This window comes from Elgaria multicarinata, chromosome 9 (assembly GCF_023053635.1).
Source record: "Elgaria multicarinata webbii isolate HBS135686 ecotype San Diego chromosome 9, rElgMul1.1.pri, whole genome shotgun sequence".
Taxonomy (NCBI): Eukaryota; Metazoa; Chordata; class Lepidosauria; order Squamata; family Anguidae; genus Elgaria; species Elgaria multicarinata.
In genome coordinates this window covers 43919933-44063409 of record NC_086179.1, presented here as the reverse complement: position 1 = coordinate 44063409, position 143477 = coordinate 43919933, and the positions used below count along the sequence as shown (strand labels likewise).

Genomic DNA, 143477 nt, shown 5'->3' with positions numbered 1-143477 from the left:
CTCCCTTCCCCACCCCACTCCGCACATTCTTTTAATGGCTTGGCTAATAGCCAAAAAGAATGGTCCTTTCTTGTTCTGAATTGACAGCAAAATTAGACGTGCATGATAGGTCTTGGCTCCAGTACAAATGTCTGGGAGAACAACCCATATGTAAAATACAATTTAAGCAGAAGATAGATGCTAAAATCTGTCATAGAACACTAAAATCAGTATTTTGACTTAAGAGTTTGTAAACATTAAGTATTGTCACTGTACTCATCTGTAGCATGTCCAGACTCCCAGATGAGTGTAAGCAGATTGCCAAGGAAGAGAAAGGGTTTTCAGGATCTTTCCTCCAGATAGTTTTTTGTTTATCTGCCTTTTTAATCATTCCTACAAACAAAGAAATGAAGAGTATCCAGACAAGCCTGCGGGTATGGGAATGTTTCCAAAAAAATATTTATTTATCACTTCATTGAAGTGCTCTGCCAAGACAGGTGATATGATCAGGTAGCATGGAGGAAATGCAATCTAGAATTAAACCGAGGGATATGGGGAGCCTAATATTCATAGGAATTTCCTGTACACACTTCAATGTGCACAGTCCTTCCAATCTTGTGCAACACTTCACAGATTATAGTCTGAAATGTCATTAACATAGCTTTTACTATTAATCTGTCCTACTTACTCCATTTACAATGCAGCAATAAAGCAAAATGAGTTTTAAAAGTCAAATACAGGTTGAACACCATATTGCTTTATGTGAGCACTTATGTAATTTTGGTAAGTTAAGTCAGTGGTGTTTTTTTTTTTTTTAAGAAACACAAGTCTGTAAATATTTACACTTTATATCTTCAGACACTAGAAAAAACCATCCCAATTATAGTGACTCTTAGATAAATATTGCTCCACTAAGAACTTTAACTAAAATATATAGGGTTTAGAGAGTTGTTCAACTATGAAGGCTTTTGGATCTTCATCACATCATCATTCCACATTGGATTCTGTGTACTATTTCTAAATAGACCAGAGCCATATTCAGCATTTATTGGGACTTGTTAATGGGAGAAACCAACAGTTAAATGTACTTACATCCAATTCTTGCTGTCTTCCATGTGAGCTTTAGGATTGTGGCCAATATCTTTTGAAATGGGTATTTTAATGCAAGCCCTCTGAGAGATGAAAGTCCTTGTAATTGTACAAGATATAGTCGAGTTTTGTTTGGCTGCAGTTGCTAAAAATGTTAAAATTTCAATGATGCAATTTTCAACCATTTCTCATTGCCAACTTAGGGCCCAATCCAGCTGACAGTGGGTACAGCACCATACTCAGAGAACATTCATGGGGCATGAGCCTGTTTGTTCCCCTTCCTCCTTGGCATGCACAAAGAGGCACAGGCTGTTTTTATAAGGATTGGGAGGCCTGTGTGTGCCTTCCATGAGCCTTCGAGTTTATATTCCTTAACCAAGTGAAGGAGTAGGCTGAATGGGGATACGGGAAATGTGCACACCTCTAGTTCCCTGTAATAGTCTGCTTTATTTTTACACATGAATTAATGCGCACACACCAAGTAGAAACAAGTTCTGCTATGCCCTATTGAGATTTCTCCATACATAGGTTCTGCCACTTCCAGTAGACTGGCCTGAGCCTACATCTGTATTGATTGGTATATAATTGGATCTGTATTGGATTAGGAATATAATTTAAATGTTAAACCTACATGCATGTACTTTAAACTCATTTAATACTATAAACATGCAATGTCACAGTAAATTTTGGAGATCCTTCTGTTCCTTATTACCTCTAGTATCAGAGGCAATATGCGTCTCAACACCAGTTGCTGGGGAAGATGAGCAGGAGAATGCTATTGCATTCGTGTCCTTCTTGTGAGCCAAATAAATAAATAAATAATAGGCATTTGGTTGACACTGTGGGAGGTAGACCTTTGATCTGATTCAGCAGGATTCTTCTTACATTCTGATATAGTACTATCCATATGCAAATACATTAAACACATTGAAATTAAGGCTTTATTTCTTATCTCCCAAAGCTCTTATACAAACTCTCTCTAAACTCCAGGCTTTTAACAATCAAGTGAGACCCTCCCATATATAGGACCAGGATCTAAAGCAATTACTATAAGTACACCCAAGAGTTTGCGCCCACCTTGGTTTTTTGTCTCCCCCCCCCCCCCCGCCTTTAACTGATGACCACTATGCTACATCACAAACTGCTTGTGAAAGTCCCCTCAGTTTAAACAGCAACTTGCAATATGTCAAGGGGCTACAATGTATTGTTAAACAAATTCTGATGCCAATTCATAATCAACCATTAGCACATGTACCAATCATGCAAATATTTTAAATGGCCTACCTCCATCAAGCTTAACCAGTTGGGAGAAGGGGTTATATCCAATGGTGTCCTTCTGCTAGGAGACACACCATTGGCAGATTGAAATTCCCCCCCCCCCGAAGTCCCCCATGTACCCACCAAATCTGCTCTAGAGAATTGGGGGGCATCTAAAGTAAATCTGGGGGGTATGGGCGCTGCTGAGGTAAGGAAATTCCCAGAGCATGAACAGAAGCCTACATGTATAATATTAGGTTTAGCCTATTTCAAGGGTAGTGCGCAGCTAGATTGTCATTAAAAAGATCAAATGGAAATTTATGGTAGCAATGATTATAGTCCCATACTAATTTGCTATAAATTATTCTGCTGGTAATTGATGTGCTAATGACTGAGGACAAAACATGATGGAAGAGATCAACTCATATGATGTAGATGGCTGAAAGTCCAATGCCTTCTGCCCAGTGATCTTTCAAATCTTTCTTCTGATGTCCATATACAGGAACCCTGTCCTTCTTAGCTCCTACTTCTACGCTTCCTGAGTTCTTAATAATGAACAGTTTCTGGTGTTTCAAAACATGAGCACAGATGATGATGATGATGATTTATATCCTGCCTTTTTCCCAGTGCTGAGACTCAAGGCAGTTTACAAGATTAAAACATGTACAATTAAAACATATAAATATAAATTACAAAAGTTAAAATAGAATTAAAGCTACAGCAAAATCAAAAATACGTTAACATTTTTCAAAAACTGTAACAGATTAAAGGGGGGGGGAATCCAATACATTAACACAGGTCCAGTATAGTTCCAAAAACCTGCTGAAACAAAAAAGTTGTTGCCTGCCTCTGAAACTGTAGCACAGATATTTGCTAGTATAACTGAGCTTTGACTCTTTCTACTCCAATTGTATATGTATTGGTTAGATGAATCGTGCTAGCCTCCCTGTGCTAGTAAGACAGTTTGCACCTAAAATGAAAAGTCAAAATGCCTCTAGTCTGTTTATATGGCAGAGAGAAATGGAGGCTAGAGGCAAGATTGCTTTGGAAACTGCTGCCTGAAGCAATAGTATTACCACAGTAATGCTGGACCTACAATCTACCATTCATATCTTTTGCAAGGAATATGGAGTGCTATTTAGGTCCTCTATCACCATGTCGAAAGGGGACAAATTAATCTGGAAGAAACTACTCTGCTTTGAATCAGGTATAACTTCACTACAGTGGTATATTTGAAAAAAAAATGAATCAAGATAATGATAATAAGTTGCCTTATTGCTCCAGTTAGCCCAGTATTGTCTATTTGATGGCCAAAACAGACATTACTTTAAATCCTTATCTAGCAACTATGTCTTTTTCTTTTCATTTTTATTCTAGAGTAGGCACAGGGTCCCCAATCCACACCATTATTATTATTATTTATTTATTTATATAGCACCAACGATGTACTTGGTGCTGTACAAAATATACAAATAAAACAGTGATACCCTGCCTAGAGGCTTACAATCTAAAATCACATTAAAACATATGAAGGGGGGAAAGGGGTTCATAAAACAGAAATAAGAGAAAAATCATAGTAACAGTAAATCAAGCTAAAATACCAAAAGCTATTGAAAACAAATGAGTTTTCAAATGCGTTTTAAAATCTACAATGGAACTCGTGGTACGTAGTTGCTCTGGAAGAGCACCTCAGCTCAAGGTTCAAATCCAGGTTGGACAACCTGCACAGTAAAAAAAAATAAAAAAAGGGGGGGGACATATCTACTAGATACAGATTTAAAGTAATGTCTGTTTTGGCACTGACAGGCAGAGCTCTTTCCCAAAGACTTGCTATATGGAATCCTTTGTGGTAAATTAAGATAAATGCACCAGTGATAACCTTACAAAAGCAGTCACTGCCTCTACCCATTTGGTCGCACTTTTTCTTTGGGTATTGCAGCAATGATGGTTGGGCTCTCAGGTCAGCCCTGAAAAAAGGCAAACATGAGCTATTACAGTAGTAATAACAGTAGTAACACAGTAATAACAGTAGCTATTCCCAGTACTGGCTGCAGGTTTTTGAGGACCCTTGGGCAAGCTCCTCTCTCAGTGAGTCAACCTTCTCACTACCATTGCTCCTCATCCCCTTTCTCAGCATTGCTACCACTTGCTTGCTAAGCAGAGAGCCAATAAACAAGCAGTGGCATCTGTTGCTGCTCCCTCTCACCAACACCTTTGTCTGGGCCAGAATAACAGCCAGGTGAGCAAGCAGGTTGCAATGGTGAAGACGATGAGCAAGTCCAGGGGGTCCCTGCTGGGGTGCGGGCCCTGGGCAGGGGCCCAGCCATAACACTGGCCCTGACTGCTCAAAGAGCAACCTCCCCCGCCCCCCGTTACTGACCCCCATCCTCCTTCTCTCTCTGTCTCTCTCTGTCTCTCTCGGCATCCTGGAGGATTGGGCCCAGGGCGCTACCCAGAGAGCCTGCGTGAGTCTGCGAAGGGAGGAGGAGCCTGACCCCCCACCCCCGGCCATGCTTGATAACTCTCTCCTCTGGGCGGTGCAGCAGGAAGGATTGGGGCCATTAGGGCCGAATAGAGGAGAGAGAAGGGAGCGAGCGAAGACAGCAGCTACTTTTCCTCACGGAAAGCCACGTCCTTCTCTCACCCGCTCATCTTTTCTCTCTCATTCCCGGCCCTTGCGGCTGAGAGACTTGAATCTGGCGAGGCTGGGGGCTCCCCGTGAACCGGCTCTGCCGGTTGTTCTCCTTCTCCCCACCCCACAGCTCCCCATAACCGATCAACCCTCCCCACTCCGGCCTCTCAGTCTACCCGCCTCTCAGTCTACCCCTTCCTCGCCCCGCCTCTGAGGCGGGCCCGGCACCTGCGCAGTACGCCGGGGAGGCCGGGACGCCGCAGGCGGGTGGAGGAATGTGCGTTACAGTTAAATAGTGGGTCCGGCGGCCGCTGCAGCGGCGTTTTGGGGGGATCGGATGAGGGAGGGAGACTGACTGAGGCGGGAGGGGCAGTGGTGGCGGCGGCTGCTGCTGCTGCTAGAAAGACTCGGGCCGGGCTCCAGCTGCGACGCCGCGGGATTTACGAGGCGGCTGTGCAAGGGGAGCCCGCCGGCTGAGCAGACGGAGGGACTCCATGGCGTGGCGTGGGCTCCTGCGCGGCCGCGGCACCGACAGCTCCTCCGCCACGGCTGGTAGCGGCGCTGGGTTCCCCTGAGAGGCGCTTTGCCGCCTTCTTCCCTCACGGCCGGGAACGGGCTCCTTCGCCTCGACGCCGTTCGTCGGAGTGGGCCGGAGAGCGCGCGAGCGAGCGGAAGAGAAGAGGTGCCACCGCGGGGCCTCCGTAGTCTGTCTCCCACACGGGCGGGCGTGCCGGGCTCTGGACTAGGTGGCGGCGGCGGCGGCATTATTTCTGCCTCTATGATGAAGTTCAAGCCAAACCAGACGCGGACCTACGACCGGGAGGGCTTCAAAAAGCGGGCGGCGTGCTTGTGCTTCCGCAGTGAGAGGGAGGACGAGGTGAGCGCGGCGGGGACGGGCTTGGCTTCGGTGGCGGGGCATGAGGAGCCGGGGCGCGGGAGGAGCCGGGGGTCAGGGCAGGGCTCCCGCCGCCTCCGGTGTGGGGCTGTGGTGTTTCCGCGCCCAGTTTCTCGCTCTCCCCCAATCGGCCTCCCCTTCCATGGCGCTGCCCATCCGTTCACCTGACCCCTTTGTGTGCGGGGTGCTGCGGAACGGGCTAGGCTTGTCGCCCCCTTGCGAGCCTCGTCGGTTCCTGCCCTTTTCCTTCCCCGGCATGGCTGACGGAGAGCTGAGTTGGTGGCTAGGCATGAAATTCGTTTTCTTTCCCCCTTCCAAGGTCCGCTCGGTTGCGGCTCTTCCGTGGGGCGTAGACGCGAGTTGACCCCACATAACTTGGGTTGGCTACAAGGGGTTGTTGTTAGGGGAGGAAGGAGGGGAGGGCGTTCGAAAGTCTTCAAACGTGGTTTGTGCGAGAGACTAAAACTAAAAGCGAAGCAGCTGCTCCTTAACTCCACTTGTCATACAGAAATGGACCCACCTTGAACATTGCGCATCCTTAATACTCTAGTTACTAACCGGACAGATCTGGCTGTCTCCGAAAACGGCATGGTCTGAGTTCAACGACCTTTTTGGAGCCGGGAGATCAAGTTGCTTTTGTGACTGTCACCATTTTTACAAACAACTCCCCCACCCAACCACTTGCAGAACAGACAGGTAGGCGGCACTAGCTCCTATTTATACAAGAACAGTCTCTATAACTGGGGTGGGTGCGTGGGTTCCTGTTGCTGCCCCATCTTTGTTGCTTTGTGATGTGTTCAGAATGATGGTAAATCTCTAATATCCCAGTGGTGGTTTATTGCGGAGTTATAGTTCAGATAGCTTAAAGTTAGTGAATGGTTTTGAAACCTCGTTGTATATGATGTGCTTACACAAATGTCTGGCTTGTAAGCCAAAGTGCGCATAAAAATAGATATCGTTTTCAGTCACTGGTTGAAATTGCGCCTTTTGCATACAGTGGAATAGAGTATAATACTGTAAAAGCTTTTAAATACCACAGTGCCTCTGTCTCAGAAAAAGTAAAATACTACCTAATAAATGAATGTTGATTTCATACATAAGTGTGGAAATCTGTTTTTGCTACCACTTTTCTCTCTGTAGATGGAAAAAAATAATGAAGCTACACTTTATAGCATTAATTCTTGCACTTCAAAATGAGATAGTAAAGGTTACTATCAAAATACTTTATCCATTGAAGTGGCAAATAGTGAGCTAAAGCAGTCAGTTGTTCCAGCAACCTGGCTAAGAATTTATGTCCATAAGGATAGGCAAAAAATAAATAAACTCTGAAAAACTGAGGATGCAAACCTATGCATGCATACCTGGGAGTAACTGCCCTTGAACTCAAAAGTTTCTTATTTCTGAGTAAACATGAATAGATTTTGGGCTACATATTAATGTAGTTTTTCAACCTTCACTTCTCCAGTTAGTTGAAAGTGAGACAGTGGAGTAGAGTGACTTACCTCCACAAAAATATGTAGGTAGCAGAACTTTACAAATCCAGTAGTGTAATGCAGCCGTCCCCAACTTGGTGTACTCTGGCTGTTTTGGACCACAACTCTCAAAATTCCTGACAGTTGGCCATGCTGGCTGGGGCTGTCTAAAATAGATGGAGGCCCCTTGGTTGGGGAAGGCTGGTTTACTGTATCCATTGTATCTATGTAGACACCTCCAACATGACTTGTTAGTACTTTGAACTTAAGTATAGAATAATATTGTTCTTCCCCTTCCTCAAGTGAGGGATATAATCAGACATCCAAGTCATTTTGCCTGCTGATGTCTGATGAGTGCTAGTTGCCATTTGGAGATAGTGTAGAGTTGTAGGGAGAAACAAAGATATTCCCACCTTTATAACGCAGCATCTGTGTCTTTAATTTTGCCAACACTAGTAACATAACCCAAAGGCAGTTGTGCTAAAAGCAGACTTGGCTGTATCAGCTGTTGGCGAACATTTTTCATGTTGTATGATGCAATTGTATGATGCAATTGTATAATGCTCCAGTACAGTTGCAACTTGCCACTGGAAGTGTGTTATTCGACAGGAAGCTCCCCCACCCCACACACAATGTAACTGAGACCTATTACATGGTCAAAACTCTTAACTGAAGTGGGTTGTGACTGCTAGCATAGGACTATAACTATTTCTTGAAAGGCTCTTTCCTCTCTTTCCCTCTTCAAATATTATGGTATGTTAATGTGGTTGAATGATGGTGTCAGCCACCATAATTTACTTGTCTAACATGCTTTGGTAACCTGGCTTCTTTCTGGATACTTAATAGAGCATTTCTATCAACAATGTCCATCCAGTTAAAAGCAAAGTATAAATTGGAAATTTAGTTCTCAGTGTGGTCAGTTGATAAGGAATCAATGTAGTAAAGTGTTCTGTACAGGCTCCGGTCGATATGTACTGATTACATGTGAAAACATTATTATTTAAAAAAACATGTTTTTTACTTTAAAATTTTATTTATACTAAACATATTGTTAAAACTAGTTTATTTAACAGGAACATCAATACAAATATTAATGCCTACACCAGGGCTAGGCTATTGTAGGCCAAAAACATCTAGTAGTCACTAGTTCCCAAAAGCTTTATCCGAGATGGCCAGTGGTTAAAGATTATGGGAGTTGTAATCCAAAACATATGGAGAGCACCAGGTTGCTTACCCCTGGCCTACACTATTCAGAGCATGAGATCTTTGCCTCCCCACTCCTTTGCTCTGCATTTGTGTGTGGGGGAACCATCTAGGTGGGGCACATCAGAGCGGGAGGGAAGGAAGGAGGCTGAGGAGGCCTCAGGATACGTTCCCAGTCTCCTCTCTGCCCACCAGCATGCTCCCATTACTCTCTCCCCAATGTTGCCTTTGCTACCTCGGAGAGGCAGCTGGTGCAGCTCTTGCTGTGGCAGCTACGAGGGGGCAGCGAGTGCAGATTCTTGGGTCTACAGTCAGAGTGCTGTCTTTGACCTCAGATCCAGGAATATAAGTTATCCTATGGAGCTCCCAGATTCTGTCTAGGGGGCATAGGATTGCTCCCCTAGATGATCATTCAGTTAAGGGATTAAGGGTGCAATCCTATGCACGTTTAGACAGAAAGAAGCCCTACAACTGTTAGCCCAGCCATGCTGGCTGAGCAATGCTGGAAGTTTTAGGACTTCTTTCTGTCTAAACGTGCATAGGATTGCACCCAAAATCTGAGTTTAATCTTAAAACTATTTTTCTGTGTTATAGCAAACCAAAAGAAGGAGAAGGGGACTCTGACTGCTGAGAAACACTGCTTTGCCTAGTCACTACAATTCCTTGTTACTTGAAAGTTCTGGGCACTTAATAGCCTGATCTTAGGCATGTTTTATTGTAAGCAAGTCCTACTAAATGTGTGACTTCCTTACGAATAATTATGCATAGGTTTGTGGCTTTAGCCTTCTACTTGGGTTTATTATATGTGTATAGAGAAGTACACAGAATCTTTAAGTTTTAAGCACAAATCTGTCATTTGAAAGATGTGTGCTGTGCAGCTAAATATTTTGGTTGATGCTTCTAGACTGTACAAAGACTGTTGCAAACCAATAATGGTTTGTTATAGCAACCAGCTAGTATGTATGGTGGTTCAAGAAGCATATGAATTTTAAAATGGAGAAATTTGATTTAAAATCACTCAACTCTACTTACCAGCAGAACATGAACACAATTCTGTTTATCCTCAATGTTTGGAAATAGGAAACCTGCTGCCTGTTCACATTGAACTTCCAGTTCTAGCTATTATGTCTAAAAGCTATTTATCTGAGTAATCCCTCTATAAAGCAATCTAAGATAGTGCCAATAAATTTCTAATTGTATTGCATGGAACTTCACATTGCTTTCATTGGGCCACTACCAATCAATCTCATTGGATGAGCCCAGATGTTGTGAGAGAAGGCAAAAATTGTACAATAATCAAACACACCTGAGTCATCTTTCCAGTATTTAGTTCTGGGGCTATAGAGGGAGCTCTAGCTATTCTAAGAAGAGAGATACCCAGCATCTTTTAACTGCTATTGTAGGTCTGAATAGTATACTTTCAAGGAGTGAGATAGGAACGTCCTTGGACACCATGCAGCTAACCACTTGTCCAGAATATCTAACAACTTCGGGTGAGTTGCTTGACAGTTCCATTTCTCAAAATTCACAGAAACGTATGGACAGAGACTGTGCTTTGTTGTGAACTAGTCAACTCCTTGTGCTTATTTGGGAGCCTTGGCTGGTCTTAATATTAATCTGAAACAAGCATTTTCAACAAGCGTTTTCTTCTTAAGAGGGCAATTCTTTTCTCAAAATAATATTGTATTTTAGAAAATTCTTCAAAGAATTGCTGTTGAAAGTTCATACAGACTCTTGGGTTCAGTTTCAGTGTAACTTATGTTCCTGCAAGATAAGACATCTTAACAGTCATAATGAAAGTAAACAAAATGCAGGTGCTGTGTAAATAGGAAATGTGTCTTGTTACAAAGGACAAGTTTTGCAGTTCTGTCCTTTTAGAATGCATGTTACATCTTGGATTTCTGTGCAACAGTTTATACTATATAAACTTATGTCAGTAGACTGTCAGTTGCTAGAGACTGCTTGTGACTTTCAATTAGGCTCTGCAAGGCTAGCCAGAATCTAATTGCTCCCAGTAATGAAAAAGGAGCTGGCATCTCTTCATTTCTTGAAAGGATTGAAATAGCTGGTTTTTCACTTCTAGTAAGTAGGGATATCCTGGTCTGTAAGTTCTTCTGATGGAAGTGTATGTCCTCACAGCAGAATTTTTGTGTGTGCTTTTGGAGAACGTTCAAAAGTTGTAATGCAGAGGTATTGGACCTCTTTTAACCTGAGGGCTGAATTCCATTTTGGAGAAGCTCTCCAGAGCTGTGTTCCTGTGGTGTGTGGAACTGAAGGCAAAAGGGACAGGGCCAAAATACAAATGTAGTTTAGCTTAAAGCTCTTACTGCCCGTAACTAAGCCTTAGGGGCATTTCAGCTTTTTAGAATGGGGGGGGGGGAACTGCGCAAAACCTCAGAAACCACAGAATGATTTGTTGTTAGAGGAAATAGGGTTGGGGCAGGGGAAAGGGATGTGGCCATCTGGAGAACCCCAGTCGGGCTAGATTGGCCCTGGACCTGAGGATCTGCCAGTGAGGTTCTGCTGAAAATGTTCCAGTACTTAATTTTTCCACCTTTTTTGTTTCGTAAGTTCATTAGTAAAAATATGTTCATTAGTAAAAATGAATTTATGTCAATAGCAAACACAATATTAGGCAAGCTTGGCAGTTTCAAAGTTGTAATAATTTCCAGTTGATTATTCCCAGCATACATATATTTTATTGAAATGCATTTTTGTCTCAGTGAAATAGAACTAATAAATAGTGACAGTGAAACTGAATTTGCCCCAACAACCTTGGAGAGAAGAGAGATGAATTCTGTTGAAATAGATGAATGGTTATCAGCCTACAAGTAAAGTAAATATGCTAAATTAAATCTCACTAGGGCAGGGATGGGCAGCTTGAAGTTCTGTGGATGTTTTGGTCTATGGCTCCCACTAGCTGTAGCCAGCATAGCCAGTGGTGAGGGATGATGAGAGTTGTAGTCCAGAACATTTTGGAGAGCAACATGTTGAGTACACCCCTGTGCTTAGGCCATCAGAACATTTTCTGATAGAAACTGAATTTCTTTCTATGCAGATGACACTGTGCAAATTAACTTTTTGAATTTTCGTATTCAATTTTTTCTGGAAAACCCACATAATTCGGTTCTGCACCTCTGTTGTAATAGGTAAAAATCCTCATTGTAAGTTCTTTCCCTTATAATAATACAGACAAATACTCACCATTTGTCAAATGGACCAAAGCCATGTGGTAACAAGAAAGTCTCTGATATGAATGGTGCTTCGTATATTGTTCAAATTAGAACATTGTTTTGTTGGTGTCTATGCTAGCCTCTTAGCTTAGAGCCCTGGGTGGGTCTGTCTGTCTGAGCTTTGAAGATGATTCTGTGGTACATGCTAGAATTACATACAAACAGATTTTGGTAACAATTTCTTGTGTGGAATGAGAATGGCGCTGTATTCTGACCCACCTGAAACATTACAAAAAAAGATAGGCTAGCTCTGGTGCTATAAATAATAATAAATCTTTAATGGTATTGTTGAAAAAATAGATGTATAATTAAAAAAGCTCAACGTTTCGGATACCAAGATCCTTCGTCAGGAACTGATAAGAAATGTTCACTGTTGGGGACAATACTATTGTCCTTAGCAGCAAAATTAAACACTTTGTCTGTGGAGCGGCCACATTGAGAGCTGTGTTTGTTATCCTGAAATGTTGCTATTTTTCTCCTAACTATAACATGTTAGCCATTATGTTTATGCATGACTGCCATGTTGATGGCATGGTGTTGAGTGCGAGTGGCCTTTCTACATTGTCTTTGCCTTAGATGGAATATTTTGGTAGTGGATACATGGAACTAGAAATAGTTCTGATAGCTTTTAGCTTATAAATGTAAGGCAGTCAGTTATTTAGTCCAATTTGGTTAAAGGCCTAAGTTGCTGCCTAATAGGTTGACTTTTGAGAAAGTGGATAATATAAAGGCTGATAAATAAATTCACATTGGACCAGATGAGAAAAAATGTTTGGGGGGTGATCCTTCAATCCTACCCTTCAGGCAGTTGGGATACAGTGTGGTCCTCATTATAGAGGAAAGGCCTCCTATTAGAGTCTATAAGCTGTTAGAGTGACAGACTTTGTATTTCTGGGCGCAAAGATTACTGCAGACGCTGACTGCAGCCAGGAAATCAGAAGACGTTTACTTCTTGGGAGGAGAGCAATGACAAATCTCGATAAAATAGTTAAGAGCAGAGACACCACACTGACAACAAAGGTCCGCATAGTTAAAGCAATGGTATTCCCCGTAGTAACCTATGGCTGCGAGAGCTGGACCATAAGGAAAGCTAAGCGAAGGAAGATAGATGCTTTTGAACTGTGGTGTTGGAGGAAAATTCTGAGAGTGCCTTGGACTGCAAGAAGATCAAACCAGTCCATACTCGAGGAAATAAAGCCAGACTGCTCATTTGAGGGAATGGTATTAAAGGCAAAACTGAAGTACTTGGGCCACATAATGAGAAGACAGGATACCCTGGAGAAGAGGCTGATGCTAGGGAAAGTGGAAGGCAAAAGGAAGAGGGGCCGACCAAGGGCAAGATGGATGGATGATATTCTGGAGGTGACAGACTTGACCTTGGGGGAGCTAGGGGTGGCGACAGCCGACAGAAAGCTCTGGCGTGGGATGGTCCATGAGGTCACGAAGAGTCGGAAGCAACTGAACGAATAAACAACAAAAAGGATCAGGCCCATTCTCCCTAGTTTTGGTGGGGTGGTGGGGGTGGTGGAGCCTGAATTGGACTCAGAGGCTGAAGAAGTATACCAATGAAGACAGGAAGTGGGAGAGGAAATTCTCCAAGACTCCCCAGGAGTCATGGAGGAATCTTTCCCAGGAGCTTGTTCAACAGGATGTCCAGGCTCGGACCTCCCCGCCCCTGGGAAATGCAGTCATTGTCAGAGAGAACATTGGAGTTGACAGATTCCAGAGTCCACTGCAGGGTCATGTGGGCAGAGTTGGGAGGAGGTGAGAGATGGTCTGCTAGGCTAGCCACTCGCCAGAGGTTTCAACTTGAAGACTTCACTGAAGGAAGGGTTCAGTAAAAGCCTGTTGTGCACTGCGGGGGTGGATGGGGTGAACACTCCGTTTAGTTGATAGGCAAGTGCCTTGCTTTGTTAAGCTAATTAAGCTTAGAAGATAGCTCCTAGCATTCATACTACCTTCATGTGTGAAGAGATGTCTGTTTACTGAATAAAGCTTTGTGGGTTACATGGCAGGCTTTTTATTGTCTCACATATCAGTGGGAGGGCTTCACAACAGGTACCAATGCTATTGACTGTTGGTATGCTGACTCACCTCTTTGTTTTTCTTCACTTCATTAACTTTTCTAGGTTTATTTGCAGTGAGCATGCTGAACTTAGACCTGTGCATTTCAGTAAGTTGAAGGCAGGATGAGCTTCCACACTAAGCAGAGTAGCCATGCTTTATTTACTCTTCATGCAAAATCTACTTGATATAAAATAATTATCCTTCTGTGTTTTCCTCCCAAAGATTCTTCAGTGTCAGACTGTAGAAAATCTGACTTTTTATAGAAAGAATTGAACAATTGCTCAGCCTTCTCTTTTTTAAGAAGTGTTGTGTTGCCTTGTTCTAACTACTATTTTTGAACATAAATATTTGGCAGTCCTCCACAGTCCTGTGTGTAATAACATATTCAGGGATCTACCTCTGGGAGTTAGTTCCTTCTTATTTTCTTGACAGGGTGTCTGGATCTTCAACAGTTTTCTGACAAGTAGATTTTGTTTTATTGTGTCTTTGCATTCTGTTGTGAACCAGCCACCTTGGAATCATCATCATCATCATCATTATATTATTATTATTATTATTATTATTATTATTATTATTATTATTCCATTTGTATCCTCATTTTTCCCCATCCAAGGCAGCTTACAGGTTTCTTCTCCCTTCCATTTTTATCCTCACTAAAGCCCTATGCGGTAGGATAGACTGAGAGTCAGTGTCTGGCCCAAAGTCACCTATTGAGCTTCATGGCTAATTGGGGACTAGAACACGGATCTCCCAAGTCCCAGTCCAACTCTCTAATCACAACACCACAAGGGTGGAATGGGGAAGTTCTGACCATATCATTTGGGCACCTGCAGAGGGCCCACTCCTCAGCAGGTGCCCATTGACAAGAGCTTCCTGGACTTGCTCCTCCTCTTTACCATTGCAACCTGCTTGTTCACCAGCCCTTGCTCTGGCTCAGACCATGGTGGTGATGACCAGTAGATGCCACTGGCTAATTGCTCACTGAATCTCTGCCAGTCAAGCAGGCAAGTGGTAGCAATGCTGAGAAAAAAGGTAAGGAGAATAGCAGCTGCTGACAATGAGTGAGAAGGCAGACTCACTGAAGGTGCTGGTGCCCAAGGGCCGTCAAAACCCTAGACCTGACATTGATTGGGGGGGGGGGGGACGGACGAAATTAAAAGGTTCTCTAGCACAAAAAATGATATGGTCAGGATTTTCCACACAGCTATGTCACATCCACTAGTATGGATTGATTATAGAAGGATCTTTATTTATTTATTATTTCTTTATTTATTACATTATATACCACCTCATGGTCGAAACTCTCTGGGCAGTAGTAGACAGTAGGACAGGTTTTTGAGAAACTTTCCAATTAATATGCTTGAAACAAATGTATTGCACTCCGTAAAATGCACTAATGTTCTATCCACACACAATCTGTCATGGCTGAAAATAGTAAATAGTTGATACACAAGTTTAGAATACAGCAAATTAGTGTCTGGATATGTAAAAAGAATACAGGAGGTCAGTAGTAATGTTACATGTATTTAAGGCGTTAAAACAAAGAGCATTATTCCCTATACTTTTTAGGATGCTTACTCAGAACACATTTTATTGGTTGTAGTTCTGAAAGTTCCATGTCTTGCCAATGCATCTTCTGAAAAATGTTTGTTCAAAGACCCTATTCAGACGACACGCAAAGCCATGGTGGTTAAGCATTTTGAGTTAAACATTAAGGCTTAGTGTGTTGTGGGAACCATTGACATGGACCCCGTTCAGACAACACACTAAACCATGCTGCTTAACAACAAAATGAGTTAGTGTGTTATGTGAACTATGACTTAGTGTATTGTCTGAACCATTTCTAACCAGGGTGGCTACATAACCCCAGTTTAAACATGCTCGCTAACCATTTGTTGCAAAAGGGTTAGCAACCTAACCATGGCTTAGTGTGTTGTCTGAACAGGCCCAAAGTAATGTTTACAGAGCATTACATTTATACTGAGAGGTAGGGGGATTATTTATTTCTAAAAAATAATAATAACCATAATAACCAACATTGCTACAAATCCCTGGTATATTAAGAAACTAGGAATTTATGACAAATCTCACATTTGCCTTGTAAAATTTAGTCAACATCTAGTTAATGCTATATGTTTTGAAACTGATTTTGATCATATGACACGTTAAGTTTATTTAAGGTCTTTACAATGGCAGAAGTTATTTATGTTAACACCTGCTTTTCTCCACTAATGCTAGGGTCAGTCATTCAAAACAGTGTCATGTTTTGATATGTCATGGCTCTGAATCTTATGTAATGGTACAAAGCCATGTATTTAAGCTCCAGGCAAGCCAAACAATGACTCCTTCCCCCCTGCACTAGAAACTAGAACCTCTGATCACAGGCCTGGACAATGTAAATGCTGATTGGAACAATTTCACTAAGCTGAGTGTTTTGATAGAGAAGAATAATCCTGTTCATAATTGTTTGTCACATGACTATGGAAAGCACTAGTTCCTTCACTGAAAAGAAATCAAGTATCATTCAATTATGATTACAGCAGAAAACATTCAAGATTAAAGTAGGATATAAGGGAAATAGTTTGCCAAATTGAATATAATTTTTAAAGGACAGGGTCCAATGTTGCCACTTGCACAATGGGACACTCTACCTCTCTCCTCCCCAGCCCTCTGGAGCAGATTTTGAGGGCTTGCAGCAGGGGGAATTGCCACCTGCTGATTCTACTGACAGAGTTAGTTCCATCAGCGGAGCTGCTTCATCGGATTTACACAAGTTACCTACATCCGTATTGCATCTCTGAAGTTCTTCGTTATATTTATAGGGTTCGTTATATTCATAACCCCTACTCCTTGTAGCTGCTACATCAGGAAATGTAAGAAAATGCTCATATGCTTCAACAATATTAATTGCCTGTCTTGGCTTTCAAACAAAGTAAACTGATGGAATCAGAAATTCTGGATAGTGAACAATAAGTTACTTTGAGTTGTAATTTCCAATAGGCCTGAGGAGGTTGTACTGTTTTGGTCTATCATCTTCTGGCTTTCTTGTGTTAAGGTCTAAATCGAAAAGAAATACCTCTGCATAAAACTGTACATTTCCCCAGAAAACAGAGAACAACCATTTCTTAGGATACATCTGACTGAAACAGTCCTGAAAATGATGGTGGAAGTATTACAAAGGCAATATGAATTAGAAAACTAGTCACTATACAAGTGATTATGTGCAGTGGAAGCCTAGAAGCTGATGTGCCTGGCTCTTAACAAAGTGTCTGGTAATATTAGTGTATATATCAAATAGATTGGCCTGGTTCGCACAAAACAACAACCTTGAGTATGGGTTGTCATTACATGTGAACCCTGCACTATGTTTAACTATGGAGTGTTACAGACAACCCAGGAACAGAACCCATGGGTTGTTGTTGTCTTGTGAACTCTGGGTTGTTATGTATGAACCAGGTCATTACCTTCAAACTGTATGACAGTAGAACTGAGAGTATTAAGTAATGTATGTATTTCAAATCCCAAACAGGAGCATTCTGCTTGTAATTCTAAAGTTCCAAAACTTCTCTTACGTAGTTAATGTATAATTGCGTAAGGTTATATATAAACAATGCTGTAATTGTCTTCAGTCTAATTTCTGAAACCTCGAGTTATTCTCAAGACCACTTAAAACTGGAGGTTTTTCAGCTAACTGAACAAAGCCAGTATAATTTGGATAATGTGAAATTATATTGTAATTATTTTTACTGAAGAAGTTTTTCTGCTGCTATTTGAGAAATATAGACAGTGCTCATGCGATGACTGAGGAAAAACATAACAAAAACTTACTGCAATATTCAAATGTTGACTAGCTTCACACATAACAACAGCCCAGACAATGGACTTTTGCCTTACCCAGAGTTTGTCTGCCAGCCCAACATGCAAAGCGCACGTTGTTTTTTCAGTTTCTGAAATGTTTGATTCCCTCCTCTTTTGCCTGCTCTCTGTATCTCAAATGCTTTTGTGGCACTGTAGTACTACCATGTAGAGTGACCAGTTTTTGGTGTTTTTACCACTCGTGTTTACCACCTGTGTAGTCTGGTGAAACAATCCATGGTTATAGGTTCACTTGTAACAACAGCCCAGAGTTCACAACCCAAGAACAAACCATGGGTTCTCTTTGCAGTTTCGCACGAAACTACAACCCAAAATTAAACAACCCATATGCTGGGTTGTTGTTACATGTGAATCTGGTCTCAAGAACAAATCGTATCCAGAATGATCTGGGTTTCCACTGAAGTGAAGAGGATGAATACATTTGCATAAGTTATTTATTTGCAATATTTATATAATGTTCATATCTAAAATAGATTCCGGAACAGTGAACATAAGAAATAAACAACAATCATCATCTTCTTCTTCTTCTTTTTCTTCTTCTTCTTCATCATCATCATCATCATCATCATCCTTTGGCAGAAATTGAAAGATTGCCTTGATATCTGAATTAGGTCATGATTCTACTCTTAGTGTCTTGTAAATTAGGACTCATTCGCATTAGTAGATCACTGGATGCCTTTATTCTCCATGTGGGCATACTAGGCACATCCATGAATATGAATGGCTTGCACTAAATAAATATATTTATATATAAATTCCTGGCACCATTTATTGTTCACATAGTCAAAGACAAGATGTGCCTTAGGGAACATATTATGCATACTGATATTACAGCCACAGTCTCTTTTGTTTTTGTGTTTGTTTGCTTTCTTTTGTAAACTACTTTGGGATTTAAGAACATAAGAGCAGCCATGGTGGAACAGGTCAAGGGTCCATTTAGTCCAGCACCCCATTCACACAGTGGCCAGCTGACAACCAGGGACCTGCAAGCAGGACTCAGTGCAAGAGCACCCTCCCCCATGTTCCCCCACAACTGGGGGAACAAAAATGGAGGTAGCACAAAACCATCAGGACTGATAGCCATTGATAGCCTTCTACAGGAATTTATCCAATCCCTTTTAAAGCCATCCAAATTGGTGGCCTTCACTACATCTTGTGGTAGTGAATTCCATAGTTTAACTATGTGCTGTGTGGAGACGTCCTTGCTTTTATCTGTCCTGAATTTCCCACTAATCAGCTTCATGGGATGTCTCCAGGTTCTAGTATTATGGGAGAGGGAGAAAAATGTCTCCCTATCCACATTCTCCAGACCATGCATAATTTTGTACATGTCTATCATGTCTCCCTTTACCCTCTTTTTCCCAAGCTAAACAGTCCCAGCTGTTGTAACCTTCCCTTACAGTGGATTTGTTTCAAATGAGAAATATAAATAATTGTTAATAAATAATAATAAATACTGTCCTTGCAATGTGAAAGAAAATCTTTCTAATTATTTACTAAAACATCTCTGCAGAACAAGACAAACAATTCAAAACTGTCAGAAAAGATAAGATACTTTGAAAAAACTTCATTTTGGCTTATCCAAACTGACAGTCTTATAGTGACTGTGAACCATGTAGACGTTCAGGACAACATACTTAAGTTGATGGATACCCTGTGCGGCTTGAAAACGTGTGTGTGTGTGTATTATACACACACATTGCAAGAGGAAGGTGCAGAATTCTTCGAGTTTACAGCCTTTCATCTCCAGATTAGATCTTTTAACTTAAATGGTGTTTCTTGCCTAGATAAAGTTTATTCAGTGTGAGCTTAGGTTTTACAAAATCTGACTCATGAAGGCTCTCATCAGGTTTTAAATTCATGCAGTCATAAGAAAACACCATCTTTTCTTTTTTGCAGGTGCTATTAGTAAGCAGTAGCCGGTATCCAGATCAGTGGATTGTTCCAGGTGGAGGAATGGAACCAGAAGAGGAACCAGGTGGTGCTGCTGTCAGAGAAGTCTATGAAGAGGTAAACAGTTGCAAACTCTCAATTTGCAATGATACATGGATGTCCTTTCTGGATTTTAAGTGATAAATAATCTAAGCTTGGTGAAAGCCAAGGGCTATTGGTCTTTAAGGCAGAAGGAATTTAAGTTTTGTGCACAGCATGAACTTCGGGGAATCAGTTCTAGCTTTCTCTCAAACTGTGCTTCCAGACAGTAGCAGTGCTTGGTCAGCTGTGTGCTAGTAGACTTTGGATAATCTATGCACCTTAAGGCAATTGCTACTCTCCATAGACAGGCATGTAACAAAAACATATGGCAAGAGACATCTGATTTTGCTGCTTTGTTGTTTCTGAACAGGGACACTTTGCTGCTTGAGGCAAAGGACAAGATGGTGCCCCACCCCCACTCCATGTACTAAAGGTGACTAGACTGGCAGCTGAATCTTTCTTCAACACTAGTGACTGGACAGCATCCTCCACTGGACCAGAGGGCAGCAGATTAGTTTAGGGGGTGCATCCCAGTAAGCAGTGACCAGGGCAGGTGACTGATAAATGAGTTATTCTGTCATCTAGTCCACAAGGCAGGACAAAATTCTTACAATTTCATAAATTATATTTAAATTATTGTTAGCAAGAACTGCACCCTAGGAAGATAGAAAAGAGGTGGTATACACATGGTTTCCACATGTGTAAAGACAACTTATAAAAATCTTAACAGAAATCTTAATGAGAGTTGGTGCTCCTATGCAGCAAGGTGAGGTGACCTGCTTAAGGAAGCATCAGCAGAAGGGAATGCAGGACTCAGAATGCTTTCTGTGGCTACCCAGAGCCCCAGTACAGAATACAAGAGCCGTGCTGAATCAGACCCAGCATTCAGCTCACTCATTGGCCAACTAGCTGCCCATGGGAAATTCACAAGCAGAATATGAGTGTAACAGCACTCTCCACCCATATTCCCCAGCAACTGGGGTACATAGACATACTGCCTCTGATACTGAAGGTAGCATATAGCCATCAGGAATAGTAGCCATTGATAGCCTAATCCTCCATGAATTTGTCCAGTCCCCTTTGAAAGCCATCAAAATTTGTGCCAATCACTACATCCATAGTTCATGCGCTGTGTGAAGAAATACTTCCCTTTATCTGTCCTGAATCTTTCACCAATCACCTTTGTGCAATCACCCTGGGTTCTAATATTTCAAGAAAGAAATGTCTCCCTATCCACTTTCTCCGCACCATACATAATTTCATACACGTCTGTCATGTCTCCTTAACACGCCTTTGCTCTACAGTATCCTCTGTGAATTGCCATCACATTACTTCTGGCCTAACACTTTTGGCAGCCGACGCTGTATGTCTTGCATATTGTTACCATGCCAGCAATACTCAAAATATGTATAATGAATAAGGAACTGGACTTGTGTACCCTAAGCTTTGAGCTTCCCACCCAGTCATGCATCCAAATCTCTAGGAGTTTCCACTATGTGGAAAATAGTTTCCACTATTTTCAGGCACAGGATCCACATAGGGCCACATCCACTGGGAGTAACATGACTTTGTCTTTTGCTGGAAAAGGCAAAAAGTTAATTCAGGACACATGGAACATATTTCCAGAAGTCACATCTACACTTCTGACAATGGCAGAAGCCCCAACATACTGCTGGCAATACATGGTGCAACTTGAAACGTGTGTAGAAGCAGTGAATAGTGCAAAGTTAATGAGGCACAGCAGCATCTGTTCTCAAGAAGTTTGTGATCCCTGGAGAATATAGGTGGCTCTCCAACACACAATACATGCCGTCTATCATGGTGACATATATTGGGAATGATATTTCAATGAGATCCAGTTGCTAAGTCCTCCAGCCTAAAGTTGGGAGAGGAGAAATGGAGCTCAATGCAACCAAAATAGGACAACTCCTGGACAAGCTTGGGGAAAGTGCTATGAACTGATACACTGTAACTGTAAGAAGGCATGTGGAGACCTATACAAATGCTACAGTACCACACTTAACTGTAGTTCTTTGCCACAGTAAAGGAAACTGTCTTCAGAAATAACTTGAATAGCAGCACTTACATTACTTCATGGTAAGCTTATGCCATAAACGGAATAAAAATCTTGAAGTTTTATTCAGACTTAGTCATAGTTAAAATGTATTTATAAAATTGCCATTATATTTGTGTATCATACAGTGTCAATTGCCACACATAACCCGGAATTTGACAAGTTTATTTTTGTTTAATGTTTGTTGTTGGGTCAGTGATGGATATAAATTGATTTTTCAAAGACTATGTCTTGCATTGTTTAGCACTTCATAGAATAGTAGAGTTGGAAGGGGCCTATAAGGCCATCGAGTCCAACCCTCCGTTCAATGCAGGAATCCACCCTAAAGCATATGGCGCCTCTTGCATGAGTATTTATTTGAAGACATCCTTTAGAATTGTATATTGTATTGTTAAAATACAATCCTTTTTGTCTATGTACGCAAATTTAAATTTGCCTAATTCTTTTAGGACCTTACAATCACCACTAGGAACATTCTCTCAATTCAGATAACTTGCTTATAGGCAAAAGTATAGAAATTAAAGCTATTTTTTTCAGATAGGACAGGTGAAGGAGATCCATATCAGGAAATGTTTAGGGATTATCATTGTATATCCATGGCAAAGTTGATGTTTGTAACCCCAAGTATGCAGTTTGGTTCAAAAATTCTGGGTTAAGAGCTCTGCTAAAATCTGGATTGTTTTAGAAAGATGCTTAGTTCAGGGGTGGGCAGACTTCAGGGTTGTAGAATCTACTTTGTTATTTCATATGACCCCAAGATCCACCAGCTGAAGTGAAATATAAAAGCCATACTCTTAGATTTAAATAATTCTAAGCATAGGAATTTGTGGTTTGGGTATTTTGTTTTTTTTAGTACCAGACCTCAACAGGACTTGCATTTCTTCCATACAAAACCCGACTCCTGATTAACCCGCAGCCTTCTTCATTTCAGCAGTATAATTTAGGGGGAGAAGGGCAATTTGTTGCTATTTTAAACAATTTAGATTGAGAAATTCTTGCCAATCTACTGCAAATCACCCAGGATCTACAGAAGATTGCAATCTAGCTGTGGCCCATTTCTGAACTAGATCAGCCAAAAGCGGAGGGGCAAAAAATTTCTCTGAAGTATATTAAGGTTGTTCATAATACTTATCCACTTTATTATAGGTTTAGACTTCTTTTATGGCCTCTGATTTGCCCTAATCTAACATTTCCAAGATGTGGTGATTGAAGAACACAAGTATGTGTTTAAAGTATGGACAACCCTGGATGCTCTTAAAGAATACAACTTCTTTCAAGTTGAGATTAAGTGTGCTGAATTTCTACATGCACTCCTAAATACTTAGACTGTAGAGAAACTACAGAAACTCAAGCTGGGGAACAAAGTTAGGAGATCATGAAACCATTGTCAGACATGCTTGGGAAGAAGAACTCTGGTTTATAATCGAATAAACTGCAATGACAACAAGAATTGCTACTTCTTGTGGGGGAAAGAAATCTGACAATCTTTATTCCTTGCAGGCTGGAGTGAAGGGAAAACTAGGCAGATTGCTGGGCATATTTGAGGTGAGCTATTTTGGATTTTTTTTTAAATCTTCATGAATGTACACTCTAGAAATATAGCTTATACTTCTGCTAATACAGGGTGGGAGGGAGAGTACATAGAAAACAAGTACTTGAATTAAAGACTGACAATTTAATGTCTGTATTTCTTATAAAAAACAAGGCCAGATTTGGGAATAGGGGGGAAATGCCAAATCCATCCACAGTTTAGGGAAGAAATAAAATAAGAATTTATTATATAAGATCCAACTCTTGCTGGTTCACAAAAGTAAGTGATCTATTAAAACTCATTCAGGCGGAAGTCCTAACTAAATCCAAGCAGTTATATGTATGTTCTCTTGAAAGCAATGGGAAGGACTTTCAAATAAATATGCTGAGAATTGGGGTGTCTGAAAAACTAGCTATACAATGAGTGGCAAAAGCATGTTCTGTTTGAGCCCATAATCCACAGTTCCTAATACTGATGGACAAAGTGGAGCGCTATTCATAACATCATGGTTCTCTTGTTAAGCGGAAGGCAAAACTAATAGTTGGCAAACACATTAGAGGCATTTTTATAGTGCTTGCCAGTATTATACATTTGATTTTTCTAATGTATTAGTTTTTTATATCTTGACTCTTGATAGTTTTTAATACAATCTGCCTTTCTGTTTTTTATTTTTTTATTGTAATATATTTGTTGTGATTCATGAATGTTAAGTACCTTGAACACTATTTTATAGTGGAAAGTTGAGATGTCAGTAAATCTCTGATGTTGCAAGTGTGAATTAAAATGTTTGTGTTCTCTTTTCTTCATACTGAAGCAGAATCAAGATCGGAAGCATAGGACTTATGTTTATGTTCTTACTGTGACCGAAATCCTGGAAGACTGGGAAGATTCGGTTAATATAGGCAAGCCTTTTTCTTCCCTGTATATGCCAATTTCATGCTATTTTTAGGACACATCTGGTACCTAACTTGTAGTATACTACTTGTAGGCCCCTTCCAACTCTGCTATTCTATTATTCTATGTACTTAAAAAGGTTCAAAGTAGAACAAAGAACAGCTCATATTATTTTAACATTAATTGGGCACCTCTAATAACATCCATAAATTTGTGGAAGTAGTTAATTCTCATTTATCATAATCATCTCTGAAGACATTCTAAATTGCAAATATGTTGAAAGAACTTGGGTTATTATGAATGTCCAGTTATATTCAGAATGCTACGTGCTTTAATAAACTAGAACAAGATATAGGCAGAGAAGCAAAATAGAGAGTAGATAAGAACAAGAAACTTGCTCATTGGCAAGAGAGCAGATGGACAAACTTAGATGCATATTCATTTGCACATAATGCATTAAAAGTAGACACCATTCTCACACTGAGCCATTCAGCCAGCTGTGGTAATTAGAAGCTTTTATTTATAGTTCCAAAAGCTCAGGATACTAATTCAGCACCTAAGATCATAAGACCAACTTGGGAATTTCATGATCAGAGTTGAAGATGTTGGTAGCCTGTAGTTAATACCACTGCTCTCATAATTCTTCATGCCATTTCTAAGAGTAGGAACAAGCTCTTAAAGAAAGGTGGGTTTCTAGAGGACTTTTTGGGGTGGCTCACATTTGCTCACCTTGGCATCTTTAGATACTGAAAAATAGGGTGTATATTTTGGAGTTGTAATAAATACTACTGAAATTAACACATTTTAAGGTTCAAGCTATCTGTTCTTTGAAATGTTTGCTTTTTCTTCTTTAATAGGAAGGAAGAGAGAATGGTTTAAAGTAGAGGATGCAATCAAGGTCCTTCAGTGTCACAAGCCTGTACATGCAGAGTACTTGGAAAAATTGAAACTGGGGTGTTCACCAACCAATGGAAATTCTGTTGTCTCTTCCCATCCTGATAACAACTCTCTATATGTTACTTCAGCACAGACTTCTGGATTGCCCTCTACTGTAAGATAAAATCCTGAATTAGTTTTTTGTTCACCATCGCAAGGGGAGATGTTTTAGTGGTCATGTGCTATGGGTATAGTCATCAAAATCCTGAGTGTGTGAACAGTTTCTGTTCAAACATACACCTTTTTCTTTTTTAGCAACGTGTAATTTTTCAGCAAACCAAAGCCATACAGGGATTTTTAAAAGATGCCTTAAATGGCCCTCTTTGTGGGGTTTTTAAAGCATAGATAACTTAAGTATCTAATTAAACAGTGAATGTGTAACTTGGCATTTGAGTTTCGCTTAATTTTGTTTCTTAAATTTCCTAAAAATCAAAAATAGTTTGGGGAACTTTGCTTTAGAATACTTGTCCTTATTTCCCTACTTCAGAATAAAATTAACTGGGGGAGTTAAAAGGCAGTGGAAACCAACAAAAAGTGCCTTCAATGTCAAACTTCCTCCTTCAAAGTATTTCACATAAATCCTAACCAGAGCAGTGCCAGCTTGTCTGTTGTTGCCAATCCTTCAAACTGCTCTTGCTTAGTTATTTAGCCAAACAAGTAGATTAAAAACAATAGGCAAATATGCCAATCCCTTAACCTGCTTTCTCTCATTTTTTACAAGGTCAGCATTGGCTTTCTTTGCTGTTAATCAGGTGTTGATTCACTATTAGAGACCATCCCATCCTTTTCCAGTCTATTTCTAGAACACGTGAATCAAATCATTATTTGGAATATAACTATCCAGAGTTTTAAGAAAAGGGCAGACTACATATTTAAATAAGCTTCACTAATATCTGCCACCAAAATATGGATGTAGAGATTGTACATGTTCCAGTTTCAGAAACCTCTAAAAAGCATTTACACTGAACATCCCTTCCTCCCTAAAGTCAGAACTGTGGTTGAGGTAAAGAACTACCTCTATTGTGAAAGTTTGTCTTTTCTCATTCTTTCTTTGTAACATAAACCCACTGTAAATAATCCAACAGGTGTATAGTGTAAAGTGGAAAGTAAATGTAGTGTAAATACTGTTGCCCACACAACTAGGTTGCCACCTAGGACTTTAGTGTCTTAATTGCTGCATAACAGACAGAAACTTCAATAGTTGAATCTTTTCCAATCACTATATCTACCCCTATAGAGTTTCTACTTATCACACAACAGTTAAAGGTACAGGAGCCCTATCTGAGAAAAAGATGGCAACCCTAAACACTAACTTCAATACATTGTGTAAAAAAAAATGCTGCTATAAATTAATCCATTTGCTGTTACAATTTTTAAGGAAAATACTGGTGCCATGAACTTTCCCTCTAGAAACATGTGGAAATAATATTGTGCCATATAAATGCATTTAAACAAGGGACATCTGTAAGGTTTGAATGGTTGTGACTGTTGCTTTAAGAGCCATAAGTACTACTAATAGGAGATAAACTTGAACATCTGCCACAGGTTAGAACCTCCATGTGATACTGGCCTAGATACATGAGCAGATAGGTCACAATCCAGTTTTGTTTGGAGCCTTATTTTCCATATTCTGGCTCAGATGAAGTCAAAAGAATACTAACAGTACAGACTGATGGCAGACCCATCAATGTGAAACATTATACTAATTGGATTGGGAAAATGGCTGGTTCCTATGCATTTTTCCTAAATTCTGAGTTGGCACTTCAGCCCCCACTCCCATGCATTATTCAGTTATTCACAGACCATATGGTGGTAATACGAGAAATGTCTCTTGGTTATCAACGTGATGAAGATAAGAGTGAATTTATGATTCCTACAGCTGCTTTCATCTCAAGTTTTGCTTTTGGAACATAAAACCAAACCAAGCTTATAGAAGCTGCATATTGGTAATGCATGATTACTTTGGTTTCTAACAAGTTATATGTAAAAAAAAATGTACAGTTGTCCATGCGTACCAAATCAAAGGTAATGGCTTATAAATACTCCAGGCTGCTGTGCCACATAGTTTTAAATATATTGGTGTACAGATTTCTTCAGCCTATGCAACTTAAAGTAAAGCCCCTTATACTGACATCTGAAGTCTGTCTTGCAACATGATACACTGGAATAACAAAGGTCCATTTTGCTGTTAAGTACCATTGTTGCATTTCATTACTAGATATGTGAACCCAGAAAAGGAAACACTGCCTTATCCCACAGTCTGGAAGAATAGGCTGGGCAACATGAGTGTGTCAAATATAACAGAGATCTCATTTGCCAAGATTAAACCACAGTTATATAACTCCAGTAAGAGGTTCAAGTTTTCCAGTGAAATGGGCATATAGTGAAGCATTCTTGTGGAACTAAGATCTAGAACCAAGTTCCCTCTAAGTGACCTTTGAACCTGTACCTGGCTTCACAAACCATAGGGATAAAAGATGCTTTGGACCTGATTCTGTAGGGCAGTCCATGTCTTGGACTTTCTAAGACATGGTTTTCAAGGTTAGAAGATCATTACCAGACAAGTATAGACAAGTTTTGACTTAATGCAGTGGAAGCTTGTTACAGTTAATAGTCAATTGGGAACATGCCATGCAAACATTGCAAGAGAATTTATGTAGGTTATAGAAACTATTAAAAGTGAAAATTTCATCCTGAATGCTTATTGCAAACTAACCAGGGCTATTGTCAAAACGTTGGAAACAATTGCTCAACATGCTTCTAAGAAGTAAAAAAAAAATTGAAGGAAAACTACAATTTAAGTTGTAAACATTTTGAACTGTGTGCATGGCTTTCTTTTAAAGACTGATGTAAGAATTTTGACTTTTTATATCTGAAATGAACCTCCAAAATAAAACATTGAAACACAATTTACAAAGAGTATGGTTCCTTTATGTATCAGTTAACTTCATGAAGGTAGGTGTTGGGAGAAATACTTTTACATGCAGGTTCAATTTCCGGCATCTCCAGTTAAAAAGATCAGATGATAGGAAAGATCACTGCCAGAGACCTGCTGCCAGTTGGAGTAGACTATACTGGGCTAGATGGACAAATAGGCTGAACTATATAAGTCCTCTTGTTTTACAAGTGTCCCCACAACTTTTTCAGGAATTGAAAGTTATCAAGGCAATAGCAGCTGAACTAAGAGGTTTAACTGGTGCTATAACTGGTACAAGTGGTGTAGCCCAGACAGACTGGCACTATTTAAAGAATTATGTCCTGTACAGTAGGAAAAAATTGTACAGTCCCATACCACAAATGCGTTGTCTAGAAAAATCTGAGCCCACTCTTTGGTGCAGTCCATGGTCTATTTTCTTAAGTATTACCTGTCAATGAAAAAATAGACTATGGAATTTGGAACTTACGTGCCTCTGCCCTATGCATCTGTTTAGTGTAAAGATAAATATGTAGGACTAAGTTATGAATATTTATGTCTAAGAATTTTGTGTTCTTTGATAATTCAGCTATTTCCAACTGCAATGGTACTATTGTGAAGGTTAGCAGAGGACAACAGGGAACTGGTCGATGGTAGTGTCGATTAGTAGTGATCAGTCCCAGGAATTAGACCTCTAATTTCACAGAGCAAGAACTGTGTAGTTTTGAATCCCAGAATGTTGCACTGCTTCCACTGTGACAAGCAACCCAAGAATGCTGATGTCCATGGCTTGTTTATGTGATGTTCAGATGAACCCAGAACTCTAGACTGTTGGGGGACAATGATTCAAATTGTGAGTTGTTTGTCCCCCAACAACTCAGAATTCTGCATGATGGTCACTCCCACTGCATTTTCAACAACCCATGATTTGGATTGTTGCTGACATGTAAACCTAGTGAGTACAGTGAATTTTGGGGGGGGAAATAAAAACTTTTATCTTGGAATCTTGGAGAAATACAAAAAGTGTGGAGGAGTGGTCTGCTTCTTTTAATCCAGAAATAATCAATGTTACTGTGATCAACCCTTATTTGCAACTTCTGTAAACCTTACCAAGTAGATTGATTGCAGGAAAGATTGATAAAAATGAATGTAGATTGTAAATTTCTTACATTGATTAAACTAGCATTTGTAAAATAATGCTTACACTTGCATTGGAACGTAAGGCCAACTTTTAGATCTTGTGCCTATAAAACATAGTTAAAGAGCAATCCTATTTTGGGCTGTGGAGAGCCCTGACATCAGAACCTCCAAAGAAGAGAGGGAGGGGTGGCATTTCCAGGCTGATTTAAAAAAAAAAACAAATTTCTCTTCTCCTCTGCTCCTACCACCCTGCCATTGAAACCAGTGGGAAGAAATTGGCTATGGAGGAAAATAATCTATATAGTCTCCAGGGTCAGTGTATATCAGGAGCTGGGGGGTGGATCAGAACATAGTGACTAGGGTACTAACATGGATCAGTTGATGGAAATGGACCTCACCACTACTTAAAACAGCTGCTATAATTCCTGGTCTATTTCTAGGTACCATTGAAAATACTGATGTTTATGGTTTAAGACCCTACATTGCATGGAGCCTAGATACTTAAAGGATTGCCTTCTTCCAGCATGAAGCTACTGATACGAAAGTCATTTTTAGAGGCTTCTCTAGGTGTCGCTTCCATTTGGAGTCGGGTGTGATTGGGAAGAGGTCCTCCTTGGTTGTAGAGCCCTGCATAGGAATGCTGATCAGGCATCTACTTGGTTCCAGATTTTTAAAAAAATATTTTGTTGGGCTTGCACATTGTTTTAACTGTTTTAATTGGTTTTACTGCTTTTAAATTCTATACTGGTTTTAGCTTGGTTAATGGTTTCATTTGTTTTTAGTTGTTTTATTGTATAATTTTATCTGTACACTGCCCAGAGATCCTAGTGATATAGGGCAGGATACAAATGTTTTAATAAATAAATAAGTAAATTTTAATATGAGGTGGAAGCTGCTTTTAACTGCTATCTTGCTGGCTTTTATTTTTATTGTTTATCGCTTAACTTACGTTGCAAGCTGCCTTGAGTTTTTACACTAAAGGAAGGAAGCTACAGAGGCTTGGATCCAAATATGTCTTGCACAAGTGAAAAGGCACTTCTGATTGTGTGAAGCAACCCCATGAGATTGTTCTGATTTTCCTGTGTAATGATGAAACTTGGACCAAGGGAACCTTTTACTTTAGATGTGGTGTGCATACTGTGTATTTATGCACTGTTTGTTGAAAAGGAATAGCTACTTACCTAGCTTCACAATAGGGGGGAACCTAAAAGCCTTGACTTCCTGATTGGCTACAAATAGTTGGATAAATGCTATGGGCACAGATTACCTTCACTTTTAGTTAAGAATTTAAAAATGGAGCAAAAGCCTCAAGCTGCTTAAGCATTCTTGAGGACTACATAATCAAGAGACAGTCAAATGGCTGAATCAAATAAAATTGGATCCTTGATTTTTTAAATCTTAATGGCAATGAGGTGGAGACTGAACAGAAGCTTAGCTGTTGTTAAGGTCCACAGAGTAACCACAGGTTAGTTTAAAAATAGAGTTGACAGCTGCCCCAAAACCAGGGCAAGTATGAGGAACACAATGGCTTAGAGGCTGGACTCAGAATGGATCAAAACAGAGCATAAGTTGGCTATGGTGAATGAAAAGAAATCTCAAGTTACTGGCTACTTGATTGAAATTAATGGCAGGAATATTCAAAATGAAAGGTTGTACAAAGGTTGCCCAGGTGGTGTCTAAACCTATTGACCTCTCTAGGAGGTGGGAACGCTTCAATATCGAGCCATATTTCCCACCAAGGCTCTGGATTGGCCAATTTAAAGGTAACCTCCCCCGATCTATTGGGTGAGTGGTGGTTTGGCAATCAGGTAGGTATTTGCATGCGGTAAAGCAGCAGTTTCTGCTGATATTCATTAGGGCCAGTGGGGCAGAGAGCAAGGCAGATCCCCAATGTTCTACTGAGATTGTTGGAGGAGCGCAGAAATTAACGTGTAGTAATTGGCAACTGCATGCCGTGCATTGGCGCAAATGTACCTGGTTTGGGAGGGGGGATTTCTCTGCCACAAGTGTGGGGTGGGGAGAGGCAGAGAGTCATTGCTTTATTTGCCGCAAATACAGAGCTGCTTCTGTGTAGCACAAAATACATGTGTCCAGAAAGGCAGCATGTCTGAACTCCGTAGCACTGTTTAGAATATGTTGTATACAGGGAAGATAGTAACTGTCAACGTTTACAAAAAATTAATTTGTGTAGTGCTGTGGATAAAACCCTAGGATTTGTCTCCATTTGGATGAGCCTGATGCAGCTTGGATGGTTTAGCTAGCCTTCCTCCCACCCAATCCTGAGCCTAAGGAAATCTTCAGGAGCGTCAGGAAATGAGGGTGTTTCTCTTTGCGTTTGTTCATGTTCACCTCCCCTGCCGTGGTTGAATTCTTTCTCCTACTACTTATTAATTAACGCAGAGACAAGTGAGCTGGACTAGGTGCAGTTGATATTGCAGGACATGTAGCCACCACAGGCCCATATCTCTTAATGGAACTGCCAACTATGCATCTTAGTTAGCAGCTTGGGATTTGACAGCGCAATCATCTGCCTCTTTACTCAGGAGTAGATCCCATGGGAATTACTGTCAGGCAAATGTGTGTAGGAATGTGGCCTAAATACCATTTCTGCCTAAGTGCCCATGGCACTTAAGATGAACTAGCCACACTTGCCTCAGACATTACTGAAAGTGGTATATCTCTTCTAAAGCCATTTGACAGTGACACCTGCTGCAGGCCACAGGTGCTTGGGTACTTGGGGTGGCAAGGTATTGGGAGGGAAGAGTTGTGTGGTCTATGCACAGCCTGCTCCTTGCATCCTTAAACTAGCCAGCCCCTTGATGCAGTGGGGAACACTCGTCAGTGTTGAAGATTCAACAGCCACTCCAATTGATTTCTGTATGTGAAATTGTGTGTGGACACCATCTTGTCCTTTGCCTCAAGCTGCAAAATGTACTGGAACAGCCCTAGCTATTTGTGTAAAAGGCAGTAACAAAAAGGGTTTGTGTCTGTGGTATTCAACATGATCATGGAATTTCCTTCTCAAGACAATGAGATTTGTTACTCAAAATGTAAAAAGCAGTACCTTATTTATGGGTGGCCTTTTTTTGTTTTCCTGACTCATAGATTTGATATTAAATGAAATGTGTTAATTTGACTTGTTCACAGGAATGGGCTCAGAAATAGAAGTGCTTTACAGGCTCTAATGTAACATCCAGCCACAAGAGTTTTTCCTCTTCTGGATTAGGAGTTCACTATTATGCTCAGTACTCAAGGGGCTGTTAGCTCAGTCTTTGTTGCTAGAGGCCCAGTTGACTTCTGTGACAAGAGTTGCAATGTGTTATTCCTTTGAAAATGGTCCAGAAACTTCAGAAAATAGCCACAAGTTTGCTAACTGGGCCTGGGTTCTCTGAGCAAAGCATACTGGAGTTTCACCAGCAGCAGCTCTTGGTGTTTGCAGAACCAATTCAGGAATTTTTGGCTCCACTTATACCTGCCTGGACCTGAAGATCTTTGTCAGACACCCTTCTGTATGCCTCTGGAAAATAAGGTACAGTAGGTAGCCATAGGAGAGAGGGCCTTTTCAGTGGCAGCATGATAATTTTGGAATGGCCTCCCCAGAAACTGGCAACTGGTACCTTCATCGATGGATTTCTGGTTTGAAGTGAAGACCACTTTATTCTCCCGACTTCTTAAATTTATTTCTAAGGTTAAATTTTGATCTCTACCATAGGATTTTAGGCTGCTTACATTTTTATGGATTTGTATTTTTATGTTGTACATGTTATGTATTTTCTATTCTTTATATTTTACTGTTTGGCACCCTGAGAACTTTGTAAAAAGATGGGATATTAATATCCTAAATAAATTAAGGGCAAAATCCTATGCATTTTTAGACAGAAAAAAGTCCAAGCAAATCATGCTTGTGTGCCCTAAGCAAACATATTGGGCTACTAAATTCCAGTATTAGTCAACTGGGTGAGAAGGGTGAGAGGTTTTTTTACATGTGCAGACCTAAAACTGAGGACGGGAGATAATATCCTTTTTCTTTGCACAGTTTACTATGAAAATACCAGCCTCACTTTAAAAAAGTAAACCCTTTCTTAAAATGAGAAGCTCACTGTATAATGAATAATCACTCTTCCTTTTATTTTGGTGTCATAACATTACAGTCAGAAGATGTTAAACAGAACCTATCAGGCATTTGAAAATAACCCTGGACATGGTAGGAATGTACATTAAGGTCAGATATACATAAATCTGTGATTCAACTAGCCCAGATGTTGTACAGTAGCCAGAATATGCTGGAAATAAGCTTCCTTTAAAAGCATAAGATCCACATTTATTTTAGGCCATTATTACACTTGATATGCAATGTGTTTACTCTTGTCAGTTAAACAGTTTACCCATGCAAAGCACAGACGTGTCTGTCATTTAGGTTTTCCTCCTTTCAAGAATATTACTGCAAACACAAGATCTACCTATTCACTAACTAAAGAAAGGTGATCACTGCAAACATGACTTTAGTTTAAGCTTAGGGTTCATAAATCAGTACATGAGAAATCTTCAAACCTGTTAAATATTAGCACCAAGATTATTAATATGGAGCAGCTGTACTGTAATTCAATAAAGGATCCCAGTCTTTCTTCCTTGTATTCACTATCATAAAGCAAAGGCATTTTCATATTGTTAAAAGACCTAATTGTAGAAGTTGAAATAATTCAACTCTGCTTAGCAGAACAATGGGACAATTCCACCCAGCTGAGATGTATCAAGACTGTACAGTATGACCTATTTATTGTTGAGTAGTTGTATTAGAATTCAGCATACTCCATGGGACTGCTTCAGAGTAAATAGGCTGTGAATCGTAGCCAAAGTAAGTTTAATTTTGCAAGCTGAATTTGCTAAAAGGAAAAAACTGTAGTTTTACATGATATATCAAGTTATTGGTTCCATCAAATACACACATGAGATTCAAGTACCTTCAATAACTTTAGTTGCATTCCTACACTTAAATGGAATAAAAATAATTTCCAAAGATTTCCACTTTTTAGGATTGAGAGATTTGGATGCAAAATTAAGAATTCACACCTTTCAGAACTTAAGTCTTAAAGACATTTTAATTATCACTCTCAATATTTAGAGCTAGAGGAGTTTTCCTCTTAACCACTGTCCCTATGGAATGCCCAAACTCCCTAGTTTAGAAAATATTTTAGTGATTTGGCACCAGAGCTGTTTTTCAATGCACTGGGGCAGGGGAGTGGGAATAGCATGCATACTTAATAACAGATTCCTATTAAGCAGCATTTGCACCAAACTCCCAAGATTATTTTAAATTTGGTGAGTTTCAAATACTGTGCACGATTCCATCAGAGGAAAAATGCTTCTCAAAGGTTTGTGTGTACACACACCTCTCTAGAGCAGAACACAGGATTTTTGCTGCCGCCAAAGTTTAAGATCTTGATTCAATTAGTGCACAATTACAGACATTTACGACATGCAAGGAAGAAATAAAGAGATACAATACAAAGGAAAGCACTTTTAAGTCCTATTTATTTCAACAGGAGATATGTAAGCATATGCTTATGGCTACAATCCTATGCACACTCATGGAACAGTAAAGTCCATTGAACTCAATGACCTGGTTCACACATAACAGTAACCCAGAGTACTGCTGAGTATGAGTTGTCATTGAATCGTAGTTGTCATTACTTGTGAAGCCAGCATTGTAGTTAACTATGGTATTGTTAACCATGAACAACCCAGAGTTCACAACCCAACAATAACCCACAGGTTGCGTTTGTAATGATAACCCACGATTCATGTGAGCCAGTGGCACTTACTGCAAAAAAATATGCTTAGAATCATGCCATAGTACTCCCATTGAAATTGGTGCTTAATTTTGGCTGGATTATGGTCCTAGGTTTGAAAGCTAAGCAGGATTCTAACAATACAGCTGTCACATGAACTTCAGACTTAAACATATTGCTGTATACTTTTTTTTCCTCACAACAGCTTTTAGAACATTTTTTCTAGGAATACATCTCAGTATTTTCATCCCAGAACGTAAGGTACAATAATCCAAAATTTGGCTGTCAGATGTTACAAAAAGAAAAATAGAAGTGTAACCCCAGAACAGAAGCATTTTGAATGTCAGGAAAATCCCAATGTTCAAATGTGTGAGCATCGAAATACACGATACAAAGCCATTTGCTATGCAAATAACTAATTTTAAAAAGTCTGCAAACCCAAGCAGACTTACTAGGGAGTAAGTTTTGTTTAGCTCAGTAGGACTTGCTTCTGAGTTAACAAGTTAACAAGTTTAGGATTTACACTGCAATGCAAGTATATGTTTTTGTTTGAGTTCACTATAGTCAATGAAATATAGGAGATATTGGTTGACAAAGCATATTATTAACAGTTCTCTAATACAGCAATGGTGCTATTAATTGGTAACAGAGAAGGACCATCTCCAAGCCCAGATACAATACAATCTCAAGAATCTTGTTAAGATTATCAGCCTTTTATCATGCTATATTGCAGTCAACTTGAGGGAGAATACCATCACTAAAAGCATTTTGTCTGTTGAAAATGTGATTTTAATAGATAATCTTTATCTTACATAAGAGCACAATACATACAACCACATTCTATAGAAACCCCAAATAATGCTAGAACAGGTATGATGAGCAGAGAACTATGGACCTCAGTTTTGTCCCCCTGAACTGCAAGAAAGGTATTACCCGTGGCAAGCTGGCATTACACAGGCTGCACTGAAAGCAGAGAGATCAGAAGGTGGACAAGGCAAAGAAGTAGGGTCAGAAAAGTAAGTTTTGAGATACAGAAGTTAAAAATGTGATCAAAATATGCTCCCATGAGTTATTTACATTTCAACATGATGGCTTTAAAAAAATGAATCAATTTCTAGCTTCCGAATGAAGAAATGGGTCAAGAGAGTAGTAGTTTTAAGGATTGCAGGTGAGGCCAGAGTCAGCAAGGCTAGCTGTAAATACCTTAGCAACCAATTTACCTGTACTGTAATATATCATTTTATGTAGAGGATCATTTTTTTAAAAAGATGCAAATTACCTTTAAATGTGTAGTCTGATACCTGATAATACTTAGCACAAGACAGACAAGTTACACATATACTCAAAATTGCGGTTTGTTTTGCTAGCTTCCTGCTTCAGTGGTACTTAACATTGCAAGTACATACACATCAATGATGCATCTAACCTACTAAGACTCTGATAAGCAACTACATTTACCAGAGACTTTTTAAAAACACAAAAACAAAAATATTATGAACACTAATGAGGCATGGCCTATTAATACAAGTCAGCAAAAAGTCCAATATTTTACTACATCCGTTAGGTTGGTGAAAATCAAACTGTTCCAATCTGGCTTCATTTAAAAAAAAAAAAAACGATTGTCACAATTGAAAAGTGGGGGGGAAAAGAACACAGCAAAACAAACTGTACAAAGGCAAAGTAGAATAACAAAATATTTTACTAAAACATAAGATTTACAGAAAATTTTCCAGACAAGCCATACAAAATGGTCACAAGCTTTTTTCCTTGAAGGGAGGGTTTTTACACTTGACAGCAGAACCACAATATTATTAGTGAATGGAGGTTTAATGTTCCCATTTTTGTTCAAACAACCAAGCTTGTCCATCTACAGCATCTAAGTTAGACTTGGCTAGAGGGCATATTCTAGAGTATAACAGGTTAGCTGCTTTAACCAATGCAATTAGCATCACCATAAAAAAGAGGGGGAGAAAGAACCCACACAATTAGAACAAAAATCCCTGCAGCTAACCCTGACTACTTTCATTCACAGTGCTTACACTTAACTCATGATGGGGAAAACTTATTAAAAGCAGAGATGTGCTACTGCTTTTAAACAATTTCACAAACAATCCCGATGATACTTCTAGCCTCTGCTCATGCGGAACAGGAGTGAATTAGGACAAGACACAGATTTGCTAGTGTGCATTTAAATCACCAAAGAACTGATGTCTGGCTTTTATTCTGTAATGTTTTCTAAGACTGTGTCCATTAAATGCAAACAAAAAGGAAGAGGTCTTGGCAGAACAGGAAAAATTGATGCACACTGATTCAGAGCACATTTTAAATATTATTCATGGCATATAGCCTAGTCCATGCTCTAGCTGTAAAAAAAACAAACAAACAAAAGAAATTAGATATTAAAGCATCTCATGTAAATTTGTGTCAATATTCTCTACTCCTGCTTTTCATTTTTTTCTTTTTTGGTGCTAGATCTGTACATAGTTACCCACAGGAATGGTGATTAAATTAAGAGTTCAAGAGTCAAGTTCTCTACAGATTTGCACCCTCACTTTTCTGAAGTTTTACACATTCACATCAGCCATGTAACTATTGCAACCAAACACATGGTACACTGGTTGCATGAAGTTTATCACACGTCTCATGGACAGGCCTCTATCATGACAGAAATACTATATTCATTTATAGGAGACAATGTTTATCACTTGATAACTCCTGCCCCCAAAAAATCTACGTAAGCAACTCATGCAAGTAAACTTTGCAAGTCAGCTGAAAGGTAAGACTTTGCATGGCAACTTCCACAACCTTAGGCTAGATCAAAAATTGCCCTCCAAGATGGCAGAAGTTGCCATCGCCAAGGTATGACCTACTGCTCAATTGTTACATTTAGTCATGTGAGCACACCCTCTGAAACAGCCAAATACACCTGCATCTGAACCAATTGTTACTCTTTAAAAATATGACTTCTACTAAAGAAATTACAGATACTAAAATATGCATGGTTTGTTATGTACATAGCAGCCCTGTGGAAGCCTGAGCAGCCTGGAGGGGTTCAACTCTCTCTAACCCTGCCACAGTCCAGTCAGAAATGAAGAAGCTATTTGTATTTCAGGCAAATCTTCCATTGGGTTCAACAGAAATTTCCCCTGAAATGCAAATAGCTTCGGAGAGGAGATTTTTGTCTGTAAGCATGGCAGGGAGAGAAAGGCAGTATCCAATACTGCCCAGCTGCTAGTGAGAGCTCTCAATTGCACAATGGGAACTTTGTGGCACCTGAGGCAATAAGAAATGAGCCAAAACACTCATTTTAGAAAGGCTGCAGATTAGTGGAGCACTCAAAAGGGAGCTCCGCTGACCTGCCCAGTTCCCGCTCATTTTTTGATTTACTTCAAGAAGCACAACTTCCCTGTTGCACAAGCGGTGGGCCCCGCTTAAGCAATGCAACCAGTGGCGACAGAAGAGCCCTGCTGGATACTACCCAAAGAGCTAAACTTCTTCCCTATTCCATGGCTACTAAGAATAGTTACATAACAAACTAACAAAAACATTAATTGCACTCACGCAATTAACATCACATCTAGGTTTGGCTCTAAACCCCAAAAGGTTGAACATATTCTACATTTGCAGTATCTGAATTCTTGAATGTATGACTTGAGGTGATTCAAGATATTTATTTTTAATGGGAGGTTTTTAAACACTTTGGGCTTCTGTATTTGGAATAAAAACAGGGCAAGAATTTACACGAATCAATTAAAATAAACATAGATAAAGATAAGCCACCTGTTTCTATGGCTTGGGCTTCATTGGTCTTCCACTGCTCAGCTACATCATTCGCTAGTGGATCATCTGGGTTGGGAGCGCTTAACAAAGCCTGGATTGATAGCAGAACTGTACGGATCTGCAAAGCTGGAGACCATTTATCTGAAGAAGAATGTTAGAAACTAATGAAGCAACTTTTCTAATACAGAACACTTCCCCCACTTAAAAGACACACTAAAATAATAGTTCAACAATCTTAATAATCCAATAAAAACAATCCGATAAAAACAATTGACATTCTTATCAGGATTCCAAAATACTTACCTTTCAAAATATCTAAACATATTCTTCCCAATTTGTCTACGTTAGGATGATAAATTTTGGTCATGAAACGTACTTTCGGAGCTGCCATTGGGTATTCTTCTGGAAGGAATAGTTCAAGTTTAAATGTCCCACCCTCAAAGGGGGAATCCTGTGGACCAGCAATGACCACATGAAAATAACGTGCGTTGCTTTCATCTGGCTCGGCCTTTATTCCAGGAACAGGTTCTGCCAGCAAGCGCTGGGTTTCCTAAAATAGAAAAAGCACAGCAGTGAAACACACACATACTATTTCTTTGAGGGCAACTATCCATAGACAAGGGCAATATATGAGTTGTTCTCCTTACATTTTTTTTAACCAAATCCTGTTCAGTGAATTCTTTAACATTAAACATCAATAAATTAATAAGTCTGCAGAGGCAGGCAGGCTGTGTAGTCCCCTGTAGCAAGAGCTGTGAACACTGTTACCCTTCATATTTCTATTATGTAAGCAAAACAGGTTCAGCTATCACTTAGTAAATTTAGTTTAAATATATTGCTATATTTAGATAAGTTTGAAGAGCAGTTACAACTTCTCTGATCAGCAGAAAAAAGTAACCAGAAACCAATCAGAAGGAAAATACCAAAGAATTTTTTCCAGCATGCACCTCATTGATAGATTGAAGAACTATTTGATAAACTACATTTTAAGATGATGATTATACAAGTACTGATCAGACAGTGGGATATCATCAAGTACTATTTATCCATGCATTTTCAGGTCTTTATTTCAGGACCAACTTTTCACGGCCTATGTTCTGTATAAAACAGCAGTGGGGAACATGTGGAGCTACAGATGTTGATGGACTTCAAAACTCCCATCAGCCCTAGCCAACGCAGCCATGGTGAAGGATGATGGGAGTTGCAGTTCAACAGCATGTCAAGGGCCACCTATTCCCCATTTCTGGTGTAGAAGATAGGAAATAAAGAGATTTCCATCTATTAATTCAGAGCACTGGTGTAGCAAACAAACCACAGAGTCTTGTGTGTCTTTCACACGAGAAACATGGATGCTATTTCTAAAGTTAGCATCCACACTATTCAATGCACTTTTATCACAAAAGTGTGATTTCATTCCCCAAGACGCACAGGACAGTGTGTAATGTTTTTGCCCCATCCACAGAAGGAGCTTCTATTTATGGAAGAAAGCTTGCACACATAGAAGTACCCCTTCATCCAGCAGGAGGAACTCTGCTTCTATGAATGGAAGCTCCTCCAGTTAAGAGTGAAAACGATGGGCATCACCTGTATCCATGAGTACTATCTCACCATAAATATCCATAGTTAAGTGACATCTAAGCTTGATTACCACAAGATATTTTATGTCAAGCTGCCTTGGAAGTTGTCAGAAACTTCAGGTGGTCCAGATTACAGCTTCTATCTGTTAGCCAAGACCCACCAAGAACTCATTTTCACCCAAACTTAAATCTTTATTGGCTTTCTGAGCACAAACATGCTGATTTTGATGTGTAAAGCTCCAAGTTCTCTGTGCCCAGGTACTTGAAGAACTGCAATGTCCCATATGAACATGTCCATCAACTAAGATCTGAAGCCCTTCTGTAGCTGCACCAAGACAAATGCTACAAACAAGAGTTTGGAGAATCAAGAACTAGCCCTGTGCTTGTGGACACTCTCTCTCACATACAGCTGAATGAATTACTTCATGGCTTGATCAAACCATGCTTGTCATGCTTAGACATAACAGGAACATAGACATAGGATGGGGTGGGCAATTTGTTACACTCCAAATGATATTGACTGCAACTCTCATCAACCCTCATGACTAGATATGCTGGCTAAGGCTGATGGGAGTTGCAGTCTAACCACTTCTGGTTGCCCATCTCTACCATAGGAGGAAGCGAAAGCTTAACATTAAATATATCAGCTCGATATCCCAAAGAAGGACCTCCACCTCTAGATGGTCAGCTGTTATTTCACCCCATGCCAGTCTGCCCCATCTTGTACCCTTCCCAACTCTGGGAGTGAAAGACCAGTGCCTAATCTCGCTAAATCCTGTCATTGGTCCTCTGGGGCAATACTATCTTAATTCCTACACATCCCAGTCTACTCGTGCCTCTTTCCTCCATCTTTGAAAACTTTTCCCCCCTCCCCACCCATTTCCCTCCTCTGCATGGCTATTTCATTTTCAATCCTCCACCTCTTCAATATTTAGGCAGGGCCTCACTCCCTCTTATTCCACCATGTCACCTTGGCCACTTTCAGTTCAGCTCTTTTCCACAGTGCTTCATCATTGCCCAGCTAAGTCCTATCAGGGCAACATAGTCAGGTTCATCTGACTTCTCCTCAGCTCAGTATCACTTCTCCTCAGTGATACTAGCTTATAGGGATGCTCACCCTCCTTGAGCTTTTGATTACAGCTTTTGGAGCTTAAGTACTGGGTTTCCAGTGAGAGGTCATTTTACTTAGGAAAAACCCAGTTGTGGAATTCCATCCACAGACAAATTCATTTAAAATCTTCTACGTTAGATGCCAAGCTAAGACCATCCTCTTTACCTGAGTTTTTAGCAGCAATTGGATTTAATGATTGCTTATTTTAACTTTAGATTAAACGTTGGGAAATAACAGAATATATTCAGCTATTTGTGCTGAATTGTGATCTGGGAGCCTGCAGAGCATATTGCTTTTGCAATGTGGTAGCACAGCCTTTCCGCAACACAACCTGATTTCTTTTGCTTCTCACTTCAATACTCCAAATCAAGTAAATTGGATGTTTGAAAAATACACACACAAAATCAAAGCACATTAAGAGTTGAGAAGTCGTTTCCGCTAATACAAACCTTCCATTTTCTGATGTCTACAAAGCTCCAAGTGAAACTTCAGAATCTTTCTGAAGTGGATTTTTCAACCATTGATTTTATCTAAAGAAATAAACTGGAGATACTCTAGTATTTCCAAGGAAATATTATTTGTTGGGATGGAGTGGGAAATAACTATGGGCCCAAGGTCTACAGTTACTCTGACTGTTCCTTCTGCACAGAAGCAGGCTGCAAGTCTTACTAACACTACGATTCATGCATGTTTACTCAGAATTAACTTCCACTATTTTCAATGGGATTTATTCCCTAGTATGTTTAGGAATTCCAGACTAAATATACTAGTAATGAATTCAATATTGTTATTTAGTGGCAAAGTGCTACAGAGCTTTTAAAAGGCCAAAGGTATTTTGAAAACAACTGGTTTTTGTTTGTTTGCTCTTGTGGCGGCACAAGCAAATTTGGTGGCACAGCAGGCATGTGGGCCCATGGGGAAAGGGGGAAGGTCCTGGGGATGGAAAGTGGCCTGTGGACCCCCTCACATAGCCCACCCTTGCATTATAGGAATATTTATTTTCCAGGCTTGTCTCTAAAAGCTCTTTCCTCATAACAATGCTAAGGACTACGAACTGTTTCTAAGCCTACAAAGTAAAACCTTCTCTTTGTTTGTTACAGTGTTGACAGTCTTAAATCCATCACCTGAATTTTCTCAATCTGCAAAACTTAAGATACAGTTCACACACTGCAGGGTGCAGCAAATTGCAGGTCCATATCTAACTATGAGGCTGGGATCCAACAAGTTGCTTTGGCTAAAAGGGCTTGAGTTAGACCCAGTGGACTTTTTTTTACACTTATTTTTGGACAGTTGACTTCCAGAAAGCATTACAAACTGTTTTTGTAAGTCCCCTTAGTTTCACAAGCAGTTTTATCTGTGACATGGGAGGTTGATGTTGGAGGGAAAGAACAGCATAGTCTCTTCATTTCCTATTTTTGGGATACTGGCCTGGGTATAATTGTAGTTAAATGTATTTATTCAGCTACTTATCATAAATAGACCAAAGAGTGCACAATATATTTCATCTGCTTAAAGTAGTAAAGTTTAGGTTTAATAACAAAATATTGTATACATTCCAAAACTGGAGAAAAAGTCTCCTCTCTCGCCTCCCTCACTCTTCCTCCCCCACCTCATTCACTAAAAGCCTGCTAAGCACAGATTGTACTACTTGGTGTTCCATATAGCACCAAGCTGTCAGTTGATGCTAACAATAAAATTGTTAGAAGTGCAGCAAGAAGGGTTTTAGCAATGCAACCAGCGGAAACAGAACAGCCCTGCTGGATACTACCCAGAGACCCAAAGATACCTCTTAGTGTCCTGCCTTTTAGTTTCCTGCCGATCATTCTCTCAGCTCTGCTCACTGCCCATTTGACATGTGATCCCTTCCTTCCACACCTCTTTGTAACTTTTAAAGGAGACATAGCTATTATTAGAACTCAGCCGGTAGTCAAGAGCTTGAGATTACCAAACACCTGTCATATATGGGTAGTCACTGTTGCAGATCTTATTTCCTAATCACCTGTTTGCTTGTTCAGTCATTAGCCCACTTTACTCCTCCTTGCCACTTCAGTCTGAGTCACAGGCCTGTCACTGAACCGTTGCCTGTCATTGGTCTCCTATCATTTTCTCCCAACTCACTTGAGAATAATAATAGTAATTTCTTCCCTGCCTCTCCCTTTGGATTAGGGTGGGGAACAACATTAGTACAACAGTACAATATAAATCAAATACATAAAATTAATGAAAAGAGCATATAAAACCAATACAATATTAAAATAACAATCAGGACATCTTAAAAATTCTTAGGTTTAAAATTCATCTGGGTAGTCCTGCCGGAAGAGACTAGCCTTTCGGAGTGTTGACAAATTTCTTCTGGTAAGCCATTCCACAATCCGGGGCGACAGAAGAAAAGGTCTTCTGGGTAACAGTTCTCAGCTTAGTTTTGGCTGACTGAAGTAAGTTCTCTGTACAGGAGAAGGCAATCCCGCAAGTAACTTGGACCCAAACCATATAGGGCTTTAAAGGTAATAACTAACACTTTGTACTTTGCCTGGAAACTAACTGGCAGACAGTAGAGTGATTTTAAAGTTGGTGTAATATGGTCACCCCTAGTCCGAAGTCAGTATTTCCCCATCACAACTTATGTTTGTGTATTTCTTAAAATACTTATATACCATCCTTCATCCTGCTTGGATTTTAGGGAAGTTTTATCAAAGACATATTCATATTTATTTTGCCATATTGTTTTACAAAGGATGAGCATTATTGAATATACTTATTAAGGATACAAACAAAATTTAACAAAGCTATTATTATTGCTTCCATTTATTGATTTAAAGAGATAATTTAATATATGACACCACATAAAGTATAGGGAATCTAATGACACACAAGTCGACTTCTGTTTGTGCAACAGGACTTCCCTGTCCTCTCTTTTCCCTTGCAACCCTACACCCACAAATCTGCTCAAAACGATCCCCGAACTCTCCATAGCAGATTTGGGAGGCCGCAGGGTAGAAGGGAAATCTTTTCCACCAGTGGTTTCTGTTCTGCTCATGGAAGGAACTCTGGTGGATTTATGCTAAGAAATCAAAAGATTCTGTATAATGGCTTAAATCAGGGCTAAAAATATATATCTGAGGGCCAGTCACCCAAAATGTAAATCTGATGTCTAGGAACTAACTTTTTTTTAACAGTTCTAGTTAAGCTTTGAAACTGACAATTCTAAAGGGAAGTGCTTTTGCTACTTTCCTGATGCCGAAATAGGTTCAAATTGCTGCCAGTACTGATGGAAAAATGCTAGGAAAACTGATGCCAGGTCAGGAACTATTTATCTTCCTTAATTGCATAGCAAGGTGACTGCAGATCTATTTGCCTAATTGCATGTGTTTCATCTTGAGTTTTTACACAACTTCAAATTGCAATCCTAGTGAAGCTGCATTTCTGCATTAGTCACTATAGATATGCAAGAGCCCCAGTAATGCCGTAATAAATTGCACAACAAAAGGATGGAATAAACTGAATAAATGAAATATTGTTACTGAATTACAGTACATCTAAATTTTAGACATTTGTTATACAATTTATTTTAAGAATTGGAAAAACAGTAAGATACTGTGAAGAAATAGGACTTAACACAGTCAAATAAATAAGTTATAAAGTCTCTTGATTCTTGTCACTAGAATCAAACACGTTAAAGAAAATACTAGGTACTGAATCCTTACAAGTTCCAATGCAAATTCTTTAACCCTATTCCGTCAATGGAGTTCAATGGAACTTAATCTTAGTGTGCGACTTCCTAAAAATGATTTTGAGATAGTTGGAAAATCATTTGTTTCTATATACCAGAATAAACTTTTAGTGGATTTCCCAAGCTTGCTTTATCAAAGAAAAAGGTGCAAATACGCTTAGAGTCATCATGAGATTCAACCAGGCATACTCAGATTCTGTATCTATTCTTCAATTCCACACAAGTGCAGCAAAAGCATGACATTTAGAAACCAGAATCAGAGTTTGGTATAAGTTTGGTATTAAGTTAGAATTCAACTTCCAGAAAACATTAGCTTTAATTTTCTATTTTTGAAAGTCTTGAAAGCAGATGTATAATGCCTGGTGAAATCTCAGAAGAAATAAAGCTGAACGGACCAGTGGTTAGTGGCTACGTTTCAGTAACTTTCATAGCTGTCTGTTCTTCCCTGTAACTAGAAGCAGCATTATAATCAGAGCCATACACATTTGACAGTACTTCTAGTTGTATTTCTGAAAATAGTTCAACAGCCTAAAAATAAGCTAAATATGCATAGTATTTTTCCCACATGGCTGGAATACACACCTCCCTCACCATACTACCTGGAGAATATTAAATGTTTTCTCTTCAATAAAGCTGAGGTAAATCAATGCTAAAATAGGCATAAAGAACCTAAGAGGAGCCCTGTTGGATCAGACCAAGGGTCCACCCTGTTTCCCACAACAACCAATGAGATGCCTCTGGGAAGCCCACAAGCAGGAAATGACATCAATAGCCCTCTCCCTTTGTTGCTTATTCAACTAATGCTTACCAAAGGATTACCAGGCCAAACTTAAATATATTTACTCCAAATTGCCCTAAACTCAGTGGGATTTAATGTGCTGGTAAGTACACTTAGGAATGCAACTTTGGTTGGAGTTTTCAGCAGTATGAACTTAGCAGCTCCACTTCTTGCACAACTGGAGAAAGCTCTCTTATAGCAAAGAGATACTTCATCACAAGATCTGAGCACTGGGCCTCAATCCTTCATCTTTCTCACAAGAGAAGCCACATCGGACCTCAAGGCAATTGGTTAAAATACAACTTTGTAGAAAACTGTGGCACTTTTCAGAACACAGTTAAGTCACATGAATATTTTAAAGGCCCTTCTCAGTAGCTGTACACTGTAATTTGAACACTCAGAATTATATATTAAGATCACACTACTGAACTTTCAAATATAGCAGATTTACAGTACAATCCTAAATGGTGGGGAAGTGCTAAGTGGTGGGTCCTCTACCACTTTCAAAACACTGCTGGCTCACAACAGCCAGGATGGGAGTCAGCTTACTATGCCCTTTGCCCCATATGCTGCCGATGGGTTGGATGGGGGAGTTAGTCCCCCGTAAAACAAACTTGGGGAGCGTGGACTTGTTGTGGCAGCTTCAGGATGGCATAGAAGGGAACAGTTCAACCCAAACACTATAAGTTCAAGAAACCAACCACTATACACTGGACTAATTATTAAGTTCTTTTATATACAATTTATAATTGGTATTAATTTATAATTTCCAACTTTCTTTTATTGCATGGCATAGGAGCAAGCTTGATCCAGGGGCCTCCCATACCAACGAAGGGCCTTTAAATCCAGCAGATCCAAGACCACCTCTGCTCAGCCTCCAGGATACCCCATTTTGGGGACTTCTGCTGCTTTTGGAACACTGCTGGCAGTAGATAAACACCCTCAGTGTTTTCTGTGGGCATAGCTGGGTCTCCAAGGCAGATGTGTCTCCTCCTTGCAAGTGGAGCTCCTCTCTGCCCCATCCTAAACCCCACCATCCATAGCATCTGGGGATCAGGACTAATACATATTTTTGAAAATATCCACCCCATGCAGTATTAAAACAAAATACACACTATTGAAGAGGAAATAGTAATTTTCTTTCAAGGCGGGTGCTTAACATTTTTAGCTTTCAACCCACATTTGCAAAAATGCACTTAAATATACAAAGCTATTGTTTGAATACAACAGAAGATGGATTAGGTTAAACTTGGCAGCATCCAAGGAATAAACAACAAAATGTGTGTGGAGGGGAGCAGCACACAATTAAATTATGCTTACTAAACATATTTTAGCATAAAAATTGAATTTAACGCACATCCAAGGCATGGATTGCAGGGGGAGGGGGCAGAAGAGAAAAGAGGTAAGCCTTGTAAGCATACTTCCATAGGCAGACACTTCTGAGTCATCAGCAAAATGACCAAACCTCTTCTCTTCCCCCCCCCTTCCCCATCACATGAAAGGGGAAACTGCGCTCTCCCACCTCCCAAATCTGAATAAATGCGTTACTCTAGAGTAAATAAGGCATTCCCTAGGCAGTAAAGACCAGACTCTGAACTCTGCTGTTGCTGCTACGGGCGTTGCTCGCCAAGGCTCATGCACGAAAAGGTATTCAGCTGTGCCTTTCCGTCGGCTGCAGCTTCCATGCGGTTTCATGCGCCGCTTCCACCAGCCTGCCTGCCTGGCCCGTCCCCAGGTCACACGCACCCGCCTAACGAGAGCGCGCACCCTGTCACAGCCGCCTCCCTTCTGCCTGCCGTGGGTGAGCGAGCGAGCGAGAGCAGAGCAGGCGGAGCGAGGGGGGGAGAAGGGAGCGAACGAGGGGCGCCGACTGCGGAGAGGGCGGGGACGGAGCCAGCGCTGTGGCTTGCGCGGCAATGACCGCTTCGGAACCCAGGCCCGGAAAGGGGGGGGGGGGGAGAGAGAGAGAGAAGCGTTTCCAGCCGCTCTGTCTGCGATGCCCATTCATTCCCCGCAAGCAGATGCGCGGAGGCCCGCCGCCGCCACCCCCTCCGCCAGCCCGTCCGTCCCGCACCCCTCTGCCGGTCACTCCCACATGCCCGCTCGCCTCGAACGGCGGCGGCTGTTACTGTCGGTGTTGCCGCCGCCGCCAGGCCCTCACTCCCCCACGCCCTGCAGCGGCGAAGAAGGGAAGCGGGGCTGGCACCGCTGCCTGTCCCGCTCACCGGAAGCGCCGCTCTCCCCTCAGCCCTCGCTCAAGGCTCCCGCGGCCTAGGCGAGAGGCCAGATGAGGCCTAGCTCCAGCCGCCGCAGGGGTGGGAGAAGGAGGCGGGAGAGGGAGGAAGCAGACGGGAGGAGAAGGAAAGCGGATACCTTGATGATCCTGCGGGGCAGCCCGGCCATCTTGTCTTATCGGGATTCAGGCTCCGCTGGGTCTTGGCTCCGCTCGGGGCTTACGCACTACCGGAAGAAGTCCGCCCTTCACTTCCTGTGACGCCAGCCACGGCTCCTTGCAAAGGTAACTGGGAAGTGTAGTCCTGCGAACTAGAAAGGCGAGTGTGTCTGTGTGAATTAAGAGAGATTATGAATGAATTTAAGACTGCTTAGAAGGCGCACCTTCCAACCGAGAAACCTGCTGTGTCCCCCCTCCCAATATATGAGAACCGTTGAGTCTTAATAGTCTTTAGTGTACTTTGCATATGCTCGTGTGCTCCCTCTCCTTCCTGGTAATATTGGAAGCTGCCTTATACTAGTCTAGTACTGTCGACACGGACTGGTAGCTGCTCGCCAGGATTAGCTGCACAATGCCTTTTGGTTGGTAGTTCATATTACAATTTACATCGAAAAAAGACTTGGCTTCCTCATGCCCAAACAACGAAACTTGGAGAACATATTTGGTAACTTGAGAAACTGTTCTGGGCACCACAACAAAATGGCTGCCATGAGAGGTGTGGCTAATCACAAAGGACAAGTAACCTGCCCAAAAGACTGAGGGGCAAGTGATTCTTAATCCTAATATGCAAAACAACACCTTTGAGTTTTCTATGCCAACAGAAACCTATTTCACAGAAAGCAAAATCTCTCCCCATTCCCACCTGTTTGCAGCCAACTCAATTCTTCTTCCCCATCTCTTTGGCTGAGTTTGGATGACACACTAATCAACAGTTGACTTTCATTTTGTTCCTACTACCCACCCCACCCCGTTGATTAGCATGTCGTCTGAACTCAGCCTTTCTCTCATACTCTTCCTCTGCCATACTTTTTCTCACATACCCAGCCCCATCCATTCAAATGTACAAACACACAACCCTCCTCAACTCAGGGTGTTTCCAGCTAGCCCCTCCAGGCCCGCCACTGGCTTCCTGCTGGTTTCCCAAGCACCCTCCTCAATGGCTTCCCTGACCCCCACCTGACTGCTAGCTTCGCACTGCCTTTTCTAGCCACCCTGTAATACCATAATCTCTCTTTAGCCCTCTCCCCCAGGTTACCAGATGGCAATAGCAAGGGGTCCTTTTTCTTTTCTCCTTCTTTTGCTTAGTTACTGAGTGCACTCTACAGGAAAACATTGGCCTGCAGCTTGCTATCTTCATTTCCTAAGAATCATGTCTAAGAATCCCCCATGCAGGCTGGAGGCGTTCATGGGAAATGAAGATAGCAGCAGCAGCTAGAGGCTCTTACTTTGCTTTAAAGCTATTCCACCTGTTGGCAATATCATTTAAAAATTAAAATCAGAAGGGTAGGGCACCTCAGCAGGGGCCAGACAATGCTTCCAGGGGTATATTGGCACTCATGGGCATCACGTTGCCTACTCCTTTGAAATGCTTGCTTATGAACAAACAACATTGAACTTGGAGGGGCATACTCTTGAGTAAACATTTAAAAAAATCAAACTTATTGATTTTTTTATTGGCACATTTGTTTTTATTTGCTTTTTTGGATTTTCCATAGTTATGGCTTTTTCATTGCAAACCTAGGAAAATCCCATGATTGTAAATTTTAATAATAAATCAGGAGAGTGATTTATTATACATATGTCTCACATCAGCTGGCTATCATCCACAACACTGCAAAGTAAAACAGTTGAACTATACACAGTTCAGCATACAGTATACATGCTGAATTTAAGCATGTCTAATCCTTCTGTATGATGTGTGTAGTTCAACTGTTTTACTGTGCAGTGTTGTGGATGATAGCCAGCTGATGTGAGAAATACGTATATCAGTATACTCATCTTCTAGGTATAAGCAAACCCCTACAACCAAAAGCTGTGTATGAGGAAAAGAGGAATCTGGGTGCTGCAGGACATATATTAGCACTACAGCGGAGTAAGCATGAATTGAATTGGTCTGAGACTGCTGTGAGTCCTTCATTCAGATATATGAAAATACAAATTAAAGGATATACAGAGAATTCCTCATCATTCATCTGCTCACAGCACACAACACAAATATTCTTTAACTTAGGTTCTGCAAGACCTTATATCCATATATATTTCCATTTTGGAGCATGTACATTAAGGATTATGATTCAAATTACCAATTATATGATTCAGATAACTACAGTTGCTCCTGCTTGAATTAACAAAATCATGGTCAGCCAATAACAACGCACAAACATAGAAACAATGTTGCAACACTTGCTCTTAAATAGTTCCCCCCCCCCCTAGAAGCAGTCTTATTGAGTTGGCCTGCTGTCTAGCATCCCCATCCTATCAAATAATTTCTCAAACGCAAGTCAGAGGGAAATGAAATGCAGAAAGTATATAGACAGCAGCAATTATGTTATTAACAATGGCCATTCACAAAACACTTGTCAAAAAATACAGACATCTTGGTATTGGTAAACTAATTAACCCTAGTGTGTTAACTAATGTATTTTTTTAAAACAACAACAACCACTTTAACTCAATTCAAGCCACGGATGATAAAATTAAACCTATTGATGTTTAGCAGTTACATATTATAGTCTTCCTCTGAAGTTTCTTTATTCAAGATTAGACACTTTAAGGACAGTTGCCCAAGCATGTGTATATTAAAGGGGCACAGAAATACCCTTTTAGTTAAGATGAATCATAAAAAAAATGTTGCACCATTATAAGCCTCAAAATTCAACTGCTTATAAAACTGACACCCATAGAGCTAATCACTTGAAAATGTGGCATGCATAATCTACCTGATGAGATTTATATGTGTGCAAAATTTCAAGCCAATCTAATGCAACTTGCCAAAGTTACAGCAAGTTAAACTGACACATTTACTCTAGCTGCAAATTGGCATATCATATATTTATTTCAAATTCTGGGGTGGTGGTGGAAACTACTGGTGCATTTTATTCAGGCTTATCAAGGAGGCGTGCCTTTCATTGGTTTGGTGAAGTTCTGAGCAGTGGTTTAAAAGTTATCAAGGTTTTTCTGCCCATGAAAGCCTAAGGCAGCAATTGCTGGTAAAGTTATATCATGCATGTTTCGTTACACTTTGAAGCTAGAATGCTGCCAGTATTCCAGTGTTTTGAATCCCACTGTTTCTGTCAGCATTCTGACAGTGGGAGAGGGCTAGCAGGGAACTGAGATAGGAGTGAGGTGAGGGAATCACTCTCTCTCATTGACAGAACACTGATGAAGAAAGGGAGGAAAAGGAAAAAGCTATGCTGGGATCCTGTGGAGGCTTACTCAGAATTAAGCTGTTCTGAACATACAGGCACCTAACAATTTGTACACACCTACTCTGTTTATGACTTGTTTGTGTCTTTTGTGTGTGTGTGTGTGTGTGTTTTCCCACTGTAATACTAAATTTCCTTTTTATAAATCAGGGAAATGAAATTATCCAAAACTTGCTGGTTTAAGACCAGCAGGAAATTGAAAGCTTAGGCTGATGCCTTAACAGATGTGTCTCATGATCAATAATGATGTGCAATCTCACAAATTGTGCTTGTTTACAAGCAACAAACAGGCATAGGAATCTCAGGAGGTTTCCTCTAGCAATACAGTAAGGCTCAAATGCTTCATAAATATACAGAACCAGGACAACATGGGGCATCTTTGCTAGTCCCAGGAACTTCATCCTTTCCACCTGAATTTGCATCTGAAAGAACAAGGGAAAATGTGGATGTATGGAAGGTAAATTGTAAACAAGCACAATTTGTGAGATTGCATAACATCATTACTTATCTTGGGGTATGTTAAGGATCCAGTTTTCTGTTTTGTTGAGCTGGAACCAACATGAGATAGCCTCGACTCTGGTCTAAACAGCCAAGTGTTTTGTTTAATTTTTATTATTGAATATACTAGTAACTTAGGACAACAGTTTATGCATCTGATGAAATGAAGTGAAATTCATGACGCTTATGCTGTAATAATTTTGTTTTTAACTTCGTTGTTTTTGCTGCAACAGACTAACACTGGGACACCTTTGGGAGTAAATAAGTTGTGCTTTTATGGCATGGAGCTAAACATTGTCTCCTGCTAGTTGTTGACAATTACATTCCTGTTAAAGTTCATTTCAAAAATGGGCGACCCTATGCTTTTGCATCACTACCAGGTCAGTATCACAGCTCCAACATTGCACCTGTGGAAGGCAGGGTCCGCCTGAATCTGTAGCCACCTCTGCTATTTGGACATAAGCTAGTCAGTTAAAAGCACTTACTGTATGTTGAGCAGCGGCATGCCCACAAATAAAAAAAACAGCAGCTGCTCAACTCCAGCAATCACAATATCATATCCAGACTATTTCCCTTAGTTAACACCAGAGGAAAAGCACCAATCAACCATTTCTGCAGTGCTGGCAACATCTAGCCTATTTCTGAAACCCAACAATTGGGTTTTTATGGGCTCTTCCAGAGTTACAAAGAGAAAAGATGACAAGTGCAAAGTAAAAGCAGACACTTGCCTGCACTGTGAGAAAGGGGTAGGGGGACCCACCACAGCAAATCATCTTGACCTTCTGGTAAAAAGAGCCCAGAATGGAAATGTGTCTAATAGATGGATTTTATATTTTAAGGAGACTATTTCTAGTAGCTCTCAACAATCTTAGCCGCAGCTGCAGATCCAACCATCACATAGAGCTTCATCCCACATACTTGCTTCCCTCGGATTATCCCCGTAGCGCTAAGCTTTTGCGGTTGTTTTTGCTACCTTCGGTACCATCTTCAGTTGGTTCGCCAACTACGGCCTCTCCTGGACAGGAATAGCTTGACCACGGTGGTACCTCAAGATTGGATTACTGCAACGCGCTCTATGTGGGGCTGCCCTTGAAGCTGCTCCGGAAGCTGGAGCTAGTGCAGAATGCTGCAGCTCGGCTGTTGTCTGGAGCTGCCCCTTTCCAGCATGTAACTCCTCTGCTGAGGGAACTGCACTGGCTGCCTATTCGCTACCGGGACAGGTTTAAGGTTCTTGTACTTGTGTACAAAGCCCTAAACAACTTGGGACCAGGATACCTGAGAGAGCGCCTTTTCCCTTACCAACCTGCCCGGTCACTGAGGTCATCCGAGGGCCTGCTCCTGGTGGTTCCACCTAGATCCATCCTCCAATTGGAATCCACCAGGGGAATTTGGGTGTCTTTATCTTTAAAGCTTATGCAGATGTAAGCATTTCTTTAAAATCCTGCTCCTATGCCCCAGCAGCGGCTTGGAAGATACACTCAAAAAGTAGGGGCTAAATATGGCAAATCTTTTGGCTTTATAGCATAATTAAGGCAGGATGCATGGGAGTACTTCACAATCAAAGCTGATTATAAGGTGGAAAACTTCTGAGTCCTTTACATGCAATTTGCAGTGACTGCACAGTATAATGCTGGTGTGATAAAGCTCATAACCTGCTGAGCATAATTTGAATGTCTACAGACATCTTCCCTGTACCCTCCCCTGCCCCTCCTCAGGCAAAACCTGCATTTTGTAATATCTTGCTTGATCAAGAGATCTGTAGATCTCAGAAGCTTGCACATTTTTGTGATCTTTTGATTGACTTAATAAAGGTATTATACTAATATGGAGGCCCCTTCCAACTCTGCTATTCTATGATTCTTCCAGACAAAAAGGCTATCTCTGTGTGTGTGTACCTCTGTTGCAAAGTGCATTGTTTATGATGAGTAATCTTTTTAGGTTGGGTGGTTGTCTGTAAGCAAGTATAGGCCAACCACTCCCAAGGTCTGTGGAGGGAAATGTCCTTGTCCAGAATGGGTTGTAGCAGACTACTGATGATACATTTGAGTGGTTTTATCTGGGAACTGTAGGTGACAAGTGTTCTTCTGTTGTTTTCTGTTCTGGATCTGTCTTCTTTTAGATAGTTCTGGCTACCAGTCTCTCCATTCCACCAAGTTTCTGTAATGCCCACTATGTCCAGGTTCTCCTTTAAAAACAAGCACTCCAATTCTTCCATTTTGGCTCAGAGGCTTCTAGCATTTTCATAGAAATTCCTACACACAGTCCCCCTCCCCAGATGTCTCTGGCGTGTGCATTTTTCGCTGTTGCACTTAAGCCTCTTGATTGGGTATCACATTCTACCATATACTCATTGCCTATTTGCCTTCCTTCTACAAAGGGGGAGAAGATTTTCATCTTCTCCCCCTTTGGATGATTTAATCCAAACCAGATGCTTCCCAGCTCCTGTTGGGTTTCCCCCAGGGTTTATTCAACCTCTCTCAACAACCATAAGGTGGCCATTCTTGAACAAAAGAACTTCAAAGACAGATATCAGTGCAAAATTGCTGAAGTATTTTTATTTATTTATTTAAGCATTTTTATCCCGCCCTTTAGCCAAAAAGGCTCTAAAGTACAATTCTATTTCCTGAGGTTTGAACAAGGACATCTTTTTTGTTTTTATCACACTACTTGTGTTCATCTGCTCACCAGTGTAATTACGTCTGTGTTATTATCACCCAACAACATTTTATAAATGGCAACTATTAAGGTTATTATCACTGTCTGCACTTTTTGCATTACGTTCCCTCTGATCTCACTGTTTACAATTCCCCCAACCTCCACCAGCACCACCGGCACCATGTGTATATAAATAGGCTAATTTGAGATAGATGAAGTGAACAGTACCACAAAAGCTTAGCATTATGCCATAATAAATGTTTTTGCCTTTAAAGTGCTTCAAGACTCTTGTTTTTGCTGCACCAGACTGACATGGCTACTGCTTGGGGTGGGGAAGAAGGACAAGATTCCTACACCTTGAATAGTTATGAAGAAGAGAACATACCACCATAAATTCACATTTCTCCAAAATGATTAAAGGTAGAGGAATCCTGCCCCGATTTGTATCTGCTCACCAACTCCAGGGTTCCCAGCATAGTGTAGACATGACCCATGATTCAGATACATCACCTTTTGGGGCGAATTTGACAGATATTCAGCAGGCGAAGCTTCCACATTATTGCTGATCCATGCCCATAAAAGGTCTATTGAATTTCTGCTGGTTAGGCAGCAGTTAAAGGTAGAGAGTCACTATCAAGAAGAGGAAAATGTGGGGACTCTAAGCTCTAGTTCTCGTACCAGGGAACAGATTTCATTTATTTCCTTTCTAATGTGTCAAAATAATGCCACTGCACCCCTGAAAGTACCACCAGAGCCCAAAGAGCAGGTCTGCGCCAGCAACTATACCTACATGTCAACTGCACAGAGAGGTACCCAAAGAAGTCATGACAATGGGAGATAAGTCTCCCAGGCAGGGTATGACTGTTTGGCCTTCCCCATAGACATGAGGTTAGCTCTCAGTGCTTTTTGCATCCTTGTTACTATTTTAACCTAAATCCTATGAGTTGTTCCTGGTTTTGCTATGAATTCAGAATTAGAGGTTCCTAAATGCTTTTCCAATTATTTTTTAAGTTTGTCTCAGTTTACACAATCATGATCTAACTAGTTGTGAGAAGTTGTCACCAAGAAAGAGTCAGAGAGAGATCCCTCCCTTTAAGTAAATTCCTTTTAGAGCTGCAACAGCAATTTGCCCTGTAACTCAACTCCTTGCCCTTCACAGTCACAAGTTGTAAAATTATCTGCCAGTCCCCTTTCCAAGCACACCAAATTTTCCTGGCTTCAACTTTCTTTCCTGCAAAGACGTATTTTAAGATGTCAGCAACTGTACCCCACCTCAGGTGAATAGCATGCAAAACATAAGAGAATTGCCAATTTATTTATTACATTTTATACCACCCAATAACCAAAGCTCTCTGGGTGGTTCACAAAAATTAAAACCATAATAAAACAACCAACAGGTTAAAGACACAAATAAAAAATACAGTATAAAAAGCACAACCAGGATAAAACCACGCAGCAAGATTGATATAAGATTAAAATACAGTTAAATTTAAGTTAAAATTAAGTGTTAAAATACTGAGAGAATAAAAAGGTCTTCAGCTGGCGACGAAAAGAGTACAGTGTAGGCACCAGGCGGACCTCTCTGGGGAGCTCATTCCACAGCCGGGGTGCCACAGCAGAGAAAGCCCTCCTCCTAGTAGCCACTTGCCTTACTTCCTTTGGCAGGGGTTCATGGAGAAGGGCCCCTGTAGATGATCTTAAGGTCCAGGCAGGTACATATGGGAGGAGGCGTTCCTTCAAATAACCTGGCCCCAAACCGTTTAGGGCTTTGAATGTCAATACCAGCACTTTGAATCGGGCCCGGACCTGGACTGGCAGCTAATGAAGTTGTAAAAGGACTGGCGTAATATGATCTTGCCGGCCAGTCTGTTAGTAAACGGGGTTTTGTACCAGCTGAAGTTTCCGGACCGTTTTCAAAGGCAGCCCCATGTATAACGCGTTGCAGTAGTCCAAACAAGAGGTTATCAGAGCATGGATAACTGTAGCTAGGCTATCTCTGTCCAGATAAGGGCGTAGTTGGTATATCAACCTAAGCTGATAAAAGATGCTCTTTGCCACTGAGTTCACCTGTGCTTCAAGTGACAGTTCTGGATCCAAGAGCACCTCCAAACTATGGACCCGATCCAGGACAGAGCAAACATCACCTCGCCGGACAGATGAACCACCCACTAACAGTACCTCCGTCTTGTCTGGATTGAGTCTCAGTTTATTAGCCCTCATCCAGTCCTTTACCGTGCCCAGGCAAAATTAAGCTTCATCAGAAACAGAGAATGTTTGGGCTATTTTTTTTTAGGACTACATCCCTTTCTCCCCCCCCCCCCCCCCAACTCCCTGGCCCTGCTACTGTGCAGCCTGACACTCAGAAATGGAACATGTTCTATCACTTATTTGTGCCAGGAAATATTTCACATGCTCAGGATGCAATCCTATGAATTTCTAGGCAGAAAAAAGTCTACAAATCCCAGCATGCCCCAGTAGGCATTGGGGGGTTGGGGTTGGCCAGCAGGCAACCAGAACAGATTATTATGTTCTAGAGACAAATCTTTTTGACTTATTAATAGCTTGAATCCAAGTATTTCACACCATCTAGGGTGACCAGAGGTGTGGTATCTAAACTATTAGTGTTGCTAAGGGCATTTTGTGTCTGGCTTTTCTCAGGTTCATTGTCTACACTGATTGGCAGCAGCTCTCCAGAGTTTCTGATAGGAGTCATTCATTCCCAGCCCTACCTGGAGACGTTGGGGATCAAGCCAGGGACCTTTCCCATGCTTTACTACTGAGCTGTGCCCTGTCCCCAAACAGCGAACATAGGAAGTCAGCTTCTACTATTTATCTCAGTATTGTCTACACCAAGTGTGGACCTTGTCACATCTACTTTTGTTGTTGTTTGTAATTTAAAAAAAAACACCAAGATCTAACACCGGGACCAGTTGCACAAGACATAAACTTTGAATGAAAGACCCTAAGTACCAAAAATTAACTCACAGTCCTTTCACGCTGACTCCATTCCCAATCACCCTACGCTTTCTTTACTTCAGCAGCCAAATTTAAGTGGAAAAAGTCATTTTGTAATTGTTATTGTCAAATAAGTGGGAATCAGAAAGCCTTGCGGGTCTATTGAAATTGACCCACCTCTCGTCTACTCTGCCTGGCACTCTCCAGAGCTTTAGACGGGAGCTTTTCCCAGCCCTACACGGGGATGCTGGAGACTCTCTCAACCTGGGACATTGAGAATACTGCTAAACTATGGGATTTTGTCTATAGCAAAAAAAGTTTTACCGGTCAAATCTAGAGAGAAGTAGCGGAATGTAGAGGTGTTGTTCCTCTCCCCACCCCCATTTCCGGTTGTACGCATCAGTAGGGGTGGAAAGTCCTTGCATAAGAGTGCCCGGCATTCTAAGGGGTTCTTACTTGGACTACATTTCCCAACGTCCTTTGGGCGGGACCGGAAATTGAGTAGAGAGTTACTTTTTGTCGCAAAGGAAAAGCTTTACGGTTCTTACAAACCAAGATGGCCGCATCGCTGGCTCGGCTCAGTTAGGTAAGTGCCTTGTTATTTTCGTCCCTTCTAGGTTAGTCTCCCGTCTGCCTGGTTCTGCAATGCTGAGGTGAGAAGGGATGAGCGGGTGGGTCAGGCACGTGGAGAAGAATTCAACCCCCAGCTGCGGTCCTGTGCACACTTACCTGGGAGTTAATCCCATTAAACTCAGTAGGGCTTACTTCTGAGTAGACATGTCTACTGTTCATTGCACTCTTCTTTTGGCCTGTTCCAGAAAAGAAAGCCCTTGCTCCGAAGTCCCTGAGATAACTTGCTAAAGCCGCCTTACTAATCTCTTCAAAGCGTTGTGGTATTTTGGCGTAGCAGAGCATGCGGGAGGGGGAAGCGAAGTTTGCCCCCACTCTGCCCCGAAGCCAGCCGAAAAGTTCGGTGGAGGGGGTGGCTGCCGAAGAAGTAGAGTGGCAGTTCATCTGCTTTGCAGGCCCCTTAAAGACAAAATTGTAAACGGATTTTTAATTGTTTATTTGTAAAAAAATAGTTTTGGGTGTAGATAAAATTTAGGGGGTAGAGCCCCTATCCCCCTCTGTTACTACATGGAGAATGCCCTGATCCTGTGTCGAGGGCTTAATATGTCCCTTCCCCTCCTGGTGATGATTTCACTATCACAGTAAAGAAAAGAACTAGAACGAAATGCCTTGGGGGCTCCTGTTAAAAATTGCCAGAGGGGTCAGGCAGTTGCACCATGTCTTAAAGGAGGAGTGAAGGCCACCCACTGGCCTGCAGATGTTTTGAACTACGACTCCCATCAGCTCCAGCCAGCATGATCAATGGTCACTGATTATGGGAATTGTAGTCCTAAACATCTGTTGGGCACTAGATTGCCTATTGCTGCTAAAGGACCTGGGATGTGTTAGGCTATAGTCTAGCCTTCCCCAGCCTGGTGCCTTGCAAATAAGTTCAGAACTTCCAGCTCTCATAGAAATTTGAAATCTGATATATATGGAGGGCACCAGGATTTAGGAAGGCTGTTTTAATGTTGGATGACGGGTGAACCTTGTTCATTTCTGCAGTAATGTAAATTTGGTGTTGACTTTTGGCTTACTTAGATGGTCCGTTAGGAGATCGTCAAGCAATTCGGGAAGTACATACTGGTGTACAAATTTCTGACTGAATAAGCCTGAGGACAAAAGGCCAGTTGATTAAGACATAGATAATTACACTCTCGCTTCCCGCATTGAAAGCTTTTGTATAAAAAGAGGAATTAATGGTAAAGGGTTCTTCTTAGCTCCATATAAATAGTTATGACAGCCATGCAAATGAGTTCATGAAAGTTACCAGCCCACAAAAAAGCTCACCTGAGTTTGCAAGCCAATATAAATTATTGTGGCAGTCTGTTCTAGGAAAAAGCCATTCTAATAGTTCAATCCTATGCATATCTACTCAGAAGTAAGGCCCACTGAGTTTGGTGAGGCTTACTCCAAAGTAAGTGTATCTAGAATTGCAGCTGAAGGGCACAATTGATAGGATTGTACACTTTGGCAATCCTTGCTACCTGTAAGCCTCCAAGATTCCTATGGCCTGCCAGGTTGAAGTTGAAGCTGGCAGGCCGGGAGGAGTGATTTTTATGTACATTTTATTTGTAAATTACATATCTGTGGCATAAATGGATGGATGTGAGATTTGCAGAAGCTTTTGGCTAAATGCAATTATAACGCTGTTGTTATAACACTATTGTTGGTGCCAAGGAGAATTTACTTCTCTGCCACTATTGTGTCTGTACAGTGCTGTCTTGCGGAGCTTTTTTGAGTGGTAAAAGTGGCTTGCTTTACTCTGGGGCCCCAGGATAATCGAAGGGAACTTCGGACTGCTGTCAGTTTTTTGCTAATTGCTTTGCAGATAAAGTTGCTTCCATTTGCTTTGATTTGGATGCTCCATTGGGTGCAGGACTAATGCCAGATATTCCTCTAGGACCCTTTTCCATTTGCTGCTGGACTTGAGTTCGGCTTTTCTAACGCAAGGATGCAGCAAGGTGCTTGGAGAGTTGAGCCTACTACTTTCTCATCATGACTGATAACATCCAACTAATGGTTGGGTCTAGGAAGAGTCAGTGAAATCATGTCTTGAAAAAAATCTCATCAGACCTAGATAACAAAGTATCCAGTAGTTAATAATTTTCTATTTGGGGGCAAGGGTAGTGTTCCCCAACCTGGTGCTCTCCAGATGTGTTTGACTACATGTTCCATGATCCCCACCCAGGATGGTAGTAATGAGTTCCTGAGTGACAGGGAGAGATCTGTTTGGAATCTGTTCTGCTCTCCTTTTGGTACCAAGTTAAATCAGTTTTATTTATTGATGGATGTGTATGAAGCCTTTTGATCATTGTGCTGCTTTTCTGTTTTGTATAGCCTGATATTTTAGTTTTGGATTATTGCATTTTTATTGTTTCAGTCTATCTTGTTAGCTGCCTTGACTGCTCAGTGGGCCTATTCAGAAGACACACTAAGCCTTGGGCTAACCCTTTTGCAGCAAATGATTAGTGAGTGTGTTTAAACGGTGGTTATGTAGCCATCATGGTTAGGAATGGTTCAGTTCAAATGCTTAACCACTGTGGCTTAGCATGCCATCTGAACAGGGTCAGTGTGGAAAGGCAGGATAGAAATGTTTAAAATCAATGCAAAAAAGGAATAGCTCTTGCATCAGGAGTGTTGAACCTCAAGCCTGCAGGCTAAATCTGTCCCTTTGGGGTTCCCAATCCGACCTTCCAGAGCTACCCAGATGGCCATGCCCCCTTTCCCCTGACTGTCAATCATTTCATAGTTTCCTGGCCTTTGCATTTCCTTCCCCACCCCACTCACAAATTGTAAAAGGTTGAAATGCCTTTCCTAAGGCTTAGTTAGTGGCAGTAAATGTTTTAAGCTAAAATATACTGGTATTTTTGGCTGGGCCCTGCTCACCACTGGAATGGGCCCCCTGAGAGCTTCTCCAGGTTAAAAAAAGGTTCAGTCTTCTCTGGTTCACACACCTTTTGATAACTTATTTGCAAATGCCCTGATTCATCAAAAACAGCCCCCATTGCCTTGTAAATTGTAGTTTTAATATATTCTCTGTCTAAAGCACTGACAATCCGTTACCTCCCAAACAGTGATGAAACCTGGACTGACCTGTACAGATACCCTTCAAACACCGCCCTGAAGTGACAGCTATTTTGTCTGCCAGCATGGCCTTAGCATCAAGAAGGATTTTTTTATCCAGGACTATGTGGATGCGTTTGGCTGCTTTCACTAGGAAGGCTCTGGGACCTGGTAAGCATTGCAGACTCTCCATGTGTGTGTGCCCTTAGATACTAGTGAAATGCCTGCTGGTTTTGGCAGGAGAGCCGAGGGTTGCCCCCCAGGGTTGTCAGACAGCTGAGCTGGTGTGTTGGTCCTCTGATAACCCCCTAATGCAGCGGTGGCTTACTTTGGCAGCAGCTGCCATGAAACTAAGTAGCTTGGCTTAGCTGGGAACAGAAAGAAGTTTGTATCTGTACCCCTGATGAGCTTGGCCGACTCTTTGCTGCAGCAAAAGCGGTTCAGTGGCATTCAGTTCTGTTTTCCCATTCAAGCCTGGCTGCCCACCTGGGTCGCTGTTCATGGAGCCTGGAGAAATGTGCTGCATCTCAGGTAGCTAACTGACTGTTAGAGCAATACGGCAATGGTACCACTTACCTAGGGAGGTTGTGGGCTCTCCCACACTAGAGGCATTCAAGGTGCAGCTGGAAAACCATGTCAGGTTTGCTTTAAGGTGGATTCCTGCATTGAGCAGGGGGTTGGACGATGGCCTTATAGGCTCTTTCCAACTCTACTATTCTATGATTCTTGATAAGATGCAAATAGAACTGCCTGCCTGGGGAGGAGCAGCCTATGCAACAGAAATTAGAACATCTGTTGATAAATTTGAACTGTTCAGGCTTCTGGGAGATTGAAAAGGCAGGGACTATTTGAGTTTACATACAAATATTCTGAAGTACATTAGCATCATTGCCTAATGCCCGTTTTTGAGGGTCGATGCCAAAAAAATAGTTCATAAAGCAGAGAAGCTGAGCAGGTGGAAAACGGCTCTGGGCTTTCTTCCCCATCAGCAACTCACAGCTTTGAGTAGCAGCTCAGTGCTATGATCCCCAGTGCTGGGGAAGTGGTCTCCTTTCTGTTGAGCTTGGAGTGAGAGAGGGAAGAATTCTTTGCTATCAATCTGGAAATAGAGGTTAGTATAGGATTGGGGCACCACCTCCTCTATTGAGCTATATGCCCATGTGTAATTTGCTATGCTGGCTGAGGATGCTAGGAGTTGTAGTCCAACCCATCTGGAGGGGCACCAGTTTGGGGAAGGCTGCTCTGAAGACAGCTCTGTTCGTTTTTCTTTCAAAGCAGCAGGACACCTTTGAAAGCTTTGCCAGGCTGCAGGATGTGGAAACGTGAATTAAAGAGCTTGCTTCAGAATTCATCTGTGCACCTGACCCTAGATTAGAAATGTTCAAAGGAAGCCACACGTTGCTGTGTGTTCTACCGCTGTCAATTGATTTGGCTCTTGTATTTTCAGATGCAGCTGTATATTGTGCTTGCAACAAATCTACTTATTCCGCTCTTCCTGATGACTATAATTGGTACGTATTAAGCCAGTCTGGTTTTACTCAGTGATCATTTCAAAAGTCTGTCAAATGGCAAGCTGATGCACTAGAATGGCTGCTGCTATATTAGAACTAGGAGTTATCTTTAATGAACTGATATGCTGCTGGAGTACTTCTATTTGAGTCATTCTAAGCAGTGGCATACTGTGTCCAAACGGATTCTACTGTTAGACTCAGTGTAGTCTGGCTGTTGTCGTACCACAATAGCCTCGATGTAGTGGCTTGGATCCAGTGGTGTCCTGCTAGCGGAATGGAAAATGCTGGTGGAATGGGAACGCCCTCTCTTCTCCTGCCTCTTGCAGCCCCCCATGTACCCCCAAATCTGTTGGGGGTCCCCCCAACCCTCTGAAACAGATTTAGGGAACTACATGGGAAAAGAGAGAATGGAGAATTCTTGTTCCATCAGCGGTTTCTGTTCTGCTGGCCAAAGGGCACTGTTGGATCCAAGCCAGTATGACCCTACCACCTTCACAGGAAACAATGCAAGGAATTGCCTCTCGCTTCTCTTTTCATCTGACATGGTGATAATGGGAGAATTTTGATTTGCTCAAGTTCAACAGCCCTGGTATTATGTGGTGTTTTTATACTCTGCTTCAAAGAAATAAAAGCTATAACACTTCTGCTGAATAGGAATCTAACTATAAAGGAATGTATTTTATTATCGGATCTGGAGAACCTCTATGCTCTTTGTCTGATACATTTCTGGAAATATATTGTTGCGGCAGAGAAATTACAGAAGTACTGCTATTGAAGTAAGCAGCTCTTTTTGGAGTGTTCAGACAAAAAAGATCACAACTTGCTAACTGTTACACATATTTTGGTGCAAAGTACTTGAAAAAAACTATACTTGTCTACTATGGAGGGCTAGTTACAAAGTGCATGGTGAGCATTGATAATGAGCCGATTCACACATAAAAACAGTCCATTGGTTAAATGAACCATGTGCTGTTGCCTGCTTTTACTCCACGAGCTACGACCAACTCTTTCATAGGTTGTTGGCATGATGTTTTAACCCAGACCAACGTTTTATTTAGGAGCTAAACAACCCAGTGGGTAACTCAACAACAAAATATGAGTTAACTGCTGAATGTCATGCTCAACAGCTCATATAGTTGTGGAGTAAACGTGGAAGTAGTGGTCATGCAAGAGGCAGCGCACTTGTTCTCTCCTGGTTGTGCAGGACAACCCAAGGGTTGTTTACCTGATGGGTTGTCGATACGTGCAGAACAGACCAATGATAGAAATTACACACTTAAAAAATCTATGGGAAAATGAGCATTCTATATTATTAGACAACTGGAGACCATTTTTTATTTATTGGAATAACATTAAATCATATGAAGGAAGACATTAAGAAATACTGTACAGAAAACCATCTTGTTTTTTAATTATGTTAATACTTTTAATTAAAAGAAAATGCAGGAAATATTGATTAGTTTTTTGTTTTGTTTTTTAGTAAAGTGGAACTTGCTATGACATCCGATGGGAAGACGATTGTTTTTTATCATCCTTCATTGGACATTCCATATGAACACACAAAAGTATGTGAATCTGCATAAATGGATCTTGCTGATGTTACTTGGAACATGTAGCTTGGGTAGACTTCAGAACACATGAACTCGGGAGTTGTTCCTCAGCATGAATGTGATTTAAAAAGTACAGAGAGGCTTGTGTTCAAAACTTATTGTATGTTCATGAACGTAAGAGGAAAATAAGGCTACTATCTAGTGAGTAAAGGGACTTAAGAGACAATGCAAATAAAAAAGATACTTGGAGAGGGACACAGTATGCACCAGTCTTCCCCAAGCTGCTGCCCTCCAGATATGTCAAACCACAACTCAGATTGGAGTGCTTATTACTAAAACCTCATGGGTATTGTACATATGAGAAACCCAAGCGGAACACTGGGCAGTATCTAACACTGCCGCCCTGCTTATGTTATTGATGTAGCACTAGCATAAGCTACCTCCAGCACATTGCCAATGGTGTAAGCTTGGCATGGCTGGTTTTCTGGGGAAACCAATGTGCCAATTTACGCTATTGGCATAGCACTGGAGTTCAACTTAAACGAGTGCGAGGTCAATGGCAGGAGTGGAGCAGCATTGTTGGATACTGCCCAGTGAGTCAATGGGGAATAGTTATCTCTGCACATAAAATTTACAGAAATGGCTGGACAAGCCATTTTGGGAGTGATGCTCCATAGAATCACTATGGAAAGAAATAGCAGTCTCTTAAAATAATGTAGTACTCAGGACATAAAGAAGGTAGTGAAATGAGAAATTGTGAATGGACAGGGTTAATGCATATTCAGTTCACAAGAGATGAGAAAAATAACTATGCCCTGGAGCAGTTAGTTAGATAACTGTGTAGATGGAAGGTAAACCTGGTCCTAACCTGAGTGGTGCTCAGTATATGGTGAAGGATGTGTCTTCAATTGTTCAAGAACAGTGGCCACAGTGATGGAAATATACCCAGGATGTCCAACATACTCCCACTAAATTTCAAAAGAAAGCTTCTCAAAAATGAGGGAATCTATGTAGGCATTCTTGATTAAGGGCTGAACAATGAGGGAGCCAAATTTGCAGATGATACTAAATTATGAAAAACCCTAGTAGACTGTGAAGATCTTCAGAATGATTGCTCCAAGCTAGGTTGCGATAAAGTGGAAAATTAGCTTCAGCCTAGAGAAATCACATGGGGGGCAGAAAACTTGACACGTATTGATGTATGCTGAACTAGAGTGACTAACCAGGAAAAAGGTTGTGGGGTCATGATGGATAAATGAAAGTGTCAGCATTGTGAAACAGTAGGAATGCAGGCAAAAGCTAGTGACAAAGGCATTGATAATAAAACAGCCAGTATTGTGAAGCCTGTATGCCAGGGCTGCATTTTGAATATTTTGTAGTTCTGATTGTCCCATCTCAAAAAGAATATACTCAGAGCTTAAAAGGGGCTAAAAAAGGGTAATCAAAATGGTCATGGGGTTGGACTACCTTCCATAGGAGGAAAGTTTTATAAAAGTATGCATGGTATAGAAAAAAATACATTTACGATTACCCAATGAAACTGATTGGCACTGGATTCAGGACAAAGAAAATAAAGTACTTCACACAGGGTGCAGTTATAGAATTCATTGCCAAAAGTTGACAGCTAAATCCATTTTAGATAAATGGATCTCTAGGTTTAAAGGCAATATGTCTCTAAGTATTAATGGTTTTGGAGCAAAACACTGGGGGAAGAGTTCATACCTTTATGCCCTCCTGCTGAACTTTCTGGAAGCATGTAGCTGGCCACTGTTGGAAACAGGATACTGGGTATAGATTGCAAGATTCAGAATACTTCCACATATTTGTTCTTGATATATTTATTTGGTTTCGATTCCATCCAACTCTCCAGTTGATAGAGATATTTTTTGTCTTTTTTGAGAAGTCTAGCCTCTCTGTTAAATATTCTGCAGTCTTAATGCTTGTCCATTTGAAAAGTACGCTGACAAAAAGTGCATGGATTTATGACTTCTCCCTGAAGGGGGAAATACAGGTTTTTTTAGCCTGCATTTGATAATTTGGGGTCTTCTTTGACAGCCCATTCCACAACTAGATCCAGTGAATTATAAAGAAGAAACTCATGATCAGGTGTTGAAACACAGATTAGAAGCAGAGCAGCTCAAGAACAAGCCAGGTCCTACAATTGAGGAGCTTAGTAAAATGTTTTACACAACAAAACATCGGTGGTATCCTGTTGGGCAGTAAGTACTTTCTGAGGGTCTTCCTTGTGTGGAAAGAGTGCTTGGGTATTTCATGCATATGGTATATTAACCATACAATCGATTGTTTAATAAAGGTTTTATTGCATGGGGTCTCAAACTTTGATTGTATCTGATTACTCTGTGACTGTGGTGCCAGTCTTAGAGGTAAGAGAGGAAAGGCATACCTGATTCGGATTCTCTGGCTGGTGTCTCCTTCCCTAACCCCTTACAAAGTACAACAGAAAGGGGCTTTTTTTGGAAAGGAGATGGGGGGCTGATCATTGCTGTAATAGGGTGCACAACAACACTTTGCCAGGGCTAGGTTGTTTGAGGTAGGGTCCTAGGATTTTAATCTGCAGTGATTTCAGCTCTGGAGTGGAATGGTTGGTATTTACCAAACAAAACAAATTTAGTACCCTAGAGGGAATAGATATCCAAATACATTAGAACAAGAATTGTTCATGTCAAATATCCAAGTGATTGAAGTAGGATTAGCATGATGCTGAAAAGAAACAAATTGGGACTGGTTTGTATGTTGGGAAGACATCAATAGTAATTTAGCTCATCTAGTGTTACCAGTGAGATAATTTCTTTGGTATAAATCAGGGTTGGACTCTGTGACAGGAGCTGCTTTTATTTTCTTCTTGCATTCTTCATAACATTGCCCAAAAGTAAACAGGGCTGTGTTCTACCAATATGCCTCCACCCCACCCACCCCCAAGCCTTAGAGCCCTTTTAAGACTGTGTTATAGAGGCTGTGCATGAGACTGGAATCTTCTTCCCTTCCAGGTAGGAATCAATCAATCTGGTTTGCAGCCTGAATAACCATCTTTGTGATAAAAAAAATAATATATGGATGTGTTCTAGAGACTGTGGAATAGACTTGTTTTTGATTTGTTGTCTCCTAATAGTTCAACACTAAAAATGAGAATGGTTGTTTGGTTGCCCAAAGGAACATTTTTGTTACCTTCCATAAGCAACCAAACCAGTGGCTAATTGCAAATGAAATTACTTTCAGAGGTGGAGCCAGCCAATAAGAGATTGTGTGGTTGCTAGTTTGATTCCCCAGGGGGACTTTCCCTGTCGAAAGCGAAATAGGGCTGTGCTGAGAGGGCCCATAGCTCAGTGGTACAGCACATGCTTTGCATTCAGAATACCTCTGGTTCAATCCCTACTATCTTAATCAAAGGATCAGGTAGCAGGTGATTAGAATGACCTCTGCTTAAAACCCTGGAGAGAAGTAACCAGTCAGAGCAGGCCAGACTGGGCTAGGTGCACCAGTGGCCTTACTTGGTATGGGAAAGTTTCATGTTTATATTAATATGTGACACCAATTCTTATCTGTTCTCTCTTAGAATCTGAGAGGAACTGAATAGACAACCCAGTTTTTGTTCTGTTCATTGTGCCATTATGCCCAGTGCCCAGAATTTCCCATGTGTCCTTCGCAGTTTGGTTCCACACCTTCAAGGTGGCTGTAATTTATCCTAGAAATGAAAACCTTATTCAAGGTCTTCCTTAGTATGCCTAGGAAGAAAGACAAAGACCTGTAGGCACAACTTGTAGAACTTGATCCAGTGTTGTGCCTAGAACTGGGTACCACACTTCTAGGGAAATCTTGTCCCTCTGTCTGCTGGAGACTTCCAGCTAAGATGGAAAAGGAAGCAGATGAGTTTAGGTATGCTGACCCTAACTACATTTCAAGCAGCATTCACAGAGCCTAAGGACAGAAAAGCCTGCTGGTGGAAGTTGGACTTGTCCTTGTCCCCAAACAGTGCATGGGGTTCTTGCACAATGCAGGAGATTTCACAAAAGATGGTTTAATCTACTTGAGGTTTTTGAATCTTTGCAATAAGTAGGAAACCTCTTTAGACCTCTGAATGTTACATCATTTACAAAGATGTCATGCAAAGGATTGTGAAGAATAGTTGTAATACAAAAACACCCAATGCCCATATGGAAATTCTTGGTCTCTTAAAGCTCATGATTATAAAACATAAACACATCTAATCAAGTTTAATGTTTCTGTTCTTTTTCTTTTTATGCTTCCAGGTACCACACAAGACGCAAGAAAACAAATACCCCCAAAGACAGGTGAACATGATCTTTGCCTGTCATCTTTACAGTCATGGAAAATAACCCCTCAACAGGTGGGATTCTTCAAACATATATGTATGCGTATTATGTTTTCATTAAAGTATTTCTAACTAAAAATGGCTTTGTGGCTTAATCCATTTCTTTATGTTGTTGATTTGCCATGTCTAATTTAGAACATTGGAATAAACAGGTTGCTGATCTATTAGGATCCAAATCTTGTGGGGGGAAAGGTAAAGGTTGCAGCCAAGAGAACAATTATGTTCATATTGGACTCAAAATTCAAGGTATCTTTGTAGTGAGACTTGTGAGCAGGAGCCAGAGGTCAAGAAGGAAATGCATAGCAAACAGAACTAGATGCCTCAGACTTATAGGAGTCCGACATTAAGTAAGTGGAGCATGATGACCTTGAAGATTAATGTGCAGAAACATTAGGCCACCACTGCCAGCCAGGATTGCAAGTGATGCCTGTTCCTGGAGGGTTCTTGCTGTGTCTGTTATTAGAACTAAACAGCTCCAGTAAAGGTGTGTTTCCAGGAATAATTTACTCATCAATCTTATTCATTAGCACAATTTCCCAGCGCTGGAAAATGTGGATGGGGAAAAAAAACATTCTGGAGCTATAGCTGTTGAAACACATACCTGTCATATTAGCTTGGGTAATGATTCAAAAGGCATTATGCTGTGACCAATGTATTTTACAGGATATTGCGTGCATGCGTTACTCAACTTCCTGTTGTTGTTTTAAGTTGCATGCAAACAATTGTCATGATTCAGTTTGGAACATCTGAAAAATAAGTAGCCACTCCTCAAAGTACCAGCTGTGGTTACTGTTGGGAATATCCAGTGGAATTAAGATACTCTACTCTGTACTACTTCTACTCACATTTGGTGGTCATTGGATAAGCTGCTCTGCAGGGACAGACTAGCCTGAGCCTCACAGGCCCTCTTCTCTGTTCCAGGCAGGTATTGGGAAAGTTGGTCTATGCAAGTTCCATGGCCAGTTTGGACAAGAGAAATATGTAGGGCTGCTGCTGATGCACTGCCTCAAACCTTTTTATGTACTGTAAATGCTTATATAAACCCTTGCATGCATAAAGTTTTGTACACTGGCAAAAAAAAACCAGTGTAAACCTGCATCATGCCATCTGCTACACAGGGAGGAATGTTTAAGTAGACCTGCTTCACATTCTTATTTGGTGGCAAGAAGAGGAAATCAATGTCGTTATAAAGAAGGGGTGAGCAACTGCTAGAGGTCACGGGGCTACTTCCCCTCCGTCTCTATTTCCCCCTCCCCAACCTTTGCAGGCTGCACTCTGCCAGATGCTGAATTATTTTATTTTTTTTAAAAAAATAGTGTACAGAGCTCCAAAGGGTCAAAAGTAATGCTCCATAGCACTATGGACACTGTGTGTGTGTGTGTATACTCTATACTGCCCCATAGCCGAAGCTCTCTGGGTGGTTTAAATAAGATTAAAACAATTAAAAACAATATACAAAATTTAATACCACACAAACATACGGTACATCTAAAAACAACTTTAAGCTATAAATCTAAAAACAGATCCAGGATTGGTGAAACTCATCACATATTGCTAAATGCCTGTCAGAAAAGTTTTGACCTGGTGCCAAAAGGATAACCATGTTGGCACTAGGTGGGCCTCATCAGGGAGATCATTCCATAATGGGGGGGGGGGGCACCACAAACAAGGCCCTCTCACTTGTTGCTGTCTTCCGAGCCTCCCTCAGTAGGCACCCAGAGGAGGACCTTGGATGTTGAACGTAGTATATGGGTAGGTTCATGTTGGAAAAGGCGTTCCGTCAGGTATTGTGGTCCAAAGCTGTGTAAGGCTTGATTTATTTATTTATTTAGAATGTTTATATACCGCTCCCCATTGAAAAATTTCTGAGCGGTGTACAAGGTAAAATGAAAATAAAAACAGAATAAAACAGTTAAAACAAAATTTAAAAAGGAGCAAAAAACAGAAATCCAAGGCTGCATGTTAAAGAAAGGCTTCTTGGAATAAAGATGTTTTCAGGAGGCGCCGAAAGGAGTACAAGGTTAGAGCCTGCCTGACCTCTAGAGGCAGGGATGGATCTATGTGGAACCACCAGGAGCAGGCCTTTGGATGACCTCAGTGACCGGGCAGGTTGGTAAGGGAAAAGGCGCTCTCTCAGGTATCCTGGTCCCAAGTTGTTTAGGGCTTTGTACACAAGTACAAGAACCTTAAACCTGGCCCTGTAGCGAATAGGCAGCCAGTGCAGTTCCCTCAGCAGAGGAGTTACATGCTGGAAAGGGGCAGCTCTAGACAACAGCCGAGCTGCAGCATTCTGCACTAGCTCCAGCTTCCGGAGCAGCTTCAAGGGCAGCCCCACATAGAGCGCGTTGCAGTAATCCAATCTTGAGGTTACCAATGCCTGTACCACCGTGGTCAAGCTATCCCTGTCCAGGAGAGGCCGTAGTTGGTGAACCAACCGAAGATGGTAAAAGGCACTCCAAGCCATGGCGGCTACTTGAGCCTCCAACAACAGAAACGGGTCTAAGAGTCCCCCCAAACTACGAACCTGTTCTTTCAGAGGCAGAGCAACCCCATCCAGAACAGGCAATGAGCTTGTCTCCCGGACTCGGGAACCACTCACCCACAGGGCTTCCGTCTTGTAGGGATTCAGTCTCAGTTTATTGGCCCTCATCCAGCCCATTACTGAGTCTAGGCACTGGTCCAGGACCTGCACAGCCTCACCTGATTCAGTTGTCACAGGGAGATAGAGCTGCGTGTCATCAGCGTATTGATGGCATTTAGCTCCAAATCCCCTAATGACCGCTCCCAACGGCTTCATATAGATGTTAAATAACATTGGGGACAAGATGGTGCCCTGCAACACTCCATAGCTCAATTGCCAAGAGGCCGAGGACTGGTCACCCAATGCTACTCTCTGAAAATGACCCCGTAGGTAGGACCGGAACCACTGTAAACAGTGCCTCCGATGCCCATCCCATGGAGTCGATCCAGGAGGATACCATGGTTGATGGTATCAAAAGCCGCCGAGAGATCGAACAGGATTAACAGGGTTGCATTCCCCCTGTCCCTCTCTCGATAAAGGTCATCTATCAGGGCGACCAAGGCTGATTCAGTCCCGTAACCAGATCGGAACCCAGACTGGAATGGATCTAGATAATCAGTATCCTCCAAGAGTGCCTGCAGTTGCTCCGCCACAACCCTCTCAAGTACCTTCCCTAAAAAAGGAGTGTTAGCAACTGGGCGGTAGTTGCCTAATACCATCGGGTCCAGGGTGGGCTTCTTCAGGAGTGGTCGCACTACTGCCTCCTTAAGGACAGCAGGGACCACCCCTTCCCGGAGAGAAGCATTTATCACCCCTTGGACCCACCCAGTCAGACCCCCTCGGCTTGCTTTTATAAGCCAGGAGGGACAGGGATCAAGAGGGCAAGTGGTCGGTCGCACTGCTGCAAGCACCTTGTCCACATCATCAGGCCGCAATAACCGGAACTGATCCCACAAAATTGGGCAGATGGTGGCATCGGACACCTCAACTGGAGCTGCACTAAAAACAATGTCAAGCTCGCTGCAGAGAGAAGCGATCTTGTCCTCAAAGTGTGATGCAAAAAGGTCACAGCAGGTCCTTGATGGAGCCGGGGCCCCATTTGCTGGGGATGATGTTAGCAGCCCCCGGACCACCCGGAAGAGCTCCGCTGGACGGCTACTCGAGGACGCAATGGAGGCAGCAAAATAAGCCTTCTTTGCTGCCCACACTGCCATGCAATAGGCACGATTATGCGCTCTACAGCGTGCTCGGTCATCTTCGCTTCGAGTCTTGCGCCATTTGCGCTCCAGCCGACGTCCAGCCTATTTCATTGACCCGCAACTCCTTAGTATACCAAGGAGCAGAGCGGGCTCTACAGGACTGGAGAAGGCACTCAGGTGCGATCAAGTCGATGGCCCTCCACATTTCACCATTCCACAGTGAAGCTAGGGCCTTGGCTGGATCACCAGCTCTCTCCACTGGAAAATCCCCAAGAGCATTCAGAAATCCACTGGATTCCATCAGTCTCCTGGGGCGGACCATCCGAATGGGTCTCTCACCCTTGCAGGAGGGTAGTAACACCGTGAGTAGAACCAGTATCTTGATTCAAGCTCGGAAACATAGACAGCCAATGCAAGCGGGCCAGAGTCGGTCATATATGTTTAAACCTTCTGGTCCCCGTTATTAACCTGGCTGCTGCATTTTGCACAAGCTGCAGCTTCTGAACTGTCTTCAAAGGCAGCCCCACGTAGAGTGCATTGCAGAAATCTAATTTGGAGGTTACCAGGGCATGGACGACTGAAGCTAGGTTATCCATGTCCAGATAGGGGCATAGCTGGGCCACCAACCAAAGTTGGTAGAACGCACTCCATGCCACCGTGGGCACCTGAGCCTCAAGGGACAGAGAAGGTTCTAGGAGAACCCGCAAGATATGAACCTGCTCCTTCAGGGGGAGTGCAACCCCATCCAGAACAGGTTGAACACCATCTGGTCAGAAGAACCACCCACTAACACGATCTCAATCTTGTCTGGATTGAGTTTCAGTTTATTAGCCCTCATCCAGTCCGTTGTCACAGCCAGGCCCGGTTCAGCACATCCACAGCCTCAACTGGTGAAGATGAGGAGAAACAGAGCTGCATGTCATCAGTGTACTGATAGCAACGCACTCCAAAACTCTGGATGACCACACTCAGTGATTTCATGTAGATGTTGACCAGCATGGGGGACAAAACTGACACCAGTGGAACCCCATACTGGCAAATCCACGGGGCTGAGCAATGTCCCCCAAGCACCACCTTCTGGAACCCACCCGCCAAGTAGGAGCAGAACCACTGCAATGCAGTACCTCCCACTCCCAACTCAGTCGTCCCAGAAGGATACTATGGTCAATGCATCAATGGTACTGAAAGCCACTGAGATCAAGGAGAATCCCTGTCTTTTTCCCAACATAGGTCATGATAAAGGGCGATCAAGGCTGCTTCAGTACCAAAGCCAGGCCTAAAACCCGACTGAAATGGATCCGCAACCACCTGCTCAAGGACCTTACCCAGGAGTGGAACATTTGCCACTGGCTTATATGGTTAATAAGATTTTCTGGCTCCAGGGATGATATATAGAATTCACTGGGCAGCAGGGCCACACGTTCTCCACACATTACACAGCATTTACCTTGAAGTTGAATAGAGAGCAGAGAAATACAAACATGTCATTGAAAAAAGTAATATACCCAGGGATACCAAAACTTTGTTATTAGTCAACTTTTAGTGACATTGTATGATGCCTTTCCTAAAAGAGCTCTGTGTAGCATAGATGGTATTAACAACCTAAGTGCCATGCTGGATCAGACCAAGGGTTCATGAAGTCCAGCATCCTGTTCCCACAGTGGCCAAACAGCTGTTGACCAGAGACGCAAAAGCAGAACATAGTGCAACAGCATCCTCCCACTCATGTTCCCCAGCAACTGGTATCTATAGGCTTACTGCCTTTGATACTGAAGGTAGCACATAGCCATCAGGGCTGGTAGCCATTCTTCTTCTCCATGAATTTATGCAAACCTCTTTTAAAGCAATCACCACATCTTGTGGTAGTGAATTCCATAGCTTAACTATGCACGGTATTCTCAGATGGTCTTCCATTCATTTGTGTGTGTTAAGTTGTCTTGTGATGAATGATTCCACCTTCATTGGTTTTAAGTCTATTTCATGATTTGTGGTTTAGCATCTTAAATCATGTAAGGGGGAGCAGTATGGAAGTTTTTGGTTTTTAAAAAGGTTTTCTTAGCTCTGCTATATAAGCAGACAGGTTTTAAGATTTGGAGTCTTAGCAAATGCTGCACAAGCACTTGCAAATTTCATAACTTTATAGCAATGGTAGAGATGTATATACCGGCACTAATGTTTGGCATTGCCATTCTAACTGGTAACTGTTAGACCACTTTGGAGACTTATCTGAGCCACCAGAGGGCATTGCTGTACAGCTTTACTTCCCCCTATATTCTAATTAAAAAGATCAAATGGGGCACAGTAAAATGTCCCATTTGCTCAAAAGTAGGCCGGATGGTAATTGTCAGTGTTAATATATGTGTAAGCAGAGAAAGAAATGAATCAAATGGTTGAAATCAGAATTTTGGGAGGAAGGACAGTTTAATTATGAATAGTTCTGTTGTTTTTAATATACCACAAGTATATAGCTCTGTTTCTTGGTTTTCTCAAAGGAAGGGAGGGAAAGAATTAAACAGCGTCTACCTCTTGGCACATAAGCTGAGAATAGCAGGTGCTGCATTTTATCATTTATTTTCATAAACTCTTATTTTTAAAAACAACAACCAAAACTAATGTTATTTTAAAATGGAAGAATAAGAGCACATCAGACCAACTGACAAACAAAAGCATAGCCGATCATGAATTGCATTACAACTCAGATGCATGAGTAACAAAAATAAGTATGTTGTCCAGTTACAAATACAGGAAAATAAAATTGTCTTAATTTTGTACCTAAAATATAACAAGCTTTTTAATCTTTAATTCGTGGCACTTTAAAACTTTTACAAAGTTGGCACTAGAAAAACATCCCTGGGGTGGAAGTTCCAGGCTAGGTTCCATGGGTGTCTGCCTTGGACTGCAAGCCCATTACTATAAGGGAAACGTAGAAGCTAAATGGTAGATTTACAATCTAAATCATGCTGGAAGGTGGGTTTGCAAATTTAGTTCTGAGGAATTAGATGGGGTATTCAGTTCTTGTAAGATTTGCTTCAGCCAATCAGAAGTAGCTTTGGGATGAAATAAATACTATCCTGAACTGTGAGCTGTTGCCCCAGGCTGCCTTCTAGAACTGGGAAACTCTAGGATTTGTAGTGTGTACATGCTTTCAAGATGTTCTTCCCTATCTCTTAAGAACTACAACTCTCAGAATTTCTGATGGCCTGTCCTCTGTACAGGAAAAAGGGAGGTAATAGTGAGTAATAGCCAAGTGCTTGCAGGAGGCAGAAAAAAGTATTATCATAAGGCCTTTCCATCTAGCCTCTACTCTGAGGACTGAATCCATGCAGGGATGGGAAGGGTTGCATGCTGTAATCCCAATGAGACACTTACACAGCATTTAGGCTCCCCCCACCCCCCTAAGTTAGTGCAAACTGACTATTATTATTATTATTATTATTATTATTATTATTATTATTATTATTTACATTTATATACCGCCCCATAGCTGAATCTCTCTGGGCGGTTTACAAAAGTTAAAAACTGAACATTAAAAATAAATATACAAAATTTAAAAGCATAAAATACAAACAAAAACAGACAATATCCATTTAAAAACAACTATTCTGGGGTCAGTTAAAAAACTCAGATCTTTAGGGATGGGGTCTAAGGGCATTTGCCATTGGTGTATAATTAATATACCCCATGAGGTCAGTCTGACGGTAACACAAATCAGACAGCCAGAAACACAATGAATTCCAAGAAAGAGAACAAAAAGAAGCTGAAGTACAATCGCATGTTGCTCGGTCATCACAAAATAGCTACTAGTCTATATTCTCAAAGCATGAAACAAACCGAAGCTGGTGTTCCCGAGTTGGATCTTGGATTCTCTTTCACAAATAAAAGTGCTCCTTCAATCTACAAAAGGGATGCTGATCCACTGGAGGCTTCGAATGGAAGAAGATGGGAAAGGAAATTTTCACCAGTTTCCCCTTTCATCTGTTCCACTCCCCACATTGTTTCAAAGGGTCTCCCAGCCCATTGGAGCCGATTTTCGGGGCTGCATGGGGGCAGGGGGAAATAGCAAAAGTTTCCAACAGGAACATCCCATGAGTGGAACTCCATGGAGGGGACACCCCTACCAATAGCACATTAGTTAGGATCTAAGGCCTTGTTAATAGTTATATGGCACCAGCAATGTACATGGAGACAAAGTTGCTTTGGGATGAGGCTGTGGTAGGTGTCTATGTGCTTTTGGTTTACTGAGCTCAGAGTAGCTGCTTATGGAAAGCATGGAGTGAAAAGCCAGGGATGGTGAAAGCGTTTCTAATTAGTACAAAGCATGGAACATTTGTTAAGCAATAACAATAGAAAGTACTTCTGCCCACTTCATAGACTTTGTGGTTTTTCTTACATCAGATGCTAATTGAAGAGAGACCCAAACTCTACACTCAAAGGGTGTGGTATTGGATGGTTAAGTAATGTTTAGGACACTGAAAAGCCTCCATTAATAGTATCCAGCATCTCTGTCGGTGCATTAGCTCCAGCAGAGACAGGCAAAACCATTTTGTCAATCTCAGGAAAATGACCTTTTGCTCTACGCATGCTTGGCGAAAGCACTTTGTTTGAATCCACAGGACTGCAGGCATTCTGGCTAGGGCAAAGCAGCTAGTCCTAGCATTAACTTGCGTAATTCATTGTGTAAATGAGGATTCCTAGTGACCATGATGCTTTGTGCATATTTCCACTCCGTCATTGTACTGAAATAGTATAGTCACTCAACTTGACCACATTAGAGGTAGTGGACTTTCAGATGAAAACTCACTTCTTCAGTCTGTAAAGCCCAAATGAGAACTGCCCCAGTCATGCAGAGTGGGTGAGGTCCGATTTTAAAACGAACAGCTCGGAACCTTTTCTTCCCCTCTACCCACACCGCCCCTCAGTTTCTGTTTCCAAGCTCTGAGCCACACCTGTCTCTCTGCCTCCCCAGCTGGAAAAGCAGCCAGGAGGATTGATTGAGCAAGAAAATGGATGGAGAGGAAAGGGTAAAGCACCCCCCCTCTACTTCTGATTTCAGCCTGCCACGGCTATTTTTCATTAAAAAAAACCACAGAGCAACTGTTACATCTTATTTATTTTATTTATTGCATTTTTATACTGCCCCATATCCGAAGCTCTCTGGGCGGATTCACATAAACTGCCCAGAAGATGTTACATCTTCTATGTAACATCTCATTTGGTGCTCTCAACTGCCTCTTCATTCAGGGTTGCTTTCATGAATGTCTAAAACAAAGCAACCAATATCCTAAGCAACAATCAAAGGGAGTTTGTTACATAATAAGAAAGATGACACTTGAATAATAGAAGAAAATAAAGCCACAAGAACAAAGTGTCTGAATTCTACATTTCAAGTTTGAATGTATTAAGGAGCATTCAGCCATCAGAAATGCAACTTCCTTATATTCTACTCACCTAGGTATTTCAGGATTTTAGGAAATCCTGAACGCCGTTAACACTTACATGGGAGTATGCTTTGTGGGTGGTTGTCATCTGATCTTATAAGTGTGTTGGATGAAAACCAGCTCTTGAATACAACAGATTTCTTGATGATTATAAAGATGATAGAAATCACAATCTCAGTCCTCTGCAATTAGTGGTAGACAGTACAAGTTTGTTACATGCAGAAGGTCCGGGTTCAGTTCCTCATATCTCCAGGTAGGGCTGGGAAAGACTCCAGTCTGGAAAAATGGATGGCTGTTGCCAGTCAGTGACCCTGTTCAGATGACACATTAAGCCATGTTGATTAAGCATTTTGTGCTAAACATTATGGCTTAGCGTGTCGTGTGAACTATGGTGGCTATATAAACACATTTCATTTGCTGCAAGAGAATTAGCAGACTAACCATGGCTTAGCATATTGTCTGAATGGGCCCAGTGTAAACCGCACTTCCCATTGGCCATGGTGGCTGGTAAGGATGGGAGTTGTGGTCTGACACATCAGGAAGGCACCAGGCTGAGGAAGGGTGATGTAGACAATGCTAAACTAGATAGACTAAAGGTCTGTCTGGATCCTAAGTTTATCTTTGAGAGCCCCTGTCGAAGGAAGTGAGGTGGGTGGCTACCAGAAAGAGAGCCTTTTCTGCTGCAGCACCCCAGTTGCTGAATGAGCTCCTTAGAGAGGCTTGCCTGGTGCCTACATTGTGCTCTTTCCAGCACCACGTGAGGACCTTTTTCATTTTCCCAGCAATTTTAGTATTCTAGTCTTTTAGCTCTGCTGTTTTAAATACGTTACTGTATTTTAAATCTGCATTTCTGCTGGGTTTTATTCTGGTTGTACTTTTACATTGTAGTTTTAAGCTTTTATATTTTATATTGTTGTTAAGTTGTAGTTGTGGTTTTAATTTTTGTCAACCACCCAGAGAGCCTTGGCTATCAGGAGGTACAGAAATGCAATAAATAAAATAATAAAAAGTAGAATAAAAAATAAATAAAGGCATGCCCTGGTACAAGGCAGCTGCTTATGTTCTTATAGATTTCAATTGCTTTTAGGATTGCCTGAATCTCCATGGGAATAGGACTAAAAAGCTGCAATACATAAAATTCAATTCAGTGGCTCTCCTAAGGAAATACACATACTATAGGATTAAGCTCCACCTTTCACCATGTAAAATGATAGTCATCGGTGGCATTTTTATAGTGTATATAAATTTTAAATACTTGCCAAAATACTAGTTTCTATCTATCTTCCTTAGTTTATAGTTGTATTCAAAATGTGTGACTCAGGGCCTTGGAAAAAAAGCAATTTAAAAACAAATGAGGCAAGCAGCCATTTCTGTTATTATCTGTATTGTATTCAACAGGTTTCCCTTACAATTTTGTTCTCTGAAGCATATCTAAAACAGTTGGCTGAAATTTGCAAGGAGTTTAAACTTGATATTCCCGTTTCCCAACCCAGAGGCCAGACTATAAGTGCCTAGATCAGTTCTATACTATAATAAGCAACTAGGTAAATGTAAGGAATGTACCATACTTTATTAAGTAATGCTTGGTGTATATCAAAGAAATACATTACCAGGTTAACAACATTTTTGGCTGGGTCTAGTAATAGATGGGATAAACTGAAGCTCAATCCACATAAGATAGAGATTGTTTTGAAGGGTGATTTGTCTGCCCAAGCTATGTTGTCTTAACCCTGTGCTGGATGGGGTTGCTTTCTCCCTGAAGGAACGTGTGTAGTCTGGGAGTGTTCATTTGATCCATCTTTGTTACTGGAGGCACAATTTGCCTCTGTAATATGGAAGGCAACTACATATTGCCAACCCCAACTCTACCTGGACAGAAATAGCCTGGCCTCAGTGACCCATGGCCTAGTAAGCTCCAAATTAGCCCACTGCAATGCATTATACAGGGGGCTGCCTTTGAAGACAGTCCAGAAACTCCCATCACCGTTAACTGAGGCCATAGCTAGACCTAAGGTTTATCACTGGATTGTCCAGGGGTCAAACCTGTTCATCTAGGTGACACACAGGGGATCCAGTGCTCAGGCAGGGGCGAACCCTGGATGACACCAGGATAAACCTTAGGTCTAGCTGTGGCCTGAGTTTAGGCATTATGACTAAATGGTGCTTGTGCATTTCCAAGCTCCCGGTTACATTCTGGGTTCAATTAAAAATGCTGGTTTTGAACTTTAATGCTGTCCAGAATTTGGGATCAAGATACCTGAAGGACTACCTGAAATGTTCAAAAGATTTCCTTCTTCAGGTGCCCCTACCAGCAGGTGGCTAGAGAGGAAAGGACCTACTTAGTGGTGGTGCAAAAAAGCCCTATGAAGAGAGACTGAAACAACTGGGCATGTTTAGCCTGGAGAAGAGAAGATTGAGGGGAGACATGATAGCACTCTTCAAATACTTAAAAGGTTGTCACACAGAGGAGGGCCAGGATCTCTTCTCGATTCTCCCAGAGTGCAGGACACGGAATAACGGGCTCAAGTTAAAGGAAGCCAGATTCCGGCTGGACATCAGGAAAAACTTCCTGACTGTTAGAGCAGTGCGACAGTGGAATCAGCTACCTAGGGAGGTTGTGGGCTCTCCCACACTAGAGGCATTCAAGAGGCAGCTGGACAACCATCTGTCAGGGATGCTTTAGGGTGGATTCCTGCATTGAGCAGGGGGTTGGACTCGATGGCCTTGTAGGCCCCTTCCAACTCTGCTATTCTATGATTCTATGATTCTATGATCACACCTGTGGGCTGCAGGCTGACTTAGGGGCACAGCTCTGTCCTCCCAACCCCCTGGTGCTCCCGTCCTCCGGACTCCTACTGCATCCACTGCTTAAGGTGACTGCCTTGAGCCCCCCGTTGGACATGCAGCAGGGGGCAGGCTCCCAAATGAAGCATTTTGCTTGAGCTAAGACCTCCTCTAACATGGGAATGTTCAATGTCAGGACACTCTGAATTTGCAGAGAAAAGAGACAGGGGTCATGCACCCTTCTGTTATAAACTGCAAGCTGCTATTAGCCATGAATTTCAATGCACACAAAGTGGTGTTGTTCTAAGTAGGCCTAAGCCTAGCATCTATGGTGAAAGCCTATTAAACTGAAAAAAGGGTGAAACCAGGTCAATTTTATACCAGAAATACCTACAGCAAATGTGTTGGAATTCTACCTGATTTTAGATTGTCCAGAAAACACTAATATCTTTAAATGAAGAATCCATAGAGAGGTGCTAGGATTTTTTTCAACCTACATGCAATTTACCTCTGGCTGACACAGAGGAAATCTAGTGGGTTCCACATTCAACTCAGGTTATAAACCAAATCTGGTTAATATATCTTTCTTTTTTAATGACAGTCCTAACTGTCAGCAAGTTTGTAGGTCTGCATCAGAGAATTGCAATTAAACTATTTTCATCTACAATGTTGTTGTAACTTTCTTCTAAGAAAACAAAGCAAGTTACTCACAACAAACCATGTGCCGTTTGCTGTGGGTGTTCACAACAAATACCAATAGTTAAGATAAATTCTAAGCTATGAAAAGCCAATGTAAAATAAAGGAGACTGAAAATCAGCATAGCACCGAGCTTGTTAAATAATCCTAATATTCCCATCTCATTAGAAAAGATATCATTCCCTGCAAGGGCTAAGCGCACACACACACACGTACGTAAAACGAGGCCTACCTATGCCAACTTTGAATTTACGAGAAAAGGGAGAAAAATCCAGTCTACTAGATCCTGTGACAGCTTTTCTTCCAAGAGCAATTAAAGAAGCACACAGAATGCAGACAGGGATGCTTCTAACCCCCTCCCCTTGACCATCCAGTTTATACTGGCAAAGAGGGCTAGACCTCAGATCTCCAAGGGTACCACATTATATAAACCCTGTAGGGATCCGAGTCTCAAGGGCTGGGTTGGCTCAAATGAGAGAGGGAGGGGCCTGCAACACACATCCTGAATTCTCAGAATTGCTCATTTTCTGCCTGAATTCTAAGAATTCTCCATTTCTTTAAAAACAAAAAGTTTCCATCTAGCTGTCAAATATACACAAAAACCTTAGAGCAATATTTGTTACAGCAAATATACAAGCTAAGCATGACATTACTTTTTTCTCTTCAAATACATTTCTAGGCAATTAGAAGATTTTAAATGACTGATTCAAGATAGTTTGTATTTGGACTTATTTCCAGAATATAAATAAATATAGCTGTTGTTTGGGATACACGCCCTTCATGTAAGTGTTAGCACCGAGGGTTTTTTCTTATCTTCACAACAAACATGAGAGTTAAATGTGAATAAAGAGTCCCATTTTACAGGTGAGGAACCACTATTGAGGCACAATGACTAAAAAGTTCAGCAGGAATATGAACTCAGGCTGGTCTTCTGTATGCGCAAACTCTACACCAACATTTCTTAAAAAAAAGAAAAAATATTTCCCTTTTAAATTTATTAGATCATGCCCTCAAAAATATCCTAGGCTACACACACATATGCCCATTCACTTCCTACACATACAGCCTGTCACGAATACACTACCTGGCTCTTATGTATCTCTCAACTTCTGTACCACCTCACTGCTTCCTCACGTTTTCTCTGCTGACTCCTAAATCCTTCCTCTGCCCACTTCATTTTCAGCCTGAAAGCCCAAATTTCCGTTTCAGCAATCTCAGAGGGGTCACAACCCACACTCTGAGAAACCTTCAACAATGACTGTTTATAGTTCTTTTACCCATACCACAGGATATGTAAAATGGTGCTATCCTCGTGCTACTGTTTGATGCCTCCAAGAGAAGCCAGTTAAACACTGTGCCAAAGCCTCCTCCATTTTAGTAAAATGAAAGAAAACGATAGTGTTAGAGCACATGCATTACATCTAGAAGGTCCTGGGTTGAGTTCCTGCATCATCACTGAAATCACTGTTCTTTGTTGCAGGGCCAAAGAGCTACCGGCAGCTTCCAGTCACCTTTTTCCTTCTCTCATTCACTCACACACTCACTCTTTTTGCAGTAGCAGAAGTTTTCTAACTTTGCCTTATTGTTTCCTTTAGCAGCAGGCCAGCTGCTATGATCTGGGCTGCCAGATGAGGTTTGGGGGCTGATCAACTGTAATGGGATGGGCGGGAAATAAAGAATGCAGGAGCAATCAGCCAATTTGCTGTGTTGGTGGTGGAGCCCAAGAAGCAAAGAGCAATGTGACAGGTTAGTTGGAGTAGTGCACTGTACAGATGCTGGAGGAGCGAGAGAACGCAAAATAGAGCTGCACTCAGAGATTTTGTAGCACAGAGAACTCTCTCAAGAGACAAGAAAAAGATCCATCGCAGTCAAAAGGCCAAGAGGGCCTGTCGGAATTTGATCGCTTGCGACTTGGTGACTGACTGTTGAAGAAGGGGAGGAGCGGCCTGGAAAAGCCTCCAGCCAAGTTTGGTGCACAGCAGTGCCTCTTGACTGGGGTGCGGTGAGAGAACTGTCCTTCCTCCCAAAATTCTGATTTCAACCATTTGATTCATTTCTTTCTCTGCTTACACATATATTAACACGGACAATTACCATCCGGCCTACTTTTGAGCAAATGGGACATTTGCTCCTCATAGCCTGGGAAAGGCTCTCAAGTGGCCCCAGTGGCAATGCCTGGAGCCAAAATGGTTCCTGCTTGAAAAATAGTGAAAACCACTTACTTAAACCCTTTCCTCCTCTGCTTCAGTCTTGATGAAAGTCACTCATCTGACAGTGCTATTTGCATTGGGAGGAATACCTCATTTTGGAGTTAATAGGAAATTTCCTCCCAATGCAAATAGCAACTTCAGAGGAACAATTTTCATCAGAACTACAGGAGGCAAAGATAGGGTTAAACTCTCCCTCCTTTCCTGCTCCGATCCTAACTACTATCGGTGTCCCCAGACAATGCTACTTGCTTAAATATGTGTGTGTGTTAAATGCAAAGAAGCATTTATCATCACTTCTCGTTTGACCCTCAATATAAGGCAACTTCATGTGCACATGCTGCCAATTCATTCAGCATACTTTTCAGGAACAAAAGAAAAACAATCTTAATAAAGTTGCTATGTTTTTGCCGTTTTCTGCTGTCCCTCTGGTTAAGAAAAACATTTTTGCTTAAGTGAGAAAACATGTAAACAGTCATCCTCTAATCCCTGCCATAATCTGCAGAAAGAGTCTCAAGCACCAGGATGCAAATATTGCAAAGACTTCTGAGTTAGTCTGAGAATGTTTGTGTTTAATTATGCATCAGATTTGCATAACCTCTTTTTCAAGGACAAAAAGGCAGGAGTGAGTATCTGAACATCAGTTGAATAAGATCCATTGTTAAAGCTTAGTGTCTTTTACAAGCTGAACTGATGCATTCAGTATTAAGCACCATGGAGTTCAATGGAGCTTACTCCCGGGTAAATATGCATAGAAATACAGTCATGCCACAAAAGAGTTTACAGGCAGTGCAATCCTATGCATATCTGGATCCAACTCACACAAACAGAACTCCCTACAATCCTCCCCACTGCAAACCACCACCCCTCCAAATCCTGCTAAATCCAGAAGCATCAAGAACCAGATTTGCCAGCTGCTATTACCCTAGAGTAAGCTCTTTGTTCTCTGCATTCCAGTAATATTTTAATCCTTTACAGAGGCAGGAAGGTAAAGTAATTCTGCTGTCAGAATTATGTCAATTAAAAACCTATATAATCCCATGACTTGCTTAATATAGCCTGGTTGCAAAAAGATCCTGTCAATACTATGATACAGTTTGTTCTATAATTAAATTTCTGGGACAACAACATTCTGCTTAAAACTTTCTCTGCATTTTTATATGGGCTTGCCACCCTTTGGAAGTATTGTAACAACTACTGATTTGCTTATTTATTTAGGAAATGTATAGTGTGCCCTTTCAAGACACAGAACAAAAATAAAACTTTTTTTTTTAAAAAAAAAAAATCATTATCTGAAGTAGACAATAGGCAGGAAAACCAAAAATAAATACAGCACCCAGTAAAAACAGAGAGGTGTGTTAACTACAAAAGGCTTGTCTAACAAGTATTTGAAATCTTTTAAAAAGGACTACTGCCCCAAGTCCGGTGAACCTTAACTGGTAACTCATTCCAACAGTTTGGGATCGGCCCTTGAGAAAGCCCTCTCCACAGCAGCCACCAACCTGGTAGAATATGGAACTTTTAGCAGATTATCTGCGTCAGATCACAGACAGTGGTAAGGGACATATGGGACACTATAGATGCTTCTAATATAGAGTTCCTAGAGCTAACAAACAAAAACGCATTGTGGAAGTACGGCCAGATCTACACCAAGCAGGATATAGCACTATGAAAGTGGTATGCAAGAGGCAGGAGCCACTCTACTGCTTTATAGAGGTACTGAAGTGCACTGACAATTGTTGGGGGCCATGACACATACCATATACCACTTTCATAGTGCTATATCCTACTTGGTGTAGTTCTGGCCAAAGTTTTTTCCTTCTTAATATTTTTTTGGGGGGGGGGGGGGAGACAGAAGTGGCGGTGAGGAAACATGAGAGGGCTACAAATTTAAGACTGCATCATCTGGACCCCCCTGAAAATGAATGTGTCAGTTTGGTACTATAAAAACATCACCTGGAAGCTTGAACCCTTTGTTTCCAAACATTGGGTGCTGTACCTGAAAGGTTATTTGGAAGTAACTACTGCTGTTCTCAGTAGGACTTAATCCCAAGTAAACATGGATAGAGTTGACCTGTAGTGTGTCACACATTAATACAGAGAACAAAGAGCCTTGTGGCACCTTAACGTCTAGCAAATGTATTCTGGCATAAGCTTTCATAGAATAGACCATCAAGTTTACCCTACGGAAATGAATACAAATATGCCATATTTCACTCCAACCCATTTCCTTTTATGTTGTTTCCCTGATGCTGCAGAATGTTTTTGTTTGTGTTTTTAACATGAAATGTGTCTATGTTGGTTAATATATTTTATTTACAATGACTAATGCTCTTGATAAATGGCAATAATTAGTTTACGTGTGTGTGTGTGTGTGTGTGTGTGTGTGTTGGAGGGTTAAATTCATTGGCCAACTTTGACCCATGTCCAGAAGTAGTTTTATGGTAAGAACTCTTATTAACGACATAATGTTAATCATATACAGCACTTAACATAACAGTTTCTTGTCTCTGACAGAGATTCGAGAACTACACATACCAGAAGGATTTGTTTTCAATGCACAACCTTACAGGAAACGCAGTGATGCTCAACCCTTTTTCCAGGACGTAATCGTTCCACACAACGCACAGCCCCCGGCGCACCTGCCCCTCGCAGCAGTCCTCCAACAGATACCACAAGCACGCAAACAGTACGCAAAGTCGCTAGCTACAAGCACCGGTTGTCCTGGCGTGGCCCGGGGCCGGTCTGGTCTGCTTCCCAGAGGTTGCCTTCACCGTTTTCAAAAGGGAAAGAGGCAGGCAGGCGGGAGAAGCAACTATGCAAGCCGACAGCCGTTTATTTTTTGCAACCGCACGACTTTCCCTCCGCCCCTATTGTGAAGCGAGAGAGAGGAGCGGCTGCAAGACGAGCCCCATTTAAAGCGGAGGCGCGAGAGCCCGGCTGTCACGTGACGCGGTTCCTGGAAAGTTCTTGGAAAGCGGCCTCTGCATTTTTACCCTTCGAGGGAGTTGCTAGCCTCCCCCCCCCCCCCCAGCGCTTCCTTGCAAGTGGCGAGCAGCAGCTGCCGACCTCAATTCCCGCAGAGGCTCCGGAGCAAATAAATAAATAGTGCGAGGAGGAGAAGCTTCCCACCCTGCGTGCATTCCGCCCTCGTCGTCCTGCCTGCCTGCCTGGCCATTGCTGCTCCTCAGCCCGAGCCGTTGGGTCGGCGCCGCGCGCGCCGACGAGAAAACCCCTCCTGCCAGCCAGGACTGTGTTCACTGCTGTTGTTGTTTGCTCGGCGTCACCGCGTCACATGAATGTTTCCTGCCCCTGGTAGTAACAGCCCTTGCAGAGAATAATAAACCTGGGCTCGCCTTCCCTGCTGCGCGCAAGCAGGGCGATTGCTCTCCCTCCCGCGGACGCGGCGCTGGCTTCCTTTTGTAGTTTCTCTCCCTTTGCCTCGCAGCAAAAGCCGGGTTGGGCACCGTAGTGGGCTGGAGGGAGAACGGGCGCCCGCCTGCCAACCCCATTTTTTTAAAAAAAACAACAACCTTAAAATCAAGAGTGGGGGCACGCCCGAAGGAGAGCCAAGTACCTCCCGTCAATCCGGGCTCGCCTGGCAGGGGCGAAGGTAAGAGTTGGGCTGAGCGCGCGCGGCTCCCTGCTCGCCCCCGGGGCCGCCCACCGCGTGTTTCCTCGACAGCAGCCAGCCTGCTTGGAAAGCGAGGAGAACGCGCCGCGCCTTGAAGCCAGCCAATGAGCGGGATGTCGACCTCCCGGGCCCGGCCCAGGTGCTAATAGACCGGGGGGGGGGGGTCTTTCCTCTTCTCTCCTGGCTGCTGTGTGGTGGGCGATCCCCGTTCCCCGTCGCATGCAGCGAGGATATCAGGACAAAGGAGTGGGGAGGTGGGGGGGGAGAGAGACGGAAATCCTTCCCCGGGGCAACAAAGACAGCTCCTTCGAGGGGATGCTCTGTACATAATAATAGTAATAATAAAACGCCTCCGGACAGCGGCATTCAAGGGCGCTTTCTAACCGGCGGCTGGCTCTCCTCTCGAGTTGCAGGTTGCTGCGGGCGGGATCCGGATGGGCTGGGACAGCCGCCAGGGCCTCCTCGGTTAAGGGCAACGCGCTCCATGCTCTTCCCCTCCCGCGGTGATTCCCCCGTCTCTGCCCCCAAATGACTCTGCGCTCGGCCGAATCCTCGGATGGCACAGACAGGGCCGGGCCCCAGTGGGAGGCTGCAGGAGCAGCGGTGGAGTCTTCCGAAGGGGAGCGCCTGGACTTAGCCATGCGGGAATTGAGACGCGCAGGTAAGCCAGCGGTGGGGACAGTGGGGAATCGGGTGATGGGGTAGCCCTGGGAGGAGGAGGGAAAGGGCTCTCTCCGCCGGCGCCCCTTCCTTCAAACGACAGGAGGCGCTGGCTTCGCTCTTGTGGTGGCCCCTGGAACAGGACTGGTTCTTCCAGTGCCGTGTGGTTAATCAGCCACCCTTGGGGCTGATGGGTGTAAAAAAAAAATAATTGTCTGCGCTTTAAAAAAAAAAAAACTACTTCACAAAATCGAGGAAGGGTGATTGTTTGAATCCAAATATCCCGCAAACCTCATCGCTCCCACCCCCGCCCCACTCCCAAGTGCAGTTTGCTGCTTTCCTGAGCGTTGTTTTACATCAGGATGATTTGCAGATCCCCCTTTTTTTTCTTGTTGCTGAAGCGGTGTAGTGGCTCATTCCGCGCTTCTTCAGGTTTCGCTTAAGATTTTCGACCTCAGCTAGCCAACCCTCCCTCCCCCCGCCGCCCGTACAGTAGTTTGAGGCTTTGTGAATGAGAAGACAACGAAAAACGCAACTTTGTGTGACTAAAGTTTATAAACATGTATAGGAGTATTCCACAACTTCGTCATGTCGTGACTTTCCAGGTTTCACATTGAGAGGCATAATTACGTGTGGATTATATGACTTGTATAGTTCTCGGGATTGTTGTTTTCAAGGGTAACAACTGCTCTAAATTAAAGGGCTCGAAAATATAGGGCATGCTTCGTAATAAATCCAGAGTTGCTGAGTATTTTCTATGAGAAATAAAACTGCTTTTAGTTGAAACAGTTTAATTTGTTCAGTGTAGCAATTGAGCAAAATCTCTCCCTTTAAAAGGAATCAAATTAAGTCTTGTAGCTTCTTCCACGTAAGGCTTAAAAAAAGAGATTTTACTAGAATTTTGTTACTTTGTCATGGTAATTGTACTGAATTTATTTATTTATTTATTTTTTAAAAAAACCTCAGTTATACCACAAAGGCAAAAAGCCTATTAGTATGAAAAGGTAAAATGTTAAAGACTGCAAAAGATGAAAGTGTTGCAGATGTGAGAATATTTGGAAGTTATTGCCTGAAAAGTACTTTTACCTCCCCTTTTATTGTGATTTTATTTTGCCTCAGATAACATGAACATGTTGGTTTTAAGTATCTCTGCATCTGTAAAGATTAAATAAAATTGTGCTTTGCTCCTGTGCTTTCACATATAATTGCATTTATTATTATTATTATTATTATTATTATTATTCAAATTTATGTACCGCCCCATAGCCGAAGCTCTCTGGGCAGTTTACAAAAGTTGTCAGAACATTGTTGGAATACTTTGTAAGTAAAGTTACTTTAGCAGGTGCTGTTAGTAAAATAAGACTCCCTGCAAAATGAGGCATGCTTAAGTACTGCTACCTTATTTATAGCACTTGTGCAGCACAATTCTATGCATGTTGACTCAGAAATGAGCTGCACAGAGTTTAATGGGACTTACTCTTAAGTAATTGCATATAGAACTGCAGCCTCAATTTGCAAATGACAATTGTTTTTGTCCTTGAGGTGGATCACTCTTATTCCTACTTTCCAGAGGGAAACCTAACAGTGAGAGATGTTCAAGGCCACCTAGTAAGTGCTTGGTTCAACAACGGTGTGAACTGTGGGTTTTCCTAGATCATTTCCAGTTTTCTATTAATGTGTCACAATGGTTCACACCAAAATTCTCCAGTGCAGCCAATTTGGCAATATTATGGTCTTTGCCTCTAAAGGAATTTTATATTTAATGTTAAAATACTTGAATAATTTTGTTTCCCCTTTTATCAGGATGGTACTGGGGTAACATGAGTGTTTCAGAAGCCAAAGAGAGATTACAAGATACATCTGAAGGGACTTTCTTGGTCAGAGACAGCTCTCACTCAGAATACCTGCTTACTATTTCAGTCAAAACATCAGCAGGACCTACCAACTTGCGCATAGAATTTCAAGATGGTAAATTCCGACTGGATTCTGTTATATGTGTTCGATCGAGGCTCCGGCAGTTTGACAGTGTGGTCCACCTGATTGAATACTATGTTCTTATGTGCAAAGATAGAAGAAGCGTCTCCGAAATGCCTTCCAATGGAACTGTCCATCTTTATTTGAATAAGCCCCTGTATCACTCAGCTCCATCTCTACAGCACCGCTGTAGAGTAGTTATAAACAGATACACAAAAGAGATCCAGGAACTTCCTTTACCAACAAGACTGAAGGAATTCTTGAAAGAATATCAATATCAGGTATAAAGACATCATTTTAAAAGAAAAAAATCCTGAATGCAATTGTATGAAATCAAAGTCCTGAGCATTCAGCTGCACAGATATACCATGTAAGTCACTGTGAAAATAGTATCAATTAAGTTAATAATTTTTGGGGGGACCACTTAGATTTAATGTTCCACAGTCAACATTTGGGTGCAAAGTAATCTCCCGGATGTTTCTCCTGAACGTCCAGTATCTAAACTTCACTTTGAGAAAAGTGCTTGTGATGCTAGGTGCACTGAGACAGGCAGGGGGAATGTGCATTACTCTTCCACAACTGTGCACCCCATTTGCTCTTAAAATAAATTTCCCCACTTTATATGTAAATGGGGCAGACCTGTATTTAAAAAATGCTGGGAACCAGTGGAAACTCTTATTGCAGAAGCCTGATTCAAATGTTCTGGTTATGATACGACTGTCCTTCAAAATCACTTTTGTATGATTGGGGTAGGACAGTGATGTTATAGGCACTGTATGAAATACGTCTATGAGTTTGTGGCGACTGCATTGAGGATGTAAGTCACAATAGCAATCAATATGGTACCTTGGGGAAGACTCATATAATATTGTGGCTTCCAGTACTGGGGAAATGAAGTATGTTCTCATTGAAAGGGCTAAGGTGATAGTAGACATCTGGATCCCATACACAAATGGCTAACAACTGTGCATTTATGGCTCTATGAACTTTTTGTAAAGGCCCTTAGGGGAACAGATTTTGGGCAATACATCTCCAGCTGGTATAAAAACTAGCATAGAACAGTTTGATAGTACTGCAGGGAATGGTTTAACTGCCTGATTTTAAGATATGTTTGATGCTCTTTATGATGTATTCTTGCAATTTATTCATTAGGTTTATAACGTGCTCATTTTTTTTTAATGACTGAACATCACATCTCCATAAAACATACGGGATGTTTTTTCTTTTCTTTTTAATTTCACAACATTAGAACACCAGAGTGTCATTTCCTTTTAAAATGTTGACCTAGCAGTCTTCCCTGCATGTGAATGCCTTATGAAACCTACAGGTCAAACCTTTCAGTTTTTACTCAAAAATAAATGTGCTTTGGGTTGCTGCCAAGTCTTATTTGGACAGTCCATAGAGTAAACTTCTAAGCAGTTATGTTCAGATCACATTGTAAATTAGCTATCACATTGAATCAGAACCAATAAGTTTGTACCACTTTGTATTGAGCTCCTTTGGGTACTGTTTTACATATGGTAATCTGGTTAAAAGGAACCTTGTTTCAAAACAAGAAGCAAACACTTTCCTATCTTTTACAAGGACCCAGTGGCTACATTGGGAGAGCATACCAAGATCTTTAGTTAGCATGTCAAAAGCCTCCCTTTTTATTATAGACCCATTTACTGCCTATAATAGGCCTCCCTGGAATGAAACTATATAAATACCTAGGCTGCACTCTTGCAGTTGAGGGGTTCCATGCCTGGACATGGATAGCAGCAATTATGAATACCTTCTACAATGTAGAAATTTTTTTATTCTTATTTCCTTGAAATGCAAGCAAGTTTGCCTGTTCTAAAGATTGTTCAAGGCTGTAGCTGTCTGATTTCAGATTGTATTCAATAAAGTAAATTGCAGAGGCTGTATGTCCTTAATGTGTTTTGTATATTATGAGGGACAGTTTTTAAAATGCCATTTTCATTTACTTCATTGCCTTCTTCCTTCAACTCTGTAAAAAAAAAACCTGTTAAAGATAAATATCACAATCATTGTACAATTATTCATATTCAAAAATATAGTTGGCTAGCATTCAGGTTGGTAGCATTAGTCCTATAGCAATTTCTGCACTCTACAATTCTTACCATTTATTCCCACAACATGAATGTTTAAAAGCATCAAATGTGTTTTTGAATTCCAGAACTGAAGTATTTCTGCATAAACCAGCCTTTCCCAATCAGTTATCATTCTCAGCCAGCACAGGCCATGCTGTCTGGGGATGATGGGAATTGTAGTCTAACACATCTGTTGGCCGCCAGGTTAGGGAAGGTTGGCATAAACTAATAGCATGCATGTTGTAGTGGCATTCATGAATTGGGACCCATGACGCTAACGCGAAGGGCGGGCAATCTTGGGAACAAAAGACAATCCCTGCGGGATTGGACCAGTGGCCCATCTACTCCAGCATCATGTTTCTTACAGTGGCCAATCAGATGCTTCTGGGAAGCCCACAAGCTTCCCAGAACCTTCCCCCATGGTTTCTCCCTAGCAACTAGTATTTAGTGGCATGCTGTTACTGACCCTGAAATTTGATGTAGCTGTCATGATTAACAGCTGTCGATAGACCTGTGCTCCATGAATTGTCTAAGCCCCTTTTAAACATATCTAAGTGACCATCAGCATGACTTGTGCTGAATTCCATACATTAATTATTTATTGTATAATGAAGGACTTTCTTTTGTTGGTCTTAATTTAATTGCTAATCAATAGTTTGGGTTTTAACATGATTCTGAAAGAAAAATGACTCCATTATTTTACACTTATGAGTACATTGGCTGCATGTGGCATTTTACTGTGCAATCTATTGCATTTTTACTTTGAAGAAAGTCCTACAAAGTTCAATGGCTTGGGCATGCTGGGAGTTGCAGGACTTTTTTCTGTCTAAAGATGCATAGGATTGTGACCCAAGACTCTTGGTATTTGTATCCTGACTAGTCTTCATTTTATATACATACATTTAAATATGTGATGTCAACAGGGGGAGGGATAGGTCAAACTTTACTCCTCACTCCTCTAAAACTCCAGTTTATCTGTAAGATTTGGGTGCAAGATTACACATGTAGTAATCCATGTGTGATTGTGAATATAGCTGGCAGCAGTTGCTTCTGTGATTTGTTTTAGGTATTGCAATCATGGAAGTTATTGCTAGTCATATCAGATCACTTGGTTCACACGTTACATTTGTTAAAACTAGTTAGAGCTTTCCTGTGACTCACTTTATTCATTGACTCTGGAGTCAGAGGCCTGGTCTATGAGGGGCGCAGGAGCTCACACAGTGAGATCACCCAAGAATCTTTGGGGATATAAATGTTGGCCCAGAGTTTTACCACACAAGAGGGGAGATGTGCTACCTCCAGCCTGGCCAGATCCAACAGCTGAATATTTGTCATAGTGCACTGCACCATTCAAAAGGAGGGCTGACAGGAAGCAGGAAGTATATTGATGGTGCTATATAAATAAATAAATAACAGGGAGCAGGAAGTATAGGGTAAAGATGTCAGCACTAGCAAATCTAAAAGCTTGGTGATTGCCAGCACTAATCCTGATGTTTGCGCACACAGAAAATTCCGGGATCACCAGTTTGGGCAAGGCATTTGTAATTTGACCTAGTGTCTGGATTATATTATTTATTTGTTGCTTCCCATTGCAAAAAGCCAGTGCTCACACACGCATATATAGAAATCCGTAATTAATATAACAGAAAAAAATCAATATAAACCATAATCAGGACAGTAATACAAATGAAAGCAAACACTGTAAAAACAATTATATGAATGGATGTGTTAAAATGAGTCAATTCCAGGCTAATTAAATGAACTATTTAAATAAACTTTTTAAAACATGGACTATTCCCCAGTTTTTAAGTTCCAAAGTTGGTTTTATCAGTAAACAAGCCAAACATGGGAGGAAGGGGCAAACTAACAGCACATATTAAAGAGCTATCTTATGTTTGTAGTTGTGGTGGCCTCATGATGACACCAAGTTTCCTCCACTCTTACATACGCATATACTTTTTCCCCATGCTGTGTTTTGTGTTCAAAATAAGCTCACTGGTTAGTGGGAACATGCAGTATAGCAGCATGTGTGTGCTCATTGAATTCACCCAGCAGCAATGGTGGTAGCACATCACAGTTGCAGAAAACACATCACCCATGCACCTGAGGGAAAGATGGGCCCAAGGCCTCTAGGCAAAGAATTATGCCTACTCTTCCCTGGCCTTTTGGGACAGTAACCATTTGTCTCTTAGTATTGGTGACACCAATGCATTTCTATAATGTTATTTTTCTTGGCATAGCAATGTTGAGAAACTATCACATATCCACACAGGCACTGGGAGAGACTTGTAAGAGACTGGATAGGTTTCTAATAAACAAATGCAGTGTCTCATATTTCAGTTTTTTTGTAGTTTCCAAACTGGAATGCTGCTCTATTGCAAACTAAAAACTAAACCTAGGACTAACAGATTAAATCTAGTTGCACCAGTGTTTGTCTTTTTCAAGAGCAGCAGCACACTTCAGCTCATATTACCAGAAAAAGTATTTCATGCTAACAAAGACCTTTATTATAAGCCTTTAAAAACAACACTTTCGCTATACAGTTTATGTAATGTGGTGAACCACTTGCAATTTTCTAATGGAATTTGGAAACATATATGGTCACCCTTCAAAATCCAGCATTATTACCGCTAGGTAACCCATATAGAAACGATAACAGCATTTTGAGAATGGGCTATTACTTTGGTTTTGTCTGACAAGCCCTGTGCAACAATTCAAAAATATTTAATATAAAAGAAAGCACAATTGATTGCCATTGAATTTACTCCCACACAATGTGGGAGTAATCAAAGTCCACTTCAGCTGGATCCTAAGGCTTATTCAATAGATATCCTCTTTTGTTACCAGCACCACTGATCAGTGGTGAATTAAAGTACAGTATGGAGTTGTATCCAACGATGTCATTCTAGCACAAAGCTTGTACTGCTTCTGGAAACTCCATTTTTATCCTTGCACAAGTGTCTAAGTGCCATGCTGGCTGTTGTACAAGATGTTGCACAAGCCATTGTGCAAGGTTTTCACAAATCTTTGCACAAGAGCCAGTGTGGTGCAGTGGCTAGAGTGTTGAACTGGAAATTAGGATATCCAGGTTCTAGTTCCCACACAACCATGGAAGTTCACTGGGTGACTGTGGGTCAGTCACAGACTCTCAGCCCAACATACCTCACAGGCTTGTTGTGAGGATAAAATAGAGAAGAGGACTGTATATGCTGCCTTGGGTTCCTTGGAGGAAAGAAGGTGGGACATTAATAATAATAATAATAATAATAATAATAATAATAATAATAAACAATAATAATAATAACGGAGAGGAGGAAGATTATGTATGCCACCTTAGGTTCCTTGGATAAAAAAGGTGTGATATAAATGTAATAAATAAATGAACAATAAATTGCACAAGGTCTTGCACAACTCCTTACGACCTTATTAGACTTGGTGATGCTTGCACTAATTGTGCTAGTTCTGACAGTGATTGTGCAACTGCTAGTGCAGCAAAACTAACTCTTGTAATTTTTCCACTAGCATAACATGGGATATTTATTTATTTATTGCATTTTTATACTGCCCAATAGCCAAAGTTGTCTGGGCAGTTCACAAAGATATCTCCCACAATATATGGCATTTATAAACACTTGGGATGTAACTTGTTAAAGTTTGATAAATAATAATTTCAATTTAAATTTGACACCAGGTGTAATTTCAGACTTTTCCCCAATATCTTCTGAAAATCCTGTATTGCCAGTTGGTCGTTCCATTGCGTAATTGCTGAGGTGTACATTATATACTTCCTTATTGGCAGGCCATCAAGCTCTTTGTAGGCTTCAATGTTTTGAAAAAAGTATTTGGTTTGAAATCTAAGTTACTTATGCTGACATCCAGGGCTAGCGTCAAGATTCAGCATGGTCGGGCAACTGCCCACACTCCAGCTTTTGTCCACTGAAAGAGCCTCCTGGACTTATTTTTCCTCTTCACCATTTCAACCTGCTTCTTGCTCTGGCCCAGACGAAGTTGGCAGTGAGAAGGAAGACCAGGAGATGCCACTGCCTGTTTCCTCTGCCTGTCAAGCAAGCAAGCATCAATGATGAGGACCAGGAGGAGCAATAGCTGCTGGTGACAATGGCAGTGAGAAGATAGACTTGTTGAGAGGGGGGGGGAGCATTAAGGGTGTCTTGCTCAAGCATTCTCAAAAAACTCAAGCTGGCACTGCTGACATTTACCATGTTAAGAATGTCTACCCCATCTGTCTGTTTAGCTTTCTTAGGGCACCTTAAAATTTTAAAATACTCTTTCATGGCGTTACTAATGCCAACCTAATTTCAGTCTAGGATGTGATCACAGGCTTGTTTTTAAAGGCCATATTTCTCCAATGGCATTACATTGTTCTCCTTTTTAAACTTATTAGATCTTTCTTCTCAAAAGCAGCACTGGGAAGGTCAAAGTGGTGGTATATCTGCTGATATTTTCTTTGGTATATATCTTTAAAGTCCAAGCCCCTTGGACTTAGTGAAAATAAGGTTGGATCAAAAGCCTCAGGAAACTCTGTTCTCTTGCAATCAAGAAACAGATTTCCATCAGAAGACTTGGAGCCATGATGAAATTAGTCAGGATAGAAAACTAGATATGCTCTGTAGTTATTACAACAGAAAGCTTAGTATATTTCTCATAAATTGTATTGCAGCATGTGACATGGGATTTTCAACAATGGGTGGCCAACATGCATTCAAACAATTGTGTTGGATCCAGGATCTGCCTTCTGTGAGAGGAAGGGCTCTGTTTGTAGAAGGAACACACACACACACACACACACACACACACCACAATTCATCTCATTCAGCAGGGACTCCTGTCTCTCTATGTAGTATTTTCAAGGGGCTGGAAGGGTTGCCAAGGGGTGGGGGATACAGAAAGTCAGTACAGTTAACCCAGTATAAATCTGGATTCAACTCTTACACTGGTCTTGGTGTAAAAGAGATGGTTTAATGAGATGGTTTGGCACAAAAGAATGTTAAAGAAATCATTGTGAGAATACAGAATAAGGATATTTTTTAGCACAAAAACAAGTTACTTAAATGTTCAAGATGAATGTGGAAGCATTACAGAATTCATTCAAGCTGCCAATAATATTGGCTTGTTAGAATCTATATATTTGTTCCCAGTTCTGCTGATTGATAATTTCACCAGCTGGACTAATGGTAGCCCAAATGACTAAAGCCATTTAGATGGTAGATGGCTCCAAATCTTCCACACCTCCACACTATTGCTTTCTAGATGGGACTTTTTGGTATTGAAAACTGCATCTAGCAAACCTTGATGACTGCATTTCCAGTATTGTATCCACCTGCATAGTTTTCTTATGCTCTTCAAAACCAAGTAATAAACAAAATGTAGTCCAATAGCAGCAAATTTATCAATACATTCAAGAAAATAGAAAGATTCACATATAATGTAAACGCAATAGCCTTCCCCCCTTCCCCACCAGCCTTTCCACAATTCCTTGATAACACTAGTTTGAGTTGAGCATGTAAAGGTGCAGGCCTGTGCAGGTTTTGACAGAAAAAAACATCCTGCAACTTTTTTTTCTGTCTAGGATTGCACCCTAAGGACACAATCCTATGTGATCCTTCCTGAGTACTTGTAAGCCTCTGAACCCAGGGGCTTACAAGTATCCAATACAGAGCAGGAGGTACATTGTTTATCCTGCTCTGCATTTTAGCTACATGGACACTTCACCCATCTGGTGGAGGCATTGGAAACGGGGAGGAAAGGAGGCTGCGGATAGCTCATATCCCAACTCCCAGCCTCCTTCCCACCCACTGGCATGCCCCCTTCCTTTCCTCTATGAGCTCATGTTTGCAAGCTTGTAAAGGGAGTTGGTTGTGGTTCTCTCCACACCAGCTGCAAGGGGGTGGGAAGCTTGGCCTCCTGGATCCGAGGCTAGGGCGCTGTCTCTGGACTTGGATCCAAGAATCCAAAATATCCTGTGTCCCCCAGATGCTGTTTTAGGATTGCTCTCTAAATGTCTTTAGCTAGAGCAGGGGTGCAGAAACTCCATCCCACTCCATCTAGCCTGCAGAAGGTCTGCATCTGACCCATGGAGGCTAGCACCCAGTCTGTGAGCCCTGCGCCCACTGGCTTCCAAGCCCTGCTCGGAAGAGCTCTGCTCCCTCCACTCTACCCGGTTTTGTGAAGGATGAGGGGGAGAGGAATCCTACCCTGTGCTGTTGTTTCATTCTGTGTGGGTCTTCTCTAGCTGGTAAAGCCCATGTTCAGGGAAACTGGGGAAGAGCCTGTCCCAGTCGTCCACCCCCAACCCAACCCTTTTGGTTCTGCGCTTCTGAGCTACAGCCAGCAGTACCTGATTTGACGCACACATGCAAGATTAGACACATTTTTTGACATTTGATACATTGCCTTGAAAGCAAACACTGCCGTGAATTATGAAAGGAAACTATTTAATAATGCTGTGAGTCATGGTTCTGGCTTACATTAAATACTACAATTTCAAACAGAAACATAAAGCGATTCTTATTGGCTTATGCCTTTTGTCCATGCAGGCGAGCCTTAGAATCCTTCTGCTTCAATGCTGCCTTTAACTTGTAATTAGCATTGTATCTTAAAACAGCTTCCAAGTGTACTTTGTATGTTTCTTAATGCTTCTCTCGTTTTTGTACATGCTTTGTCAAGACATAGCCCTAAAAAGCAACTAAAAACATACTGTAAACAAACAAACAAAATAAGGGTAGAAAGGAGACCTTATTCTGTTTCTTAAAACTAGAAACATTTGTGTATCTATGGACTGGTACAGAGTTCTTCTATAGTTTGTAAACTGAACAGTTTCTGCTTTCATTCCAATTATTTCCAATAGCTATTTCAGGTACTTCCATTACTTTCAATGTGTGTTTAGTTTTTATTGTAATTAGGGCCACCATGTTTAGTTGATTAATTGGTTACTCAATTAAAACCTTATGATGGACTAAAATTTATCCCCAACTAATCAGACAATTTTTACAAAACCTGTTAATTATGTTTAATGTAAGAGCTTATTTAAAAAACTGCAGATGGAAGGCTTAGAAGAGGGAATTCCCTCTTTTAAAGCCCCTACAAAGTCAACTGGAGATGGCAGAAGATTAGAGATGTTTTTAACAGGTAGTTCACAATATTTCTTGAAAGCTTAAGAAAGACAACCCAGAAAATGGGATTCTTAAGAGTCATGCCAAATTTTATTTGGGGGAACACTTAAACCTGGATAAGGCAGCTTTTTCATGTAGTGGAATGGATTACAAAATGAAGGTATTGCATAGAAAAAATTTCTCAGACTCAAGAAACTACTAATCTAATGATTTTTTTAAAACCCACCAAGTTTAAATAGCAGTTGACAGTTTAATACGTAACCAGTTCCGTAAATTTGTTCAAGCATAGAGCTTTGGAAGACTGCACATTTACAGTTGTTACTTTAAATTCACATCTAATTAAAGTCATGATTTTGTGAGATTAATTAGAAAGACTGACCCTCAGCCATGCCCACCACTTTTATGCAACCCCTGACAGAAATCACATTAATATAACTCAATATTATCAATACAGCACTTTAGGACTCATGCCACCATGATGCCACCTTTTTAAATCCTTTCTCAAAACCCACCTTTTCTGCATTTGATACATCCCCCTTTGTTCCCATGCCCTCCTATAACTCCACCTGTAGCTCCACCTAAGCATGTGCAACCATAGAAACAAATGCATATTGCTTCTCTGTTTATCCCTGTCTCCACTTCATTTGTTGTTGAGTTTTAGACTGCAAACTGGTTGTGGCAGGAACCTATACTCTTTATATGCTGTAAATCAGCACACACACTGTACTGTTAGTCTTACTTAAAGTAAACCCATTGAAATGAATGGGAAAATAGTGGATAAAAGCTATGATCATCATCATCATCCAATAGTATTTGGGAAATATTGAATTGAACTGGGCCTCAAAGAACAAGGCTTTGATAATTAACATAATTTCATTGATGAAACGCGCGCGCACACACACACACTTAAAAGAAACTCTATCCAAATTAAATGCCTTCATGTTGCTAGGAGGTATATTGTCAAACTGCACAAACTAAAAGCTTATAATAATCAGCATTGTTCACAAACCAACAGTTACTGCTGGTCTGATTTTTATTTTTTGAACCTTTGGAAGGCGAAATATCCATACCATAACTGTGATGTTATATTTCACAAATAAATACGGAGAAATTAACAGAATTGTTGTGACAGTCTCAGTCCACATCTGCTATATAGTGGTTGTGATGGCACACACAACGTTTAGCTTAATAACGTTGGACTACATTGTGCTCTAAGCTGCTCTCAGTCCCAGTTTCATCTCCAACTCTCAATAGCAACACTGTGCACGGCTGTTGTAAGCACTCTCTTTCAGCTTTATAAACCCCTTTCTCTGTCTGCAGTGTGGCAAGAACTACACTGGACTACACTGGAGGGTAGTTGTAAACTACTGTCTCAACTTCAGCCTCATCTCCAACACTGCATGACTATCACAAGCCATTCTCAGTGACATCCCCACTCTCAACTAGAAATGGGAGGATAATAGCTACGGAGTGTTTAATTTTTTTAAAAAAAAAAAACAATAATCACATTTTTCACCCGAAATAAGAGTTTGAAAGACATGAGCTTCTTTATTGGCTCCCACCTTTGATAGACGGGACACGTTGCTGCCCACTCATAATTACCCTCAAGTCCTGGCTTGATTCAGTGTTGTGTGCGTCCTCCATTTAAATTTTGCCCTTTTTAAATATGGGAGGAGAGCACTTCCTGTTCGGGGATTTTGCCTTCAAGAAAGATGGTGCTGAAAGAGCGATTTGGGCGACTGCCTGGGGTTGATAAATGATCCCCGCGCTTAATTTTGTAAGTATTTTTTTACAGAAAAACATCCCCCCCCCCGCTTCCTCTGGATGATTATGTAATTTCCCCCGGAGAGTTCTCGGAGCAATCCATGCCATTGTTTCGTGTTTTAAAGCTTCCTTTGTGCTCTTTCGGTTTTCAGTTTTTATTTTCGTGCAAGCTACCTGCCATTTCTTTGCGCTCTCTCTCTCTCTCTCTCTCTCTCTGTGTGTGTTTTAAAAGGGGGGGGTGTATTTAAATCCCGTCATTGAGAGGCAGACAAAGGCTTTCCATTGTACATAGATCTTTATTTATTTTTTGCAGTGTTTGCTACAATTGCTGCTGGGTATTTCTTTGCAGCCAGGTTTTCAACGATAAATTAAAAACATGGTGAATGCTAAACCACGAAGGGTGTAAAAGAGTGACTAGGCGAAAAAGCTTGTAAAGTTGTGCAAACTGGTTGCCAGTCTATTTCCCCTTGAAATGTATTAGACTCCCATTATCCCCAACAGTGCCCACAGTGGCTGAAGGATTATGGCAATTGCACTTCAACGCATGTTTGGAGGGTACCAGGATGGGGAGGGTTTTGGAGGGGGTGGTCAGGTCTACTACGAAACCCATGTATCTTGACTTGAACTCTATAGAAGGAAAATAAGATATATGAGAGTTCTATACATATATCTGACTTTTTAATATTTGCTAAATATGTTTTAATGCTCATGCTTTTAGTAGTATTTTATCTTGTTTTATATATTGATTGTTTTAACTCTTATTTGCAAGCTGTCCTTTGAGATCTTATTTATTTTATGTTGTTTTATTCAGTAACTTGTGTCCTGAACTTTATGTCTCAAACAGGACCTTAAATATCATGAAAAAAATTATTTATTTATTTATTTCATTTCTACACCACCCAATAGCCGAAGCTCTCTGGGCGGTTCACAAAAATCAAAACCATGAAGAGCATAATAAAACAACCAACAATTTAAAAACACAAATACAAAATGCAATATAAAAAGCTCGACCAGGATAAAACCACACAGCAAAAATTGATATAGGTTAAAATATGAGATTAAAACAGCAGAGTTTAAATTTAAGTTAAATTAGTTGTTAAAATACTGAGAAAATAAAAAGGTCTTCAGCTGGCGATGAAAGGAAAACAATGTAGGCACTAAGCGAACCTCTCTGGGGAGCTCATTCAACAGCCGGGGTGCCACAGCAGAGAAAGCCCTCCTCCTAGTAGCCACCTACCTCGCTTCCTTCGGCAGGGGCTCACGGAGAAGGACCCCTGTGGATAATCTTAAGCTCCAGGCAGGCACATATGGGAGGAGGCGTTACTTCAAATAACCTGTCCCCAAGCCGTTTATTATTATTATTATTATTATTATTATTATTATTATTATTTATTTATATAGCACCATCAATGTACATGGTGCTGTACAGAGTAAAACAGTAAATAGCAAGACCCTGCCGCATAGGCTTACAATCTAATAAAATCATAGTAAAACAATAAGGAGGGGAAGAGAATGCAAACAGGTACAGGGTAGGGTAAGGAGGCACAGGGTAGGGTAAAACTAACAGTAGAAAGTAACAGTAGAAGTCTGCACAACATCAAGTGTTAAAAGCTTTAGGAAAAAGAAAAGTTTTTAGTTGAGCTTTAAAAGCTGCGGTTGAACTTGTAGTTCTCAAATGTTCTGGAAGAGCGTTCCAGGCGTAAGGGGCAGCAGACGAAAATGGACGAAGCCGAGCAAGGGAAGTAGAGACCCTTGGGCAGGCGAGAAAGATGGCATCAGAGGAGCGAAGAGCACGAGCGGGGCAATAGTGTGAGATGAGAGAGGAGAGATAGGAAGGAGCTAGGCCATGAAAAGCTTTGAAGGTTAACAGGAGAAGTTTATATTGGATTCTGAAGTGAATTGGAAGCCAATGAAGAGATTTCAGAAGCAGAGTAACATGGTCGGAGCGGCGAGCCAAGAAGATGATCTTTGCGGCAGAGTGGTGAACAGAAACCAACGGACTGATGTGAGAAGAAGGAAGGCCAGAGAGAAGAAGGTTGCAGTAGTCCAACCGTGAAATAACCAGTGCATGAACAAGCGTCTTGGCAGAAGAGACAGACAAAAATGATCGAATCCTGGCAATATTATACAGGAAAAATCGACAAGATTTAGCTACTGCCTCAATATGAGGAATAAAGGAGAGCGAGGAGTCGAATATAAAGCCAAGGCTACGAGCTTCCTTGACTGGAGTAAGCGTAACATCATTGACAGTAAGAGAGAATGAGAGATGAGGAGAAGGTTTAGGAGGAAAAACAAGCAGTTCAGTCTTTGCCATGTTAAGTTTCAAGCAACGATGAAGCAGCCAAGCTGAGATATCTGAAAGACATGCTGAGATACGATCGTGAACATCAGGAGAAAGTTCCGGAGATGACAGATATAGTTGTGTATCATCGGCGTACAGATGATATTGGAGGCCATGAGATTGAATAAGCTTGCCCAAGGGCAACATGTATAAGGAAAACAACAACGGGCCAAGCACCGAGCCTTGCGGAACCCCTACTGAAAGGGGAAAGGAGGAAGACGAGCTGCCATTAGCCAACACGCTGAAAGAGCGACCCGCTAGATAGGAGGCAAACCAGTTATAGACAGAGCCACAAAATCCAAGGTCATGAAGGGAATCTAAGAGAAGATCATGATCAACCGTGTCAAAGGCTGCAGTTAGATCAAGGAGAATAAGAACGGAAACATTAACATTCAAAGCCGTTTAGGGCTTTGAATGTTAATACCAGCACTTTGAATCTGGCCGGGACCTGGACTGGCAGCCAATGAAGTTGTAGAAGGACTGGCGTGATATGATCTTGTCGGCCAGTCCCTGTTAGTAGGCGGGCTGCCCTGTTTTGTACCAGCTGAAGTTTCCGGACAGTTTTCAAAGGCAGCCCCACATATAACACATTGCAGTAATCCAAACGAGAGGTTATCAGAGCATGGATAACTGTAGCTAGGCTATCTCTGTCCAGATAAGGGCGTAGTTGGTATATCAACCTGAGCTGATAAAAGGTGCTCTTTGCCACTGAGTTCACCTGTGCCTCAAGTGACAGTTCTGGATCCAAGAGCACCCCCAAACTACGGAACTGATCCTTTAGAGAGAGTGCAACCCTGTCCAGGACAGGGTAAACATCACCTCGCTGGACAGATGAACCACCCGCTAACAGTACCTCCGTCTTGTCTGGATTGAGTCTCAGTTTGTTAGCCCTCATCCAGTCCATTACCATGCCCATGCACTGGTTGAGAACAGCCACTGCCTCACCTGGGTTTGATGAAAAGGAAAGGTAGAGTTGGGTATCATCCGCAAATTGGTGACACCTCAGTCCACATCTCCAGGTAACCTCCCCCAGTGGCTTCATGTATATGTTAAACAGCATAGGGGATAAAATAGAGCCCTGTAGAACCCCATGGCTTAGGAGCCACGGCACAGAGCAATAATCCCCCAGTACCACCTTCTGGAATCGGCCATCCAAGTAGGAGCGGAACCACTGCAACGCAGTACCTCCAACTCCCAGCTGAGACAGCCTATCCAGAAGAATACCATGGTCGATAGTATCGAAAGCCGCTGAAAGGTCCAGGAGAACCAACAGGGTCGCACTCCTCCTGTCTCTTTCCCGGCAGAGGTCATCCCACAGGGCGACCAAGGCAGTTTCCGTTCCAAAATAAGGTCTGAAACCCGATTGAAACAGATCAGGTTAATCCGTTTCATTCAAGAGAGAATGTCACAAAAAGTATCATGATGGCGCTATATAAATAAATAATAATAATAATTCCAGAAGCAAGAACAAAAATCACCTCTCATTTTTATAAAGCACCAAGGTTCAGTCACTGAGGGGCTGGCCAAAACTCCCAGGGGCAGAGTATTACAAAGCCTCAGTGCCACAATGAAGAAGGCCCTGTCTGACATACTTACCAACCAGGCTTCATTGGACATGGAACACCACTTTCACTGAAGACTTAAATGATGGTCAGAATCAGGTGGGAAGACATGGTGCTTTAGGACTTTAAGACCTTTGGGCTGGGGTCTCCAAGGTGCCTACAGACAGCTCTCCTGGTTCCTCATAGGCTCTCTGCCCCTCCTGACTTTTATTTTATTTCTTAAGATGGTGATGATTTTAAACTGCGAGGCTTGCATAGAGCTGAAGTGATGCCTTCCAGCACCATTTTATTTGGGTTCAAAAGAGAGGTTTTGTGGTATGGAGCTCAGACTTCCACCTCTGTCTTGTAGTTATATCTTGAGCAATTTACTTTTTTTTAGCTTCAGCAGTTTGTCTTCTGTGAAATAGCTTTTGGTGACCACTTTGGTAGCCATTTTATGAATCGGCAAGTCCCTCCCCATGGCAGCCATTTTGTGAGAACGCCCAGGACATTCTTACAAAATTCTAAATATGCCAAAATAAGAACATAAGATAAGTGCCATGCTGGATCAGAACTAGGGTCCATCTAGTCCAGCACTCTGTTCACACAGTGGCCAACCAGCTGTTGACCCAAATTGACCCCAAAAGGTTGGGGATCCTTTTACACATATGTGTCCTGGAAATGGGTGGAACATCATTGAAGAAAGTTTTAAATGTTTGAAGTGACCCTTAGTATGTGGTGAGTACTATACATGTCAACGGAAGCAAAGAGATGTGAAAGTCTTGCAAAAGGATTATAAAGGGAGAAGGCTTTCCAGTCTTAAAACCCACACTTTTTAGTTTCTTCAAAACTGTGTTTATGGTGCTAAAATTATGCAGGAAGTATAATCTAAATTTTTTTTTTAATGTTTTCAACTTTAAAATGCCCTTCCTTAGTGTTATAAGACAAACAGGCTTCAGGTTCTCTTTGGCTACGTTTGGACAACATGACAGTCAACTGTGGGTTGCTGCCAAAAATTTAGGGTGACCATATGAAAAGGAGGACAGGGGTCCTGTATCTTTAACAGCTGTATTGAAAAGGAAATTTCAGCAGGTGTCATTTGTATATATGGGGAACTTGGTGAAATTTTCTCTTCATCACAACAGTTAAAGCTGCAGGTGCCCTGTCCTCTTTTAAATCTGGTCACTCTAGTATAGCTCCTGTACTTTTAACTGCTGTGATGAAGAGGAAATTTCACCAGGTTCTCCACATATACAAATGACACCTGCTAAAATTCCCTTTTTTGTGCAACTGTTAAAGATACAGGAGTCTGTCCTCCTTTTCATATGGTCACCCTAGAAATCTATACTGCCAGCTGGACTAGAGCAGCAGCTGCCGCTTTGACTGTTCTTGCCTTGTGACTCTGTGGCTGATGCCCCCCCACACACACACAACACGATAACCATTATTGGTTGAAATAGCGAACTCTGCACAGCGTTGATTATTTGTGTTGGTTATTTTAGCCAAATAACCAACTGTTGGTTAAAAAACTCCCACCACACAACACAATAACCCACGATGGGTTAAATAACCAACCGTTAACTATTTAAACCACCATTAGTTATCATGTTGTCTGAATCCAGTCTGTGTTTCTTCTATTTCAGGATGGATGCAAGAGACAAGCAAGTTCTGCGCTCATTGCGCCTGGAGCTGTGTGCAGAACTGCTGGTGGAGGGCCTTATCATTCAATATCTTTACCAAGAAGGAATTCTAACAGAAAACCATATGCAAGAAATAAGGTCCCAAGTCACCAACCACAGGAAAACCATGATGCTTCTTGACATACTACCTACACGAGGGCCCAGGGCTTTTGAGACCTTCCTAGAATCCTTACAAGAGTTTCCGTGGGTGAGGGACAAACTTGAGGCAAAGCGTAATGAAGTTATGGTAGTTGCACCTGCAGGTAAGATCTAAACTCTTAGTGCTTTGGGGAACTTCACTCTTGCCATAGATCAAAGAACTGCATTCATAACTAAATGAAATGTCATTTTGTGATCTGGTTAGTGCAACATGCCTGTTTTTGTTATTGTTTGTTTGTATAATTAATACTTGCCATCCCCTTCCCAAAATATTCATTAGGACTGCAGTATATTGTGCTAGAAGGAATGTTTATACTACTAATTGTTATACAGGGTAAGGGAGAATTTATCACATTTGTGCTTGAAGCGAAAAAGGTTAAACATTTCCTCTCTGTGTGTTCAGTCCCTAAGAAAATGACACACGCTCACACTTGCACTTAATATTTTATTTTAACCACACAAGCATGCTCACTAACTATGCAATAAAAATAAGATCTGATTTGGCCCTTCATCAAAAGTGCTAAAGCTGTGACATCCTGTACCACTTCATATTGGAGCTCTCATGATTGAATGTTTCTCCTTTTAAAAAAAAAAGTTCCTTGCATAGAGAACACTAGATGTCTACCCAAAATGACATCTAGTTTTCTATGTCCAGGTTATTTTTTCGGAGTAGGAATATTTTCGTAACAAATTAAATTATGTTGAATTCTCTGCCTTAGGAGAGCTATCTAGCGTCTGCTACGTTATGTTTCATCTCTTTGAACCTTTTGTTTAGGCAGGTGTTTAATCTTCATTAGCTGATTATGTTTTACAGTGTTGGATTGTTTTCTGCTGCCTCAGTCTTTTTTTTAATTTTTAAAGGATCTTAATTGAATGTCTTATTGTGTTGTTTATTGATGGATTGCCTTGGGGTTTTTTTTTTGAGCCGCCTGGAGTGCTGTATAGTTGAAGGGAAGAATAATCTTATTATAAAAATAAATATTCATTCAGCTGAGCCCCTGCTGCAGCCCTTGATAGTTAGCTTGCTTCAGAGCAGATGTCAAGGTTAAGGTAGATGTTGAAAATCTATTCTCTATTGGAAGGGCCCATTCATATCTTATAGGAAATCATGGCTGATGTACTGATTACATGGTTGCTCCCTAAGCAACTGCTGCCCAGATAGGCAGCTCTGGCTGTGGTGGAGTCTTTGGCTCAGACTCTGTGTTCAACTACATACAGATGTTGCAAAGGGCAGTGGGGTGAAGCTATGAGGAAGCCGCAGCAAAGCTGTTCCAATAGCACAAGGCTGAGCAACGTGTGACCTTCAGATGTTTTGGCCTACAACTTCCATGATCCCTCACCATTGGTTATGGTGGCTTGGGATGGTGGGCACTGTATGCTAAAACCTCTGTAACACCACAAGTTGCACACCCCTGCACTAGCATAAGAAGTGGGCCTAGGAATTATAGGTATAGTAGAATGCTAGCCTTTAAATATAGTCTGTTTAAAAATATACAGCTAGGGAAGGCTATCACAGTTTTTAAAGCTCAGCTGAAAACTTTTCTTTTTTCTAAAGCTTTTAGAACTTGATTTTGACCTTACTTTTATACTGTTAGTTTTACTCTTCCCTGTGCCTGTTTGGTGCATTCCCATCCGTTTCCTTTTGTTTTATTATGATTTTATTAGAATGAAAGCCTAAGCAGCAGGGTTTTGCTATTTTATTGTTTTACTCTGTACAGCACCATGTACACTGATGGTGCTGTATAAATAAATAAATAAATAATAAACCAGCCTTACCCAACTTGGTGCCCTCCAGATGTTTTGGCATACAACTCATGGTATTCCATTGCCCATGTTGGTTGGGGCTGATGGGAAGCAAAATCCAAAACATCTTGGGAACACGAGGTTGGAGAAGGCTGCAATAATAATAAGAAGAAGAAGAAGAAGAAGAAGAAGAAGAAGAAGGTTTTAATCTCATGTATATTCGCTATTCTCGATTATGCTAACAAAAGCAGAGAGGAATTGACTTTAAAGTTGAGTTATTCCCTCTCAATTGCTTGCACATCAAAAGCACTGCAATCTGAAAATGCTGTTTGGAAGCAGCCGTTCCAATCCTTGGGTCCCCAAATGGTCCTGGACTACAACTCCCATTTTGCATGACTTCTTCAATTGTCATTTTTATCAAGGAATTAGAGAAACTTTTATTTTCCCTAATACCCGATCTTTTCCTTGTGTATACTAGAGTCCTTCGTGGTTATTTTACTTGAAGGTTCTAACATTCTAGTTACAGAGCCAGTTGCGAAGTTTTTAAATACAGCCATCTGAATCAGACCCTCTATACTTGTTTCATGACTCTGCTCTTAACTTTGATATATTATATTTTTCAGTACATATTTTATATTTACATATTCTTTCCCCCCCTCTATGTGTGTGGTTGTTAGACCGAAAATAATAAACTGCTGCTACTACTCTCTTCATCCACAGATAGCATGGTCAGGGGTGTTGTAGGATAACATAGAATTCCAAGGTTGAGGTCTTCTGAATAAAGGTTAACAATGTTGATATGTAGTAAATCTGGTTCTCATTGACTAAATGTAAGGGAGAATTGAAAGAGACAACACTCAGGTAATCTTTGTTAATATACAAAAGTGAAAATAATGTACATATTGGGTAGCTCAGCTTGGAAAATCTTGACTTTGGGGGTTTAAATGAAATACATGCCATGTGTAAGCTGCCAGACTTCAGGAGCTGTTTCATTTGTTGCAGCTTATTATCATTTACACACTGTAGTACTTTTTCAGATCATAAATCTCATATGTTACCTTTCCAGGCTGGTGTTAATAGGCTAAAGATTTAAAGCATTAACTGGAATCTTTATTTGTGTAGTAGTTTAGCTTCACACTTATCTATTCCAATCAAGGTTTTTGTTCTAGAATAACCAAAATCAATTTGTTGCCAAGTATTTATGTAATGTAGAAAAGGGTTTTGATTAGATCAAAGCTTTTTATTTGGCCACATACAATTAGAAAGTTCCCAAGGGAAGCGTCTAACTTACTCCTGCATCCAGAGTTTTCTCAAGGAATTAAATATGGGGCATTCATATGGTTATACTCTTCTTATGGTAGTTTTTATTATAGCTGAAGTAATCCATCCCTTGGTACTATCATCAGACTCTCTGATATGGCTGTCAAATTCTACACATTTTAGGGATGAACTACTGAATGAGAATGACATTTTCCTTAACAAGTTTGTTAAACAACCCCTGAGTATAAAGTATCCTTAAAAATACTTACATTTCCTGGAAACAGACACACACACACACACACACACACACACACTGTGGACATAACTCTGCTTTAGTTGTTAACTGCAGTTAATGGAAAGTTCGGAAAGCTGGGTTTGCTTACATCCCGGAGCCATAGTTAATTCCCATGCTGGTGTTCTATTTTCATTGACTGTCAATGTTTTCAGAACAGTGGTGAAAGACTAGTTTGTCTGATTGGGTTCTCTGACTGCATTCTCCACAGAGTGGCTTAATTTTTGCAAACAAGCCACCCTGAGAACCTATGGTTTGTTGTAAGAGTTGTTCATACCCATGATTGGTTGCCATGTCGTCCAAACCCAAGAGTGTGATTTTATTGTAGGTTGCTGGGATAGGCCTACAGAACCATTTGGCAAAAGTGGCAAAAAACAACAACCTGATGTGCCGTTCTTCGCAATCTTACCAGTGCCGCCTTCAGCCTCCCTCGTCAGCAACTGCCCCTTCACCGATGCCGAAATTGCACTTTGAAAGGATCATCACTCATTTGCCACCTTTTAAAAAAATTAATCACCTCACAATTGTGCAGATAGGGTCCTACAAACATATATATATATATATATATATATATATATATATATATATATAATATTTCAGTCCTTTGCAAGCATTAAGGAGCACATTTAGAGCTATCTGATATGTGCAGTATTGCCTGTTCAATTTCCTGGTACGTTTCAGCTCTTAAAGGAAGTCTGGAAATAGAGTAGGTAACATACAAGGAAATTGGTAGTAGGTTAAATTCTGCACAGTTGGGAAGGACTGGAGGAGAAATAATAGTAAGAGAAAGGAGGAACCCAGTATTGCAGTTCAAAAGTACCTAAAATTGGGGGGGGGGAGCCAAATGAGTAAGTGCACCAAAAGGGGGGGGGGGAATAACTCCCCCTTGGAAATGTGATCTTCTCACTTTTAAGTGTGTTGAATTGACACTTCTCAGTGTCCTCCACTTTTTCAACACTTTGCCAAGTCTGTGTATACTCTTTCCCCCCTTTACTTTTCTGAAAAGAATGTAGCACATTCTTTTCAAAAAACCTGAGAGATCAAGATTCCACACTTTCACGTTTCATTAATTTTTGTAAACCACACAGAGGACTTTGGCTATGGGGCAGTTTAGGCATGTAATACATGAATGAATGGATAAATCAATGAAAAGTCTCTTATCTCTTAAATAAAATTTATCTCTTAAATAAATTTTAACTTGATGTTTTAAATTTGTAATTTTGCATTGCTGCTGTTTTTATCTGGTTGAGCTTTTATATTGTATTTTATATTATGGTTTTATACTGTTGATTTATACTTTGAATGGTTTTAATTTTTGTGAACTGCCCAGAGAGCTCCGGCTATTGGGCAGTATAGAAATGTAATAAATAAATAAATATCTGACTTTACATGTAGCAGTCCTGGCTGTGCCCAAGGGCACCTTCCCACTGCCTTTCCCTGTACCTCTTGTCTAGAAAACAAGGTGACCCCAGACATTGCCACCCCTGCTCTAACATACGTTGTTGCTTATGATCTCTCAATAAAGCATCTATAGTCTAAAGGTTTTGTTTTTGAGTGTGAAAGGTGACCTTGTTCTCTGGATTTAAACAGTAATTTTAGTTTCCTTTAAAAGCAAAAAGGAAATGTTAGCTAATCAGTAAAAATACATTGTTTGTGTGGTACTTTCTAGATGTGTTTGTGCTGCAGCTGCCTTCATCCCAAGCCAAACTGGGGCTGATGGGTGTTGTAGTTCAATACAGGTAGTTCAATATAGGTAGAGGAAGGCTGGTGCAGAAAATATTATTTCCAGTTTGGGAGAAATGGTATTACTAAAAGTGAAATGTTTATTATTTGCCAACGAAAGAATTGATTCTAAGGCATCAATTTACCTCTTAGAATTGTGCTTAACCTTGTGAAAAAAAGCTATGAACATTTGACCATCTCAGCACTGTTTTGATAAAACAGTCTATAACATGGTTTGGACAGCCAGAGCATATTTCCTCAACAATTGGCATCTCTAGTTCTTAGTTGGTTAATACTATAATGGATTATTTGATTCAAACATCAGTTGGCTCCATTTGTTGTTTAGACATGGCTTCCTTTCCTGTTTCATGACGTATGACTCGTGAACCGCTATAGGGAAGAAATAACTAAATCCAGAAGAGACTAGATGGAAGCAATAGAGTTTTCTACCCACTGATCCAGTCTTAAAGAAAAAGCAGACCAACAAGTACTTAATTAAGTAAACATAAATAGATTCATTGAGGTCAATTAAATATACCCTAGATATTAAAGCATGAATGCTGCTGATATGCATCTCAGATTCTCTGTCCATAAAATACAAATAGTGTATTAATTGTACCTTTTGTATATTTAAAACCCTGCTCACTACTTCTGAGTAACAATAGTATTTTGCTGTTTGCAAAGGAGGAGAGAAGTCAGGGGTAACCTTAACTTCTGTCCTTTTTTTTTCCATTTTCCGTCCCTGCCAAGAGTCTCAAAGGCACAGGTTAATAAAGGTTAATGCAAAGTTGTTGGACATGAAACTGGGGGTGGGGGAATTATCCCCACCCCCCACAGCCACATACCTGCTGAACTTCATGGGGTAAAACATATTGCAGGGGATGAGGAGTTTTACTGTTGTTCCTCCATCATCATCATCATTATTATTCACAGTTAACATTGAAGACCCAGTGCTAGAAATCATGTTATATACCCAGTATATTTTGAAATGTAAAACAGTTTTTCTTTAAATCTGTTTATAAAATCCATTCTGTCATTTTAAAAGTATCTCAGACTTCTCCTTACCTGAACCTTCCAGGATCTGAAACTTCTGGTCCAAATTCAGTGAATCCATGTTCTGAATACAGCATTCCTGTTCATTTCAGTCGGGTTTCAGGCCCGGCTTTGGCACGGAAACAGCCTTGGTCGCCCTGTATGATGACCTATGTCGGGAGAAGGACAGGGGGAGTGTGACTTTGTTGATTTTCCTTGATCTCTCAGCGGCTTTCGATACCATCGACCATGGTATCCTTCTGGAACGTCTGGCTGAGTTGGGAGTGGGGGGCACTGCATTGCAGTGGTTCCGCTCCTACTTAGCAGGACGGCTCCAGAAGGTGGTGCTTGGGGGACATTGCTCGGCCCCGTGGACTCTTCAGTATGGAGTTCCGCAGGGATCGGTCTTGTCCCCCATGCTGTTTAACATGTACATGAAACCGTTGGGTGCGGTCATCCGGAGTTTTGGAGTGCGCTGTCATCAGTACGCTGACGACACGCAGCTCTACTGCTCCTTTTCATCCTCATCAGGTGTGGCTGTGGATGTGCTGAACCGGTGCTTGGCTGCGACAATGGACTGGATGAGGGCTAATAAACTGAAGCTCAATCCAGACAAGACTGAGATGCTGCTGGTGGGTGGTTCCTCTGATCGGATGGGGGGTGTTCAGCCGGTTCTGGATGGGGTTGCACTCCCCTTGAAGGAGCAGGTTCGTAGCTTGGGGGTTCTCCTAGAAACATCTTTGTCACTTGAGGCTCAGGTGGCCTCGGTGGCACGGAGTGTTTTCTACCAACTTCGGTTGGTGGCCCAGCTACGCCCCTATCTGGACAGGGATAACCTAGCTTCAGTTGTCCATACTCTGGTAACTTCCAAATTAGATTACTGCAATGCCCTCTACATGGGGCAGCCTTTGGAGACGGTCCGGAAGCTGCAGCTTGTGCAAAATGCGGCGGCCAGATTGATAGATGGAACAGGGAGGTTTGAGCATGTAACACCGATTCTGGCCCGCTTGCATTGGCTGCCTATATGTTTCCGAGCCCAATTCAAGGTGCTGGTCTTAACCTATAAAGCCCTACATGGCTTGGGACCACAATACCTGATGGAACGCCTCTCCCGACATGAACCTACCCGTACACTGCGCTCAACATCTAAGGTCCTCCTCCGAGTGCCTACTCCAAGGGAAGCTCGGAGGATGGCAACAAGGGGGAGGGCCTTTTCAGTGGTGGCCCCCCGACTGTGGAATGATCTCCCCGATGAGGCTCGCCTGGCGCCAACATTGTTATCTTTTCGGCGCCAGGTCAAGACCTTTCTCTTCTCCCAGGCATTTTTAACAGCATTTTAACAGCATTTAACAACGTTAAGTTTGTTTTTAATGGACCCCACAATTGTTGTTTTTAAATGGATACTGTTGTTTTTATACTGTTTTTTATGTGTGTGTGTGTGTGTTTTTAAATTGTATACTTTTAATGTTTACTATTTTTAAATGTTGTAAACCGCCCAGAGAGCTTCGGCTGTGGGGCGGTATATAAATGTAATTAAATAAATAAATAAATAAATGTACCTTTTGATTATTTGTTTGGCTTGGATGACCTCCCCAGGCTATTTAGGTAATAGTTCCACCTTTTCTGGACTGCAAGATACCATCTGTTGACTGCAGTCAGTTATGACAAAGATTGGATGACCTTCAGTAATGGTAGATTTGCCAGAGTCCCTTGTTTTAAGAAAGATAACTTAATTTTGAACTATAACCATTGTGATCAGACTATCAATTACACTACACTGCCTCATCATTACCTCACAGCCAAGAATTCAGATCTGTAGGCTTAGCAGCATAGTGTTGCTTGGATTATGCATGAACATTAGGTGCCCTCCAGATGTTTTGGACTACTATTTCCATCAGTCTAAACCAGCATGACCAATGATGAGGGTGATGGAAATTGTAGTCCAAAACATCTGCAGGACACAATGTTGGGGAAGGCTGCTATATAGGATATGTGGATCCACAGCTGAGAATCTGTGGCCTTCACATAATCATTGGGGATCACTTTGCTGGGACAGTTATCTTTTGGGGAGCTGTTCACTTATTAACTCTTCCATAGAACTGTGCTTACATTTTCATAGAATAGAATGATAAAGTCAGAAATTTTGGGAAAGAAAATAATGACTTTGCTATGAAGTGCTGGGTTAGGTACCATCAATAAAAAGAAGTAAGATGTGAAATGGAGATGTTGCAGTAAATCAAAGGAGTGGCATTCTATGAAAGCCTTGTTGGATCAGACCAAAGATTTATTCTAGTCTAGAGTTCTGTTCCCAACATTGGGAAGTCGATAAGCAGGGTGTGATGGAAATGGCCCTTCCACATTGGTTATCCCTTATCAACTGGTATATCTCTGAAGCTTCTATTTAGCCACAATGGCTAATGGCTAGGGGTAAACATATTTGCATTTGTCTAACCTCTTATTTATTTATTTATTTATTTATTTATAAAATTGCACCCTCCACCTAGCAGGCACTTTAAAGTCATCTATAAGGACATAATATTGGCCTATCTCAGTTTCTTAAGTAGTTTTTTGCATTCAATTAAGTGTCTGGCTCCATTGGGTGTAATGGCCTCATGCTGAGGTTCTGTACAGTCTGGTGAAAGGGTGTGTGTACACAGTGCTTTCAGTTTTAATTACATTCCTGGAAAACTTGAGCAGACTGCTGTGTGGTGCCTACAGCTGTACAGAATGATTTTCCATGGCAAAAAATTGAAAAGGAAATGAAGGTTGTGTTTCCAGAACTTTTATAGAATCTGATTATGTGATCTAGACAAGGGATTCCCAAATGTTGTCCTGATACCTTTTCAGATGACAAACTCCTCCACCCCTTTAATTTTCAATCCATGCTAAGTTTGGTTTATCCAGTCCTGGTTACATGATAGGCTATATGCATATAATGGAAAGGTGCTAACCTTGCTGATGGGGGATAGATGTTTCACCTTTTACCATGTTAAAAAATGGGTAGGGGACAGGTGCTCTCTGGTGAGGAGAAGGACACAGAAAAGACCTAAATTTAAAGAGAGAGAGAATGAGAGAGGAACAAAGTTCATGAGATGGTGATACTAACAAGGATAGACTTGTTGATATTTTTGTCTATTTCTTGTTTAATGGCTACATGAGCACTGTGCACCTTAATGTTCCAGCAGGAAAGTGCTTGTACTTTACAGCACTCCCCCACCCGAAACACACACACACACTTAAAAGTGTAAACTTTAAATGGTATAAACATGGCAGAGAGAGAGAGGAGGGCACATCACCACTGATGGCATAGCTAGGCATGCGTGCTACTTGCACATACAGGACTTACTAGTGCAATGAGAACACAGCATTGCACACCTTTGAGAATGGCGATTGCACATCTCAGGTCTGTGTGTGTGTGTGTGTGTATGTGTGTCTATCTATGGAAAATGCAGTGGCCCTACTACAGTGTAAGTGCTTCCTTGAGGCAAGATATCTGTATTCCCCCACAACAACTCAATAACAGCATCACATTTGTTGTGCAAAAGTCTAGCAGATAAAAAATACCCAGCTAACCTGAAGAGTAACAAATACTAGGCAAAGACTGTGAGCATAGCTAGCATTGTTCACAGACAGCCTTGTTGCAGGAACAGGTAGAGAGGTGGGGGCGGGGGAACGGGGGCCCATTGTGTGTTTCTTAATGTCTGTGAGGGAGGGACACATAAGCGCAGCAAAATATCTCTTTGGAAATGTGTGGAGGTGTGGAGGAGGTCATTGGTCTGCAACAAAACAACTGAATGCACAGAACTGATGTCCTTCAGCTCCTTGGCCAAATAAAAGAGGTGCATTTAATGATCCTGCTAGCAGGATTTGAGCTGCACTTGCTGCAGGATCCAAGCCTTCTTTAAGGATATCTGCATGTGAAATGCAGTGCAGAAGTAATTTTGTTCTATTTTATCTGCATCTTTTATATTAGCTATAATGTTACAAGACAGTATTTATATTGTTTCTGTAACTTGTGATCTACATATAAACTTGTGATCTACATTAAAATGTCACAACTGGATTTAAACCAACTTAGCTCCATGAACTTGGCTGGTTTGAAACCAAGTTCAGCTAGTTAAAGTACTTGGGATTAAGCTGATTTCTGTGAGATTGGGTTGTTCCCATGTTGTTTGTATGGGCATACTATAGAGAAGATTATTTTAAAAATGCACACACACATTAACCTGGTTTGCACATCATGCTAATCCATGGTTTATTTAACCAATGGTTAATGCATGGTTTGTTGCCCTACCCAGGGTTTGTCTAGCAAATGACTGAACAAAATATGGTCTCTTTTCTTAAAGCCTGAGTTGTTTATTTCCCATCTCTTTTGCTTGCTCCCTTCCTGTATCCCAAATGCATTTGTGGTGCTGTAGTAGTGGCATATAGAGTAGCTGGCTTTTCAGTTACTCTTGCTTGCTGGCGCTGTAGCCTGGTGAACCAACTCATAAAGAATCCACAGTTCTGGGTTTGCACATAATGACAACCCATGGTTTAAACAACCCAGAGTTTACAATCCAACCACAAACCATAATTTCTCTTTCTGGGTATGTGGTTAACAAACCATGGTTTGCTAGGTCAGCTGGGTTTGCGCAACATGACAACCCTATAACATGGGTTAGCATTATGTGCGACCTAGCCAAATAATAATAATAATAATAATAATAATAATAATAATAATAATTATTATTTATTTCTTACCCGCCTCTCCCTTTGGATCGAGGCGGGGAACAACATTAGTACAGAAATCAACACATCTTAAGATTGTTCAAAAACAAAAAGTAGCAAAAAACAAAAGCCAAGTGTGATAGTTGAGCAAATCTTGATTTCATACTGTCAATGCCCATTTTGATTGCAACAAATTTGCTTAGAAAAACTCTGGCCATAAATGAGAGAGCGCCTATGAGCCATTTCAACCCTGTTTGAGACATCAAGCAGATGCATTTACTTTGTGACTGTAAAAAGCATTTTTGTGCCAAATACTAACAAACCACACAGTAGGATTTCTTCCTGAGAGAAGATTTATTTCCAATGTGGGCAATCCTGACAAAGGCATAACAGTCTAAAAGCCTCTGTATAATGTTTACAATTCTTAAGAAAAGCTATGGCTGTTGGCAGGAAAGAGCAGCTCTTTCTAGGAACAGCGAGTTATTACAATCATGATGTGTGTTTCCATAGAGTGGAAAAATTGTCCTACAGGAGGGATTTTTGGCGGGTCTTCCTACTTCAGAGAAAAAACAATTCCTGCACGTAGAAAGCTAGATATTGGGGATAACAATTCTAGCTTGTCCCCGACAGACTAGTTTCTGTGAGTGTGAGGGAGATTATTATGTTTTGTATGGAGGAATATTAAGTCATATGAGTGCCTGTGATTGATAGCTTAAAACCCAACAGGTTGATCCCTCTTAGAAATTCTGCCCAAAGGTTCTCTGCCCCATTAGAGCAAACTGAATGTTAAGTCCTGCACATTTGCTGTTTCCTTTATCTGCATAATGTTCTAATGATAGGAACTGATATTTTTATTTACAGAATCCTTTACCTAGGAAATTGTGTTTAGAAAAGGAATGTTAAGGTCAATCAAATTGGCTAACAACCCACTCTTGGGAATAAGTCCACAAAAACTCTTCATTAACCAGTGAGCTCTGACGTACCTATGTATGTATTGGTGGTACATCAGGGTCTAAAGGGGGAGGGGTGAAGAACCCGCTCAGGCTAGTAATATGCTAATATGCCCTAGCTCGGTCACCTGGAGTTGATTATTAGTCACCTGAGCCTATTAGAAGAGTGGCTCTTTATAAGTGTAGAACAAGCAGCTGTGTCCATATTTGTTTTTGAATTTAAGCAGCCAGCAGCAAAATACTCTTAAATACTCTTTCTATTATTAAGCCAAAGAAAAAGAAATAACTAATGGTACTTAGCAACACAGGGGAGGAGTAGTGGGTGGTGGTGTTTATAGTAGAGAAAGTTTGAGGAGGAGGGTGTGTTTCCTGATAACAAGTACAAGCTCTCACACACAATGTGTGCCTCACTAGCCCTGAACTCTGAACTGAGTGGCTCTGCGAGGTCAGTGGTGACGTAGAGCTTCTTCTACAACTGATGAATTGAGTGGCTGTTGGCTCAGTTCCTGCAGTTTTAATCTGCAGTTCAGATGTCATTTGGTGAGTTGCTTATAAACACAAACATGAGTTTTTACTTCTGTTAAGGAGTTTCCTTTTGCCAACAGCAGCACAATCTCTGCTCAAAACATTCTTGGGTACATGTTAGTTTCTTGTATTCCCTGTATTCCTAGCAGTACCTTTTCCATGTTCTTTCTTTCTTGTTCATTTTCACCCAAACAGTTGAATGCAAGCTAGTGAACTCATGCCAAAATCTAATTTGACTTGTGCAGACATCTGTGGTCCTTTTGGGAGAATTTGGGAAAGAGTTATTGTTACGTGCTGTCAGTTCTTTATTTTTGTTCTTCTTTTTCATTGGATTTGTCCAAAAAATGTTGAATAATAGTCTTGTGAATCATATCCCTCTTTTCCAAGAAAAAAAATCATGGCAGCCACCTGCTCAAACAGTCTGATTAAAGTAGCAGGTGACCATGAAAAGTTTTGACATAGTATTAAATGTTAATATTATTATGTAGCACAGGCAAATTCTTGGTACTAAATTCTTCAAGCAGTCAAAATAGATTTCCTGCCCATAATTGCTACTATTATTTAATCTTTTGTTAATGCCAGCAATGCTAGACCATAACTGTCTGATATTCCTTTCATTGATCTAGATTTTCCTTCATAGTGGCCAATGGTCAATCATTATGTATGTTGGTATTGCTATTGGCTTATCTCCATCAGCTGTTAATGGTGTTCATTTATGGTTGCTTTCTCAGTATTGAGTGAATGCTGATCCTCTTAGCCCTCCCCACGCCAAAAAATCCACATCTACACAAAACATTCAACTGGAGAAAAATAACATCCTGGGAAGTTTCATTAAAAATAATAATTAAGCACTTATGGAAATGTTGAGCTTTCCTCCCAAATACTATCTTTATTGTGATTTCATATCCTCAGCACACTTGTACAGAAAAGATGAAAAAATCTATTTAGGTCACACTCCTAAGGGGACAGCCATAAGTCTCCAAACTTGGAGGCTTATGGCCATCCAATGCAGAGCAGGAGGAGAGGTGGAGGCAATCTTCACTTCCATTCTTCTCCCATTCAGCATTTTGGCTAGATGGGATTTTTGCCCATCTCGCTATGGCTTTGCAAAACAGGAGAGAATGAGGCTGGGGAGGTCTGGGAATATGGCAGTCAGTGCAGTTCTCTCTGGAAGGGAGCTCTGATCCAGGAATCTGGATTGTTCTTTGGGCCTCCAAAACTCTGTCTATGGGCCATTGCACTCTCCATTGCCAAATGAAGATTGCACCACTGCAGACTTTGCCAAAGAACACAATAAGGCACATTGTCCTTAGCCAACATTTCAAATGAAGGGATACTGGGGATCAGTACACCAGATTTGGTCTATGACCTTTTGCCATCTTAAATTGGCTACATCACACAATCTGAGAAGTGCCTCTAATACCCTTGCAGTGTTGGGGTTCAATGAGTTTGTCCAAATATCCTTTGCAACACTGTAAGAACTCCTATGGCAAACCTCCTAGGTTGCATGTGTCACTTCATGGGTGCCCCTAAAATCATTCCCACTCCAAGCAACTGCTAGGCAGGTGGGCTGGCAGTGATGGAGTCTCCTCTGTGGCGACCTTTAGAGTTCTCAATATTGCTATAAATGTTGTGAAATAACATGTATTTGACCCAACAATGTGCTAGGGGACAACTTCATTAAAATTAAGTGATATTCTGGAGCATTATGCTTCCATGCAATGTTATAGTTGCCACTTTATCCATATCTCAAATGTCCTTATATTACACCAGACCTGCTGTATTGTGATGAGTGATGAAGGAGTTCTAGTTTGTGTGTCTCTCACTGTGTCAGCTGAAGACTGAATTGTGTCTTATATTTCATTTAGTTTGGAGAAAAGGTTGTGCATGAAAATAGGTACATAAGATACTGTGAGTCAATATTTACTTTGCAGCTGCCTTCACTTTCCTCTGGGTAAATAGAGGATACATGTTGTCGATCTTCTGTTCTTTCTAAATAATGCTAAATGATTTTGAAAATGCCCCTTTAAATTAAGTGTAAAATAGGCCAAGTATTTGGATTCAGTGATACCTGCAACAAAATATTGCAGTGTATGCCCACCTCCCAAAAGGAATGCTCCTGGTTAGGGCTCTAGACAATCAGGAACAGAAGCCTTTGTAGTACTGTTCAAGCCTTACACACAGGAGGGGGGGAAAGGAGTTTCAGAGTAGGGAAGGCATCACTGTTGTGCTATGTAGCATTAAAAGGCTGACAGACCCAAACCTGAACTTTTTATTGTTACATTGAAGGTGGTGATTCTAGAGAACAAGAATGGAAAAAGGCTGCTCCTTTCCTTTTCTTCCTCCTGAAAATATCATTTTTTTAAACTAACACCCCCTCTCCCCTCAGGATACTTACCAGAAGCTGTTCAGGCTAGAGCAGGTCAATTATTTCTCTCCTCCTGCCCTCCATTTTCATTTACTGATACTCCCCGAAACTGTCCAATTTCTGCTTCCTTTACACCAGACTTCCCCAACCCCAGCCATGATCATTCATGCACTGATAACCTCACGATTAGACTACTGTAACACGTTCTAAGTAGGGCTACCCTTGTGTGTGGTTCCGAAGCTGCAGCTTGTACAGAATACAGCAGCTAGGGTGCTCCCTGAGATGCCTAGCTGTGCCCACATAAATTTGTGTTAAAAGAACTGCACTGTCTGCCTGTTAGCTACCGAGCCACGTACAAGGTTATGTTATTATCCTATAAAGTCCTAAACGACTTGGGACCAGGATACCTAGCAGACCGCCTTCCTTTATATACACCCAAACGACACCTATGATCGTCAGAGTCATGCTGGCCATTCTGAAACAAACGGAATGTTGCCACGAAGAACTTTGGCAGAGGGCCTTCTCTATAGCGGCACCCACCCTCTGAAAAACCCTCCCTCATGCGGTTTGGCAGGCAGAAAATGTAACATACTTCAAACGCCTCCTGAGAACATAACTTTTTAGACAAACTTTCCCAGGACTATAACTTAAATGACATTTTTAATTTTTTAAAATGACATTTTTAATTTTTTTAAAATTTTAAATCTTGATGTTTGTATACCATGGTTTTAATTGTTAACTGCCCAGAGAGCCTCCGCTGTTGGGCAGTATAGATATGTAATAAATAAATAAAATAAATAAAGTAACCTGGTGCCCTCTATCATTGGCCATGCTGCTGGGAGTTGTATTGGTTTTCAATTGGTGGGTCAGGACCCAATACTGGGTCACAGCCTGACCTGATGTACATTGCAATAGCAGTACTCCAACATATGGAAACAAAATAAGCAGGCTCCCAAATACGTGGGCCCTTGGTCTGAGAAGGTTGAAGACAACTTCCTCTGAGTTTGACCATTTTGTTTCTAATTTTTTACTGCAACAGGGCACAGAATCGTAAAAAGCACTAAGGCAAAAGATTCCCAACCTTTTTGGTTTGGTGCAAATGATTAAAAAATTACCAGTGATGAGTTACGGGGAGCTTGTGAAGAAACTATATAAAGCTATTATATTGGTAAAAGACGATACAGATGCACAAAAGTAATATATCTCCATATTACGTCTGAAATATTTTTACTTGACTGTCTATATAAAGTAACATTGCTTATTTGTCTAAGTAATATTTTATTTTGATGTGTTTTTTATTTGGATATTCGGTACTTTTAATAACTGGGCATTATGAAACCTGTCAATAAAAAGTGAGATTCTTGATCACAAAACAGAAATATCCTATCACATGAACTTTTGTAAACTTTTTCATTTGGAATACACACAAAATTAAGCTTTGTGTCACTTAGATGCAAATCTAGTCTCAGTGAGACTAGTTATTTTGTAAGAGAGCTCGGAGGTCAAACATCAGTAACATTCTCTAAATGTTTTTAGAAAAGTATAATCCAACCATTTTGGGCAGATTCATACAATTGTATTGCCATGGCTTACAAATTCAGTCCAACATTTTATGGCATTATATTTTTGTTAACTCTGTGTATTTGAGTTCTGTTTGTTTTGCAATGAATTACACCATGTAGACTTTCTTATTAATAGTGACCTGCTTCTGGAGCGAAGCATTTTACTGTTCTGTTTGGCAAAATTTGACTTCTGTAAAACTGAAGATTTTTTTCATCAACTACATTTCATTTTTATCGTTAAAGTTGCCTTTGGTTTGATCTCTCCCCTTTTTCTTTAAAGCCTCTTATAGAAAATGATCATAAGAAAAACATTAACACTTGCAAGAAATTATTTGAAGGGTACTTCACTCAAGCTAATTTTTTAAAATTGCCGTACTCTAAAGCAAGTGAAATTCCTGTCAGGTCTGAGGTATCCAATGGCCAAATTGCATAGAGTAACATTTGGTGTACTGGCCGTGGGCTTTATTATTGTCCATTTCATACTCTTTGTAATAACATATTGGAGGCTGTCTATTAGCACCAGCCTCCACCAAATCACATAAGTTCTATTAAAAACAAGACAGGCTTTTATTAGATTCCCGTGGTGAGAAAATGCATTCATTTATAAGCTTATTTAAAAAAAAAAAAAGTGTACCAAATCTTTGTATCTTCTTTGTATCATATAATTTTTATTCTTTCTCAGTTTTTTGAGACTGCAAATTAATATATCATCACTTGCTTCTACTCAGAATGAATCCCTGCTTTAATTTCTTGGACACAAACTTCTCTCTCTCTCTTTCTCTTTCTCTCTCTCTCTCTCTCTCTCTCTCTCTGTCTCTCAAAGATCTTTCTTCAAAACTGTTTAAAGAAGGGAGAACGTGTGGAAGAGAGGCACTAATACCTGAACCTTCCGGAAACCAAAGCTAACCCTTGTATCAGAACAGCTGTTGTGCTGTCGCAACTGATGAAATTGTGGTTTTATATTTTATTTGGGAATATTTTTGTCTTGAATATCTTTGAATTGCTTCCAGAATGTAAACAGAGACAAGGCCTCACTGTTACTGAACTTTACTGGAATTTATTTCTGTTATTAAGTAGGGAATGCCATTCATTATGGATATATCATTAATTATTCTCTAATTGTGTCATTGGTTCTGATAGTGAAACCGATATTGCCTTTCTGGTTGTTGGAGTTAAATTACCTTGTTGAAAGAAATACATTTTAAAAATTAGTATTCTTCTACAGGCTGTTCTAAGGGTTTCATGTAGTCCCACTCTCACCTGGTAGTATAACTTGAATGAATATACTCCTCCAAATATAAGCAATTTCTTTACCAAAATGGAAATACTGAGAGTTGTTTCAGTGTATTTTGAGGAAAAACAGGGCAAGGCAGGGAAAACATTTATAAACACATTTCATAAATCTCAAACTTAGAAAATTATTCCTTTGTTGGGAAAAAAAAGTCTTTGGTAATGCAGTGTGAACTATTGTCTCTTGCATGGGTGAATCTCTCTCTCTCTCTCTCTCTCACACACACACACACACACACACACTTACTTTTTGGTTTGATGGCACTTGACAAGTGAAAGTCAAATAGATGAATACCATCAAAATTTGTTGAGAGTAGTACAAAAGAGGAATAATCCTAACCATATATATCATAGAACTCACCAGCAAAAAGTATTCTTACACTACGTATGCTTACTAGAAAGTAAGTCCCATTGAACAAACACACACTTACTTCAAAGAAAATATGCACAGAACCAGTAGTTCTTTAGCATCAATTAATACTTTTGAAATGTTGCTGTTGTGATTAACACAAATGGTAACATTATCTTCCACGACATCATTTTGTCAGTGTACAATCCATATTAGTGTAAAGGCTTGCAGTTGTCAAAAAAACTGTTCCTTGTAGGTAAAGAGTTAGTTAAGTATATAAAACTCTCAAGTTCAAGGGGGGAAAGCTGTCTTAATGAAGAACAGCTTCAAAGGTTTTCAGTAATGATTAAATTCCAGGAAAGGTGCTATATGTATCCCTACTAAGAATTTTCTGTTTTTCTATTTCTAAGAAATGTTGATGTCATCAGGAATGGCGAAGTTTCTCTCTCCTGATTTGAAACAGTTTTATATAAGAATGAGTGAAAGATGTGGGTGCAATCCAGGACTCATGGAAATCGTTGGCAAGATTCTCATTGGCTTTTGGTGGTCCTGGCTCTTGTCCTTAAACTGGTTGCTTGAAATTCAGAATCATGAACTAAGAATAAGGCACCTTGTAGTGGTACCTGTTTATCCCTCGGTATGCTTCCAGGTGGAAACTTTTTGAAACCACTTAAGACAGTGATAACCTTCATGCTGATCCCATGGCAAACCGGAGCCTCAAAGGATTAGGGCACACAGCATAGTTCAAATAGTCATTTTACACAAGCTGCACACTAAGAGAGATACACATAACATTAAATGTGTTGTTTACACCAGTAGTTTTTAAAATTAAAATGAAGTGGGACTCGTGGTCCAGATTGGGACCACACTATATGGGGAAGGGAATTTTAATCCTTCCCCTCTTGCTGCAATCCAGAAAAAAATGTATCCCGCAAGAAAGGTGTTGTTTGGTGTTATATAATGAATGTAAATATCGCACTTTAGCTTTCCTGCTAATTGTGCCTACCTGACTGGCAAAATACAACCAGTCTTATTTAGGAGTTGAACTGAATACTTTACAAGTGAATTGAATTCTGAAAAGTGTTATTGTTTAGGGTTTGAGGAGTGAATTGAATTCTGAAAAGTGTTAGTGTTTAGGGTTTGAGGAGTGAGTTATTAGATAGCAATGTACAGTTGCTGTTTATTGAACATAGGTTTTATTGTAGAAATAAGTATCTTTTGAAACTACTATTAAAAATGTATTTCACAAATCTCCAAATGGAAGTTGCTTACTTACATAACTAAACTAAACCTAAGCCTGAATACCTGCAATTTATAAATTTAACTTGCTCATATTTAACATCTTTTTTGTCTTCCCCATTGTTAAATTTTTATATTGTGAGCTCCTTGGCGGCAGAGTTCTGTACTTCATTGCTGTCCCACTTTTCAAGATGCCATATATATCTGTGGTGCTGCATAAATGACCTTTGCCTTGTTCACTATCAAACCCACTCATATTTATTTAGAGGTATCTTTATGGGACTAAAATGTGCCTAGAAGTGCAGCCTTTTGTCCTTGTTTTTCTCTTTCAAATATCAGAGTGTATGTAAATGCAGATCTCCAGAACTTAGTAAAAGTGCATCATAAGGTAAAAGTATTTTGTTTTTTAAACCATCGTGTTTGTTAATAAAAACAAAACATTTTTTTCTGCATCCATCATTCCAGTCATGTAATCCAATCTGTTTAACAGTGAGATTTTTCCAAGAAGGCAGGAAACGGTAAAAGGGCAAGGCTTTCAAAGCTCTCCTGTTTGGTTTACAAAACCCTTGTGTTAATGTAATGCTTCTAAGGAACTAGAACTCTTCTCTTCCCCCCTCCCATTTCTCAGAATCCCATCTCTAGGAAATCCAGAGTGCCACAGAACTGTGAAGCACAGATAACTCAAAGTCTCTTGGCTGAAATAATCCTCTTGTCTGAAAAAGCCAAGGTTAACAACAACAAACCCCCAACCTTTCTTTTACATCACACACACTCACACACATGTTATCTAAAGTAATTCTATACAGGTCGCTCTGCATGAATTGCAAAAACAAAATGTTGGAATTTGTTGTTAGAAGCGCTAAAATTCTGGGATCCTGGGACTTGAAATTTTTTATGAAGATTAAAATCTAGACAGATACAGTATGTGCTTAGAAGCTTTCAGTGACATCTTGCCAATTAAATCTGGGCCTATAAAGTGGACCAATTAATATTAATAATCTAGTGGACTTGCCCATGTCCTCCTTCTCTCCCTTCCTAACTTTTTACTGCCAGTCCATTTTTATTTTAAATCTAACGGTCTCTAGAGGATCTTCCTAGTTCATGTTGTATATTTGCTATAATTTCGTTTTGAATTGGAAATGTACTTTGATGAGTATTCTAGTACTTAGAGCAACTATTGCTATGTTCAAACACTTGAAAAAAATATGAAATAGAAAGATTTAACCTATGTAGGCCAGTAATCTAAAATCTCAACCTAGATGTTATCCTCTATTTAGATTAATTTCCCAATTGGCTTTTTGCGTTATTGGGTTTTCCTTGAATGATTTATCATTAAAGTTTGTTCTGACAGTGAATGCTCAGTACAAAGAATTTGTTTTTAATTTTGCAGTGCCCATATTACATAAACCTGTTAAACTGACATACAGATGGAGCATGACGAGAACGTTTGCTAGTTGGTTGTCATCCATGCATTTGCTTGGTTTGACAACTTGTTAGAAGAAACTGCTTAAATAAAACTATGGAAATTGCATTAATTAATTAAGATTCCTAGTGACAATTTGGCACATGAAGGCTAATACTGTATATTTGGGATTGCAGCCTGTGATTATACATATTTACTCAGCAGTAAGTCCTACTGTGGATGGCATTATGGTAGCCTTCATTTGATTAGTCAATACAAATTGTACAAACTCCAGGATTAAAGTAATCTAGAATACATTGGTACTGATTGCTAGGATAGCTTCTATTGTTTAGTATATGTCGACCATTCCTTCTCTGAAGTGTCTCTTGCAATCAGAGTTACCACTGATCACTGATCAGAAACTAATATTTTTTTGCCATTCTAATTGCCAGTGAAAGCCATGTAAGTCATAGCCCATACAGCAGCCTTCCCCTACGTGGCACCCTCTAGGCATTTTGGAATACAGATCCCATCATCCCTGCCCATTGGTCATTCTGGCTGGGGATAATGGGAGTTGTTGTCCAACTCTGCCTGGAGGGCACCATGTTGACACAGGCTGTCAAACAGTGATAGAGAATTGTCACAATGTATCAATAGAAAATGATGACCAGTGGCAACTCTCAGTTTCATGCAAAATATTCAGGCTATGTAGTTCTAGTCTTTCTCCATCTCTATGCTGTCACTCTGTAGGTTACCTGATTCCTTGACCTGGTAGATTATAAGCAGTTCTAGCTCCTGTAATACACCTGCAGTTCTTTGTTCTGGTCATTATGATGCTGCAAGAAAAAGTTGATCATCTGTTTCTCAAGGTCCAGGGTTCAAATCCCACAGTGCTTGATAGATATAGACTATTGATGTATCTAATACATTTATGGTGCAACAGGGTCTGTGAGCAAAGTAGCATCAGCAAAAAACAACTGTTGTGGTTGCTTGGAACAGACAATAGGAGAAGCTCACTTGCTTCTGCAACCAACCACCTCATTTCTCAGTATATAATTTTTAAATAAATAAATAAATAAATACAGTTGTTCGTATATGTAGCAGAGTAAAGTAGCAGAGGAACTGTACCACTTGGGACTTCAAGTAGGAAATGTCGTTTATGAATGCTACCAAATGTCAAAAAAAAACCAAACCCACAACTCTCTGCAAGTGAAAAACGAACACATTGAGCAAAGATCTACTCTGTATCTCATTGTTCTTGTTTAATCTACTACCAGTTCCTGCACACTAAACAGCCTGCTCACTATTGTGGTAACACTTCTGGGACAAAAATGTTACATGCACTTACCCCTATTCCTGCCAGGACTAGGATTCCTTGTAGATTTGTGTAATCTGTTTTAACCCCATGAAAAATAGCTAGGAAGTTGATATCTGTGGGTCGGTGTATACAAGGAAGCAGCTAAAGGAAACACATGAGGAATTCATGCATCCACTTTGCATGTTTTCAGGTTTCATTGGAAGGAGGATCTTGGGGCATCCCCGTGAGGGGGCACAGTGTAAAGACCTCTAGTAACTCGTAATCGTCATACTCATGTTTATGCCTCGATAATGACGCATGCAGTTTGCATTTACAGGGCCATGATTTATCTCAGTTGTGTTGCCACAGTGTCTCCCTATGGGAATTTAGCTGCAAAATTTAGAGTCTCCTATTCGCTTTGTGGGTTTGTAGTTTCTTGCTTGTCATTGAATCCCTAGAGGAACCCTTGTACTGGGTTAATTATTTATAAGCGGTCAATACTATACTAGGTTTGCAGTGGGTTTATTTTGGACTGCAGTTTGCATTCACTAATGTTGTTTTGCTTCAAAGACTGAGTGCTCCGGGAGTATTTTCACAGCGGGAACCTGTTTTGTTTTATATTGTTTTGTTTGTATTGGGGTGTGAACTTGATATACCTCCAGCAACTGCATAACTACTTGATACACGTCCAGCTCTGCATAAACATAATGCAAATGGTTGGAAAGCCAGAAATCCTGGAATGGAATAGGGCTTCTGAAATTGCACACTTCCAAATCACATGAGATATTGGTTCCCCTCTATTTGGCACTGGTTAGGCTTCATCTTGAGTATTGTGTCCAGTTCTGGGCACCACAGACAAGCTGGAGGGGGTTCAGAGGAGGGCAACGAGGATGATCAGGGGTCTGGAAACAAAGCCCTGTGAGGAGACACTGAAAGAACTGGGCATGTTTAGCCTTGAAAAGACAAGACTGAGGGGAGTCATGATAGCACTCTTCAAGTACTTGAAAGATTGTCACACAGAGGAGGGCCAGGATCTCTTCTCGATCCTCCCAGAATGCAGGACATGGAATAATGGGCTCAAGTTACAGGAAGGCAGATTCCGGACAGACATCAGAAAAAACTTCCTGACTGTTAGAGCATTATGAGGACGGAACCAATTGCCTAGAGGCATTCAAGAGGCAGCTGGACAGTCATCTGTCAGGTATGGGAAGTCATTCCCAGTCATCTGTCAGGTGCATTCCTGCATTGAGCAGGGGGTTGGACTCGATGGCCTTATAGTCCCCTCCAACTCTACGATTCTATGTTTCTAAGAAACTCATCTTTCCAGGCTTAAGGGCTAGAAACATCAAACTCCACCCTTATCTGCTGACCAGCTAAGCTAATTGTCATTTAATTGGCCTTTCTTCCCAAGTAATACCTATATGGCAGGCCCTGTGACAAGATCAGTGCTTGTTTAGAAGGTTTACCACTCTATCCATTGTTTTCTCTCTCCTGTCTCTAGCACTTGTAGACACTTCATTACCCATAGTATCAACATAAGCAGATTCCACGACCAATTCACACTTCCTGTTTCTCCTGCCTTAGTGTAGCATCGAAAGCCAAATGTATCCTTTCTGACATCTAAATAGAAAGTTAATTCCTTAAGAGAAATATTTGTAAATGGGAGGAAGGAACTTTATTCTTCAAACAATATTTCATAATGAAAAGTAAGGAGCAGTTCTAAAGTAGTGTGGCAAAACCGGCTGTCAGATTTTCAGTTTGCTACAGGATTGAAGTCCTTAGTTTCTTTTTGAATTTTCCAACTGTCTGCCTGTGTGTCTGCTTTAACTCTTTAGCAGCTGCCACTACTGAATACTACTACAGTGGGGAAAGGAGAATGCATCTCTGTTAGCCAAGGCCAATTATAAAGTTCCTGTGAGGAGATTTATTTAGGGCTCAATTCTATGCATGTTTAGGCAGAAAAAGCTTGTAGGACCTTTTTCTGTCTAAACATGCATATGAATGCACCCTTATTTGCTTAATACTGGGAGGACATGACACAGGGGAAGCAGCCCCAATTCAGGTGACAGCTGGAATACTCCTTCAGCCTCTGCCTCAGTTGGGGTTGCTTTGCTGCATGCAAGCTTTTCTCAGCCACAGCGAAGTCAGTCGCCAGCCAGGACTCATTTAATGTCAGGGATGTGGCTACACCCCTGATAGCATGGTGGGCCTGGCCACACCTCCTGATGTCATTTGGCTCATTGAACACCCCCTATTAAAAACTGTTTCCCATGTCTCTGATTTATATTTATACATTTATATTCATCTTTCTTCCATCATGGAACTCAGCAACAAACATAAGATTCCCAAGTGCTCTCTGTCCCCATTTAACCAGGCCTACTTAATATCAGCAATATAATTGCATCATATGCCTTCAGACCATGTCTTGGGAATGTGCTATGGGTTCACACACTTGCCCCCTCCTCCCCTCTTGCACATGAATTTCCCCCTTCCATCCATGGTGTGTTTTAACCATGATATACCTGCACCAACACTAAGCATGGCTAGCATTAACCAGAATTGCCCTTATAACCTGAGTTTGAAACATGGCTTTTGTTAATCAGGGTTCGGGCCAGCACACACTCATTGCTATATCATGGTTAAAGCAAACTACAGCAATGAAAGGGAAATTTGCTGGAGAAGAGAGGAAGAAAATAAGCCTGCAGCAAATTTCCAATCTCCTAACCATGGTTAGGAATTGGTAACATTGTCTGCTCTGGCACTCAAGGGCCCAGATGATTCTCCTGGAACTCTTGCTTATAATTTACTCTGATCTGATCAAACCACGGTTTGGTTATGATGATATGCAAACTGGAAACTCTGCCTTGTATCTCCCCTGACAAGCAAGAGTCACAAGCCATGGTTTGTTGGTTTCAGCAGGAGCTTTTCATAAATGGGCAGCTGCTTTATTCATGATGAGGGTGGAATTCTACAGAATTCCAGTTTATTGTTATATGCAAATTGGATCAAGATAAGCGCTTCTTGTGTTCTAGGAGCAGGAATATTGGAAACCATGGACTGCCTTACCTGTTTCTAATATTTAATCTGTTTCTAATATTTAATCATAATTTCTGGTGTCCATATTTGAACCAATAAATGAGAATTAGGACTGTTCTGCACTGGAAAAAGTGGAGAAAAGGGCAGCTAAAATGATGAAGGGGCTGGAGCATCTCTCCCCTATGAGAAAAAGTTACAACAGCTGGGACTATTTAGCTTGGAAAAAAGGAGGCGAAGGGGAGACATGATAGAGGTGTGCAAAATTATGTATTATGGATTCCTGCATTGAGCAGGGGGTTGGACTAGATGGCCTTGTAGGCCCCTTCCAACTCTGCTATTCTATGATTCTATGCATGGTGTGGAGAATGTGGATAAGGAGACATTTTTCTCCAACTCCCATAATACTAGAACCCAGATATATCCCGTGAAGCATTGGTGGGAGATTTGTGAAGTACTTCTTCACATAGCGCATAGTTAAACTATGGAATTCTCTACCACAAGATGTAGTGATGGTCACCAATTTGGATGGCTTTAAAGAGGGGTTAGATAAATTCCTGGAGGAAATGCCTATCAATAGCTACTAGTCCTGATAGCTATGTTCTTCCAGTAGCAGAGGCAGTAAGCCTATGTACACCAGTCACTGAGAAACATAGGTGGGAGGGTGCTGTTGCACGTGTCCTGCTTTTGGGTTCCTGGTCAACAGCTGGTTGGCCACTGTGTGAACAGTGTGCTGGTCTGAACCAGCATGGCTCTTCTTATGTTCTTATGTACCAGAAGATAACATTAGGAATTACTGCATTCCTACACTTTATTATCTTGGCAATGTTTTATGCTAAACCATCGTTACCTCAGTTATTTTTGCGAAAGCTTTCGGTATTACTTGGCTTTTGTTTTTTTAAAAATAATATATGGCTAGTACTATAATCTGTCTCTGTAGTAAACGGAAGAAAATATTTTGATAATTTTTTCTTTTTAAGAACTTTTCTGCCATTTTACTCGTATGTTTTATTTAAAAAAGACAGTTACAAAAGAAACTTTTTTATAGTCACTGGATCAAAGATTCTTTGATTAGGAGGTCAAAGTGAAAGTTTCAGGAAACAATACTTTAGTACAAGGTTTTAACAAAAGCTTTTAAGCGGCAGCCATGTGACATTCATTATCTGGATCAATCTTAAGACCTTACACACAGTGGAAGATGCATAATTAGGTTCAGATCTGCAATTCATAATGATTAGGCAGTTCTTATTGGTCTCTTGAAAGGCACAAGAATATGTGTGAGTATGTGTATATATATTCATATTCCACCTTTCTTTCAGTGAGCTCCAAGCAATGTACATTTTATCCCCACAGCAACCCAGTGAGGTAGGTTAGGCTGAGAGATCATGATTAGCCCAAAGTCACCCAGTAACCTTTGTGGCTGAGTGGTAATTTGAACCTGGGTCTCCTCAGTCCTAGTCCAGCACTGTAACCACTACACTGCACTATCATCCCCTCCTCTTCCAGCAGTTTACTAATTCATAATTTTTTAAAAACACACACACACACACAAAATTTTATTTCATACTCTCTTTTGTATTTCAGCTTTGAACTGTTTACTTTGAATGTTGCATTTCAAATTATTATGTTTCAGATTTACCATACTACAGTCATTGAGCTGCAGATAAAGCAGTATAGGAATCCCTTTTTAAAAAAATCCTGTAGAGTTGCATCTGGGAATGCTGCAAGGATGTATTTGTATGACCTGAGAGAGCAATACTTTTATTTCTTGTGCTCCCTCTGACATGCTGCATGAATGCAGGCAAGTCCATTGTACTTATTTACTCTCTCTTCCTGCCAGGCCTTTGGAGTTTAATTTATGTCTCTTTTCAGGGCTCGCCTTTTGATTTTTAACCCTTGAGCTGGAAGTGTATACCACTTGTGACAGTCTTACCAGCATCCCCTCTCCTGCATCTTGGCAAAACCTTTACAAGTTTCCTGTCTGCTGTCCCACTGATGGGCCCACATCCACTGTTTGTAAATTGCTACATTGTAGACTCAAGTTGAAAACGCATGATTTTGTAAACAGTGTATGGTTCCCAGGTAAGTTGCGTATGGTTCTTTATTCCGCAGGAAAGAACAGCATAGATTGAAAGGCCAGGAAAGAAGCAGAAAGAATTGAACTTGATAAGCTACAGATGACCGGAGAGAAACAGAGGCAAAGCTTTGTTTATTGGTCAAAGCTGTGCCATCTCTCAGCCTAAAAGACAGCTTTGAGGGATCTGCCTTGTAGCCCAGTTTTGCTGTCCCCTGGCTGAATGGTGGTTCCATGAAGGCTGAAAGGTGTTATTTGAAATCAATACTGCCACTGCTAACCTGGCATCTCTTGAGTAAATGAACAGTCAACAACAGCAAGGAGCAGCAGCTAGTGTAGGGGCTTTGTGGGCCTGTTATGGCCAGTGCCTAAAGAACAACCAGTCTTGATGAACCAATGTGACACTACTGTGCCAGACATTGAGAGCAAGCTCTAGAACAAGCTGAGAATAAGCTCATCTCTATTGTGTGCTGCTGGTTATTTTCCCAGAGAGATCTGCTTTGCCATGGATGAAATCAGAACACCAAACTAGATGAACTCTTGGTCTGATCCAACAAGGTAGTTATCCTTTTATGAGTGTTGTCTATAAAGAAGCCACTCCTCCCCAAATTCAGATCTAAATATAACTGTTTACTGTAACTGGCAAGATTAACTGTGTTATATAACAGCCTCTAGTAAATGGCAATTATTTTTATTATTGCAGGAATGAACAGCTGTAGCAGAAATTCAAAGTCCATGACCTCAGCTGTTGTTATGCTGCCGTGTGTGTACATTTTCTTCTTTAGAAATGGCCATAAAGAGAATTTTACCGTAGCCTGTAGGGTGGTTGTTGTTGTTGCTGCTGCTGTTTCAGAAATATCCTGCTAATATGATCTGATAAGTTTTACATGGAGGAAAAGGACTGAGACGACAATGTAAGCTCACAAGTTACCATAACATTTATGAGATAAGATTTCAAGATAGGATGCATGGAAGCAATTGCATTAAGAACTTCTTCACATGAGTGTTTCAGGATGTAATAACCGACCACTTCTCATACACTCCATTTTGTCTTTCGTTTTAGCCAAAACAGCCCAAAATTTTAGAGCCCCAAATTAAAAATAAACAACCAGCTCCCTTGTATTCTTACACCATAATGTCTGGGGAGGATAAACCTGAAGCCATGAAAGCAGGAATCACAGTGGAACTTCCTAGTCAAGTTGTACATTTTACCTTATGGCAGAGATGGGGAAGTTCTTCTTTTTTAATGTCATGGGCTCTATTCCCTCTCCGGGGCTGTATATCAGGGTGGGTCAGAATGGAGGACAAGGGCACTCCGTTTCCTCTTTCTCTCTGCCACCTGATTTGCTCTCTTCCCGGTCCCTGCTTGACAAAATTGAACTTGGGAGGGGAAGAAGCTGTAAACGCTTTGTGAAGGGAAAGGAGGTAGGCTCTGCCCATAGACTGATAGCCCTGGGTTCCCTACTGGAAAATGGAGAGCCTGCCTAAAATGAGAGAGTCCCATGAGTTGTGCAGGGGTGGAGGGAAACCCTTTTTGATGAAGAGTTGCTGGAAGGAAAGATAGTTTTATTGAGGGGAACATTGTACTCTGGTTGTAGTTTGCTGGCAAAGGGAGATAAGGATCCGTGCTTGTTTTCTAAAGAAAGATACCAGGGCTTTAATCTGTGCAGAAAATGTATCATCATTCTGTAAGCCCTTCTTATTTCTTAGTCTGTGAAAAAGGGGAAAGCTGAAGTTAGTCAGAGATGAGGGGAAAGCAGTCTGCATATACTCGGGCGCTCTGTATTACTTAACTGTTACATTGGCTTAATACTTCTATGCCATGGATGCACTGGCTGTTCTTGGGCTAGTAGCATGGCGGTTCTTCAATTGTTTGGCCATGCTGGCTGCAAATGATGGGAGTCGTAGTCTAGCACATGTGGAGGGCAACAGGTGGGGGAAGGCAGCTCTAAAGGAGAAAAATGCATCTATGCGTGTAGACTTGCTTTGTAGTATGGCTTGCCGGAGCCATCTGCTTGCGTGCCTCTGATTTCTGTTCGTGGCAAATTTAAGTTTGGGTTGTCTGCTGGACCGCACTGCCAGACTCTACTCCAGGGGGTGGCTCTACTCCAGGGGAACCAGTGGCAATCCAGAGGATGTTGCACTACCTAACCATAATCCATGCTGGCTGGTGCTGAATGTGTACGGGTGTCGAACAGCATCTGGAGGACAACAGGTTTCCTTTTCCCAGCTCCACCCAATTATACACAGGAGTGTCTCTCTTTTCATTTGTGACACGTTGGAGGATATGTTACTTTCAGCTCCTCCCCCATCTGCCTTGCAGGCATGCTGTGCCTGAATGTTAAAAAAAATCTAGTTAAATCAGTGGAAAGCATTCCTATTAAACCTGCCATTCCTGCACTTTTAGGAACTGCCTGCTTTTGTTGGAGTGGGATGATGTCAAGTACAAAATTGGTGTCTTTGGTTATGTGCTTTCTGTTCTGACTGTTGTGAAATACACAAACTGTACAGAAAAATGTCTCTCTTTATGTGCAATGGATTCATGAAGCCAACATCTGTTTTAAAGGCAATCTTGAAAACAAGTTCAAGAATGGGTATTTTTGAAGGCTGTTTCATTATGAATCCTCTCATCTTTATCAGTGTGGTAAACACACTTTGGCCTTGTGGCTTTCTTTGGCTGTCAGCTGCACTTAGCAGTAATCATCTAGTGTCCACATTGCTATGCTCTTATTTATTTCCTTAATTAATATCTCATGAGATTGACTTGGAGGCACAAAATGTAGTCTGTTCTTTAAATTTAGATACCATATTTGCTTATCTGCATATTCTTCCTCTTGTTCTGATTAGCTCCTAATAACACCATTGGTGAGGAAAGGCTTTCTTTTTTATGCTTTTGTTATAAAACATCTATTTTTGAGGTACTAACACTTCATACCTTTGAAGGCAGTTTTTTAAGCTGCAATCCTATACCCATTTACTTGGGAGTAAGGCCCATTGAATTCAGTTAGACTTGCTTCTGAGTAGAATTGTACAGAATTATTCAAGGCAGATTTTTCACTTAATCATTGGGTGATTTTGATACAATCTAGTTGAGGGAGATGAAAGCATTCAACCTTTCATAGCTTCATTAATCCATTACGTGTCAGACTTATAGGCTGTTATGTTCTCTACATATTATCTTCTTATTTATAGAAAAAACTTGCATTAGTGACTATACTATTGCATTGTTGCAAAATTCAAAAGAGAATTAAGACTGCAATCCTATGCCCACTTACCTAGGTGTAAACCCTATTGGATTCAGTGGGCTTACTTTTGAGTAGACATTCATAGTGCTGCACTGTAGTCTTCTAATTTATTCTTGTAATATTTTATAATAAAATATTTTTGATTTATAATAATAATTATTATTTCTGATGGATATGGTTTTAGTTACCTTCCGTAATTTCCATGATTTCGATGTGTTGTTCACGGCATGAAACTCTAAAACCTGCAGTGACAGTAATGTCTGAGCAAACTGTGGAATTCCTATCTAGGAAACTTTATAATCTAATAAAACAGCACAAGCAGAACCAGCACAGAACAGTGCATTCCCAGAAACAAAGCAGTTGGTGACTGGTTGCTATGGCTGCAGTGCTTCGAGGAACATATGGCCTTTTAGGAATCACTGGAGATGTTCCCACTGTGCTCCATTAACAAATAGTTGCTGCAGTATGAGCATAGCCTCTGCAGCTGCCTGCTTAATCACTCATGTGCCTTGCTTATGGAAGTGCTGCCTTGATCACAAGTGGAAAGCTAGAAGTAAATGCCGAGATATAGGCACAAGAAGGTATTTTCTCTCCTAGGCAGAAACTTCTTCACAAAATATATCATATGGTTCTCTCTCTCTCTCTCTCTCTCTCTTGTTCATTAAGAACATTGCATTTCTTTATCACACAACCCCCTAATTGCACTTATGGTTTAAATAAGCCAGAGTTTCCCAGTACATAGAGCAGCCGTCTCCAACCTGGAGTTCTGCAGATGTGTTGGACTACAATTCCCACAATCCCCTTATGAGAATTGGGAGGTGTGGTATAGAGTTTTCATTGCTGTTTCTCTGCCAAGCTGTTGCTAGTCTGAATGGTGGACATGTGTGGATAGGATTACGTCCCTATCACTAATACTTGCACCTTGTTTCATTTGCACATTTTTAATTCTTATTTGGGGCACCCAGAAGGCTGGTCAACAAGGTCATCAGCCCTGGACATATTTGTCCCCCATGAAAGGATATGTACACCATTATGTGGGCCAAAAACCTGAGGGAAGTTATTTGGTTTTGGGTAGCGGGTAAACGAGGACAGAACCCAAATGAACAATTTGCAAGAAAGCCTCCAAAGATTCAGCTCTAAGGAAAGAGAAAAGAAGAGGGAATTCATCCAATCATTTCTCATCTATCTGATGATAAGTTTATTGTATACCTAAGTCCTCTTACCTGTGTGATTCCAAGTTACTTTTATGCACTTCTTTACACATCTTTCCTTTAGATGAGGAATTAGAACTCTAAACATGCATAGGATTGCGCCCTTAGAATATAAAAATGACAAGCGGCTGCAGCCCAGCAATTGTGAAATATCCAGAAAAAAAGAAAAAGATATGCAGGGCAGAATTCTGAGGGGCTAAAGAGGTAGGGGGAGTGGGAAGGGGCGTTCAAAGCAGTAGTGGTTGGCCACAACCATCATAGCCATTTTGTGGCTGGCCACACCTACCGTAACAGTCATTTTGTGACAGCAGCCATGACACCCAACATTCCAAAATGTGCTCACCAGTCCAAAACCTTTGAGGACCCCAGTTAGGTAACTGCAAGGGAGAGAAGGCTTTGATATAGTTGTAAAATTAGCTGCCTTTTCCTTTTAAGCAGCCCTTTGCAATGTGTATATATGCCATCTGTTTGGAATGGCCCAAACCATCTGCGAAGCCTTACATTTATCTGTCAAACAAAGTGCTTTCAAAAAGTTCTTTTGTTGAAGAGTAGGGGGTTGTATTTTGATTTTGTGCTGCTTTGATGGGATTGTGGGTATGATAGTGGGGTTTTGAAGAATGTTTCACAATGAGGCTGCTTTCTAAAGAGCTGCCTGGCTTTCTCTCCCCCGCCCCTCAGCATTCATACCCTATGGTTATAATTAGCATGCACGGAATGTTTATCACCATTTTGGATACAATTTCCAAGGCAACAGAAATGCAAGACCAATTCCCATACTGTAATATGGTCCTGTAATAGGAAAGGATGCCAATATTTATTTAATTTACAATGAAGTAATGAAATTCTGAACTTCCAGAAGGATTACAAGATTCAGAGATAGTGGTAGCAATGGAACTTCAGTGGGCTCTTTGTTCATCCTCACAAAATAGACATGGCAATACTTTTACCTACTTTGGATCATTTCTCCCCATTGCCACAAGTGCAAACATATTCAAGAGAGCTGAACCTGCTTGACAAGGATGGGTGGAACATTTGGTCACTGCAAAATGACTTTCTAAGGCAGCCTTCCCCAACCTGGTGCCCTCCTGATGGACTACAGCTTCCATCAGCCCCAGTCAACATGGCCAATGATCAGGGATAATGGAGTTATATTCCCACAATATTTGGAAGGCATGAGGTTGGGGAAGGCTGCTCTAGTGCACTTCTCTACTAGCTCAAATCAGAAACATCTGCCTCAGATAACCCCCATTACACATGAATGCTTCCTTGGGCGTTTATGTGTAATGACATGCCAACGTATTTCAGAAAGTTTGGATTGTAGAAGAAATTGCTGAGCTCCATTTTGGATCCGTAGTCAGTTCTGGCACCTAAAGTGCAGACATAAACATACCTTTTTGCTTAAGCTGTTTAATGGGATTTATTTATAATACTTAGCTAATGAATGTTGCTAGTGTGCTGTTTCCTAGCATTGATTTAGAGGTCTGCTCTATGGTTCTGTCTTCTTCCAATAGTCAAAGCTCCAAGATTACATAAGAGTTGCTACTTTTTTCTTCTTCCGAGTAATGCATCTGTACTTTTTTTCTTTTCTTCCAGATGATGAAATACACGGACTTTCGCAGCATACTTTGAAGAATCCACCAACAGATCAGCAGATTTGCAAGCTTGCTAGGAGACTTGGACCTGAATGGGAGTGCATTGTATTGTCCCTGGGCTTGACATGCAATGATATTTACCGCTGTAAAGCTGATCACCCAAACAATACCCAGTTACAGATTGTGAGCGCATTCATTTCATGGAGGCAACGTTTTGGGAATAAAGCTACTATAGCGAGTCTTTGTGCTGGTTTGAAGTTGGGAGAAGTGGATTCTTCTGTGATCCAACAGATGTTTCAGTGAGCCCCTGCTCTTGGCCTCTCTGTGAAATTAAGTTCAGCAGATGTACAACTTTTGTCAGGGACCAATCCAGAAAATCCCTTTAAAATGGAGTTAGGTACCAAAGGAGGCAGTGCTTTACACCAGCCTTCCCCATCCTGGTGCTTTCCAGATGTGTTGGACTGTAACACTCATGACTTCCAGCCACCCTGACCATTGAGAATTGCAGTCCAACACATCTGGAGGGTTGGAGAAGGCTGGTATGCAGAATAACAGCCAAAAGTTTGGGTTACTTAGAAGTATGTCCTATTAAAATCAGTGGTTCTTACTTCTGAATAAATGTGTCTGATTGGAGTGTTGCTCTCATTGATTTTAGTGAAACTTAAGAATATCCTACTTTCTCTGGATTGCCCCCAACCTTTCTAATAGCTTTTAATTTAATGATAAATAATCACAGTCTGTCCAAAGATGAGTTGGACTTAAGAACTCAGCTTGATCAGATCAAAAATCCACCTAGTCCAGCACAGTGTTTCCATCAGTAGCCAGCCAAAAATTTCCAAGAAGACCACAAGCAGAGCATGGAGTCAGCAGCCTCCTTCTACCCCTGCTGACCCTGGTTGAATACCAGTTGCCTGGAAACAGAGATATTGTGTGTCCAAAACTGGCCGTTTCATAAAGCCTGGTAGCTAATAGAGATGTGTCCTACATAACGTTTACTAATCCCCTTTGAAAGTTATCAATGGGCATGTCTACACCAGCCCTATATCCCAGGATTGTTCCTGTGCATTGAAATGCCACACAAGGGATCCTGGGAGCATGCAGGGATGATCCCTCCATTTTCCTGGGATAACCCTTAGGTGTAGAAAGGGCCTAAGACTTGCATTTTGATGTAAGTTCTCATGCCATGTAGCAAAACCACCTTTGAAACAGGAGATTTTCGATAGCCATTTTGGGTACTGCATGGGAATACTTTGAATACTTCTGCTTGGTGTGAGGATTTTTAAGTGATTTTTTTTTTAAAAAAATAATTAAATACTATGACACCTTTAAGGGAATAAGAGTCAAAAGTCTCACCATCATATGCAAACCTTTGATTGTGCTCAAAGCGGCTTACTTCTGCTTGGTGTGAGGATTTTTAAGTGATTTTTTTAAAAAATTAAATACTATGACACCTTTAAGGGAATAAGAGTCAAAATTCTCACCATCATGTGCAAACCTTTGATTGTGCTCAAAGCAGCTCTTTGGTTCTTCACCTTGTTTTTATTAGTTGCAGAAGTTGGTGAGGTAGCACTTGACTATGGGTTTGAAAGGGCTGCAGCCATGGAGTTGCAATCAAGGAGCTGGAGAGCCCTGGTAGCCTTACACTGGGAGATGCAAGATGATAGAAGATGACTGGTTGGCAGTCACACACTTGCCTAGTGCTGAGTCCAGGCACATTTCTTACAAATGAAAAACAATACCTCAACTACTGCCTCGCATCTCCCTGCCAGTGAGGTTATGGAGGCTCCACACCTACTTTTTATTTATTTATTTATATCCCGCCTTTTTTCCTCCAAGGCGGCATACATCCTCCTCCTCTCCATGTTATTCTCACAACAACAACCCTGTGAGGTAGGTTGAGCTGAGAGTCTGTGACTGGCCCAAAGTCATCTAGTGGGTTTCCATGGCCAAGAGGGGACTAGAACCCGGATCTCCTGACTCCCAGTCCAACACCTTAGCCACTACACCAAACTGGCTGGTCAACACACAGCAGTAGCTAGCCCTTCCTGTCCATCACACTGGCTGCTACTGGGATTGTTAGTCCTTCTACTTTCTAACCTTCAACAGGAAATGTTAAGTTTTATTAGAATCATAGATAAGTTTCCATGTATACTTCAAGACTACAGAATTATTTCTTTATGTTGACTTCTGCATTTCGTACAAATGAAAAACAATACCATCATGTGCCAAAGCATTACATCTATACCAAAGGGGAGTTTGGGGAACTCTCTAAGCTTCAGGTTGGCTTTTAAGACATGCTTTTTGGAGTGTTATAGTATGCTGCCCATTTTCTTTAAAGAGTGCATGCTGGGAATTCTTACCAATCTACAAAAGATAGGCGCTGAAAAACGAAATTTTGATACATGCATTCTGCCAGATTTCTTTCCAGTTTGAGATATAGCTTTTGCATTAGTAGTTTGCATTGTGGTTGTTATACTCTGCGTTCTGGGATCTGAAAGGAGGAACAATCCTGGTCAATTATTTCTCATGCAGTCTGATCCTAGGGAGACATGCCTGAGCTCATTGAAATCAATGGACCGGTGTGCCTAACTCTGCATAGGATTGCAGCCTCATTTAATAGAAGATTGTCTGCTAAAAGCTATCAAACACTTCTAGTTTAACATTGGTAACTGTTGCAAAGCATAGCTCAGAGTTTTCAAGCTTTTCAGTATATTTTGTATTTACATTTTCTTAATTACAGTATGAACTTTTCATTTGACAAAATGCTGCTTTATTTTGTGTGTTTCATTCCTTTTCATTCCTCAACCTCCCTCCTCTCCTTCCCATCAACACAGTCCTTGGAATTTCAAATTCATAGAATAATAGAACTGGAAGGGGAATGGACCTCAAAATAATCCAGATTACCACACTGCCAATGTAAATATTCACTACTACAGCACCCCCAATCTGTGGCTATCCAGCCTCTGCTTAAAAAAACTTTTACAATGAAGAGTCCTGCACGGAATTCCAGCTTGTACCATCATGAAGTTTCATCTAAACCCTTTTTCTTGTCATTTGAAGCTATTGGTTCAGGTCCTACCATCTGGAAGACCAGGAAAAATGTTCCATCATTTAGGTCAGTGGTTCCCAAACTTTTTCAGGTCACCGCCCCCTTGGTTCCACAAACTCATGCCCAGCGCCCCCTACCCTACACTATAAAAATCATTATTCAGAATAGCGGTTTTCAACGACCCACCAAGGAAGATAATAACAATAAAATTCAAAATAGTTACAATTAATTGAATGCTTTATTCAAAATCCAATTGGTGTGCCCCGCCATGCTGGCTGCAAACAGAGGTATTTTCTCTCTTTTCCCTCCCTCCCTTGGCAAGCCTGGGGCGGGTGCTTCCCATTTAGAGGGGATTCTAGGAGTTGAAAGACTTTTTTCTGTCTAAACATGCATAAAATTGTGCCTTTAACTTATGTCACACTAGCATGAATAAAGGAATCAAATAGGATTTCCTTCTTCAGTGGAACACACTTACTTAGAAGTAAGCACCATTTTGTTATAGGAAAGGATAATATATTTTAATTAAAAATTTAAAATAATTATCTGCCACCTGGTACAGAATTTTCCTATGGAAAACCTGGCTGGGACTGAAGTAGAGAGGCACTAATTTTACTGTAGTTATTGTCTTTAAATATGGTTAAATATCCCAGTTACCTTGCTATTCTATTTCTACAATTCATTTTCTCCTGTCTTTTCTTCACCCTCTCTTCGTTTTCAGGCTGAATCCTATGCACATTTACCTCAGAGTAAGTTCTATTGATCTCAGTGGGGCTTACTTCTGAGTAGACATACTTAGGATTGTGCTGCAGCTCTGTTTTTATGGTGACACAAGATACACACATACCATGTTTACCAAAAGAACACTTGAAAAAAGGGGGTTGGACACCCTGAAATAAGCAAGGGCAGATAGGAATTGTTTCAGCAAGC

General features: G+C 41.1%; 6 protein-coding genes and 2 long non-coding RNA genes across 20 annotated transcripts; 5 read left to right on the top strand and 3 right to left on the bottom strand.

Moving 5' to 3' along the window:
- The first annotated feature begins 5347 nt into the window (after positions 1–5347).
- Positions 5348–25795, top strand: NUDT4 (nudix hydrolase 4). 2 transcript variants are annotated; one of them, XM_063133800.1, is made up of 5 exons: positions 5348–5834; positions 19603–19713; positions 23252–23296; positions 24100–24184; positions 25034–25795. In XM_063133800.1, the coding sequence occupies exons 1-5, from the start codon at positions 5736–5738 to the stop codon at positions 25234–25236; spliced, it is 543 nt and encodes a 180-aa protein (XP_062989870.1). In that variant the 5' UTR covers positions 5348–5735; the 3' UTR covers positions 25237–25795. The 2 variants fall into 2 exon arrangements, with proteins under 2 accessions (XP_062989870.1, XP_062989869.1); XM_063133799.1 differs by having other exon boundaries at positions 24097–24184.
- Positions 25796–33270: 7475 nt separating this feature from the next.
- UBE2N (ubiquitin conjugating enzyme E2 N) lies at positions 33271–48419 on the bottom strand. Its single transcript, XM_063133795.1, has 4 exons — positions 48305–48419; positions 39039–39285; positions 38736–38876; positions 33271–37318 (listed from the first exon to the last, which is right to left on the bottom strand). Exons 1-4 carry the CDS (start codon positions 48332–48334, stop codon positions 37278–37280), a joined length of 459 nt encoding a protein of 152 aa, XP_062989865.1. The 5' UTR covers positions 48335–48419; the 3' UTR covers positions 33271–37277.
- Positions 48420–48428: 9 nt separating this feature from the next.
- Positions 48429–68863, top strand: MRPL42 (mitochondrial ribosomal protein L42). Of its 3 annotated transcripts, none has more exons than XM_063133796.1 (6): positions 48429–48449; positions 61384–61543; positions 62820–62883; positions 64364–64448; positions 66489–66652; positions 68702–68863. In XM_063133796.1, the coding sequence occupies exons 2-6, from the start codon at positions 61459–61461 to the stop codon at positions 68745–68747; spliced, it is 444 nt and encodes a 147-aa protein (XP_062989866.1). In that variant the 5' UTR covers positions 48429–48449; positions 61384–61458; the 3' UTR covers positions 68748–68863. The 3 variants fall into 3 exon arrangements, with proteins under 3 accessions (XP_062989866.1, XP_062989867.1, XP_062989868.1); XM_063133797.1 differs by lacking the exon at positions 48429–48449 and adding an exon at positions 58224–58283; XM_063133798.1 differs by lacking the exon at positions 48429–48449 and adding an exon at positions 58331–58350.
- Positions 68864–70230: 1367 nt separating this feature from the next.
- Positions 70231–86871, bottom strand: LOC134403528 (uncharacterized). Of its 5 annotated transcripts, none has more exons than XR_010025810.1 (3): positions 81656–81939; positions 77953–78253; positions 70231–73951 (listed from the first exon to the last, which is right to left on the bottom strand). XR_010025810.1 is itself a non-coding variant. In XM_063133788.1 (2 exons), exon 2 carries the CDS (start codon positions 71597–71599, stop codon positions 70709–70711), a length of 891 nt encoding a protein of 296 aa, XP_062989858.1. In that variant the 5' UTR covers positions 71600–73951; positions 86763–86871; the 3' UTR covers positions 70231–70708. The 5 variants fall into 5 exon arrangements, 2 of the variants coding, with proteins under 2 accessions (XP_062989858.1, XP_062989857.1); XR_010025811.1 differs by having other exon boundaries at positions 78001–78253; XM_063133788.1 differs by lacking the exons at positions 77953–78253; positions 81656–81939 and adding an exon at positions 86763–86871.
- A 162-nt stretch (positions 86872–87033) lies between these two features.
- On the top strand, positions 87034–91925 carry SOCS2 (suppressor of cytokine signaling 2). Its single transcript, XM_063133793.1, has 3 exons — positions 87034–87243; positions 87678–87925; positions 89728–91925. Exons 2-3 carry the CDS (start codon positions 87793–87795, stop codon positions 90183–90185), a joined length of 591 nt encoding a protein of 196 aa, XP_062989863.1. The 5' UTR covers positions 87034–87243; positions 87678–87792; the 3' UTR covers positions 90186–91925.
- CRADD (CASP2 and RIPK1 domain containing adaptor with death domain) lies at positions 87844–140134 on the top strand. 4 transcript variants are annotated; one of them, XM_063133791.1, is made up of 3 exons: positions 87844–87925; positions 106411–106709; positions 139503–140134. In XM_063133791.1, the coding sequence occupies exons 2-3, from the start codon at positions 106412–106414 to the stop codon at positions 139802–139804; spliced, it is 600 nt and encodes a 199-aa protein (XP_062989861.1). In that variant the 5' UTR covers positions 87844–87925; position 106411; the 3' UTR covers positions 139805–140134. The 4 variants fall into 4 exon arrangements, with proteins under 4 accessions (XP_062989861.1, XP_062989862.1, XP_062989859.1 ...); XM_063133792.1 differs by lacking the exon at positions 87844–87925 and adding an exon at positions 90160–90179; XM_063133789.1 differs by lacking the exon at positions 87844–87925 and adding an exon at positions 90192–90268.
- Positions 95300–128587, bottom strand: LOC134403533 (uncharacterized). Of its 3 annotated transcripts, XR_010025813.1 has the most exons (7): positions 128398–128587; positions 115606–115700; positions 114214–114363; positions 112688–112824; positions 110310–110397; positions 108382–108500; positions 101162–101512 (listed from the first exon to the last, which is right to left on the bottom strand). It is a non-coding gene; the product is annotated as an uncharacterized LOC134403533 (long non-coding RNA). The 3 variants fall into 3 exon arrangements; XR_010025814.1 differs by lacking the exons at positions 101162–101512; positions 114214–114363 and adding an exon at positions 95300–96048; XR_010025812.1 differs by lacking the exon at positions 114214–114363 and having other exon boundaries at positions 128398–128586.
- Positions 133377–134361, top strand: LOC134403534 (uncharacterized). The gene is made up of 3 exons (XR_010025815.1): positions 133377–133461; positions 133943–134011; positions 134157–134361. It is a non-coding gene; the product is annotated as an uncharacterized LOC134403534 (long non-coding RNA).
- Positions 140135–143477: the final 3343 nt, after the last annotated feature.

Excerpts from the sequence above, each read along its gene's own strand:
- NUDT4 (XM_063133799.1), top strand. The coding sequence starts at position 5,736 with ATGATGAAGTTCAAGCCAAACCAGACGCGGACCTACGACCGGGAGGGC. Across the intron at positions 5,835-19,602 it reads GCAGTGAGAGGGAGGACGAG|GTGCTATTAGTAAGCAGTAG; the intron begins GTGAGCGCGGCG and ends TCTTTTTTGCAG. Across the intron at positions 24,185-25,033 it reads GGAAGATTCGGTTAATATAG|GAAGGAAGAGAGAATGGTTT; the intron begins GCAAGCCTTTTT and ends CTTCTTTAATAG.
- UBE2N (XM_063133795.1), bottom strand. The coding sequence starts at position 48,334 with ATGGCCGGGCTGCCCCGCAGGATCATCAAG. Across the intron at positions 38,877-39,038 it reads ATGTTTAGATATTTTGAAAG|ATAAATGGTCTCCAGCTTTG; the intron begins GTAAGTATTTTG and ends ATTCTTCTTCAG. Across the intron at positions 37,319-38,735 it reads AGCCCAAGCCATAGAAACAG|CTAGAGCATGGACTAGGCTA; the intron begins GTGGCTTATCTT and ends TTTTTTTTACAG.
- MRPL42 (XM_063133796.1), top strand. The coding sequence starts at position 61,459 with ATGGCCTTAGCATCAAGAAGGATTTTTTTATCCAGGACTATGTGGATG. Across the intron at positions 61,544-62,819 it reads TAGGAAGGCTCTGGGACCTG|ATGCAGCTGTATATTGTGCT; the intron begins GTAAGCATTGCA and ends TTGTATTTTCAG. Across the intron at positions 66,653-68,701 it reads CGGTGGTATCCTGTTGGGCA|GTACCACACAAGACGCAAGA; the intron begins GTAAGTACTTTC and ends TTATGCTTCCAG.
- LOC134403528 (XM_063133788.1), bottom strand. The coding sequence starts at position 71,599 with ATGTTATTTAACATCTATATGAAGCCGTTGGGAGCGGTCATTAGGGGA.
- SOCS2 (XM_063133793.1), top strand. The coding sequence starts at position 87,793 with ATGACTCTGCGCTCGGCCGAATCCTCGGATGGCACAGACAGGGCCGGG. Across the intron at positions 87,926-89,727 it reads GCGGGAATTGAGACGCGCAG|GATGGTACTGGGGTAACATG; the intron begins GTAAGCCAGCGG and ends CCCTTTTATCAG.
- CRADD (XM_063133789.1), top strand. The coding sequence starts at position 90,216 with ATGCAATTGTATGAAATCAAAGTCCTGAGCATTCAGCTGCACAGATAT. Across the intron at positions 90,269-106,410 it reads CAGCTGCACAGATATACCAT|GATGGATGCAAGAGACAAGC; the intron begins GTAAGTCACTGT and ends CTTCTATTTCAG. Across the intron at positions 106,710-139,502 it reads TATGGTAGTTGCACCTGCAG|ATGATGAAATACACGGACTT; the intron begins GTAAGATCTAAA and ends CTTTTCTTCCAG.